Here is a 144,179-nt window from a genome sequence, read left to right on the forward strand (position 1 = left end):
GATGGATTTGTCACTCTCCTGCTCAGGATCAGCATTAGAACGAGGAGCAAAACACATTTGCACCATTTTAGCAGAATTTCTTGGGCACATAGGTTTTGTATGGCCCTCTAATCCACAAAGATAACAAATGAGCTTCTTACCAGAGGCCTTTGGTGGTCTAGTGGTAGACTGAGAGCTCTTACTGGTGCTTGTATTTGCTGAATCCAGATGGTTTTGCTGAGGTATCTTCCGGGTGTCCCTCGATACCTTCCATGCATTATGGCTCCATGCTTGCCCCTTCTTTCTGGCAGCAACAAAAACATCAGCTAACCGAGCCGCTTCCATTGCTGAACCAGGGTTGTGTTCTCTGATCCAAACCTGAAGCTCAGGAGATAACATTGTGAGAAACTGCTCCAAGATTATAGTTTCACCAATGTCATGAATAGTTTTACCCTTTGGCTGGATCCATTTCCCATAAAGCTCCTTCAGTCTCGCATATAGCTCACGAGGGCTTTCATCTGGTTGAACGTCCAGGGATCTGAATCTTTGCCTATATGTTTCAGGGTTAATGTCATATTTTGACAGAATAGCTGATTTCACTTTATCATAGTCTAATGAATCATCAATGTCCATGTGAACATAGGCACCTCTAGCTTTACCAGTAAGCAAGGGTATCAAATGAAAAACCCAATCTGACTTCTGCCATCGATAAGCTGTAGCCATACGTTCAAATGTGATCAGGAAATGTTCAATATCATCAGCTTCAGTTAATCTTTCCAATCTGCCCTCTATTTGTAGGGGAAACTGAAATGCTGGTGAAATGGCTGGATTGGAATTAGTCATAACTGGTTCAGCCTGGGCCTGCTGAACAGAGGAAGAAGGATGAATATCAAACTCTAATGATTCAGAGCGAGCTTCTGCAGAATCTGATGGTGATGTTCTGACTTGGATTTCTGACTGCAAAAGTCTAAACTGATGTTGAAAGGCTTTAAATCGCTGTTCTTGTCGTGCATTTAACTCACTCTGTTTTGCATCCCAGATGTCCTGTTGTTCCATGTGAGCATATTGACTAGATCAGACAAAGTAGGCTCCTTTTCAACTCTCTCCACAACTTCAGTGACTCCTGAGGCTCCATTTTCCTCCTCTTCGCAGGTTTGCTGAGCAGATCCCTTTTTCTTTTCATTCTTGCCACCACGATGCATTCTTCCTCCTCATGGGGAAAAACAGAAGAAAGAAAAAAAGAAAAAGAAAAAAGACCTGTGTCCAATACTGGATGATCCCACTACTGCCACCAATTGTCAGGGACCAAACAGTAAAGCATAAAGGACACCGGTGGTTTTAATTCAAAAAACGGGTTTTATTGACCCAAAAATATGAAAATATATTTAACAAAGCCAAAACTTAAACAGGCAGACCAATAAAAGAGGTCAACTCAACAGACTAAACTCAAGATAATAATTAACAAAACCTCAAACAAACATATGGTAAACTGACCTGCTGAAATGACACACAGGGGGACTTAAATACTGGTTTAGCTAAACCAAATGACACACACGGGGGAAAACAAGATGGCTGCCATATAACCAACTAATACAAAACATTTAAACAAACATGAAACACCCCCCAGGCAATGAAGCATGTGGTGCAATCCAATTAGGCTGTCAGCAGTACTTCAGGTCTCCCAGCCCTTTGCCACACCTTTTGCCAGACAGGAGGAGACACCAACCCCCAGGTAACTCAAACAAAGAAAGATGTATTAATATAACATAAAACAGAACTTTGACCTTGCAAGGTTAATATGTGTGCACGCCATATAAACATTGGAAGGTGTGATGGAAAAATGAATACATTTAATAAAGAAACGATATTGAACAATAAATAGAATATTTTAAAGTAGTGACTGTAAATTAAACTAAAGTGAATCAACGGGTGATGAGGTGTGGAGCTTACCATGTGTGGCATGCCATCACAACCGCTTTATATCTTACCAGGACTGTTTCAGAAACCTGAGATGTAGATGCATTAATAATATTCCATTTTAAGTTTTATTTATTGAGGTCTTAAAAAGGTCTTAAATAGTAGTGATTATTTCTTAAATCATGCAGGAGCCATACTGCACACTTAAAGAGAGCCAGTTTCAGTGAGAAGCTGTGCAGAGATCAAGAAACATCAAGGAATCTGTAAAATTTGAAAAACATGTGAATAAATATTTGGAAAATAACAATTTTCTTTTATTCAACTTTTTGAAAAATATGCACTGTGCAAAGTGCAAAATCAGACTAGGTTGTATTTTCTTTCCAAGTACAATAATGCAGCTGTAATATACTTCAAATGCACATGTGCCTCAAATGCCTTTTAGTTTTCAAATAGAAGAGTCTTTCTTGCTGGGTGGGGTTGAGGGTGGCAGGGACAGAGTGGAGCTTGTGGCCCTCTGTAGTGGTCTTCCTATAATACTTTACTGTAGATATATAAATATGAACGTGCAGTGACTTTGGATAAATTATACACATTTCAAGTCACAAAAAGAGACATATTTATCCCACTTTCCTCAGTTTTTGTTCTTTGTGCAGCACTGGAATAGAAATATCCAACATTACTGTTAGTTTGAAATGGAAGCAACAGCCTCCACAGAGTGAGATAATGCGTCACAGCAAGCATACTTTCATTCATGTTTCATTTTGTGTTATTGTGTCAAATATGGTCGCTTTGACATCAAAATTACATTCTCTACTCTTTCAGTCGTATCACCTCCTCGTGATAAATCAATGGTGATTTTTTTTCCTTCAGTTTCTTCCATTTTAAGAACAATCACTGTAATTATATCAAATCTATTATATGTGATATACATGTTAATATATTGCTAATTTGAGTGGCCTGTACCTGACTGGCAGCAGCGGTCTACTTTAATGTTTGAGTTCACTGCCTGTTTATAATATCACTGTAACTGCTGAGCTTCTCTGCTGTTAGTAATTAATCATATTTGACAGGCCGATCTGATATTTCCTACGTGATCTTTCCAGGACGTCCAATCAGCTGCCAGCATCTGCAGGCAAATGCGACCGTGCCAGATGCTGAGATTACTCTCCCTTCGCTGTCTTGTCTCCCTTCCTCAGTCATTTGCTCTTCTGAAAGTTCACTGGCTATGAAGTGATAAAGATTGCTTAGGAAAATGTGATCACTTGGTCAAATTACACATTTATTGGGTGCATATAAGGTATGTTATAAATCTGCAAAAATGCAACTTTATTCTATTTATTTTCCTATTATGTGCATAATATAGTGTACACTGCATAAACCAGATACTGAACTTTTAATATATATGCAGCCAACACTGTAAGAATTTGAACCATATTTTCTATTTCTTCAGGCTCTACTTCAGCAAAATCAGCCAGAAATGAAGTGTCTCATCTCCAATTTGGTGATTTTACCGCAGTATTGAAAGAACTGAGTGTAAAGTATGTCTGTGGTTCTCAGTCATCAATCGTAGTCTTAACAGAAGAAAAGCGTCTGGACTTCTTCAGGTTTCTTGAAGACGTTTCACCTCTCGTCCGAGAAGCTTCTTTAGTCCAGGTGTGTGAGCAGTACTGAAGTCCGTTACTACTTAGAAAACAACACATTTTGCTTTTTGTAATTTTGCTGCATAGCACCAAAGATTTGTGTTCAACACTCTCGAGGAGTGTGTGTCAACATTCCCTCCGGGGCCGGCTTCCTCCCACCGTCCAAAGACATGCAGCTTGTGGGGATAGGTTAATTGGATAACCCAAATTGTCACTAGGTATGAATGTGAGTGCGAATGGTTGTTTGTCCCTGTGTGTTAGCCTTGCGACAGACTGGCGACCTGTCCAGGGTGTACCCCGCCTCTCGCCCTATGACAGCTGGGATAGGCTCCAGCGCCCCCCGCGACCCTGAAAAGGATAAGCGGAAGCGAATGGATGGACTCTCGAGGAGGAAGCTGTGTCATCGTCAAAGGATACACTCAAGAGATGAAGATACAAAAGCCCGAAACTGAGGTTATTCTGAGTAACTGTAATTTTGTTGGTCCGGTGTGAGAGGGTGGAGCGCTACTGGTGTTTTTTATTCAACTGATGTTTTTTGTACTTGCTTTGTGTCTGAGTGAAGTGTCCACCAGATGGTGCACTCACTTCAGCCTGTTACTCTGGAAGCTTCCACCCTGGGCATATATTTGAGTTCTGGATTGCGCTCTGTTTGTTCAGCTCATTACTGGCCTAAATCCCAGTCCAATTACCTGAGGATAAACAGGAGCAGAGGTGGGGATGTGCTGTAATGCTGTAATTTGACTGATTATCCCTCACACAGCCAATAAATGATGAAGTTCTCCTTTCAGCAGAAATGATGAAGATTTTACAAGCCTTTGCTTGCTTTGCTTTATACATTAATAACATACATTGTAATGAACAAGGAAACAGGTCACAGGCTGAAGGAAGTGAAACACTTTACCTGCAGAGATCTGCTACAGAGATGCATTTTATTGCTGCAAGGCACGCTGTCATAGTCATGGCCCAAAGGGATCAGGGCCACCACACTAAGAGTGTCAGCTCCTTTTGCATGAATTATCTTCTGATTTTAACATTTATTGTACAGCATTTCTTTTAATTTGTTTTCTAACAAACTACCACAGCACAGGGCAGAGTGTAACTGTCACAGCTTGAAGTTCTTCAAACACATTTGTCTGCAGATTCCTTTAAAGGTGTCTTCCAAGCATGGTTGAAAAATAATTTGCGTCTGATACCGAATCCTCCTTCCTCATTAAAAACTATGAACAGACAAATATTGCTCATTTATTCTGCATCACTGGAAGTCTGTTTTAAGTGTCTACAGTGCTCTGGTTGCAGTTACCTTTTGGATCAGGGCTCAAAAATCTATTCAATTCTATTCAGTTTATTTATATAGCTCCAAATCACAACAACAGTCGCCCAAAGACACTTAATAATGTAAGGTAAAGATCCTAAAATAATACAGAGAAAACCCCAACAATCATATGACCCCTGTGAGCAAGCACTTTGGTGACAGTGGGAAGGAAAAACTCCCTTTTAACAGGAAGAACCAGGCTCAACGATGTGCAGCCATTTGCCGTGACCGGCTGGGGCTGAGTGGAGAGACACAAGACAAAAGACACGCTGTGGAAGAGAGCCAGAGAATAATAATAACTCATAATTAAATGCAGAGTGGTGTATAAACACATGGTGAGTGAGAAGGGGCGGGATTCTACGGTGACAATCTGAGCATCGCATCTGCTGAAAGCCACACATGGAGAAAAGGACACGCACTAAAAACATCTGTGGTCTTGAAGAAAATACATCTTGTGTTTGTTGAATAGCTGCAAACAGTGGCAGCGATATAGTCCTGATCCTGCTCGTGGGTACAATATGTACATTTATTTTAATATCAGATCATGCAGACATCGTTTATATCTGTAACCAGTGGATAAATGACTCGGTGCAGCTCTCATTAAGCATTATATGTTGGTTTTCAACATTTGTAACATTTTGATATGACTGTTTTGTGCAGCCCCAAACCATGAAAGAGCCTCCATTGTGTTTTCAAATATCAAATTTGGATTAACACTCTGTGGCAGCTCTGATTTTCAGTCCAGGTCTTGTGTAATTTGGCACACATCAGCCGTGCCGCCGTCTTTCAGTTCCTTCAGAGTAGCTTCTTGATAGCCACCTGAGCGCATTTCTGATGAGGCTGCATCAACCGAAGGCTCAGATGCATCTCTCAGGTCCTCTTTCGGATATGCTGTAGATCGCCTTTTAGGCGTGCATCTTCTTGTTTTACCTTCCACTTGTTCCATTTCCTCAATTGTTTAAGGACTTACTGCATCCCATGTCAAGATATGCATGTTAAGATATGTATGTATCAAAAACTGGAGACAGTGAGCTGGTGGCATTTTTTCCTTTTGTTTCTCTGTTGCCTGGGATCTTTTTATCTGTATTTAATAAGAACAAACTTAATAAGATGATAAATATATCCAGAGAGATTGCAGGTCACCGACGACACGGTACAACGATGCGATGTATCACAGCCTCTCTTTGGTAAATTTGAATGGATGCAGTCTGGACAGAGGTCAGGATCACACCAGGTTAAACTTTCTGATGTTTCTTGTGTTGCTTTCATGCTATTGCAATGGGTTGTTGCTGTTATTATGAAGGACTTTGTTTATGCGTGTTATGTGTAATTGTGATTCCTTCTTTGCTGTAGTTGTATTTATCTGGCAATTGCCACCAAAACAAATAGAACAACAATAAACGGAGCATAAATTCTATCACTGGATTATTAGTATTCATCGATAGAGGTGGAGCTCATTTTTATCACCCAGTTTTTTCATCCAGTAATAATCATTAGTGCCAGTTGTACTCAACTGGCACTAATGATTATTTTCATTTGGTTTGTAAATAATAAGAGAAATAGTGAGAAATGTTTCCACATTAAATTATCTATCAGTTAACATTATGGTCGATTGATCACTTAATTGATATGTCAGCTATGTTTGTATAATCTAATTTTTATGTATAAAAATCCCAGTTTATAAAGTAGCCAGTAACTAAACAGCTTCAGACAGTGAAGTGAAAAGTATCTCCCCTCCTGAAATCTGGAGTAGAAGCAGAATATTGTATGAAATGACCTAAAGGTGCTAAAGTGCAAGTAGCATAAATCTGCGCTTTATTGCAGTACTTTAGTATGTTTACTTACAAACTTCTATAAAGTAGTTCAAACTGTTCAGCTGAAGAAGTAAAGTGTCAGTATGCAAACCACAGCATTTGATAGAAAGTGAAATCCTGCCAACATGTTCAGACTGAGGTTGTGTTGTGGTTTCACACAGTTTTACTGTCGCGCTTGTTTCACAAATGTTGGCTTGTATAATAAACAAGAATCCAAACCCAAAAACTTGACAATTAACTTTGTTCTTTTTGACATTTTTTTTTACAGTTTTGATCCATGATTTCTATTTTCTTAACTGCTTGTTCAAGTTAGGGTCAAATGAGGGTAAAGCCTTCCACAGCGCTCATTGGGTGAGGAGAGGGTTCACCCTAGACGGGCTGCTAATCCATCAACACTGCTTAGACTCGCACAGAACATACAGCCAGGGTTAAAGCTCGCAACCTTCTAGTTGTAAGACAGCAGAGCTAACCACTGCACCTCCAGGTTAATGAGATATGTAAATAGATGAGAAATTAATTTGACAATAACCATTATGACTGGACTATCACGTCTAACGTTTGATAACAAATGAGCCTATCAAGCCAAATTTATTGTTGCTGAATAATTATTAGAAATGTAAACTGACAAAAAATAAATAAACTAACCCGGATTAGAGCTTTATTTTATATTTACTGTAAATGTCACAGAGCTGCAGTCGCTTTCTGAAATTAAAAAGAGCGACTGAATGCTGCTTTCTGATCGTTTTACAGCCGCAGGGAAAATAAGAAAAGAAATGTCCGTTTGCTGTTTCAGCACATGAACCGATTTAGTGAATGAAACAGTCATGTTGAACAGAAACATTCACCGTCAAACGGATGGACACGGGCCGTGTGGTCCCCGTGTAGTCAAGCGGTCATATTATTGTATTATTGTAGGGTCTTTGCTTTACAATATAAAGTGCGTTGAGGAAACTGTTGTTGTGGTTTGGTCCTGTATAAGTAAAACTGCACCGAACTGCTTCCTCGGGTTTTCTGACCGGGAATGAGTCCAGTGGTGCCGCACGCAGCTGCTCTCGGTCCTCCCTCCCTCCCTGCTCTGCTCCTCCTCGTTGTACCGCTCACCGGTGAAACACAGTGGGCCGGACTGAGAGGGCGAGAGAGAGAGGCAGAGAGAGAGAGGCTGTGCCTACGACGCTGTGCCGGTGCACCACGGGGTACGCATTCAAACTGACCAGCGCGTCTCTGTGGCAGCGCAGACACTCCTCTCTCTACACCATCCAACACTGAGCAGCCTCACTGCGACTGAAGCTGGTAGGTAGACTCCTATTTATTTTACAGCTCTGTTTACAATGCATGAGACAGCGGAGCAGAGACTTGCCCCGAACCCGCATACCGCGGCATATTCTCGGGTTAATCTCAGCCCTGATGCCAACATTTCCACTCACCCGGCTTCGGTTGCAGAGAGCTATATATATATATATATATATATATATATATATATATATATATATATACATATATATATATATATACATATATATATATATATATACGTCCCCAGATGTCGCGTTTTCCAGCGGAGCTCACCGGAACGCTCTTATAGTCGTTCATACTTCACCACAGCACCGCATCCAAAGGGCAGTTCAGACTGAAAAGAAGGCTGATAGCGGAGCTTCCAGGCTCCACGTGTGAGAAGCAGACAGCTGGTGCAGCCTGTGGACCAAACGGCTGAAAAGTTTCATTAGAAGTCAGTTACTCGGTGTGAGTGCACGGACACCTCTGCAAAACGCGCACGAGGGCGATAATCACAGACGCACTTTGAACTTTTCACCTGATTTCTAATTAAAGTTTCTGCCTGCAAAACGCTTTGCTGAGACAAAGTGAGCAGGAGCGAATTAAAGGTGAAAAACGCCGCATTAAAAGAGAAGTTAATCGGCACAGAAATCTTTGTGGATGTTATTCTCTTGTATTTTTCAGCCTTGGATAGGAAATTTCTTTCAGCCGTCACCAAATTTCACAGAGCCGTGACTCCAAATCAGACCAACACTATCTCCAGGCTACGCGTAAAACAGATAACTGTAATTCAGCGACACACTCAGATGCACTTTAATTTTCTCTGTGTGTCCATACGTAGCAGGAAACGGGCGAATAAGCAGGGAGGATCGGCACACGGTCTAATGTGACGGTCGCTGTTAAATATGACAATGTCCCCATGAGGAGAGCGCATCAATCAGACGTTTCTGCATTTATCAGCCGCTCCACTTACACTAGTGAACACTGATGGATCCGTGTGAGCGCTGCAGGGCTTCTCTTCTCTTCTCTTCTCTTCTCTTCTCTTCTCTTCTCTTCTCTTCTCTTCTCTTCTCTTCTCTTCTCTTCTCTTCTCTTCTCTTCTCTTCTCTTCTCTTCTCTCCAATTACCAAATAGACTAGGGGCCCATACAGTGGAGATAATAAAAGCATTGTAATTCTGTTATGAATTCAAACAATGACAAACAAATTGAGCCAGAAAAATAGTAAATAGCACTTGTATCTATTTTCACAGTCAACTCATCAATTTTTTGCATCTTAATTATTCCTGTAAACTGTGATCTTCACTGCAGACAGTATTAGTCTTGTCACCAGAAGTCTTGACCCCCATTTTTAATCAGACGACGTTGTCATAACTCAGATGATCTAAAGGCACTTTTGCAGAGAACACAAAAATCACGAGCTAATGAGTTTTGGCTGCAGGAAATGTTTTTTTCTGTTTGGACAGAGTCTGTGAGTGAAAACTTGTGAACGTGTAAAACAGATTGTGTGGGCTCGAGTGTGCACGAGTCCTTCTTCTTTCTTGACCCCCCATCTTACAAAATACAGGAGTTCCTTTGTTAGGCTGTGTGACCGGTTTCTTCTCTGCAGTGTGTGCTGAAAAACAGCATTACACTCACATGAGGTTCAGTACACTTTAAAGCACAGATACATTTTGGGGTAATGCTCCTGAGGTAAAGTACGCATAAGCAAATCAATTTAAACTTAGAATTATTTAAGGAATTCATGAAATTCATTTACAGCTTTTATTTTGGAATGTTTTAAACAAGATTTTGAATTGGACATTACAGAGAGAGGTGGCGGATATGATCTCTGTGAAATTTACAGGAGCTAGTCTGTTAAAATTCAGCACAATGAAGCAAAAGACAACATAAATGTACACAATTAGAAATCGTGAAAAAATGGCACCCATTATTTCTTAAAGTGACAGTAATCCACTGATGGTTTTCTGTACACCCATAAAAACAGGGACACACATTCAGGCTAAAACAGAACAATACTGCAACAGTGGAGTGAAGACTGCTTTTATTGCTTTCCTGCTTTCCTAGATATGCTTGTATGTTGATGTTAGCATGTTTCCATCAGACATCCACCTTTTTCACACATAAGTTAAATGTTGCTGGGAGCTGGTAAAATGCAGCGGAAGAAAAGAGGATTTTCCGGTGGCAGAAACACTCGCTTTAAAATAACAAAGGACGAGACTCTATGAGAAACATTTTCAGAGACAAACAGGCTGTCCACACAGAAGTTGTCTCCAACATGTTGTCAGTGTCGCGGATGTCTGATGGAACAGATGTACATTAATTTTAATCAATACGGCTGTCTCACTGGCATGTAAATGTTTAAGCCTGCGCTCAGATTGAATTTAGTGCTGTGTGAACAAACTCAGCCATTTTATTCATTTAATGAAACCAAAAGTCCCGTTTAAAAGAAACTAAACCAAAAACGTTGAGGTTTTCATGCAGCAGAGCATGTCATACCGAATGCAAATAGGTGCATGTAAGCTCACCTTCCTGGTAAATTACTTTGTAATTGGAAAACTGTCTGAGTAAAAGACAACGTTCTTTCCTTACGATAGCTTTCCAGAGCTGTACAGTCCCGTCTCTGTCATCGCTCAATTACTCGTCACACTGATACCAGCAGGCGCGCACCATTTCAGCGCCTTACACTCTTTTAATTTCAGTGTGAATGCCCTCAACTACTGTGATTGTGCATTCAGCGGAGCACGTACGAACCCACTGTGGGCCAACATTTCCAGTGTAGGTACAGATGCTTCTTCTAACACGCTTTCATATTTAAATGAAAAGCAAAATGAATTTGTTAAGCTATGTGTCAGATATAGTTTTGTTTCAGCGTTCAGAAACCACCCTACATTTCAGAGATTACTGAGCTGCTGATAGCACCAACATCAAATAATAGCAGCTAAGGTTGAGCCATAATATTGAGATAATGGTGGCATTTATTACCATAATATGATTCAGTGACACTGGTAATAATATCTTAAAGTAATGAATGAATTGCTGGTTAAAAGCAGCCAATCCCAACACATCCTTGTGTCTGAACAGTGCAATAGGTCGACTGCAAATTACTTTCAAATAACATATGCAAAAATAGAAAACATGGGGTAAATTAGGTCAGGAGATTGAAGGTGATTTTTTCTGACAGGTAGCACACTACAGACAGGTTTCAGTACTGGAAGTAGTCCCTCGGCTTGGATGAGGTGCAGCCTGTGTAGAAAATGCAGAGAAAACACACATGACACCTGCTTACCTGCAATATTCTTACATGGACTCACTTGGAAGTCATGCACACTTTGTATTAAAGAGCTGTAACCTGTCAATCTGCTCAAGCTGGAGAATTATGTCGCTGTTCAGTTCAGGGCTCAACGCAACATGTGGAATCAATATGCTGTATTTGGCTGCAGACTAGCTGGTGTAGCGCCCCCATCAGGTCGTAAGAGATCTTTAGAGGAGGTGACGTGGTATAAGAGCATCATAGTTGACCTTTGGCAGAGAAATCCAATCTAGGCCTGTATCCTGTGACTTATAACACTCAGCCTCTGTTTGGTTAGATTTCGACACCAAAATTATTTGATTTGGTCACAAATAAATCACAACTTGTGTTAATATTTACTCTCCACCACGTAGTGCTTAGCAGTGAAATAAATCCTGATCCGTCTTTCTGGAAAGATTTAGGAAATGCAGTTATTTTCACAACTGCAACAGTTCACCTAGATCACCACGGGTTGCTTAAATCCCTTAATCGATCGATCATATTATTTATTTATTATTTATTAGCAATGGATTAAACCCTTTTCTTTAGACAGAATCGAAAACGAGTAAAATAAGGGCGGAGGGCGAGCACAGGCTGATGTTAGCTGTATATTCAGTCGTCGACTACGTGATTTCGACAGCTGCTTCTGAGCCCAGTGTGTTACAGTCTCAGCATCTGCTAATACATTCCTGTCTGACACTAGCAGTGTGAGGGATTGTCACTGTCACATTTATAACAACAGAAGCACATTAAAATATGCATGCGCAGGCCTTCATACACATCAACCTGCGAATGCGCACATGTGCTGCACACACTCCTGAAACACATCCACCGACCACCATGCTGGGATTTGCCCGTGACAAACAACCGGGGTGTGAAGTGTGTATCTGTCGCGTCAGCGAATGAGGAATCGAGATGGCACGCCGACATCGTGCGGCAGTCCAGACGGACTCTGCCAAAGCAGCCTGTCCCCAAATTATCACCTCCGTCTTCCAGCGTCTCCGTCATCTCAGCACCTCTCAGCGGCTCTGCGCTCTCTCAGCAGTCGTCAGAGCCTCTGAAAAATGAGCTGCAGAGTTAAATCTGAGCTTTAATGGGCGACACACACAGGGAGGTCTCACACGTCAGGGATGGGCAGTGAAAGGAAATGATCAGTTCACTTCATTGTTGAAAAGAAAAACTCGAATGAAAAGAACAATGTAGCACACGAAAAACCTAAAGAGCATTTTTAATTTAATTTAGAACACACATTTGTGCCCAAACACACGTTTGTCATTTAGCTTCTCACTGAACTGGGTAATTCAGTTCGTTCTTTATAACCTAGGCTAACAGATATACTTAAACCTTTACATGTAGACACTGTTGTGATGTTTGTGCGTGCCTCGTGTCAGAATTGTGCTTTTTATCATCCATGGTTGTAGTGTAACTGTGATTTAGTCTATTTTAAGGTAACTGCAATCTTACTTTAATAGTTATTATTTTGACCCTATTAAAAAATAAAATAAATCATATTCATAAGACACAGTACAGGTCTGTATTTAGTGACAGTGTTATCCCTGCCAGGAGGTGCAGTTGGTATCCAGTATTGTGTATAACACAGCAGTTGCTCTGAGCCATTTAACCTTCCTGCCTTCTTGGGACCTTTTTGTGCCACTGCTATGTGTTAAATGGCTGCCATTTCCACTGTGTTCAGTGGAATATAACCAAACTTGCCACAGGATAGTTTTTACCTGTCAATGTTAATATTCCAGTGTGAATTCCTTAAATCAGCCTAAAATGGCTGAGCAGCAGAAATCCCCACACCCATCACCCTGGGGACCATTTTCTGCCCATTGACTTCCATTATAAACGCTATCTTTCAACCCCAAATTATCATCATATGATTTTATTTTTTCTTCTTTTCTTGGATGTCAATGAAGACTCAGGGCCTTGAAGTTTTGATTTTTAAATTGCAAAAAAAATGCAAAAAAAATAATGGCAGGTCAAAATGTATGTTGGTGCCAATCTTTGGTCCATCTAAAGGCCTACTTATAATGACAATCACATATTACTTCAACTGGTTTTTTGTGGAAATATTTAGTTTCGTTTTTTGGTTTTTGGGGCTTATAACACAGGGCGCTCATGTAATAACACTGGGATTTGAAGGGTTAAAACAACGAAAATATAATTAAAACTTTACATGAATATTTCAGGGAGAAGTAGTTTTACAAGGTTGGCTAATTTAAAGTGGAATAAAATATGGATATATGGTCTTTTTATGGCGTGGCTGAGAATGGTCCCTAGGGTGATGGGTGTGAGTTTTTTAAAGGATGGCAGGAGGGTTAAGTTCAGTGTAGCCGGCCAGCTGAGCTCAGGTACTGTTCACTGTGCCCATTAAACGGTCCGTTGTGATTTAAACCTAGTCTAAATCAGTAGGTCCAACTCCTGTTCCACCACCTGCTTTAGTCATGGAGAGTTTTTTGGGACCCCACAGACACAAAGAGGCAGTGTCACTGCTAACTGTGCCATTATTCCACAGTATCCTTGGATAGCAAACACTTGTTTGCTGCTGTGCTAATGTTCCACGGCACATTTTGTTTAAATATTTGATAACTGCAATGATTCTTTTTTCAGTTATTCAAATAAGGGTTCTCCTGCAAATACGTCATACGCCAAATTGCAGCTCTGCTCTTTTGCATTCTTTGCAGGTGCAGAAGAAGAATGTGATGCTGTCTCCTCAGGTCACTGGGACTGTGTGTGCACCAAGGGTTTGAACTCGTCAGGACATTTCCCAGCAGCCTCTCATAAGGCAGGGACAATCCACCCACTGCCCTAAAGCAAAAACAACCAGCAGCTACAACTTTGCACTCCTCCATTTGCTTTGGTCCCTAGCACCATGGCCTTCACCCTGTCAGAGATCATGGCCGCAAGGCGGCAGCAGTCGCAGGCTCAGTCACATTCACAGCGAGGCAACAGGACTGCTGTGGAGGTGGATGAGTACAGCACCAACCCCACTCAGGCTTTCACCTTCTACAATATCAACCAGGGACGCTTCCAGCCGCCTCACGTTCACATGTGAGTAGATGGAAATGTAGCTGCTGGTAATCATGGAGCATCCTGCTGTCATTGAGAGTTGGAGCTCATAAACATTTGTTGATATCTTTGTTTGGTTATCTTTTAAATTGCACTAACACACTGTATAACAGAAATGTAGAGATAATGATTTATAGTTCTGAGTGTTGCAGCTACTTCTTGATCAGCAGCAGTTGCCACATAAAGTATATGTCTGGACTGAGCTCTGTTTGTTGGGTTTTCAGGAGACTAATAATAGGGTTAATAATAATAATAATGATAATGTATTAACCTTTAATACTTTTGAAATGATTAATGTCAAATAAATACAAACTGTCTGCCGTTGCTCAGATACCTGACACTGATTTTTAATCTACATCTTTAAACTGTTTTGACCGTTTGCATCTCGTGTGCTCCTGGAACGATGCATGTAAATTAATAACATTCCTTTCTTTGCATTTATGAAGCTTCTTCATCTGTTGCCATGGCTACAGCTATTTGTTGTAATGCCAACTTGAGACTTCCACATCAGCAGAGTGATTTATTTTGCTTTTTTCCCTCGAAAAACTGAAAATAAATTGCACAATACATTTTTAAGGAATAAATTGCAAAAAATTACTTTTGAATTTTCTTGCAATTGTTTTATAGTTCAGGCTCTAAAATAACATGCAAGAAATAGTTACTGGAATTTTACATAATGTAATAATTTTATTTATTTAAAATGTAAAATAAAATTCAATATTTAAAGTTTAAATAAATTATTTACATTACGCAATATTTTGCAAAAAATAAAAGCCTTCCAAGTGTTCACTTTATATGTAATGTGAGTCTGTGCAGACGCAGACTGGAAGTCAGTCATTCCTGCCACAAAGGGTCTTTGTAGTTTATGCTAAGCTAGTACTGATCAACCAGCAACCTGCGAGGCTGCAGTGCAGAAATGCCAAAAACAGTGCAGGTGTTGCAGCTCCTCTAATGGCCACTTGTGGCTTGCTCAAAGTTATTATTGTTATTATCTGACACATGATATCACCCACTGTGTCGCTACAGCCCATCCAAGGATATTTAGTTAGTGAAATCTGAGGATTTTATCAGTCTGTAGCTTAGCATTGATCAGCATGCTTTTGTGACTGTGCATAGTGAGTGTAGCTTGATAACCACGCTTGCAAGGCTGAGATGGTTGCACTCAACCACGTAGTCAGTATATTGTCACTTCTGGCTCCAAAAAATCAACATGGCAGCAGCCACGGAGCCAGAAGAGTCATGTCATCTGTGAGACGAAATCCCATTGGCCTGTACTGGGAGGCTTTTATAACATAGTTCCAGATTGTCTCTTTGTAGATTGTAGGCTAGTTTTCTACTTTGAATCCAAAAAGGATGATATGCATTTATAACTTCATGAAAAACAAACCATGCATATGTGAACTTATTCTACAATAAGCTCACTTTTTATCCTTCTCCCTAAAATGTAAAGCAATTTGGAGTCTCTGTCAGTACTGCTGATTATTTATATGAATAACATTAATTATGAACTTCAACTAAAAAAGTTCAAAATATAAACACATAATTCATACTCATATTTTGTCTTCAGACACAGATGATCCAGTAAAGCATAAAGATATGAATGTTTTAATAAGACTGAATTGAATTTCTGCTACACTTCAATATCTGGCCAGCGGTGCCATTTAATTATAGTATTAAATTACATCATTAAAGCTGTTCAATAAATGAGTAGACTCTGTAACATGTTCTACGTTGTGAATCACGGTCAGGTTAGAAGTAATCTCCTAAAGCTAAGAAGCCGTGCACCGAACACTTCTTTCATAACAAGAGCATCAAACCGCAGGATGTTGCAGACAGCTGCGTAACTGCAATTCCAACCAAGTAAATAAGAAGCTTCAGATCGCGCCTTTGTAAGGAATTGTCAGTGATCAGGTTTTGAACATATGTAGGATGTTTCTGTGGGGCTCTTGTGAAATCTGAAGCTCTGAATCCCTTTTTCTCCCCTTGTTTATATTTAATGGTAGTTTTCATTCAGGTGTGATTTCCACTGTTTCAAGATGCAGCAGTAAGTGGCAATAAATGGCACTCTTGAGTATGTAGCTTATAAATGTCAAGATATGGTTTCTTGTTTTTTAACATTGGGGCTTCAAAGACAATAGCAGTTACTTTTTGACCACACAGATCAAGTATTATATAGTAATGTCAAAAGCTGACATTATTAAACGGCAAATCAAGGCTAAAAATGATTTGAAACGCCACATCTAAAACTCTAATATATTACTTATAGAAGCAACTAAAGGGGGTGGGGTGATTCGATCAAACCAAAATCTTCCTCTTTTGCATCAACTCAGCCCACCTTGCTTGGAGGAAGAGACGTGAGCATGACCCAAACACCTTCTCTGCAGTCAAACATGGGGGTAGGCATATGTATTAGGGTACAGGACGACTTCACTGCATTTAGGGGCCGAGAACCTTCCCTCAGCCAGAACACTGAAGGTGGGTCGTGGATGGCTCTTAAGGTCTACTGGTCTAGCCAGTCTCCAGACTTCAGTCCGACAGAAAATCTGTGGAAGGAGCTGCGTCTTTGAGTTGTAAAGCAACATCTAAGAAACCTAAAGGGCTTGGAAAGTTTGGAGTCCCTCCTGAAATGTATGCAAATCTAGTGATTTCTCCATCATGTACCAAATCACATTTTCCTTGGGGATCAAATACTTATTTCAGTGACATGCTCATTCAAGCTTTATGTAATGTGTGTGTTTTGTCTCTCTCTTCCTCCCATAAACCTTTGACAGCCTCTCTTGTAGTTTTAATGACGGGTATTTCAGTATATATCAATAAAGCTGCGGCCTGCCGACCTGGGTGTTTCCGCGTAGCTGCACAGGCAAAAATCCCCCTCACTAACTTCTGATGCATATCCAGACATTGTTCTATAAACAGGGCTACAATACGACAGAAACTGCTCAGTCCAAGGGTTCCTCCTCCCAGCATGTTGTCAAACCAGCACATTAACACTCTAATACCCCCCTTTAGCTACCTTAGATCAGGCTATTTATAGCATGACTATAACTGACCTCAATTCTGCTTGTTCAATTTCTAGCTGTGGCAGCTTGTGCAATTAAGTCACTCAGTCTATTTCTGAGCTTTAGTTCAACTTTAGGCTATTATATAAAATCACAGAGTCTTTCGAACAGTCATGTGAAGAAGAGATCCTGTGGAGCTCAGTCACTTTACATCATCTTACATTTCAGTCCCATCAGTTGTGCTATATTTTCTATGAACCCTCTTTTGTATTTTATTACTTCGTGACTCATTTCTTGCTGGTTGTCTTATGTGCATGTGTATCTGCTTCCCTCGTCGCCTCATCTTTTTCTGTCTCTAGTGGTATGGGTGGAGGAGGAGGAGGAAGTAGGGCTGGGTGTTAAGGTACCTGGAGGAAAGCTCACTTAAGTGGGCCATGGTTATTCACCAGCTCTCCTTCTCCCCCCCAGAGACCCCATGGATCTGCACACTCACTGGAAATCCCACAGGACTCTGCTCTTTTCTATATTTGTGCTTTATTCTTTTTCTATCTCTGCACATTTCTTTTTCTGCTTCTGTGGGTACCGTGCTTTTATTGTGGCCTCTCCCTCCTCCTTTGTGCTGTCTCTTGTTTCCCCATCTGCCTCAGTCTGTGGGGATGATTTTCTGTTGGATACTAATTCTAACTTTTTTCATTGTCAGCCTCTTACCACAGAGACTTTACGTATAGCATTGTTGTCCCTTCTGCTGTATTGTTTCAGTACAGCAAAAGCTGCAGTGGCCCCGTTTCGCATCCTCACTCCCTGCTTTCTTGTCCTCTGTTCCTTTTCTTGTCTCAGGGTTGACCCAATGCCTCACGACACTCCAAAGCCACCGGGCTACACACGCTTTGTGTGCATCTCGGACACACACTCCCGCACTGATGCCATCCAGATGCCGTACGGGGATGTGTTCATCCATGCTGGAGACTTCACCGAACTGGGACTGCCCTCCGAGGTCAAGAAGTTCAACGACTGGCTAGGTTAGCAGTTCTATGTGTTTAGCTGTCTTCCGTGACCCCCTTGTGATCTTGATCCTAATCAAGAAGAACTAAAAAGTTCTCAGAGAGTATTTTAATGCTGATGCATGAAACTCTCTTTTTAAAAACAGCTTCCACTTGTTTTTGGAGCATTAACTCAAAGTCAGAAACTTCCCTAATATTGCTGACCATTTTCCCGCACACATTTTTAAAGCAGTTTGCATCCTTTCTGCATAGATTTGAGTTTCTTTTTGTTGAATTTAAAGATTAGTGATTTGAGTCAGCTTATAAAAAACCTCGAGTTTCTCGGACATGTCACAAGAAAACAGGAAGCCAAAAACAAAAACTTTGGTAAAAGTATAAAGTAAAGTGAGCGTTCAATGCGCTGAACATGAAGTGTCTTTGAGCCAGTTTTAGACTGTACTGAAAACAACCATTAAACTAAAACGTATGCTGTGCTTTGGGAAACTGATCGCTGTAATATACAAGAATCCCACATGTGATTTGTGGCAAACATGCAAAACCCACAATATAGTGCGATGTGGCACAAAGTGAGTCTGGTTTGTGTTACACTCCTCTCGTTTCTTACAGAGGTTGCACAGACAGTTTGAACGTACCCTTCGAACCAGCCTGGTTCTTTCACAGTTTCTCCAACAGCACAGAAAACAGGAACCTGAATCAACCTTTAATATTCCACATTTTACTCAAAATGTTATTACGCAGCAATGACCTGATACAACTTAATAACTGATACTGTTTAACTTAACGAATCTCGATGGGTCACCCCAAACAGTATAACATCCCCTCGTACTGCACACCAGCTTTTCACACATGGGATCCACATAGATCCATTCTTTGCGCTGCCATCCCTTTCCTTTCACTCTTCTTGCTATCCTTCTGTCACAAATCACTCTTGACGCTCATCTCCACCCACTCCACTGCACCCTCTTCTTCACTTGTGCATTGCCTGTTGCTTTGGGCTGTTGACCCCTGGTATTTAAACTCATCTACCTTCACTACCTCTACTCCATGCAGCATCGCCTGTCCTCCTCAGTCTCACTTTCCTTCCTCTTCCAGCTCTCCTCCACTTTCTCCCTACTCTCACAATGTCGACTCAAAACATCCACGGTAACTCCAGCCTGGTCTCATCTGTCAGCAAATAAGAAGGGGCTCAGATTCCTGATGTAATGCCTGCAGAACCTTCCCTGTCACTCCTGACACTCTGTGTCACTCTGTAATCTGTAGATCCACATGGACAAACTCAAACTCCTTTTCTATGCTTCTCAACCAAACGTTGCATCTGTAGTGCTCATACTCAGCCTGAAAGCGTACTGCTGCTCCCTGATTGTCAGCTCTGTCCTTAACCTACATTCTACAACTCTTCACCATAACTTCTATGGCTCATCGGTCTCATCGCTCTATATTTACTACAGTCTGCACTTTTTAAACAAATTGGTACAATACTCTTGTTCACCATTCCTAAGGCTTCCCTACTCTCTTCAAGATCTTTCAAGATTGTTTTATCTCTTCTTTACTGCCTTCTCTCCTAGACGTTACCAGGTGACCTGTCTGGGATGACAGGTCTGCCTATACTGCCTTTTTTCCGCTGATCTGTCTTCTTTTGGATACTTTTCGGTACTTCCTAATTCCACAACCAAATCTCAGTGTTTGTAGCTCAGGAGCAAGTCCTCTATTAATTGGAAGGTTAGTGGCTCAGTCCCTGGAGGCTCCACTTGACTGCATGCTAAAGTATCCTCAGGATATACTGAACTCCAAGCTGCTCTCTGGTGTGTTCAGAGCCTGAATGTTAGAGACAATGCACTTCGGTATAGAACAGAAGAGCTTGTATGAATGGGTGTGAATGAGGCATGTTGCATGAAGTGCTTTGAGTGCTGGGGTAAAGTATAAGAACAAGCCTACGGTTTGTCCTTTGTTGTCTTTCCAGAGGATACACCAAACACCTTCTGGCAGCTTCCCTCACCACTTCAGCTGTTCTTACCACCCGAAGCCTTTCTCGACTCCTCCCTGTACTCTCTGAGACATTCTTCCACAACTCCCAACATGTAATCTTTGCCTCACCCTTTATTTACTTACTCTCCTCGACTTCCAGAGCCAACCCAACGATCTTCCATTTTTCTTGTCGGCACCATACCTACCCAACACTTCCTCGTCTCTTCTGTTGTCCAATGAAGTCTGCTCCACCCACCACTCTCTCTCTCCTGGGGACACTTTAAAGAATTCCTCTTTCTTTTCTAACTAACGTCCAGCCTGTGGGGGATAAACACCAACAACATTCACCTCTTCAGCCTCCAGCTTCAAATTCATGATCCTGTCTGATCCTCTCTTTGCCTTCACAACTTATATGTGCTCATTCTCTCCATCATATCAGCCAGCTCTCTCCCTTCACCAGTCATAGGCCTTTACTTGCACCTCCACACTGCAGCCTTTCCTTCTCTTTATCTGCGTCAGAACACACGTTCCTCTTCCTTTGTCTTTGGCCAACAGCAGCACAGTTTCCACCGGCATCCTGTTGAACGACGGCACCAGAGGCGGTCGTTGTTAACCAACCGATCTGATACGGAAATCTCATTCTTGATAATCTGCATGTTTGATTGGGTAAAGACTTTATGCCACATTCCTGACACAACTCTCCCCATTTCTGCAGGCTTGGTACCAGTGTTAGGAGGACACTGGCTTGTCTGTGTGTGGAGTCCTGTCAGCCTGCCATCTCAAAACAAATACAAATAATGTTGTTTTCTATCAAAAGGTTTTTTTTATTAAACATTACTGAAACATATCCTCACACACAACAAATTTGAGCTGCCTGAAATTTGTTTTCACTCTCTCACTCTTTAGTGCAGCCTGTAACGTACCATTAGGGGTGGGGAAAAAATCGATACTGTGTAGTATCGTGATATTTTGTTTTCTAATAATGTATCGATACAGGGACGGCAGAAATCGATATTTTGTTACAAAAAAGGTTTCTGTGCTCTGACTTCAGAGCATGTTGATCCTTTTTCTGAGCAAGAATCCTGACATTCCTTCACTGTCCAAATGTGTTTAACTTTTTTTTTGGCAGCAATAAACATGACAGTTTACTTATTTTAATTTAAGACATGTTTTATTTTAATTAAGTTTAAAACTTTTTTATTTAATGTAAAATTATTTTGTTTTAATTTACTTTCAAATTCTTCAGTTGCTGCAGGGGCTGCATAGTTTTCATATTGCATAGTTCAGAATAGTTATAATTGTACCAGATGGTTGCATTCAGTTAAGTTGGACTAGACTGTAATACAAACCATTCAAGTTTGTCAACAATAAAACTGAAATGAGAGAAAGACTGAGTGCGAGACTTTGATATTAGATAAAATGAATATTGATAAAGTTTACCTTTATGTACAGAATCTGAATATCGCAAAATATTTAAGAAAATTGCAATAATATCGTATCGTGGGATGTATGGTGATTCCCACCTCTACGTACCATGTTCCCTTAATATTACATAAACAACGTTTATTAATAATTAGTGACTCTTGTTTATATTTCTCTCCTTCCTGTCTGTTAATGGAGTTGTTGGAGTAGGTGTTTTGTTCCTGACGGGTTTTTGACTCTAAACCAACTTTTCAACCTTCTTCTTGTCTGTTGCTGCTGTAGGTGCAGCAGATACAAACTGCAGCAGAACGGACGCTCAGCCACGTAAAGAGCTTCATATTGTTTTGTAGTGGTTTCAAATGACTTAGTGATCATTTACAGATCACGATTAAAGCATCCGTATTATGAAAGTCTATAAAAATTGTTGTGAAAAAACAGGAGGTTTAGTGCCGACGGCAGAGTGAGTGATCTCCTAACTGCAGCTGCTCTTATTCCCCTCCATGGACCCAAGCGTCCGAGCAGTGAGCGAAGTCTCAGGTTGGTGCTGATGTCAGACCAGCTCCTTCAAAGGCAGCGCTGCCATCATTGGTGTTAATCTGTTAAGTTCCCCAAACCTGTTGTTTTTAATGGCTTAGAACTTATTTATCAACAATAATCTGTAAATTATTTATTAATAATAATTAACTTTATTATTTATTAACGTTTTATGCTTTGTCAGCGCCATGTAAATCAAATACTCATGAAAGTTAAGTTTAGTTGGCAAAGAAATTCCTGCCGTGCGTCCTTATATTCTTACACCCTTTGTTAAGAAGAAAGTAAAGGAGCCTTTAGAGAATTCAGACTTGTTTTCTTTGACTTTTGCTCTGCTGGAAGCTTCTTATCTCTGTACTGACTAAGGAGCGCGTGTAAGTCTTATCATCGCCACGTGAAATCTGTTGAAACAGGAAGAAGTAACCTCGCACGAAGCTGAGCAACAGCGGAAAAAAAAAAGTTCAGTGTTCGAATCTACAGAAAAGGCAGAACAGTTCCTGCTATCGCTGCCTTCATCGTCGTCATCCACACCTTTCCCCGGTGAAAATCACGCCAGGAAAAGGTGCGTGCCCGATGGCGGGTGCGTGTAAAGCTGTCTGAAGGAGGGAAGCAGACAGTAGAGGGAGATAAGGGGAGAACTTGTTGTCCTTCGCCTCCTTCCTCGCTCACACACACGGGAGCTGTGGGGAGCGCGAGATGTAAATCCGCTAGCCTGCACTCCAGCGGTGAGAGAGGCGACGTAAGAGACGGGAAAGAAAAGATAAACTGAGCCAAATGCGCCTGCTGCTGCCTCTGAAGTCAGTCTTTCCTCTCTCCATCCCTTCCTGCTCCGCTCTCCCATTATTTCCTTCTCCTCTGCAACCCCACCACCGTCTCTCCACTGCTGATATAAATATTTATAATGTGGCTATTCCTATTCTTTCTGTCCTTTTCATTCCCTCCTGTTCCCTGTCTCTGTCACACGGATGTTCTGTAGATGAATGTAACTCCTGCTGTTTAGTGTGTGCTGAACAGATTTGCTGGGAGATCAGGTTTAGCGTATTGATTTGGAAAGAGCGTCTGTACAAACTTCGGTCAGGTGTTACCATCTGCTCCCAAACTTTCTGCTCTTTCATCTTTTCCTCTCCTATCAATCTTTGCTTTTTTCTCCCCCATTATTTGTCTTGTTCCTTTCCCTCTTCCCCCTTCTCTATCCTCCTTACCTCCCTTTCTGGTTCCACTCCTTTCTCTCCAGCTCTTATTTTTCTCAGCTCTTATTTTTAGCAGGAAGTCAGTTGGCTCTTGGGGCTGCTGGCAGCCATTCAAGGCTTTCTCAGAGATGGCAAATGTTGCAGGAGAGGAGAGGAGAGGAAATTCATGCAGGGAAAGTGGTGGGAAGGTAAGGGGATGACAGGGAAGGAGAACGCGGAGGTTTAAAAATAATAGGGAGCAGAGCAAAGTGCCCATGTGTCTCCCCAGAGGGATACTGCCTTACTTTGGTAAACTCGCAGCTCATGGACCTGATGCCACACTTTTATTGTCGTGGTGATCCATCCTGTCAGTCAGTATATAAAGGATCTAATGCTTCATCTCATTTACCTTTATTTATTTATGTCTTGATTTATTCATTTATATTTCTCAGGGCTTATTAGTGTAGCAGAAGCCACCAAACACTCTTTGGTACTGTGCCCACATCCATCACAGGATGTGCAACGCTTGAGCAAAGTCATTGTTGCTTTTGCAGCAAATATTCTGGCCTGCCTCAGTCAGATCTTCACATTTCTCTGCAAATTCAAATTGTAACCCTTGAACAGAGTAATCTGCTCTCCACAAAAGCCCACAGCTTTACCTCTGACTTCACTAAATAAACACTTTGAGTTCATGTATTGTACAAGCTCTACATTCTGCATCAGTGTTGCTTTTTGTAAGACTCACATCATCTCTTATAAATGTCTGTTTTAACATCATTAGCGCACATGTACGTACATACGTACATTTTAAAAATAAATAAAAGTCTTCAAAAGTCTGCTAAATAAATACAGCGAAGTTGTGATTTCTCCAAAACTGGAACAAACTGTGAGCCAAACTCTGATGCTGCTCACAGACTGGGCTGGATGTGGCCCAGAACCAGAACTCTTTACTGGATCGTAACTATTGCTTTAGTAATGTGTGGATCAGTGTTTCAGCTGATGATGAGTTTAATAATTTATCATTCTATAGCATCTATGTCTATAATATATTGTCTTCATCTATAATATCCAGGAATTTATATTTATAAATAGTACATAAATATAGTAGCATATACAATGTCAAATATTTGCCTAAAGGATGATTAGCGGTTGAGGCACCAACATTAATAAAAAAAAAAGTGGGTCCAAGTCCAACAGACTTACTTTACTTTACATGTACTCGAGTACAGTTCAGTAAAGTTACCCCATGGCCTCGTCTGCTCATGCACCTGGTGCTGAATGACTAATGATGCTGTTCCTAACTGACATAACTACATATACATATACTTTTAATGTTAAATCCTGTGCAAACATCACACTGAGCGCTAAATAAGAGTCAGTCCATTTACCATGAACTAAAATTCTCCTGACAAAATGAATGCACAACTATTGGTCACTCTGTTTTTTATGCAAGCACAATGTGCATGCTGAAGAGCACTGATTAATAAAAAAGGACACGTTTAAGTGGAGCTGAAAAGCCACATTGGGCAGCTTTTCAACTGGACTGCTGTGGGCGGAGATGTTTGCAAGGAACAGGTGAGAGGAGCGAGTGAATAAATTGGGGAAAGTAAAAAAAAGGTTAGAGAGGGTGAGAGGCAGACCTGGAGCTTGTGAGCAGCGCACTTCAGTCCAATTGTCTCCAATAATGGTCTCTTTGATCAGGCTTTCAGCGCTAAGCCGTGCCTGCGAACACGCGCGCTGTAGCAACGATCCACGTGGATTTCGTAAGCTGAGGCAACCCTAAGTGTTTGCGTGTTTGTTTGTGTGCGCTGCCCTCGCTGTAGGCTTGAGTGGCATTTTTATTCATGCCATGTGATAACGGGATCTGGCAGAGCAGAGCGGGAATGTACTGCAGTGAGTGTCGAGTGTTTAAATATGGATCTCCTCTTGCTTTGGTGTCGACTCTGGGTCAAGAGAGGAGCAGCTTTAATTCTTAAAGGCTTTGTTCTCACTCTTTCTTTCCTTCTGTCTGCTTTTTCCTGATTGACATCAGTGACTCTCTTACACTTCCTTCAGATTCACCGTAGCAAAACACCGTCCAGTTGACTCACAGCGCTTTAATAGTTCTACACATATGCAGGTTGCATAAAAAATTATGAAATGTCCTCTTTTTAAAATTCGTCTGAGGTAAAAAAAACAAAACATTAATCAGTTCGTACTCATTCCACCTTTTATGCACACCTCGGGTCTTTTGTAACCTGGGACTACATTACAGCCTGTTAAACTTATTCATTTCATTAAGTTGAGCACATGGCTTCTGGTATTCTTCAAATTACTGTGCTGCTAATGCTCTGATATCATTAATGTTTTTAATGTAATTGTTTTTTTTTTAAATTTTGTTTCACGCCACTATTTAGCCATCAGTGCATTTTTCATCCCGTTATATCGCTGCTTTGTCTGTGTTCATATATATGAATATATCAGCTTGTTTTATTAGCTCGTTGATACCACAGCTGTTCACCACAATAACCCTTGAAATGCACGGGACAGAGGTAGCAGTGCCGCTTCAAAAACAGCAGGAGCATTTCAGAAGTGCTAAATATAAAGTGCGGTAAAGAAGTTTCCTAATCACAGACTCTTGCATCAGGCTGAAGGAGCAGGAACAGGCAGCCAGCAAGCTTTTCTACAGTTCACCTGTTTATGCTTCATGGTGAAGCAGCATAGAGCAGATGAGACAGCCACCTGCTGAGACTAAGGTGAAGCAAACTTTGTTTGTGCTTTATAAATGAGGTCTGACACGCCCTCGTGCAGATACAAGACAGTGAAGCTCAGATGATGATGTGCAAAGAGGAGATGTGATAACCATTTGCTTCAATGTTACCATTCAACATCTCACCGGCCACGTCTTTGCCTCCATCTGTGGTTGGACTGAAAAGGAGGGTCGGTGGGAACAAAAACAAACAAACTGGGATGAAAGTCCTTCATGACTGGAAGGACCTGCAGAGATGGGCAATAACACAGTGAAGGACACACCTCCTCTGTGAGATGTTATCGGCTTTTTTTATTAGATGCATTTTTAGGTAGTGCTTCTTTAAAAATGTATCTTTACTCTTATTAGACTGTACAAAGAGAAATAACCCAAGTCTTCATCCTGCTGCTGCCTCAGGAGTGCTGGATTTGTGCCCCCCCCCCCGACTCCAGATTGCGAGGTCCACAGCCTTTAGCATCTTTGTTACAGCTCTTAATTTAGCGCCTGCTCTATCTGTTCCCCTTTACTGCTGAATAATAGATAAGCGACGACCATGATGCGATTGCCGTGTCGGCACTTTAAATGCAAGTGTGTGTGTTTTATTTGCCTGGCAGAGCGAGAGGGTGTCTGCTGCTCTGCACCTGCCTCTGCTTGCCTGGGTGTGTTTTATTTTTATGCCCCTTCATCTCCAACCTTTGTCAGGTGTTGAACTCCTCAACCCTTTCACCTCCCCGCTGGATCTCTTCTTTACCGCCTCTGCTGCCCTCGTTCGTCTCTTAGCTTTCTCTCTTTAGCTCTCTAACAGCGAGGTTATTAAACTTTCATAGCTGCTGCCTTTTTCTGGTCTGCTCTTCTCTCTTCCTTCACTGTTCATTCAATCCTTATTTTGCCACATTTCTCACCTTTCCTTTGTCTTTTTTTCACCTCTTTTTCTACGTGTGTTTACTCAGCAGTGAGTGCTGCTGGAGGAGATCATAATGAGGAGGTTTGACACTCTTATTGAGAAACTCAACAGAATTTCACGTGACTGTAAATTTAGGCAAACCTTTTCCCATCTGTCCCTCGCTGCTTTTATATCAGGGAGGGAAGAAGATGCAGTAGAATGCGCATCTTTTTCTTTCAAATAAGTTTCTTTTTTCCCTCTTCGAGTTCAGATAGTAAACCCTCGGTGGATATTTCTCATGAAATGATGGAAGTCTTTCTCATCATTTCCTAATTCTCTTTTTCCCTTTCACTGTTTTTTATCAGTGTTTGTAATTCGTCGTATGCAAACTGTTGCTAAATCTGTCATTAGTCCTCTCTGTCAAGCCGACAGCAAACCAACTGTTACAGGGTTAAATCTGTAACATCATCGATCTGGATTTTCACCGACTGTAGATGGTGATGTTTAGCTCGAAGCAAAGCCTTGGCTAGATACAGCCTCTAGACGTGTTTGCATGGCTATGGTCTCATATGCTCTAAATCAGTGTTTTCCAACCTTTTGGGGCCACAGCACATATTTCACATTAGAAAAATCACACGGCACACCACTAAACAAAAATGTCACGAAAAGCACATTGATCATTTTTCCTGCGTACCCTGTATAGCAGAATTGGCTTGGTTTGTCCCCAGTATACCTCTTTTGCGTTCTTGTGACCACTACTCATGCTAGGGCCTTCATCTGGCTCGGAGTTTTCTCCAGGACCAGGTCAGACTGACTGCTTTCAAATATTGATCCATTGCTATTACACACTGCATGCCAATTATGTCATTTCTTTTTCGTCTTCTTCTGTTTTATTGGAAGTTGGCAACCCATTTAATTAGAGCAGTTAGTTGTACTACCCACTAGTGGAAGAGAATGTAATTGATCTGCCCGATACTCATGTCGGTCACTTAGCGTACTAATCAGGTGGAACCAGAGGATCTTCCACGGCACACCTGATCATTTCTCACGGCACATCTATGTGCCGCGGCTCAGTGGTCTTGAAACACTGCTCTAAATGGATGCTGATGGTTCGGGCATGGCACCAGGATGTCTCCTAAATGATGTGTTTTGGGCATGTCCTGTCACACTGCCACACCTGAAGGGCTGGGTGTGTCTGGTTGAACTGCTTTGGGAACTCAGTAAACAGAAAATGTGCACTTTTTTGTGCAGCATTTTATAAAACAGGGAGTTGTGCTTCACAGTTGACAGTGACAGTGGAAAAAACCTCCAGCAGAGCCAGGCTCATGAGTGTCAGCCACCGGTCGCTACCAGTTGGGATTGAGCACGCCATTGTAAGAGTACTCAAATAGGCCTGGTGTTAACAAGCTGTTCATCAGAGAAGGACAGTTCGTGTTCTCATCCAAGGTTTAAATATGACGTTACATAAACCTTGGTACTAAAGCACAATGGCCTGGAACTACCTTCAGAGCATTCCCTGCTAGTCGATGTGGTCTGATGATGTAGCGGCTTTGACGAGAACAATAAAGGTACAACAGCACAGTGTACAAGTGATGTTGTTTAGCATCAGCTAAATTTGGCATCAGTAGAAATAAAACGAAACAGATATGGGACATATGGCGAGTAGCCAGTGGTTTTATTCATCAGCATTCGTCGGAAAAACCCACGTTGCTTATTCTGAAAGTTGCAGCTTAATCTTCAGCCACATTATCCTGGAGGCAATTTTGTAACACTGAACATGGAAGCGGAGCAGACAGGATGAAAGAGACAGAGATGGAGTGTCGGAGAGTGAAAGAGAAGAGACAGACCACCTACGAGGCCGCTTGATGATGCGCTGGATCCGTCTTTGTCGCTGCTTTTATGTGTCTTTGCTCGTGTGTGTGTGTGTGTGTGTAATGCATTATGTTCAGCGAGGACATTGTGAAGTGTTAGGAGGTGCTGCTGTACTCAGATAAAATGTGTGTTTTGGATGCGCGGCGCAGTAGGTGGTGTTTGTGTATGCCGTCTCATAATTGCTGGCTGTCTTTGTTTTGCGTCTGCTTGTACGACTGTGTGTGTACATGTTTGTGAGTGTGTGGGGATATGCAGCAGAGTGTGGGCGGTGATTTAAATGAAATGAGTATTAAGTTTAAGCTGAGGTGGGAAGGCAGAAGTCTTCCTGCCATCATCCAATTCTACCTTGTTGCATGTTCGTCCCTTACTCACCTCTCTTTACCTTCCCTGTTTCTTTCTTTTATGTCACTGACTACTTTGTTTCCTCTGACTCGTATCGCACACACACACACACACACACGCACACGCGTGCGTGCACAGACGCTGTAAAGGAATTACAACTGATCCAGGCTGAGTCTTTAGCTTGTTTGTCTTTGAACATCATTGCTGTTGCCTCTGAAGCTTCCCTTTGAATTATTGGAATTCTGTTTATGCACACACACAGAAAGGCTGGCTGAAACTGCACAGTCTGGCTGTTATCTCTCTATAATTTATACATAAAGAAGACATATATATATATAAACACACAGGCTATTGACAGAGATTGGTATGCAGGTGTAATCCTGGTTGATTACACCTTGGAATTTTAAGAGAATTCCATTGCTACAACCATGGCAGATACGCCAAGAAATAAGAGCAGTAAGACAATCAGAGATGGTGCAAAAAGGCCAATAAAAATCTATACAGGAACCACAAACGCCCAAAATGCTGGTACCAAGCCATAAAAACAGAACAATAAAACTGAGATTTGTAGTATTACGATTACAACTTTAATACATCGTCTATTCACGCTTTTCCACTTTATTTTACTTTCAGAGGGATGTAACTTTTATACAATATACAATACAGTGACAGTATCTGATACCACATACATTAGATATTTTACGTTTATGGTACAAGAGTCCAACACAATCTGCCAATTTGTGCTTATCCGATTACTGCTTTCAATAAAACATTGACAGAAACCTCCCAGCATTATAAAGCCTTTTTTTTACCTCAATTAATTCTGACAGAGAAGTTAATTATATCAAAACCATTATTAAAAGTAGCAATACAAGAAAGATATAAAACTCCATCACACGAGCTATTGTTGTTGGCCTGCTCATGGAGCTGTGGCTGAGTGGGCTAAGGTGCTGGATTTAGGCTCCACGCCTTTTGATGGCGTGGGTTTCAGTCCCCTCTATTTCCAAAAATACTTAACTTTTTACACTTTTTGAGTGGGGGTCGCAAGCTCGATTCCCACCCACTATCCAGTAAGGGTCCTGGCTAGACCCTCCCCATGCTAAAAAAAACCCCAAGCCAGTCTGCAGCCTGTATAAATAAAGGTTGTTTGTTGAGCTCGGGGGGGGGGGGGAATATTATTATGAAAAATGAAAACAGGAATGTTGGTTACATGTTTAGCCCAGCAGTTATCAGATCAGGTTTTTGCAGAACATAGACTGTATATTAATAATGGACACAGTATCCTGATCTAAAAACCTGTATTCATCTTGTTCTAAAAAGATCTCAGGTTGTATAAAATTCATAGGAAAATGGCCTTCAACTGCTTTGTGGTGTGAGCTTTGTTCACTGGGGCTCAGTAAACCACAATGAATATAAAATATTGTGTCTGTTTTATAAATTATGGTTCCCATTAATGTCAGAAATTAGGATAAACTAGGATATGCTTATTAAAACCTTGTCAATCACAAATCAATAACCAGTGAGCTAACCACTTGTGACTGACATACTGTCCTTCTTTCCTTAGTATCTTGTGAGGCATCCACTATATTGGACCACACCCTGATATTTTCAGTCCTGATACTCTATATGCTTTGTGGCGTGATACTGATAAGATGATATTATCTCCACTTATAATTTATAATAGTGTAGTGTTAAACCATCATTACCAGATGCTTTTAGGTGGTCTCCTCTTGGATCACTAGAGTACTTATAAAAGCTTTAGGTAGGCTAATCTCAGCATTAAAGGTGTGAATGTAGCTACTCTGATGTCACCCATTAGTTATGAATTTTACAACGTTCAAATTTTGGCACCCTAACAGTGTAATTTTGTGATATTTGGGTGGTTGGGACACAGATGAATTTGTCAGCTAAGGCTAGAAAGCTTGGTTAGCTAGCAGTAGACAGCTGTACCACAAAAAGATCATATTATAATTCAGCCCAGTAGCTACAGCGTCCTGTTGTTTGTACACCTATCAATCAAAGTACCATATATTTCGTTGTTGCAGTATATTAATGACTAACCTCGTATTGTGGATGGATTATCTCAGTTGTTCTCCTGACTGAAGTTTGGTCCGTTTACAGCATCCTGCCATGCGATTGCATTTGTCTCTAACCATCAGGAACCCTCACGTTAACTTTTATCGAGTGGAAAAAAAAGTTAGCGTTCATCCTGCAGCTTCACTGTGTTTATGTTATGCTAATATACAACAATCGTTTTGCACATCATTATATACCAGCTAGCCCAACTTCAGTAACCCTACAAACGTCACTGCTGTTTAGTTTCCTGTCTTCATTTATGTTGGAAGTGATAGCAGAGCTGTACGTTTGAATTTTTTCAGAAATCTCTCAGTCAGAACATGCAATATCATGTTTAGGTGGAAGCTAGCGAGCTAACTTCCTGCTAACTTCTAACTCCGTTAAATGTAATAAATTCTGTTTTCATGGATGCCTGGATGTTAAACTTAATTGTTACACCTGGTAAAACAGCAGCTGATCATTTTATTAAAGATGAAAGAATTTAGACAGTTTGTAACTCTCAGTGATGCTGCAGTGTTCGTTTGACTTTGGGACCCGAAACGGACGGAGTTTAGGACCCAGATTACTCCGCGAGGCTCCTGTCTAAGGTAGGTAGTGCGGCTTCGTAGCTTACCAAAGTCGTACTAAAACATTTTGGACAGATTTTTGAGCGCCTTGTACCATATAAAATCGGTTCGAGGTCAGTAAGCACAACCAGAATTCCTACATGAGGCGCACCGGATTATAAGGCGCGCTGTTGATTTTTAAGAAAATTAAAGGGTTTTAAGTGCGCCGATACGATACGATAGTCAGACTTGCTCTGGATTCTTTAGTAGTTAATGAACTTAGACGTGTACGAGCTTTGGAAACTGGAGTGGCTGTTTCTTGTTAGCTAACTGTCTTGTTCTGTTACCATGCTTAGTACTTCATTGATGAGCCAAATATTAAAAATACTGACCTGTTTTGGGGCAGATCACGCCATTAGTGTTAACGTTGTGGCAGACAGGCGCATTTTTAGCTCCCAGGAAGAAAGAGATGAGGTGAAATATCCTCCCTTAAAGATGCGTGTTTTAAAGCCTATAAATGCAAAAAGAGGCAATTAAAAAATATGACACAATAACACAGAAAAAACGTTCTCACTATAGTAACCTCACATCCAGTCAATGACATTCAACAAAAAAAATATGAGACTTATATAAGGTGTTTTAGCTACACAAGGCTCATGTGCAAACATAAGAATGAAACTGTAATAATCTGTTGCTTTTCCTTTAATTTAATTTTAGAAAAAAGTTTTGGTTACTGCTTTTCACACACATGCATTCACTCATACTGACACACACACACACTGGTATTGATTTAATCATTTTGGCTTGGCAGGAAACATTTGGCCTCTATTTTCTGCAGTAGCACACACACAGAATTTCTAGACACACATACTTTGGTATTAAGTTATTTGGCTGAACATTTTGGCTACTATTTTTTTTTATATCTGGAGTATACACACACAAACACGCACACATACAGAGATAGGATTTAACTTTGTCTTGGCAGGCAGGAAATGTCTCCTTTTTATTTTGTTTGTGCATCCACACAAGCGCACATATAAGAGTACACACACACACACACACACACACACACATACACCAATGCACACACAATGGGCAGTAATCCCCCTGTACATGCAAGAGCTTTGGGCAGAGCAAGGATTTTCCTCTTCAAAGAGCAGACCACCCATTGCAGCATCAGAACAATGGTGGCCGAACTCCGGAAGATTTCATGTGGTGGCAGTTACACACACACACACACACACACACACACACACACACACACACACACACACACACACACACTAACAATCTATTCACTCACATATCAAGATCCACAGACATTATGCTTATGCACCCAACTCCAGGGATCAAGCACATCTATGCAGGCTGCACATGCAACCTTACATGCATTTACCCTCACACTGACCACCATTTGGAGTTAATGGAAAGATGGAGGTTTTTGTGGTGACACACAGACAGCCAGACATGGAGCAGATCTGGGATGTGCATGACTGGAGGGGCCAGGCACTCAACAAAAGAGTGAAGACAATGAGTGAGAGAGGATTGAAAAAGAACCAGAGAGAAATAAAGGGATGAAGGGACGGAGGGGGAGACTGAAGTCCAGCTGTTTCCACTCCTGAAAGCCGCCTTGTGTTGTGCTGTTGCGTTTTCTCTGGTCTTTTTGTCTTTAACGCTACTCGACTGTCCCCTCTGCACCAGGCAAATTAAAAGTATTCGATGTTTAAAAAGAGTCACTTGAATTCAAAGACAAAGATATTGGGGTGACAAAGAACATTCCCCGTGTTGTGGAGGTCCGTTGCCACATATGTTAGATTTCCCCCTCACATTGACTCGCACATTTCCACCCACACCTTTTCCTCTTTTCTTCGCTTTTGTCAGAGAAGTAACAAATTCATTCTCTGTTTCTGAGCAATTTGTTCCTTGTGGACATTCAGGATAATCGACTGTATTGTTGAAAGTCTTTCTTTTTATTATTTTCCCACTGAAGGCGGTTGGCTGGGATGGAAAACAGATGCAAACACTGGCTGCAGAATCTACTGTGTAACATTAAGCTATTTGGTATTCCCACCTTGTCATTTTGCAGCTTCTTCTGGGGGAAACTTTAAAAAAAATCATCCATGAAATTGAAGTTTAATTCTGGAAAGTAAAAGTGTGTGTGTGAGTGTGCGTGTGTGAGGATGGGGAGGAGGGTATTTGTGTCCAGCTGGTGGAGTTTTATATTTCTGTGCGTGATTTATTCCTCTCAGTTTACAGTTGGCTGTCAAACTTCATGGGTGAAAACTGCTCACATTGCAGAATTTCTGAGGCAACACAGATAATGTTTATTTGTTAGAGAATTTATGAGTGCCCTGTTCCTGTGCTGTTGTTCCATTGTTGTCTTGCCGTCTGTCTTTCTTGGGCTCACATGCATCCACGTGCCACTTTCCTTTATATCTTTTTTTTCTGCATTTAGATGCAGTGATTTAGTCTTGATAGGTGGGTACATATCCTCCCTCGACATCACCTTACCCAGCTATTTTATATAATGCTTATTTACAGCAGAAAAAAATGCTGCCTCCACATTAATTCATCAGTAGTAAAAACTGTTACTCAGTAACAGAATACAGCACTCACACTTCTCTCTATAAATACCTTTTTAAGTGCATTTTGCTGACATGTTCACTGTGCAACTTTTAATTGTAATGGAGAATTTCTTGTGGGCAGCACGGTGGCACGGTGGTTAGCACTGTTGCCGCACAGCAAGAAGGTCCTGAGTTCAATTCCACCATCAGGCCGGGGTCTTTCTGTGTGGAGTTTGCATGTTCTCCCTGTGTTTGCGTGGGTTCCCTCCGGGTACTCTGGCTTCCTCCCACCGTCCAAAGACATGCAGCTTGTGGGGATAGGCTAATTGGATAATCCAAATTGTCACTAGGTGTGAATGTGCGAGTGAATGTGAGTGTGAATGGTTGTCTGTCTCTGTGTGTTGGCCCTGCGACAGACTGGCGACCTGTCCAGGGTGTACCCTGCCTCTCGCCCTATGACAGCTGGGATAGGCTCCAGCGCCCCCCGCGACCCTGAAAAGGATAAGCAGAAGCGAATGGATGGATGGAGAATTTCTTGTATGTTGACAGTGGACATATTTCTCTCACCAATTAGCCATCCCCACACCCCTACTCCATATCTGCTGGAGTACTGTTGTTATGTGTTTTTTGTCCTAAAATCCTGAACTATTTATATCATACCACTGGAACTACATCTTTTTTAGTCAGTTGATGTTTGTAATGTTCTCTTGTTGGTTAGCGCTGGCTCTGTCACTTGCTAGCGTGCTAATTTGTCCTGCTTCTCGATGCTTTACCTTACTTTTAGCTTTTAAGCTAAGGCTAGGTAAGCTACAAAACAAAACTTGGCTTGTGTAGCCAGACTACTGTCACACCACACATATAAGCATTTCTATTTTAGTTAATAGATTTTGAAAGCAACAATCATAGTAGTAGAAAAATGTTTCTCTAACGCTGCGTCCACAAGCGAGTTGCTTGTTGCACATCACTTTGAATCTGACAGCTTGTCACATGCTAACATTTCGAGTCTAATACAGTATATTTACTACAAGGTTGGTCAACAATATCCACCTCATGTTTATTCTGCTTGTATTTGCTCGAAGTCATCAAATTTTCAGTCGCTGCCAGCGTGGGCAACTTAGGAAGCTAAAATTAATTTAATTTAATAATATTAAAGCTTAACTAGCAGGCGAGAGAACTATTAAATAAATTTGAAATATTTTACATTGGTGTTATCTTTTTTTAAAATAGGTATATTAAAGTTAGTATAAACTATTTGTCTGAGTAATATGTTGTAATTGGTGTCTCAGGGTTGTCAAATTAGTTTTTACATTTATTTATTTGCATTTTATTTTGAGGTTAGTTTAGAGTTATTTTACAGAGTTGTTTGTTTTACAAAAGGTTTCTGTTATTTAGTATTTAGTAGCTAATATTAAGTAACTTTTTTCAATTTCTTTTGTTTTGTTATCATAAGGTTTTGGATAAGGTCAAGTTTAAGAAATTCAAAGCCATAGGTAAGTTCAACTCAGTTTTATTTATATAGCACCAAATCACAACAACAGTCACCTCAAGGCGTTTTATATTGTAAGGTAGACCCTACAATAATGCATACTGAGAAAAACCCAACAATCATATGACCCCCTATGAGCAGCACTTTGGCGACAGTGGGAAGGAAAAACTCCCTTTTAACAGGAAGAAACCTCCGGCAGAACCAGGCTCAGGGAGGGGCGGGGCCATCTGCTGTGATTGGTTGGGGTGAGAGAAGGAAGACAGGATAAAAGACAGTGGCGTGTCTTCATTTAACTTAGCAAAGAAGTAATTTTAAATTATTGAAATTTGTCACAAAACATCATTTGTTCCCATTTTTTTGGCAATCTAGAAAAGATTTCACAGCAAAAATAATATTATTGCCAAATACAATGTGAAAGTATACCTGGATGAAAAAATATACAATGGAGCGCTGTTACTCGTGGATTGACCTCCTCAGAGCCTGGACCTCAACATTACTGAAGCTTTGTGGGATCATCTTGACAAAGAATGGAACAAAAGGCAACCAACATCCAGATATCTTTGGAATGTCCTTCAAGAAGCTCTGAGAACTATTCAAAGCACTTCCCTCAACTTCTACAACTGAGTAGAATTACAAACAAAAGAAAGTAAAAGCACCCCTGTGGTGTATGCCTTAAGCATGTGCACCAACAGTAAACAGACAAACTCGATAGATGGGGACTGAGTGACTCGGGCTCTCCCCAGCCATTGCTTATATTGAGAGACAAGCCTCTAGCTCCTTCTCCTATTGTTGTATAATCATTTTATTCTTCATATTTTTATTGTACACGACTTCAAATTTTGCATCAAATTTGTTTCCAAGTCCACCCATCCCTCTATCCCTTCATCCCTCCATCCAAAATATATAAAAATTATTAAATAAAGTTACATATGTAAATGTGCATATACAGCTTTACATGGACAGTTATTGGGGCATATAAAATGGTCATATATCATTAATCAATAACCACTGAGCAAATATGTTTATGTGGCAAACGTGATGCATGCATGCAGAGTTTATTCCAGCTGAATTCATGATATAGATTTCTTTATATTTCTAAATATTTTCCTAGAAAGAAGATGGGGCAAAGCTGTTGCACACCTTTTAAAAAGTTATAAAATGACATTAATATTTTGCCTAAATTATACTGCTCACCTGGGTGATCATTCTTGCAGTCGCATCTAATTTATGGTATAACTGGCTGCCTTGAAGGGAGCTCCAGCAACATCATTGGATTTTACTTTGATTTATTCAGTCTAGCACAGATTAGCTGCATAAACATGATGAGGATTTCTGCTGTTTCAGGAGGAATCACTGCCATGACGTCTAAAGTCTGGGACCAAGGGTCTGTGTGCACAGTAAAAAGGTTAATTAAATACTGTACTGTAACTGACTACAGCGTGACTTTGTAAGATTGGCACTGACACATATCAGTGGCGGTTTTAGGTCGCAGCAAATCCTGCTCCACAGAGGGAGGGATAGGTTGCATTATCCACATCACTAAACCTTTGTTAGGTGATGGACTCATCAAGGGTGTCTATGCTGCTCGCGTTCTGCGTTTGCGTGGTGTTTTGGATGTGAAATAGACAAGTTGTATAAGTCCTACAGTGTTATCCAGTTCAAACAACAAATCATATTTCATCATACTTTTTGCTCAGCTCATCTGGTCAGTTCAGTTTTTTTTCTTTTCTTTATACTGTACTATGAAAAATGTTTGGTCCTCAGCAGGTCTTAAAATTAGGTAAATAAAACCATAAATGATCTACAAAATATGACATGCCTGACTGTGTGATTATTTTGTTTAACAAAAAGTTAAAATGCAGAAACAGTGCATGAAAAACCGTAAGTATTAGAATGGAACGTAAAAGCCGAGTACTGCTAATCAAATATACAGAATTCCTCCATCCATCCATTCGCTTCCGCTTATCCTTACTTAATCAATTGATTATCAATATAAAAGCATTAGCTTTGGCAGTCTGGAGCATTCAGGTGTTTGTTGTAATGCCACAGAGGAAAGACATCAGCAGTGAAGCAGCTGCTGCTGACATCAGTCTGGGAGGGGTTATAAGGCCATTATTAAACAATTTGAAATCATTATCTTACAGCGGGGAAAATTATTCACAGGTCTGGGATTCACTGGGAGTGGAAATCCCATCACTGTGCACTGCTCAGAGAAAAAACAAGAGCTCCTGTACAACTGGGGTCTACAGGCCTCACCTAACATGTCAAAGCTCAGGAAACTACATTTAAAAAAAGATGGCATGTTTGGAGAAAGTCTCTTCTCAGCAAACAAACATGGCAGCATGGCGCAGGTTTGCAACATTGCATCCAAACAGACCGCATGACCTCTCGAACGATGTCCTTTAGACAGATTAGACCAAAGTAGTAATGTTTGGCTAAAATGCACCGTACCATGTTTGTTTAAAACCAAATACAGCAGAAATATCAGCAGAAATAACTCTAACTGTCAAACACGGTGATGGGATATTTGGGCTGGTTGCCACAGTACTTGCAGTCAATCAGTTGACTATGAACCCTTCATTAATATACCAACGAATCTAAGTTTGGCATAGTCAAAGTCCAGATCTGAGTGGACCATAAGAGAGCTGTGTATAATCGAGGGCTGACAAATCTCTGGCATGTAATCGATGGCATGTAAACAGAAAACTATTACTTTACATTATTGCTGTTAAATGTGGTTCTTCCAGCTTTTCAAACACGACTTCTGCATTTTAACTCAGTTCTAGCTGAATAAACTATAACAAATCGTGTGTTTATCTGAGCTTACCTGATCTTTAAACATTATAAGGACTAGATCATTTTTATGTTTCCTGATATGTTAAAAACTAAAATTGTTCTAAAACTGAAACATTGTTGCTCGTTTTTTAAATTGATTATATGTAAGAAAGCTGCTGAGCATCATTCAGTTTTACTTTTGTTTTCTTGGGCCACAGTTTTCTGCTGGTTTTCTGCCTAATTTCCAGTATTAGAAGGAAATAATTTTGTAGCCTTAGAAAGCCACTGTTAGCTAACTGCCCAGCAGTCGGACAGTTTATTACAGCCACAGGGCCAAGAGAAAAGAGAATGCTGAGTTCTGTTCCCCAGGTGGACACAAATACAACAGAATAGTTCGGTTTCTCTGCGTCTTCACAAGCATCAAATATTCTTTCATTATGTGTTTATTCTTCTGTATTCTGTCTTTGTTTCTTCTCTCTTACAGCAGTGATCATTAGTATGACCATCAGCTTATCTTCTTGCAGCCGTATTGTAGTTGTTGTTAGATTTATTAAATTCCCAGCCCCTTGGTGTATTTTTTAAAGAGGCTCGCAAAAACTCACAGAAGTCTTTCTATTAACATAACGAAATCCACACATTTGTGTTTCTTGACTCAGGGTGATATGTGTCCTCTTGAAGACTATTCTTGCCGGCCAGAAGATGCACCTTCCATCCAATATTCATTCTGGTTATTGATAAACAGCAACTATGCTCTTGTAGTCTGGGGCTTTCCTTCTAGACCACTCTCCATCAGAGAAGTGCCTTATCATGGGGAGTCTGTGCAAGTTAATGGTGTCCACTGAATGGCTGATAACAAACATGAGCTGTAACCTGAGTGTTACTATGGCCATAATCTGTGTGTAATGAATGAATTCACTATGACTTTTTTTTCTTGTACCCCCATTAACTTACTTGAAATTTGTGAGAGGCATAGAGAGGTAAATGTTAGACTTCAGTAGCTGCGGTGCAGGCTTTGGCATCGCACTTTAGAACACAGGCCAGTTGGCACGCGAAACACATGCCAATTATTGCATCAGTCATGTGCAGGGATTTTATGCATTTTGGAGCACAAATGGAAATTCTGAAAGTAAAGCACAGAATTCCCAGCGGTCCCGAGAGCTTTAATCGGTATATGATTGGTATATGATGATATTTTAGAACGTATTGTTCCTCCAACATTGATTTATTTGGGGATGACTAAGCCTCAGATGCCAAACCCTGAGGAAAAGGAACAAAAAGGAACATCTTTTGATTATCTGTGTCCGTGTGCCTTTGTTGAGGTGCAGCCCCTCATTTATGGGCCTTTTTTGGTGTCTGCTTGACAACTAAACACAAGCCCTTCTGCCAAACAAATTGGAGCTGTGTTAGGGAGAGGGGGCGGCCCAGACCCAAACTGCAGAGATGGGCACTCTTTGACAGCTGCTTTCATCTTGTTATTATTCCTCCTTCACACTCAAGGATTTTTGGGCTTCCTAAAGTATTTCTGTCGCTCTCTCCTTCCTCTTCCACTCGTTTTCTTTTTCTGTCACTGGGCTGTGATTGGCTGTTATGACAGAGCCGTCACTGGGCTGTCAGCCTCTTCTAAAGCTCGGTTTAATTACTCCTTTTCACTAACATGACACGTTCATGCACAGATGCGTGCAAACTCGCACACGCATGGGAAAGTCGCTCACAAGCGCACACATGCTGACACACAAACCGGCGTGCTCAGCTGCGTGCCGCGTCGTCCTGCCAGCAACAAAAAAAGAAAAAAGCTGCGGTGATTGAACCCTCCGTCAGCCGTTTTACCTGACAAAGCAGACCCCCAGATGTTTGTCAGTGTTAGCTCTCTGTTTCCCGAGCCGAGCTTTGAAAACATTGTGTAGAAGTGTGAAGGCCCGGCTACTGCTGGGTTTGATGAGCTAAGATCGATCACGCGTCCTGCTGTGCCAAGCTTTGAATAGCCAATTATCGCTGCTGAAATAGAGCAGAGAATGCACGTTGACTTGAAGGAGGGAGACTTTGATTAGAAGGGGATGATGGAAACGAAGGGGCTAAAGATGCAGCAGTTATTGCCGTAGTCTATAAATGTTTAATATTCTGCTTTGTAAAGCCAACAATGATCCTCCTCATCCATCCTTCAGATAAAGATTCCCTGACGGATGCATTCAGCTATGCTTCCATTAACAGAAGACAGCAGTGCACTGGGTTGAGACCTTGACTGATGGAGGGAATCTAAGACAGATGTACAGATTTACTCGAAATATAGAGGAAAACAACTAGAAAGCCTTGTTGCATGTGAATGCCAAGCCATCTGAGCTGGGTTTAAAGTTGTCGCTCTCTTCTCCTTCCCGGGTATCTGCCGTGCTTCCCCTCTTTGTGCTGATATCTTCTTCCCATTTCTGTTTCCCTTCTCTCTCTTTCCTACTCTCTCATCTTTTTCCTCATCATCTCCTCTCCCTCCGCTCTTGTCATTTCTTTCTCTTTCTTTCTTCACCCTTGAAAATGATCCTCCACCACCCCATCTATTTTTCCTTATGGAATTGGGCCTCCTGATCACACTCCCCATTCATTCTTTTCTCCTTTCTTTCATTTTCCATCCTTCTTACCACTTTTGCATTCAAATTTCATTTCTTTTCTCTTTTCCCCTCTTCCCTGTCCATAACTTTCACTACTCCACTTACCCTCTCAGGTACCCTCCCCTACGACATCAAGATAGTAATTGCTGGAAATCATGAGCTGACCTTTGACCAGGAGTTTATGGCAGACCTCATCAAGCAGGACTTCTACTACTTCCCTTCAGCCTCCAAGCTCAAGCCAGAGAATTACGAGAACGTCCAGTCACTGCTGACCAACTGCATCTACCTGCAGGACTCTGAGGTCACCGTGCGGGGCTTCAGAATCTATGGCTCCCCCTGGTGAGTGACTCTTTCTTCATATTAGAACTAGGGCTGCGCGTACAGTATGTGGAGTATTTTCTTAACAAAGGATTGACTCTTTGGTTTTCTTATAGAAACATATAAATCTGCTGACACGAGTCATGCAGTGGTAACTTCAAACGTAGTCAAATATAACAGATTGTTGAAGATTTATAATGTGATGCAATCTGACATGTGGAGGTTGACTCCATGGTGTAGCGGTTTCCACATGCACATTGCACTGGCTATGCTCAATAACACATCCAATTTTCATCACAGCATCCACTTGAATTATGAGTCTACTTTCTTCAAGGTAGGAAAGTTCTTAATATCCCTTTTCATTCTCTACTAGCATATTCTTCTAGCAAGTGGAGAGTCAAAAAACCCAGTCAGTACTGGAAATATCCTTTAATTTACTGTGAATAAAAAATGAATCCCATGTATATTGTAAGGGTCTGACTGGGTCAACACTCAGTCTTGAGTTTGGCTGTTTCTACTTTTCTTCACGTATAATCTTGGCGCAAACCTCAGGCCAGGTAGCATTCAAATAAATAAATGCACTGTACATGTTACACAATGAATGAGAGAAATGGGACTGTTAGTGGTTCAGCAGTTCCTTTCTTGCCCTTTGTCTTGAAGCAAATGCATCTGTCCATGAGTTGGGCTCAAACCTGAAACCGAATTTTGTTTTTATTTTCCTTGAAAAAAATCACAAAAACACATAATTCTGGGCAGCTTTCTGATAAAGCTTTAAAGAGTGTTTTTGCACCAGTTGGATTGCTGAGGCGACATATTACACGAGAAAGTTTATATCTTCATTCTTTTAATTGCTTAACCAATTCACTGTTGCAGAGGGCAGAGCTTATCCCAGCTGCCATCACTAACACAGAGACAACCAATTTAGAATCACTAAGAAGCCTAGCATGTGTGTTTTAGACTGTGTGGCAGGACCCAGAGCAACCCATGCAGGCCAAATGAGAAACCATCGCTAACACCGCTACCCACTGCACCCCTGTGCTGACGAGCATCATAACAAGTTTAAATTCCTCTGTTGCAAACAAGCTCAGCAATTCATTGTCAGTCACTCGTCTTGTTTTGATCCATTGTCAGGGCTGATGGGCATTTACATGGCTAATATTTTACCAGTCTGTACAGCGAGTATTTTGACACGGTGATCAACAATGTTTGTCCTTTTTCGACCTATGCTAAAGTATGAGCTAATCCCCCCCCCCCCCCCCCCAACATTTAAAAGAGAGTTTTATGAACTGCAGTTCTCGTCCTCCAGTGTGATTCTTTACAAGATTTTATACTTATGAAGAAGAAAGTTCCTGAGGTCTGAGGGGACCTTTGGAATCACTAAAACTGATCAGTTATCTGCTTCTTTATTTATCTTTTGCTGGATTTGCTTTCAGTTTTCCAGGATGTGATAACATGCATGTGTGTGTGTAAGTGGTTTGATGATGGGCTGACATACTTGATGATGATGATGATGATGATCAGGTGTTTTACTGACAGGTTCCCAGGGACACTGTTTTAGTGTGTGTGTGTGTGTGTGTGTGTGTGTGTGTGTGTGTGTGTGTGTGTGTGTGTGCTGGGTAATTGGTTTGCTGTGATAGCAGGTTCCCCTGACTTTATTGCTCGGGCCACTGCAGAGAGCTGCCTGAGGTGAGCAGAGATAGATGGAAAAGTCAAGAAAGAAAAAGGCAATAGGGAACGGAGAAGTGAAAGCGCCTACGGAGGGCAGGAATCTGGGGAGAGATGTAGACAGAAACGGCGGGACAAAGGAAGAGCGGTGTGCAGATTTAGGAAGAGATTTATTCGGATTCATCAGCTGGCCCTCGCTGGTTTAATGGCCACATGATGTGATGAGTGTCTGTGCGAATGTGTGAATGTCTGGTCATGGGTTTATGCACCCTCATGTCCTCTCGCTTGTCTTGGACTACATACTTGTGTGTGTGTGTGTGTGTGTGTGTGTGTGTGTGTGTGTGTGTGTGTGTGTGTGTGTGTGTGTGTGTGTGTGTGTAAGCCCCAGGGTGTGTTCCTGCAGCACAGAGGGGCTCCAGCTGGAGGCTCTGCATGTTCTCCCCTTCTTCTGTTTGCTCCCCTCTCACCACCTTCCTTCTTAATGTCTACCCTGATTACCTTTGAGCATCCTTTCATTATTCTTTCTCTTTAATCCTCCGCTCTTTTTTTTCTGTTTAACACCAATTCTCTCTTCCCTCTTCTCCTCCCTTTCTTCACCTTCTGCACGCCTGTTTCCACCCTTACCTCTTGATTTGGGAAAATTAAAGAACCACTCGTCCTTGTATTTCTTTCTCACCTTTCTAATCTCTCAATCTCCTCTTTGAAAGGAATTCGTAGATGTGGCTCTTGGCACTTTTGAATGCTGCGGCACATTATTTCACTGCTCCTCACATTTTGTCCAGATACAGTGGCAGTAACTACTTTGTATAAAGAGCTGATTGTGTTTTCTTAGTTGATTGCAATATGCATTCTTAAACTGTAACGTTTTCTAAAACACCAGCGTAACCTACTCAACTTAAAAAAATCATTATTGTTAACTTTTTAGGATTTTACAGTGTAGCAGGATGGTGCTATCACTATGACCTGTGTTACCATAGTGATACCAGTGCCACGCTGTATGGCCTGTTGATCCCCCCACCCCCACCACCTCACACCCTCCACCACAAGCACTGACGTTACTACCTCCAAACTAAATGTACATGGAGCTCACAAAAGGACAGGCTCACACAAAGAACAGAAACAAGTCAAAATTTCACTAACAAGCTTCACATATTAGTTATAAAATGTCCAGTGATGGTGTGGTCAGACCTGTCACTTCAAAGCAACAAGCTTCTGGGTTCCTATGTCCGACCCGGCCTGGGCTTTTTCTGTGGGGCGTGTTCTCCCCGTGCCTGACAAGTTTGCTCTGGGTACTCCCAGAGACTTCCTCCCAGAGTCTAAAGACAAACTTCTAAGGAATTGGCTGTAGATGTGTTAGCCATGTGGTGGACTGGTGACCTGCCCAGGGTATACCTTGCCTCTTGCCTTGTGTCAGTTGGAAAAGGCTCCAGATAGTGGTGGAGAGCTCTTTCAGTCCAAAATGTTTTTAGCCTGGTTGAGATCAAGTGAATCTGATGGCCATGACTTTTGTTTCATTTGATTTTCTTCACATGAACATGTTCAGTGAGCCTTCATACTTTATGGATTGCAGAATTATGATCCTAGACGAGACCTCTGCCATTAGGAAACAAATCATTTATCATACGACACCTTAGAGCAGCTTTATATTCATTTGCAGTAACCAGTAACGCTCTTCTTTAAGCGAAACCATGCTAGTGTAACTTGTTTTGGTTTTTTTATTTGTTTTTATTTTAATGTAATTGAATTTTAATTGGGACCGTCTTTATCTCAGACCAAAAAGAGAAGAGGGGAAAATGAAAGAGCAGAAACAGTGACTCTGTTCTTTCCTTCATCATTTCCTGAGCAGTGACTGGCTTGACTTCTTCATTTCTTTCTGTCACCTATAACGTTCGTTATGCCTCCCATTTTCATCACTTGGTGTGTCTTCTTCCTCCTCCATTCCTCCATCCATCTGGCTTCACGGGCCGTTAACTCCTTCCTTCCTGCGGTCCCTCACTCCTACTTCATCCTCTCCTACTAAGAGGTATTGTGAAGCTGTGTGCTTCCTAGCAGGCCCCTACGGCTCCTCGCACACTCTGTCGTATACACAAACAGATGCACATGCAACCTTTTACTATCCCAGCTGATATTAAATCCTTCTTACTTCCAAAAGCTTCTTAATTTATCTCTTCATGTATTGAAAAATCAGACAGATGCAGGGGCATTGCTCCGTTTCCCCACTTCTGATGCTAATGTGACTTTACAAGCCATTTGTCACAAACATATTGCAGAAAGATGCTCTGTCTGAGAGCTGATGGGACAGAGCAGGAGTACTCATGTGCATGTCTCAGTCTTAGAGTAGAATGTTGAATATTATGGTGGAAGAACTGAACCGCCTCTGTCCCCTTTTTCACAGGCTGACAAGCACCAAAACAAGTTTTTTTAAAAAAAAAAAGTGAATAAAGATCGATCTACAGTATCTACGTTTGTGTGCATGAAGGGTATGGCTGCTGTCAGAGTAAATGTGACTCGCTGATGTTAGTGGAAGTTGATTTTCTGCGTCTCTTCCTCATCACCACTCAGCCTGATTTCGTCCTCACAGATTTCCTGTGCCAATCTGAATGTGAAGTAGCTCTCTGCTCTGAGTCTCTTTACCTGTTTCACATTCTGAGGGGTTAATATGAGCGCTGGTGCAGACACCAGCTGTTCATAGCACCACTACAATACTAAAGGATTATATTGTACACGATGCAGCCTAATCACACATTAATATTATTTCTTATGAAAAGATGAATAGTGGGAAAGTTTGGGTGATGAGGTACAGAGATTGTGATTAGGATGAGAGAAGGAAGACAGGATAAAGACATGTTGTGGAAGAGAGACAGAGGTTAACATAGCCACATACATGACCTAATTATGAGTTCAAACCTTAGTCTGAACTCTGTGTCTTTACTGCTTTACTGCTACGTGCTTATAAATTCATGTCTGAAAGCATTTTTTATTAAACCCAGTCTGCTGTCACCGGCTAGGTTTTCTGTCACCTTTAAACAGAGCTGAGGTCAGATACTTCAGTATTACCCTGTTAGACCACTTGGAGAACAATAGGCTGAAATATTATTATTATTTTTGGTATTGTAATATCAAGCTGATTATCCCAACTTTGACTCTTACAGGCTTTAAGTATGCATGTGGCTCATATCAGCCTAACTTTTGAGTGTACTGTTCATGAACACGCAGTGGATTTAAAAATTGCTCACAGCTATTCAGAAAAGAAAAAAAAGTAACACATGTTTAAAAATCAAGTATTGATTTATTTGTTGTGACTGTTTTGGTTTCCTGTATATATAGATTGTTTATTCACTGCATTCATTTATTTTCTATGTATTCGATAATAAGTAGGAAATAAATGTGCATAGATTTGTCTAAGTCCAATTATGGTAACAATTGCTCAAATGCAGACAGAACCAGGTCATAATTCATGCTAAGCTATAATTATAAGTGGGCTCATACTAATGTTAAAAGCTGTAATTTTCTCTACCTAGTATATTATTATTTAAGCAGGAAACCCATTACTCTACTGCCAGAGTGGCTAATTGGGACTTTCAAAGGTATTCGTCGTTAGCCCCTTAATTGTTGAGAAACTTCAATCAGATTCGGCCATCATTAGTCAATCTGATCAATGAGATAGCAATAGATTTATACAGTCCTCCAAAAAACCAAGTACACACTTGCTGCTTCTACAGGAATGAAAAGCGTTCTGAGGGTTAGTATCAGACAGATGCTGCTAATCATGCGCTTCCAAAGAGGAAGGAAAGGCACAGATTCCCAAAGTGTTTCCACTGGAAAGATGGTTAGGAAATCATGGGATAGTGCCAGAAAATGAACAATTGCAAAAGTGTTCTACTTTAAATTGTCATTATTATTATTATGTTAATGATCATCATCATCTGGACCATGATGATACTCATTGGTTTTTGTAGTATAGTACCGAGGTGTGAATTAGGTTGTTATCTCAGGTGGATAAAAAGCAGGAACAAAACAAATCCTTTGTAATTAATTTGCTAATCAGTCGTCATTTAAACGTGGGAGGCCATGCCCGAGTAAAAACCCGTCATTGTTAAGGAAATTCTATTTCACAGCTTGTACATGCTTGGACCCCAATCAGGAGCTTTCACCCTGTTTGCCCTTTAAGCCACACAGACACATATTTGGCTAAGTGTCAGGTGTTCATTTTCATGTCCATGTTGTGTTGATACAAATGATGTTGTCATGTGTGTTATACTTCTATTGTCATCATAGTCCTCCACGTTTTCCTTTTACTCGCGATGTTTGTCGAAGAAATGCTACTTTATTGAAAAAGGATTGCGTTTTTGCAACATTTGTGTTACTGTGAGTAAATGGAAGATGCTGCCCCTTTAGCTACACTGTATATAATTAATTGAATACTAAAATTACATTATTTCATACTTGCGATGGTGCGCAGCTGTGATTTATTGGCTAAAATGTTAGATTCTAGCTTTTCTAAAAAATGGGAAAGAAGACATAACGATGCTGCGGTGAGACTTCTTTAGTTGTTCCAGTATGTTATTGTTTCAGTAGTTTTTCTTCTGTTGCCGAATTGTGTGTTTCATCAGTATGAGCTTCCCTTAGAGATAATCGTAAAAGCCAGTATTTGAGATAAAGGTGTTCTTTCATATACAAAATCCTAGATGAGTGCATTTTGTATTTAGGAATAATTTTCCGAGCAAAGAATTCTGAGGACTTTTTATTAATTGAACTGAATCCTGCTTTTAAAAACACCAAAAATCCGATATTCACACGAAAAGTACATAATAGTTTCACCAGCTGGTATCACAGATCTTGGATGCTTGGTATCTCAGAACTACTCTCTACTCATAATTTAGCAACTAAGATTCTAGGCAGCAGAAACCAATCTGGCAACCTCGGCAGATGACATCTGAGTCATTATTAATAATGAGCTGCATGGCCGGGACACGCAGCTTTGCACATTTATGGAGCCGCTCCCCCACCAGCACAAATGCAGCCACGAGTATGCGCTTCTCGCTCTGCACAACTTTTTTATATCGGTAGCCAATAGAGTAGAAAGTCACGTCTGATAGAAGCAGGAATGAAAACATCTCCAACAAAAGCATCTATCACAATAATTCACTCCTTTCTCTGTGTTACATTTTCCTAAACAGTGGCCAATCATGTGTGTAATGTTTTTCCAGCTGAAGTAATCTGCACACGTGACACATTTGTTCAGTGTAAGTTTGTCACAGGTTATGTTTTATTCAGATTGATCTGCTCGTGACTGCAGCTTTACTCATGACACCAGGAAGTATCAACAGTTGATACAGCTGGATGTACTTATATCAGTGCTTAAAGAAATCAGTGATTAATCTGACTATGTAAGAGTTTATGATTAACTGTGGAAGTCATTGTAAACAATAATGTTTGTTTTTATTCATTTGTTTGTTTTTTTAAATGAACTCAAAGAAAAACAAAGTTAGTGTGTTTCCAGCTGCTGTTCAGGATAAACAGCATTTGGATGAAACCATGTCAGTGTGGGATTTGCTGTTTATGATGGAGATTTCACTGTTTCCTGACTTTTCTAAACTCAAATTCAGTCAGTTTATAATCATAAAATAAGTCACGTTTAAATAACAATAATCGTAGTCCTGCAAAAAATCACGTTTTTCTGTGTGCTGCTTACCTTTGACAAAACAGAAAAACCTTTCAACAAGAGATAATAAAAGCAGCAAAATTTGAATTTGAAACAAATTCCATCAACCACCAACCCCCTGAAGATTGGCTGTTCAGATGGACGCACACACGCACACACACAGACACACACGTGTGTTTAGCCAGGTGCGACATGAAGTAGGTAAAAGCCAAAGTGTCCTTAGTTTTGAGGTTTGTCATTAACGTGTAGAAGTACAGGCTCCCACCAGGGTTAGGGTCAAGATTATCTCCTGATGTCATCTTTTCAGGCAACCCCTTGTATACATAACATGTATTTGTCCTCTTGTGGTCAAACATATGAAGGCAAATTTGAAATTCCGCATTTTACCTCAAACCACATTTTCCCTAACCTACCACAGTGGTTCACTGCCTAAACGTAATAAAACAAACACAGATACGTGTAAAACCAAAGTCTCAATATAACATTGCCAGACTGTCTCCTCTCCTGAGCATTTGAGTGATTTCAGTCTGATAAATAAAGGCTGTGATTTTTTATTACACGAGACTCAGAAGAAACACTTCTAACTGCTAAAAATCACCGTTTCCTTTTACCTGAGCGTGGCTCTCGAGACTTATGTGTTCCTACTAAAGTCCCTCCTATTTCAACATGCTCATCATTATGAATGCAACACTGTAGCTCAGTGACGTGCTTTTTATTGGTTTTGGACAACAATGCAGTAGAAAAGAATATACTGTAAGGCTGTGATACATCATCCCTGTTAGCTGGATACAGTCATTGTTGGGTTGAGTCTTTTCATGAGAACCAAAATCTAATATCCTATTTTCCAATTTTCTATGCGAGAGAAGAACGTAAAACCTTGACGGGTGTCTGTTTAGCTTCAGGCTGTTTGACAGATGCTTAGAATAATTGAATTTTAGAGGGCAGCAATTATAACTTGGGAGCTAATGGGGTTAGAGACTTGATTTCAGATTCTAAGGAACGTTTTATAGAGTTAAGATATACAGTAGCTACCTTAAATGTCTTTGTCCGTCTGTCCTTACGTCTTTGAGTTTTTTCTAAAATATTGGGGCAATGAAAGCAGTACGTGAGCAGGAGGCCGGGGAGGTTCCTATAGTGTTGATCCAAAAAAGTTCAATTTCTTTAAACGTATATAATGACGGTCTCTGAGGAGCGGATAACAGGCGGAGGAGACGGCTCATTCACAGACACACAGAAATCACAAAGGCATGAGAGGGACAAAGTAGTGTGTTTGTTGATGGGGGATTTGCACGGAGTGACAGGGGAGAGAAAGCGAGAGACCCTGTTTTCTTCTTTAAATGAAAACGGCAGAAATTTATCGCTCCCCACTGCTCCGTGTGGAATAATTAAGGACGGAGATGCAAAAGACTCCTTAATTAGATTTTTTAATTATTGAGGATTCACTTCTCCTTCTATAGTGGCCCAATTAAGAAAGCTCATCAAAAACTAAAGAGATGAAGAGAGGCCGTTTTCCTCTTTCTTCATCTCCTCCTCCTCCCTGTCCCCCTCCATCTCATCTTCCTCCTCCCTCTCCTCCTCCATCTTCCCTTTCTAAGCTCCCTCATTTGACAGAAATGGACTACCTGCGTTGTGTTTGATGGCTTGTCCTCACTGATGAGCGGCAAACAGAAGGGACTCTCACTGACTTTAATTAACTTGCTTGTTTTCACGGCCCTGGTGAAAGTAAGAGAGAAGGGGGGAGGGGTGGAAAACGAAGAGGTAAAATACAGTAATAGTGTGCAGAGCTTCTCCTTTAGTGATAATGAGTCTAATGATGGTGGAGATGGCATCAAGGTACCGTGACCTTGTTTCTCTTCTTTAAGCTTTTAGAGTTTGCTTTGTTCTTGTTCTGATGAGGAGAGACTTCAGAGAAAGTTTTGACAGATGGAGGGAAACGGGAAATAACAGACAACTTTTGAAAACACACCATCAGTGGAGATGTGCGTTTTAGCCCATTGAGTACAAATTGTGTAGATGACCATTTTGCAGATCAGTCAGTTTTAAACGGATTCCCTGCCTCCCGGCCAGCCATTGGTTTCACTTCATTTCAGGATGCTTTGAAAACAACGTGCAGGCCCTGATTACAGGTCGGCAGCTAATCCATAACTAAATCCGTTTTACAGTGTTGTGTTGTAGCATGGCTCCACTTAGTGAGCACTTCACACATGTTTTTGTGCACTCTGGCTTCAGAGGCGTAAACACCGCTGCTGAATTCAGAGAGTACGTACTGACACGAAGGCGCTGAGGTTTAGAGCTCACTCTCAGTTCTGGAGTGTTGGAGATATTTTCACCTCTGAAACACACAAGCCCCTTTCACACATGCGAGCCTACCTGTTAATCTGGCACTATTTCAGTGCGTCAGCTTCCTGTGTGAACCGTCACCGTCAGGTTTCCATAAAAAGGTCCTGACCTGACCAGATCAGACTTTGTACGATTGACACACTTTTTTCTGCTTCCAGCAGTGATCATTAGTATAACCTGAATACAGTCTGGGTTTGACAACAAACTAACAACAGGAGCTGTTGTTAGTTTGTTGCTTACAGCCATCAGTACGAGACTTTCTTTGAGTTTACTGAGGTTACCGATTTTACGCCACCAGGATCCATCCATGAGCATTTTCCAAAGAAAGAGAGTTGCAAAGAGAAAGGTTTAAATACATCTAATCCTTTATTCCAGACATTGATCAATCGAGTCCTCAGTTTATTCTAACAGCAAATGACACTGTGCACTTTACTTCCAAAAGATGGGCCATTACACAGCCGCAGGAAATAAAGTGTTCAAGCTACAACTATTTGAGCTTCTAGGGCAGCAGAGTGGTTAGCACCATCACCGCACGGTAAGAAGGCTGTAGGTTTGAATCCTTTCTGTGTTGAATGTTCGCCCTGTTTCTGTTTTTCTCCCAGTCAGTTATTTTTGGTTATACGTGTGAATATGAGCATCAGTGGTTGAGTGGCTGTGTCAGTCCTGTGACAGACTGGCAACCTGTCCCGGGTGGAGCCTTCTTATTTTCCTGCGACAGCTGGGATAGGTCCCAGGCAATCCTGGATTACATACAGAAAGTGGAAGAAGATGGATGGGTTTGGGATTCCAGACAAGTTATCTGATTAGTATCAGAATATAGCACCCACGAATCCTAATGAATCTCTGAATGAAGACATAAACTACATTAATGTGATGAAGTCTAACTCCTGTATGAACAAACTTATATAAAAAAACATATTTGCTTTCTTAGCAAGTGACCTCTTGTGATTTGCTTCAATAATGACACCCACTTCAGTAAAGCTGACCTACCGGCTACGTTTTAGTTAAAAAAGGGGAAATCTAACTCAAGGTTCTCAGCTTGGGATTCTGCAAAAAGCAAAAAGCAGATCTTCTCTGGAAAATTAAGAATGAATGAAGCCTCGAAATTTAATATGAACACAGGCTTTATTCCAAAATGTGTTGTTTTCGTTGGTTTCAGGGTTTTTTCTTAAATGTCAACTCATGTGTAAATGTCTACACATCTGGATAGCGCTTGATTGGCTGAAGGCTTTCAGCAGGTAACAATTGGTTACTGGTTCAATCCTGTGTGAATCTTAATTCCCTCTTTCACTGAGCAAACCAGGACACCAGTAGCTTTGTGTGTTTGTGTGCAGTTTTTGCTAAAAAGGTTGAAGAAATTTGGAAAACAAAGTTAGTTTCAGAGAAAGACATTTCTTTACCTGTGTGCCGGTCACAAATATTGAAAATGTTCTTTATTTTCAGCCCGTTCTCACTCCCGAGGCGTAACATCCTGACGATTTGTCACTTCTCACGGCGTTCCTGAAGAGCGCGAAAGGTGACCTTCTGCATTCTTATGGTACGAGCCGGGTTATGGATGAAATCCAGTAGGATGACGGTCCCGCATTAATACGCGTTCAAGGAATGTATTCCAGCCCTAACCAGCACTTTAATGACGTTAGATAGTGTTTTCCAAAGCAATTTAAGTCAAATGAACAAACATGTGTAGATTGATTCCAAACGGTTCTCATGTTTCCTCATTTTTCCGATCTCGTGGTGGCCCAAAGCGTAACATGTTGACGATTTGTCACCTAGCCTAAAATATTACGGTTTGGGAGTGTTGTTACTTTTTAAAACTCTGGATGTAAAATGTTCACATTATTGTATTATTATATATCTTTATGGTAAACAATAATTGAACTCAGAGGAACAAACATCAGCGGCTGGGAGGAAAGCAATCCATTAAAAACCCAAATGTTACGTATGCACTGGAATACTATGTAATGCATGCACAGTCTGTAGTCAACGCGCTGTATCATGCAGCAGCGTGCTCCTGTAAAGATAAAAAGATGGCGAGACATACAGTTGGGAGTTCATGCTTTTCTAGGCCTCCTCACCAGAGCCCCAACTAAATTAACATCGGAGTCACTCTGAGATTCTTGAGCTCCCCCGAGACTTGTTCTCTCCTCCATCCGTCTCCCCTCCTCCATCCCTTCTCCCACACCACCATCCCCATAGCACTTACGTTCCCAAAGGACCCAAATAAAGTAGCCTAAGAACACTGAACATTAATAAACAGATACTTAAGGGGGTTGGTAATGGATAGAAGGGGAAAAATGGCCTACTTTAACACTCGTCACTCCCCACCACCACCTTCTCCACCCATTCCCTTTTCTGTCTTCCTGTTCCTCTTCAATTTCATCTTTATCTCCTTCCTAAGTGCTGTGTGCTGCCCCGTAGCAGAATAAACAGTTATGGAGGGAAGAAGAGCAGAAGGGAGGACATTTACTGTGTCGTTTCCCTCAAGGGATTTCTCTTTAAATTACCTGTTAAATGGCCTCCAGGGGTAGGACTTATGTGCACGGGTGTGTGTCAGCATTATTATGTGTATTTGTGTTATGGCATGCTCTGGGGCATTTCCCTCCATTTCACACATGCCTTCCCTGCTCAAGGCACGCACAATTGTTGAGAAAAAAATAAATTAAAGTGATTCTGTCCTTATGTTCCTCCTCGCCTCGCCACACACACACACACACACACACACACACACACACACACACACACGCACACACACACACACACACACACACACACACACACACACACGCACACACACACACACACAGCACTCCCTGCCTCTCTGTCTCGGCAGTTCATCTGTGAGCGGCGATGTTCAGGGTTTGATCACAGAGACACGGGCGACGGGACGCAGTGGACGCTGAAAGAAATGTCCACGCCGCGAAGTCTCATTTCCCCGTCTTCTAAATGCCGTTTCATTTGTTGCAGCAGTTTTGCAAAAACAAACGTCTTCACTGTGAAAAAAGGCAGATTAACTCAGAGTGAACCACTTGCATTAAAATGAGGGTTGCAAGCAAGACAAACATGTTGATGCGCTGAAATTGAGGCACGTTTTCTCACCAATTTTCTTTTTAGGGAATGCTGAGATTCCCGTCTTTGCATACTCTCACGCTGCTAGGACTATTTAATTGTAATTTGCATTGTTATTTTCTTGTCAAAGGTTGCAGTTTATTATCTTGTAGTGTTTGTATCACAATTTTCTGTAACTATAGATTTTAAAACTGTGTTTACTAGAATTTAAAACAGCATAAACTAACTGCTTTGAACTGTTGTTTTTTCATGTAAGTAGGGGGTTCATGGTAACCCCGTTGTCATGTTTAGGTAGGAACCAGGAATAATATCCACAGGCTATCAAGATATCAGGCTGTCAAACGAGCAGGCTGATGAGCACTGGCACAACATGGAATTTGGCAACCCCCCCGGAAGACGATAATTATGACACAGAACACTGAGAGAGATAAAAAAATTCTGGATTAGATGTGCTGGAAGAGTCATGTAGACTGAAAAGGCTAACCACCATTATTAAGGCAGCAGAGGCAAGAGGACAAGCTGGACATGTACTGAAAATCACATTTTGTAAAACGTTTTCTTGCTACCTACTAGTTTTACTGCCTAGATGAATTCTGTCCTGTCACACTAAAACATATCATAAGTCAAGCTAATAAAGCTGCACAAAGGAAAACCTCAACTTTGGTAAGAAAATGAAGCATTAATGATATTATAGTCATTTTTCTTCCGTTTCCTTTAATGATCGTTGATTTGTCTGGTTCCTGGAATGAAACTTTTTAATTGTTACTAAATTAGCACTTTGTTTTATTTCACTGCTACAGCACAGAACACTGTGGGATCGCGTTTAAAGACAGAATGTTACAGTTCTACCTAAAAATGCAATTTAGCAACCAACACAGGAACTGTGCTTTGCCTTGAGGCATCTCTCAGGTGCGAGTTTACATACTGAGACTGCTGTCTGTGGTGTGGATGGTCTTGCTGTTCGGCGACAAATTTCTGCCTGTTCAGTTGTGGCACGGCAGCGCAAAATAGCGGTTCCAGTATCTCCCTCAGAGCTGGGCTGGAAATTTCTCAGGACGACGTGATGTTCTTTGCATTTTGCCAGTTAATCGCTAGTCCCAGCCAGTTTCTTTTTATTGAAGTGATTAAAGTGTTTTGGGTGAATTTCTTTCTTTAAATCTAATCAAATGCTCAGTTGAAATGGGTATTCTTCCAAGAACTAATTTGCATCTGAAACAAGAGCAATTAATTCACCCAAATGGCAGGAATTTGCAAAATTATTATTGATTCTTGAAATCTGACTTAAATAACTTGTTAAGGTGCATGTTTATTAGCAACAAAACCAAGGAACACATATTGGTAGGATTTGAAGGCTCAGCATGCCAACTTAAATGAGGTTTCCTGAGAACAGGATATTTTTTGCAGTGTGCAGGGACTTCCTCCAGGGCAGCTCGGTGAGCCGCGCTGCAGCGTGTCCCTTCTGCCGCGCTGGCAGGTCTTACCGTTTGCCCAAACCCCATCCTGGATGAAGGAGAGGAAGGCACCCTACCACCCCTCTTTCCAGGCCGCTGCCCATCCACCTCCCCTGAACAAGCCACTAGCTCTGGATGAGCTGGCTAATCTCCACGATTCATGTGCTGAAGCGCGGGAGTCCGCAGGAGAGAAGATGAGCTACGAGAAGGGGAGGGGGGGGGAGGTGTCTGGTAGTGGTGGGGTACTCTGGTCCTTTTTTTCCTCGTTTCTTTCTGTTCCTTTCTTCTCCTCTCCCCCGCCCCTCGTTTCCTTCTCTTCACCGGAGAACTTTGAAATAATTTGCGTCTCATGGGTTTTTTACATATTCTAATTTCCAACTAAATGGGACATCTGTTTGAGAAAAGGAAGATTTGCCACGGTTGCCAAGGCAACTATCACTCTGAAAGAAGGGGAGGGGGGTAGGTTGCGGGAGGAAAGGGAAAAAAAAAAGTCCGACAGCTTTTATGGACAGAATTAGACTTTGGTGGAATATTATCCCTGCAAGACAAACAGCAGTGAGGCCTGTTGTCTTCTTCTCCCCCTCTTAGTGTTTCCATCATCTGTTATCCCAGTTCCCCCTCTCCCCTTCTGTCTGCTTGTCTCTCTTTATCAGTGCTTTTCATTTTCACACCCTCGTGTTCACCTCCTTTTTCTCCATTTCCCTTCCTAGCCCCTCTTTTTCTGTCTTTCTGTGTCCCTCATGCTGCAGCATCATCAGAAATATCAGCGTGAAATCTGCCTCCAATTAGAGGCATAAAGCCCCCACCCCCACCTGCGTCCAGCCCCCAGCCTCCCACCCATGACAGCTTTTCCGCTGTCTGAGGCGTCTCATCCACGGAGCCGAAGCCCACCTCACACTCTCTGGTAATTGGTTATTGTTTGGAACAGGAAGGGACAAATGTGCTTCCCCCAGCGCTTCTAAATGCAAGTTAAACTGCCCTTCATTATGAATGCACAGTAAAGAATGGCTTTGTTAATGGGGGAGGAGGGGCGGGGGTGTAAAATGTCACACGCAACAATTGAGGCACGACGAGGAGCTGGAAACGAATTCTTTCTCCTTCCTTCCCCTGACATTTCATGGAGCTTTCTTTGAAGGCGAAGCTGGAAAACAGGTGAAGTGGTGCCGGGTACGTGCGTATTCCCGTTAAATCCCAGCCTGCAGAGAAGGGATTAATTAGACTTGGAGAAAAATGAAACGGCCTGTTAACAGTGGTCGAGAACAAATCGCCTTTATCGCTGTCGATATTGTTAAAAGTATCGATCGGTGGCTGCAGTGGTGCTTGGGATAACTGTCTACTGGCATCTCACAAACACATTGTAACAGGTTTTCGCAGTGAAATGGAGCCTCGCTCCCGGCTCCTACGCAAACCTCCAACCAGTGCTTGATTGGAAGGTGCCAGAACGTAAGACTAGCAGCCTACATAGCAGCACTAATATTAAAACAAAGCCTTTTCATCTTGTTTAGAACACACACTGTGCCTTAATGTGAGCCATCAGGCACTTGTTGATAGAAATAAATAGAAAAGAGCAGTAACGTCATACTGATATTTAGAGCACAGGTCACTGAAAATCAGTTCTCATTTTTGATTACAGCTAAACATTTTAACATCAGCTGAATCTCTCCTCCGGGTGGGTGAATCCCAGTTTCTCACCTAAGCTGTCCGGTTTGCCTCATTATTTCTGTCTGGTTCGGTTAGTCCACTGTGAAAGCTGTCAGCCACAGAGACTTAACATGGCTGAGTAGAGGCCCACTCACTCCACTCCCAGTCCCCAAAATCAGACTTGAATGTGATGTCCCTCATCTCCTCGAGCTGCACAGGTGGGCGAGCGACACAGCAACTCACCCACCTGCTCTCGAAGACAAACGCACACAGAGACACACACACCGCAGCGTTCACCAGGGAGGCTTACGCAGCACTCAAACCATGTGCTCTGATCCAGCTCGTCCTCATCCGCTGCACATCCAGAACACTCTCCCAGCCTCCGCAGAGACTCCCGTGCTCATCCCCTCATCCTGGTTATGTTTGTCCGCCCATCTGTGTGTCTTCAAACCACTCATCTCCTCCTCCCTTCATCCTCCCATTCTTACATTTTCACATCCTTCTCGCTAAGGAGAGAACTTTTTTGTGTTCCTTTTTTAAAAATCCTTTACGTACTCCGCTTCGGCCGATTAGCGCATCGTTAAAGTTTTTCCACATCTTAGTTCCCTCCCTGCGAGAGCCGTCTCCGGCGGGAGCTCATTATCGCCGGGCATGAAGTTGACTGTCAGGGTCTCCGCTGATTTGTCACATCCCAGTTCCCACCCGCTGCCGAGCCCAGCAGATTGAGGGTGTTGCTGAGTAGTGCATGTGTATCTGTGGGTGGGTAGTGGGGTAGAGTCTGGGATGGAGGGATTGTCTAGAACTGCCGGCTCTGGGGAGCGTCCCGGAGCATTTTTCTGTGGCCCGTACTTGTTATTGTTGTGTTTCTTGACACTAACTGGCGTCGGCGGCGGAGTCGTGTGGCACATGTTGAGAGCCACATTTATCACGTCCCTGAGATTGTTTACTGTGATTCACGCGGTTTTGTTTATGGCTTTGTATTGTACTGTGAAAATGGAAATGGCATCATGGCGGTGCTTCATCAACTTATAAGATGTATGTAATGGGCTGGTGACTGTGGAAGGCGGAAATCGGCAATGAAGGGAAAGATTTATCACTGAAACAGACATTTTTCAGCACGTTGAGTACGGCACCGAGATCAATTCACCCAGAAGCAAGCTGATAAAAGTTTCACTCAAATATTCTGTCAGCTGTGTAAGCGTTATAATTCAAGCTTTCCCTTTGTTGTACACCATACATGTGTTGATCATACTCCTGAATATAACCACATGTCATATATATAGTTTACAGTGTGTTATGCATCGCACAGCATCTTAAAAGCTTAAAATCCTTGAAAGTTTCTGGATTAGACAACATAAATGAAGGCGAATGAGTGGATGAATGAAGGGCAACCTTCGGTGTGCTCGATTAAAAGGCATTCGGGGTAATTCATCTTTGCACCTCACGTCCCAAACATCAAGGCCTCGCTTTTTTCCACACCCTCAGGTGACAATTTGCTGTAATCCAGCTGGAGTTTTAAAATGAACAAATCGCCAGGTGACCCATCACGGGTGATTTATGGAACCTCGAAGGTGTTTTCGTTTGAGTGATGTGATGTCCAGTTTGAGTCCTTATGTTTCCACACTGAGAAGCCCGAGTGGTTTTTGTTGTCAAGTGTCAGGATGACAAAACCTATTCAGTAAATTGTGGCCCTTAACAACCCTGGACCCGAGGATCCAGCCAAATATGGCCTAAATTCATTTCACTTATTTTAAGTTTGCCCCAGCTGACACAGCGACCTGTGAACAACCAGCAGTCCCAGTTCAGTCCAAAAGGGAGTAATAAAGTATAAAGCGGTGCTGGATGCAATCACACTTGAACTGGAGACAGATTAAAGTCTGCTGCTTTGAGTCAGCTCTGACTGTAATAGCAGCAAAACAAATTTAAAATGTCCAAAATGAGCAAATATTTACAAATGTCAGCACAGACTACACAACAAACAGATGAGGGCTAAGTGATAGAAGCTCCATTCCCAAAGTTCCTGAATGAACCGATCAACCCCCTGAAGCAGGAATGGTTTCAAATAATTAAAACAGCGAGTTTGACCCCAGACCAGCTCTTTAGGAAAGTTCCTTCAGTGGAGATGTGGCTTTAACTCTCTTACCCTAATAAAAGAAATCATCATTTACAAAACTGCATTTTGTCTTTGCCCAGCTTATCTAAAATTAAAATTTATATGATGATCTGAAATATTGAAGTTTAAATAAAAACACAGGAAGCGGCACTCTATGTGCCATGGGTAGCTTTACACAGTGATATGAGTCACTAAGCAGTTTGTTCTGTCACACAGTTCAAACTAACCATAACATATACTGACAGACTGTAATGGGCTCGCTGGCATGCTAAACCAACCTTTTGTTAAATGTGAGCTTGGGTTGGGCAGCGAAGCTTTCATCAAACCTGCAGATCCTAAAGTTAAATTCTAGTCTAGAACAAAAGCTTCCTAATAAAAAGACCATATATAAAAAAACCAAAACGTCAGATTGAATATGGGAGAAATGTGTTTAAAATGGTGCATGAAGCTGCTGGATCTTATCCTGCAGTCATAAAAACATGCAGCTCTGGAATATTTTGCTGAGGTTAAGTGTGACGTGCCTTTAGTGAAAGATGGCTTTACCCTCTGACTGTATCAGAGCCCAGTACTAAAAGGATCTGACTCCCTGTTAGTCTCAGGATGTATGACATGAATCTGTCTTTCTGAGGTGAGACGGAATCAGTTCTGGCGCTCCGCGGTGATTGGACAATAAGGGCTGGCGTGTCAGAAAAGCAAAGCAGAGTAGAAACAGGGGACTTGAACGTCATCTGTCACTAATCCTGTGTTTGATGCCTTCCCTCTGCCTGTCCACTGATGTCCTCCCCCAGTGCCTGTCTTGGCTCCTCACGTATCTGGCAGCATCCTTTCCCTTTTTCCTCCATCACTACTTTCACTGCTTGCTCTGCGTCTTTCTGTTTGTCTGACTATCCATCGTTCCTCATCCCAAAAGCCTTCCTCTGCTGCAAAGTCTGCACACTTAAAGACACACACACACACACACACACACACACACACACACACACACACACACACACGCGTGCGTCTTCTATCTCTCCCTGTGATGGCAGACGCTTTTATTAAAAACGGTAAAACATCAGGGAGACGGAGACCTGCCAGGTGTGTGTGTGTGTGTGTGTGTGTGTGTGTGGGTGTGTGTGTGTGTGTGTGTTTTGTGTGTGTGTGTGTGTGTGTGTTTTGTGTGTGTGTAATTGATGCAGGCCTTGAGGTGTGAATTTTCGGCATCTCAGCAAACAAGCAGATTTTACTGCCTTGGGGATAAATGGATGGATAGACGTACAGTTTAGATGCATGGACAAACGTTGTTTGTGAGAGAAAGTTGGTATGATGGCCATGCACATTTTGGAGGAAGGCAGTAATCGCGCTCACTTGGGGAATGGATAACGGAGTGAAACCTGTGCAGTTGTTTTATGTGACCCTCCCTTCTCTGGTTGGACAACTTTCCTGCTGCTGTTTTTTTTGTCTGGTTGTTTGAGGCTCCTCCAGAGTGTTCACGTATGATTCAAAGTTACATCCAATCTATGATTACATTCCCTTTTTTGTCAGAGTGATGCTCTGCTGCACTAAATAAATTGTTTCAAAGCATCAGAATAACAGTTTGAATCTTCTTTAATCCATCCACACTCATTTTATTGAGTTATTGATAACCCAGGTATATATAACTTTACTTATATCAATTCAGATGGAGAAATGTGTGCAATAAAACCTGCCTTCCATCTGTCCCACTGTGGAGACAGACAGATATCTGTGGGACTTCCTGCTAAGCGTGATGCACAACGATATCACAGCGATAACGAGTTATACACGTCGTTGGTGAGTTTATATTATTCAGAATCAGACTTTGTTTTGAAAAATCTTCTGTCAATATATAAAAACAGTAAAAATGAAACATACTGTGCAACGAATGCCAACGGGCCAGTTTCCACAGTCCAGATGTGATAAACTATCTAAAAATAAGTGTTAATAGGGGCTGCTCGGCAGATTCATCTTTACCAGGTTAATATCATGTTGTTGGCTTTCTTGTTGAGTATTTGCTAAGTTTTGGCTCCTGTTTAACTAATATCCTTTCTTGCAGGACTGAACAATTAAACAAATGTTAATCTCCAACATCATTATCCACAATTAAATGATCGTGCAATATTAGAGCAAATAAAGCACTCCCTAAATCAGTGTCTGAGCACATGTGCCAGTCACAGCTGTCCTTGCACCCTGCAGCTTTAAACTTTCTGGATTTGTCTTTGTACGAAGTAATAAACTGAACCAGGAAATTGACACTAGTTTAAAAGACAGATATACAATCAAATTCAAATGTCTGGCACAAGAGAAGGTGAAGAGCTTCATCATCTATTGTTTGGAAATATGTTTAAGCGTTAGAAAGACAGCTATCCAACACCGGTGCTGGTTTCTGATGTCTGACACAGAGAGTGTCTTTGAAAAAATGTATTTAGAAACACTTGAATGAAAGTGATGTTAAAACAATACAGCCCCAAAACAGCCCAAATAGCTGTATAGCACTTCTCAAACCAGCATTACAAAGTGCTTCCCAAACACACAATAAACAAACAATAGACCTTAAAAAAAGTGCAGGAATATATTATAAAAACAATTTGCATATCAATTAAAATAGATGGAAAAAATCAACAGCTTGCACTCTGCAGAACTCCAATTTTACCTGTTTGTTGCATATTGGTGGTGTGGAGCTTTTCAAGCATAGCTGCTCTTCATCATGCTGTCATCACACAGAATTGTTGGTTTTTTCATGTGTTGATATGGTTTTTGGCACAGCTCCTGCCCCACTTTTGCTGTAGATGTGCATGCATTTCCACATCATATCAATTTAAAAATAGGCCGTACAAGATTGAAGTGCAACCTCAAAAATGAAAAGTAAAAATAAGACACTGTTCTGTGGCTCTGTAGTGAAGAATACATTGAAATTACCATAAAAATAAAACTTTAAAGAATAAAATTAGCAATAAGACATAAAGGCCATGAACAAATGTATAAGATAAAAACTTCCAGGAAAGATCGAACATTTAAATGAGGACAACAGTTCCAGTGTGTATTCTGGAGAACAGGCAAAGGTCCATTAGGACTGGTCTGTATATGTTCACTTTTCTTGTTTTTTGCACAAAGGTTTGATGCTATATTTTGAACGTTTTAAAGACTATGTATTGATTTTAGGTCTGTCAAAATGAATCTGTTAACGCAGATCTAATTAAAATTTTTGACACAATTAATCCATCTGCAGCGCAGAATGATTCAAAATCCCTGAAATGTCCCTGTAAAAGCATTTCAGGCAGTTTGTCCAAGAAGAGTTACCTTCACACATGAAAAAATTTTGTGCACAACTCACAAAATTTGGAGATTATGTACGGGAATTTCAGGAGCAGCACCACGCCTCCAAACACGCTCCTTCTGGCTGTCATCTATAAAGGTGTTCATTCTCGTTTACGTGCCCCACCCTCAGTCACCCTTTTCAAATCCTAAAATGAGGACGTGGGCCCAGCTAGTGAAATGAAGCATACATTATTTGGGGATGCTGCTAGCACCTTGGCTAATGCTTCGCCCAACTTGCGACAAACCACTCACGAAGCGTCGGTGACTCAGTAAGTCTACCTCGGACAAATCGATTGACACAATTGCCAAGTGGATTGCAACAAACTGCAGACCTGTTAATATCGTCGTTGAACGCTTTACGTAGCTTTGGTTCTTCATTTCAAGGACTTGAAGTGCCTCCCCAAGAGTGACCGAGAGAGGGTGTAGACCACACTTGGAAGAACGCTGCTTGATCAGTCCCCACCTCAACAGATTTGTGAAGATGGGTCACCCAAGAAAATGAGTCTTTTACAGATGGGCTCAGGATTCGATGTTGAGTTTCTGCCTGACAGAATCATGCACTTGTACAGAGCAGAGCCGATCATTAGTGTGCAGGACTGTCCCTTGGAGTGGTGCTCAGCTCATTCAGGAGGTCATGATAAGCTGACACTGCTCGCTTGCAAATATCTGGACACTCCTGTAACCCCCGTTCTGTGCGAGAGACTGTTCTCAGTTGCAGGCAACATAAGAAGCGGCCAGCTCTCCTCTCGGACAATGACAGCAAGTTAGTCTTAGTAACAGGGCCACATCAATGTGGATAAATGTTTACAGTTTTTTGTTAACATGAATGTTCAATATGTTCAATAAAAGTGCGTATATATTCCCTTTTTTCTTGAGTCTGTTTGCTCATGCACAATGAAATGCAATTAACATAGAATAAAAATGAATTTAATCGTGATTAATAAAAATTAATCACAGTAACTCTGATTAATCGTTTGACAGCACTAATTGATTTCTTACTGATACTTGATAAGACACCATTACAATAATCGAACTGACCAGAAATACAAGCATCAAACATAGTCCGAGTATCACTAAAACTCAGTGTTGGTCATATCTTTGCAATAATCCTCAGATATTAGCAGCAGGACTGGGTGACTACTAAAATCAAATATCACACGCAGGTTTGCCACAACTGATTTATCGTGGGATGGATTAAGGACTAAGGGAGGACTTGAGCTTTGCTGCATCCTAGACCAGTGATTTCTCTTGATATTGGTTTTAACATTGGAGAGGTTTGTTGAGTCGTTACTGTGAGATGCAGATGTGTCTCATCAGCAGTGTTGGGGAGTAATGGAATACATGTACCGTTACGTATTTAAAATACAAAATATGAGTAACTGTATTCCGTTACAGTTACAGTTTAAAAAGGTGGTATTCAGCATACAGTTACTTTGTTGAAATAAATGGATTACACGGCGGTCTTTTCCTGTTTCATATGTTAGGCTGTGCCCTCTCTATGTTTGGTAATTCCACGCCGGTGGAAACCCAAACAAAAACGCATTAAGAGGCTGAAATGCCCGTGTCTCAATCTCACGTCTCATAATGACGTGAAGAAATACATTTTTAAATGATTAAATATGAAGGCAATAGCAGGGTGTTACAGGCATCGCCCTAAACCAGGGGTGTCAAACACATATACACAGTGGGCCAAAATTCAAAACTGGAACAAAGTCGCGGGCTAACTTTAATATTTATTGAAATATATTTAATCCTCCAGATATAAGAATGAATCTTTTCTTATGGACTCAAACACCTTTTGCTGAAAAACTGAATATGGAACAAGCAAAGCTTAATACTAAACAATATATATATTAGCTGTATAATACCAGTAGGCCAGCTCTGATAGAAATTTGGAGTGGCTTTGCGGGCCAAATGTAATTAGGCCAGAGTTTGACACCTACGCCCTAAACAATGCAGCCTGATGGGCAGTGTAGTCCGTGCTGCAGGGAGAATGAACTGCCGTACCCGTGATGTGTCTGTGAGCGAGGGAGGGAGAAAAAGGAAAAGTACGAGCTGTCACGGAGCAGAAACAGGAGCTGGAAGCATGTAAATATAATAATAACCACTGCAGCCAAACAGAGAGCCTGACGAGCCCAGCTGTAAGTAAGCTATTAAGACTCGACTGCACTCTGTGTTCGTGTTTTCCTCCGAACGAATAAGTCCCGTTGCAGCAGCCTTTCAACGCCTCTCTCTGTCTCTCGCTAGCAAAGTTGACCCAGACAACAAAGTAAAGCTAGTTTTCAGCTACGTACCCGACGTATCAGTCAGAGGTCCCTTTACTACGATTCGGAGCCGCGGACCTGTTTTATATACGGGCCGAATAGTTTTCTGTACGAGATCACTGCAAAAAGTGCAGCCTTACCTAATGTCCACCTACTGTTACTCATTTATATTAAGATTTAAACATCTAGCTGGTGTTGGTGTGGAGAGTAACCTTCAGTAATGAATCACACAGCAATAGTACATTAATGTAGTTGTAAAAAGCATGATAATATATTAAGTAATCCAAAGTATTCAGAAAACGTTACTCTCATTGAGTAACGTAACGGAATACGCTACAAAATACATGTTGGGGCATGTAATCTGTAATCTGTAGTGGAGTACATTTTAAAAGTTACCTTCCCAACACTGATAAACAGCATAGCTGAAAGAAATGCCACTTCTCTGTGGCCCAGATGTAAGTCCTAGTGTAGACAGCTGATGGAGTCCACAAGTTAGAGTAAGGAAGGCTGTGCTCATGAATAGAAACCAAAACTTTCTGACTGGTCAAAAATGACATAAACCATTACACAGCTGTCCCCGATATATTTCAACCCAGTGCTATAGACTCAGAGTCGTATGGTCTCCTGTATCAAACACTGCACTTCAGCCAAGCAGTACAAGAAGGATAGACTGTCCTGCCCCCCTCCCTGGACCCCTTCCAGTTTGCGTATCGGCCCAACCGCTCAACCGATGATGCCATCTCCACTGCACTCCACTCAGCACTCACACACCTGGACAAAAAAGATTCATATGTTCGAATGCTGTTCATAGACTTCAGTTCAGCATTCAACACTATAATCCCCCAACAGCTCACTCAAAAACTGGTCCAGCTGGGGCTCAACACCTCACTGTGCAACTGGCTGTTGGATTTCCTCACCGGAAGACCTCAAGCAGTACGGGTCGGCAGTAATACATCCAGCACCATCATTTTAAACACGGGGGCCCCGCAGGGATGTGTGCTGAGCCCCCTCCTCTTCACTCTGCTGACCCATGACTGCACTCCATCACACAGCTCCAACCTCTTCATCAAGTTTGCGGACGACACAACGGTGGTGGGTCTCATTAGCAACAGGGATAAGACCGACTACAGAAGTGAGGTGAGACGCCTGGCCACGTGGTGTGCTGACAACAATCTCTCTCTGAATGTGGAGAAGACGAAGGAGATTGTTGTGGACTTCAGGAGAATGCACACCCAACATGCTCCTCTGACCATTGACGGAGCGTCTGTGGAGAGAGTGAGCAGCACCAAGTTCTTGGGTGTGCACATCAAAGAGGACCTCTCCTGGACGTACAACACCACAGCACTGGCCAAGAAATCACAGCAGCGTCTCTTCTTTCTCCGCAAACTAAGAAGAGCAGGAGCTCCAGCCCCCATCATGTACACTTTCTACAGAGGCACCATCGAGAGCATCCTGTCGAGCTGCATCACTGTGTGGTTTGGAGCCTGCAATGCGTCCTGCCATAGAACCCTCCAACGCATAGTGAGAGCTGCAGAGAGGATCATTGGTGTCTCTCTCCCCTCCCTCCAGGACATTTACAGCACCCGTCTCACTAAAAAAGCCCTTTGCATAGCGGCTGGTCCCACGCACCCAATGCAAAGCTTCTTCAAGCTGCTGCCGTCAGGGAGGAGACTGCGGAGTCTCCAGGCCAGGACCAGCAGACTGAAGGACAGCTTCATCCATCAGGCTGTCAGGAAGCTAAACTCCCTCCCGACTCTGCCCCCTCTCCCCTCTTCTCCACCACGGTCTCACTGAACTCTGTCACACACACACACACACTCACTCTCTGACGCACTCACTGGCCTGCTCCAGTCACTTTGTGGAGCATTGGACTGCCATTACCTCATAAGACTTTGTTGTTACACTATCTCTTACCGTACACTACTAAATCTCCATTTGCACTATTTGCCTATTTTGCACCACTATGCCTTCTTACTTGTATATTGTATATTGCATAGCTTTTTTTTTTTTTGTTATACGTAAAATTGTATTGTATTTATTTAAATTTTTACTTTTTAATTATTTTATTTGCATTTTTCTAATCACTAGGGTTTGAGAGTAACGCAATTTCTATTCTGTGTATGTCCTGTACATGTGGCAGAATTGACAAATAAAGTTGACTTGACTTGACTTGATCTGTCAGCTGTCCTTACAACATCAATAAGCACAGTCACTATACTGGGATCCTGTCTGAAAGGTATTTCACAGCTGTTGTTCTGAAATGATTTAGTTTTACAGGGTAACTTTGAAATCTAAAGTCAGTTTTCCTCTTACCTGTTCTTGCTTCTTATAGCCTGCTTTTTGGATTCCGGCTTTGTTTGAACCATCCTTCCTGATGTTGTTTTTTCTTTTTTTTTGTTACTTACCTTTTCTGAACATGTTACTTCACTGTAAAATAAAGTAGACCAGGGGTCGGCAACCCTGGGCACGCGTGCCACAGCTGGCGTGCAAAGGGTTAACTGATGGCACGACCATGGCTGGAGTGACCATTGGCCGTGATTTTTCGGGGGGGGTTTTGTAACGGTATAAACAATGAGAGGTGGTGGATTGGCCAGATGCTGGCCGATGTGAAAAATAACTCAGTTGTTTGGTGGTGGCTATGGCGGAGCTCCCACAGAGGCCAGCAGGTGGATGAGAGAAAGGGGAGGCAGGAGGAGGAGAGCCTCGAGGTGGCTGCAGGTCCGAGTGTCAGGTGAACTGAACTTCAGGTAAGAAGTTATGACCTGCAGTCTATCTGGGTCAGATATAAAACAAGTTTAGGTTTAGTTTATTTTCGTTGTGCTGACTTTTTACAGTCAGTTACAATAACTCGTACTGCATGCTAGCTAGCATGACGGAGTTTCTATACAGCTGGGTGGTGCCAGGGCTGGACTGGCACAAAAAATCGGCCCGGGCATTTTGACTAGAGACCGGCCCACCAAAAATGTGACGTCATTCAGGGGTAAAGCCGCAACGGATTCTGGGAACTTGTGGCAAGAGGTACTAGCGCATGCAGGCTTTCAATTCAACTCAGTTACACAGCGATAAAAAGAAACACAAAAAATGGAAAGAAGCTGTTGTATTATTAACTGCAATAGCCGGTATTTGCCAAAAACTGATTGCTCGTATTTAAATTGCTATAAGTAACTTGTTGGGCTATAATATGTGAAACACATGTCAAATGCATCCCTCACGGATGACATAAAGTCATCTCTCCATCTCCATCTCTCTCTCTGCTGCTCTTCTGTCTCCTCTGTCACAGACTTCTCCACTTTTGATGATAAATCAGCCTGGTGCAACATGTAAGGATTGGCACAATTTGTTAAGATTTTGAGGAGTTTGAGAAACTAACCTTAAGCATAAAATAAAATGTACTATCAGTAACTTCATAGCACCCGCCCAGCAGTATTTAAACTCCGTCATGCTAGCTAGTACGCAGTACCAGTTATTCTAAGCGACTGTAAAAAGTCAGCACAACGAAAACAAACTACAACTAAACTTGGTTTATATCTGACACAGACAGCAGGTCATAACTTCTTACCTGAAGTTCAGTTCCTCTGCCACTATGACCGGCGGCCGCCTCGGGTCTCTCCTCCTCTTGCCTCCCCTTTCCCTTATCCACCTGCTGGCCTCCACCACTTGCTGATGTTGCTAAATCTGTGGAAGCTATGCCATAGCTACCGCCAAACAATTCAGTTATTTTTACACATTTGGCAGCATCTGCCTGAAGGGCTTGTTTCTTTTTGGCCCTAATTTTTTCTGCACCTCCTTTCCATTTTGTTCTCCATTTTCTTTAGTTCGTCTATAAGATTGCTAAACAAGGGGGAGGGTGCAGCCGACCTCCTCGGCTGTAATTGGTCCAGCCCAGAGTCGATCATGACCAATTGGCCAATCCAACACCTTTCATTATTTATACCCTTCCCCCCCCCAAAAAAATCGATCGGCCCATAAAAACAAAAAATCGCCAGCGGCCCACCGGGCAAATGCCCAATGGCCAGTCCAGCTATGGGTGGTGCTATGATGTTACAGATAGTGAACTTTATTTATAAGGTTAGTTAGTAGAGTTTCCAACGGCTCCTTAAAAATGGAATGGTCCCTCATTCAGAGAAAATATTACACGTTTCGTATTGAGCTGAGAAGAGACGCAGTTTGTCCCGGACTTCAGCTACAATGAAAAAGGCACAAAGCTGGATTTATTCTGTCGTTATGCTGCACAGCTGCCTCTTCTTCTCTCATTCTCTCCCCCTCTCTCTCCTGTTGCTACTTCAATCATGAAACTGATCAATGATCAGCTGATTGGCTTTTCTCTCTCGTTTGTTTATCTCCCAGTTTGCGCCAGAAAGAGGAAACCAGCGGATGTCGCGCTAAACAACAGCAGCACGTTTAAGCTTGATCAGCTGTTGTTAGAATGTATTTAATATTAATTTCTAGTATCAGCTGATGTTTGCTGGAGCCACAGCTGTAAAGCTGCTGGTCATGATGTCGGTTTGGATATGTGGTGAGAGGGAAACATGAAGATGAAACCAGGAGATGTCCTTACTGAATCATCAGAGCTGAACAGGTGATCGAGAAACAGGTTTACCTTTTAGGTGACAGGAATGAGTTGAAGTTATGAACTGTTTCTGAGAGACAAATAACACCAGGATCCTTTTCTAAGTAGCTGACAGCTGGTAACTGTGCAGGGGCGGGTCTAGCAAAGTGTTGCCAGGGGGGCAGGTAGGGCATTAACAGGGAGAGGGGGGCACAGAGAGCATACATCACTGTCACAACAGCGTTTGCTTTCATTCAAAGGCTTTATGGCTTTAATACCTGGTGGGCCGGTCTCTAATTAAAACGATTTTGTGTCCCAGTCCAGCCCTGGGCACGACACGCAGTGAATTAATCTGAGAAGGTGCATCAAAAAATAAATGGCTGGGCCAGCGGTGCACATCGCAAATTAGCTCACATAGACACATTAGCTGTGTCGCTTCTTAATGACGGTATCTTAGCTAACAACCCCAACTACCAGATTCAACTTGTAATTGGCTAAAAATAACTTAGCCTACTGGTGAGAGGGACGTTGTTAGCTTTCCACATTCCGACACTTCAAATGCTTCAGGAGCTTTCTGCTCAGCACAGCATCAGCACCACGGAGATACACGGATACATCCGTAGACTCGAGACAGAATTCACTATGCGTTTTTGGGACTTTCAGGTGTTTGGACCAATGTTTTCTTTTCTGATCAAACCAGAAAGCTTTAATGAGCAGCTGGATTTGTCTCGCATTAACTGGCTCAGTTATTGCCAGTTAATGCGACATCGAAATGCAGCTGATTGAACTGAAAAGCTCGACTCTGTGGGGTCAAAGTTTGCAGAACTACAGATGCAGCTGGAATCCACAGCTGTGCGTGTTCATGGAGCTGCATGTTCACCTGCTGGTCTTCAGAACATTGCAGAGGCCTTATTGACAGTACTTGGCTCTACATGTCTGTGTGAGCAGATTTTCTCTCACATGAGTCCTCAGTGTCCTGAATGCTGGACACTCGGAGACCTGTGTGTCTGAGTGGAGACCAGAGATCACATTAACATGTGTGTCTCTGTATCAACAAACATGCTATATTGGCTCAGTTTATTTTTCTTATCATTGTTGTGAGGAGACCATAAATAGCATTTGTATTTTCTGTTGTACAGTTCATTTGCTGTTATGGATTAAAAAGTGTCTTTTTTTGTTTCCAAATAGCTGATAACTATTCGCTGATAGCCGCCGACATCTGCGAACAAATATAATTCTATGAAGTTGTTCTACATAGTGTGTAACTGTCAATATAGAGCGTTATTAAATTTATTGCTAATGCAATCATGTTGGCTTCTGAGGAAATTTTAAATGGCACTCATCATCAGAGAGGTTGCCGACCCCTGACGTAGACTATATCAATTATATTGACTGTTTAAAAATTTTAACCCTACTTTCCACTTTCATCCTTTTCTTCCATTACTGATTTCCATCTGGATCATTATCATAATAATTGTTGGTTGAGCCCTCAATATATGTGTGTGCATGTTTGTGTTAATTGAAAAATACTTTCTATGCACTACAGATAACAACTGTATTCCACTCACACATACATATGTGCAGTTGCAGTTCATCCCATAAACCGTGAGATAGTAGTTGGCATGTAACACTCACTGGGAATGTGTGCAATATCATAGTATTTCTGTGTAATGGTGCTGATGGGTGTGAAAGCTGTGAGTGAACACAGCTGTGAGCATCACACAAGTGCACACACACACACACACACACCATTTGTGTGTGTCAAATGGACAGATGTCCCCACTCTCTGTCCCACAGATGGGCTCTGTGATGCCACAGTGTCCTTGTCCAGGATTCACAGGATGCTTGGACACACACAAGGAAACCAAACCCAACTGGGCCCACTGCTGACAGTGTGTGTGTTGCTAGTGTATCACTGGAAAGATGACTGTGTCTAGTATAACACTGTGTGCAGATCAGCACGCTGGCAGTCTTCTTATCCTTCTGCTGCTTTCTGCAGAGACCCCTGCTGCACTCACTGCTCACCTGCAATTACACCATCACACAGATCTGTCTTAAACACCGAGATAGGTGATAATAAAATTATCCCCCCTCCCTTCCCCACACACAAAGAGCTAAGAGTGATAATATATGTGTGTGTGTGTGTGTGTGTGTGTGTGTGTGTGTGTGTGTGTGTGTGCGTGTGTGTGTGTGTGTGTGTGTGTGTGTGTGTGTGTTCTGTGACCTGCTGTGAGTTACATAAGTCATGCTGAGGGCCAACATGTCTCCAATCTGCCTCTCTGCAGAGAGGTTTACAGCGAGGACACACTCACCGCCACACAGGTGAAACTGAGGCCACAAAAAGGGCAGATTAAAGGAGCAGTGCAGCTAAAAAATCCAATATTCTTTAAACCAACTGTACATGAACCTCCAGAGTAATCAAACTCATTTTAAAAGACAAAATCAAAGTGAATGAGAGCCAACGTCTCAAGATTATTGATCAAATATCAAAATATGAGGCTTTGACAGGTTTGTACCTAGATTTTTTCCCATCCACATCAGATAACTTGGAAAAAAAGTTGAATCTGAAAAGTCGCTACAAATAATTTGAGATCTCCCACAAATTTTAACTGCAGTCAGAATAAAATCCATTAGTTTACAATCATAAAGCTTGTTTATGGTCATCGCATTTGGTTTTTGTATATACCAATTGTGAATCACCCCACCCCCATAACCATTTATACCAGCCCCCATCATGTTTTATAGATGTACTACCTGTCTGGTGACCCCTGATTACACACTGACAACGTTTGACCTGAAATGTTCAGATTTGGATAAATCACTCCATAAGTCATTAATGTTCGCTCCAATTCTCACATCTCAGCCTTTTCTTTGTGTTTCTTTTCTTTTAAAGCGGCTTATTGAGAGCCACTGTTGCATTCAGAATATTTGTGACCGATCTTCAGCAAACAGAAGATGGGTCAGCTGAGGGGATTTGTTTCTCAGGTCGATATTTGGCCTGAGCTGGATTATTTCCTGCTTCTTAGGGACTTTTATATACGGTTCAGTTTTTTAGGCCTGCCACTTCTTTTTTGGTTCTCTACTCGACTCAAACTTTTAAAGAACAAACTGTGCACCAAGATGTCAAGATGTGCCACGTTTTCATCTAATAGCACTTTCAGAATCACCTTGTTGGTGCAAAAATACAGTTTTGTGCCTGGCACACTGTGTCTTTGGCATTTTTCAGAGATTCAGCTGAAGAAATGGGAACAAATGAAGTACTTTTGGAACAGGCTGGTGGTAAAGACACGAGATAACATGGGTTCTATTCTAAGTTTTCTGCTATGTGTAGACACAACACTGAGTCGAGTTTCAAGTGTCTCAGCTAACAAACCGAAACAAAAGTATTCCTTGGAATAAAACACTGGAGTAGACATGAATGGAAAAGCAGCCAATGCCCAAAGAAAAACTTATAAAAAGTATAATGGGACATGTAATATCATATCATTCATGTTGGTAACAACCTATCCAGCCCTTGGCCGTGTGTTTAGGATGATTGTTTTACTGAAACGTCCACCCTGGTTTCATCTTAACCCTCATGCATAGTGGTCACTACAGTGGACAGCTATTTTCTTGTATTGGTGTTGATGGGATACTTGCACATAAACCACAGCAGTGGACACTGATGTGTCTTTATGTCTCTTAAGAAAAAAAATCCTGATTGAGGTTGTCATAATTCATGTATGAAAGGGTTAATCATCCTGGTAGATAGCAGCAGATTTTTATTAAGAATGTCTCTGTCCATTTTTCTGTTCAGTGTTCCTTCGATTATATGAAGCGTGCGAGTGCTGTCTGCTGAAAAACAGAGCCACACCATGATGATTACGGCCCCAACAGAGCTCACTGGAACCTCCAGTATTTATTCAATTCTTTTGTAACCAATGGCATCAGTATGTTTTGTAACAATGAGGTTGTGGGAGCGCTCGCTGGTTGTACCCATCGTGACATGTGGTAATGACACACCATTTATAGGCCATCAGTTGAACCAGCTGATATTAATGTGCACTAAGTAGCAGGAGTGCTTTCTAATTACTGATAGATTTCAGCTGGTGTCACGACTTTCTTTTCTTCACGTGTTACGTGCTTATGAGCATCTCTGGTTTGACTTCTTTGTATGTCTGGATCTGATGGGTTGTTACCAACATCTGATGATGATTTCGTGTCAGTAGTTCATTTAGAAACATATTTACTTGGAAAACTGGTGTTTAATACTTATTTTACCTGCTGCATGTCACTGTCTTTTGTCTTGTATTTATTGAGTTTGATTTTTGTCCTTTCTATTGTTTGTGGCATCTCTATTTTTTCCTTCTTCTGTCTCCTCGTTCCCATTACAGCACAACCAGGTGCAGCACATGCCCCCCTCCCCCCGAGTGTGAGGCTTCTTACTGTTTAAAGGGAATTCTTCCACTTTCCCAATGCTGCTCCTGATGGTTCTCACTGTTGTCTCTCTAACAGTGCAGGCTCTTTGCATAACAATGTAAAGCTCCTTGACGTGACTGTCTGGCACTTTATAATAATTTAATCAACAACTGAATTAAATGGAATTAAATCTTATTCTGTTGAACTTTAAGGATTTTTTTTTCATTAAAGGCCATTTCCAGGATAAAATATATTGATATGAAAATTATAAGTTATTAGTCATATTACATGACGTTTGCCAACAGGCTGCTCAGGCTTAGGCAGCAAGAGTCGTTTGGCTGAGGTAATGACAGAGGAGAGATAAATAAAATGATTTTCTTTATGACAAAGTTGTACATGTGCAGATAATTTAAATAATTTCGTTGAACATCTTGCTGACAATAAGAGGCTGTTTTGTTCTATTCTAAGTTAACATTCTCCATAAGGAACTAATAATGTAAAAAATGCTTTTCTATCAGTTTAAGAACATTGAGCACACCTGTGTGTGTGTGCGTGTGTGTGTGTGTGTGTGCGTGTGTGTGTGTGTGTGTGTGTGTGTGTGTGTGCGTGTGTGTGTGCGTGTGTGTGTGTGTGTGTGTGCGTGTGTGTGTGTGTGTGTGCGTGTGTGTGTGTGTGTGTGTTGGATGGAGTAAGGTGGTGTTAGTACACCACAACACACACTCTGACAGTGAGAAAGATGCTGCAGGCGAGTCTCTGTCACATCTCTAATCCTGCTTCTAGCGCTGTGTTCCTCCCTCACTGCTTCTCTTCCTCTCTTCCTTCCCTGCTCTCTCTATCTCTTTCATCATGCCCTCATCTATTAACTAATGATTCCCGTTTCTTTCTCTTCATTTGTGTATTTTACCGTCCTCTTTTTTGTCTGTCCCCCCATCCTCTCATTCAGTGGCTCTTGTTCTCCTGCCCTGTTTCTGCCTCTCTGTGTTCTTGCTGTGAGGATCAAGCCACTATGGTGGTTGGACTTGCGTGTGTGCTGCTCGTGATTAAACATCAAAGTCTGTCCACGACTGGGGGAATCGAATAGCGTGCGTCCACAGTGGTTTTGAGTCACGATAAATAATTAACGTGAAGAACTGTCTCTTTGCGCCATATAAAACAACTTGTTCCCCCTCTGTGTCGCTCGGCGTCCCGCTGGGCTGAGTGGGCCGAGCAAGTCAAACTCTTGCATGCTTGGCGTGTACCACCACAGGCTATGTGAACACTGAAGCACATGTGCAGATTTTGCCTCTGCGCACATGCCTGCTTATGTCCACGAGTGTCGCCATGTCTGTTGAGTTAAAACTGACTGAGTCAAATTAGCTTAAATAAGCACTGCTAATCCCATTGTGTGGGAGGAGAGAGGGGATGGTGAGTGAAAGCAGGCCTGGTGGAGCCTCTGCTTTTCGAAACACACAATACTGAATCTGTACTCAAGAAAATTAGATTCTTTTTCTAAATATTCGATTGTGTTTTGCTGCCTTCTTTGATTTCTTGACTTTGCTTTGTATTATCTTGTCTCTATCACTATTGTTGTCATTCTAGTCGTTTAAGACTTACGTTTTAATATTACGTTTCAGTCTAATACAGTGTAAAGACAGACGTATCATTATTTTCCTGGTCCAGTGAGAAGAAAGCTTGCTTCAGCTTCATAAAGGCGTTGTTTGATGGTTGGAACGGAAATACTTAACTGGCCTGCGCAAAGTCCTGACTGATGTCTCATCAAACACCAAGATCAGTATCTAACCCAACAATTGCTCTCTGGGATGAGTGGGAAAAATTTTATAGGTGTGGAAAACTTTCCCAGAAGAGTGGATGCTGTTACAGCTGCAAAGGGAAAATCAATTTAGAACGGGATGTCATAAAGGTTCCTGTGAATGTGTCCTTTTGTCTATGTCGTTAAAAGCTTCGGTTACAAATGTGTGCAGGAATTCCTGGATTGCTCTGCAAAGCGTTTCCAGACATGTTGGAATGGCCTGTAATTCCTTATGCTAGCGGTCACACGTTATAATAATTTTGCGTGTTGATCAATACCGCAGCCTTGTAGATGTAATAACTCACTCGGAGCTTTTGAGTTGGCTGTTCGATGTGGCAGGCTCGTCAAAAAATAATGAAATCCATAACAGACGTTTCTAATAGGTTTAACTTTTTCATGGCAGTGTTCGCTCTGGCACGCAGCCGTCTCTCTCCTACAAATTGCATTCCCACACAGCTTAACTGAAGCACCGATTTTGAAGGGAACATTAAAGCCACCGGATTATGTTTTCTATCAACCTAATAAATACAGTTAGTTAATATATTTGGCACACTGCAGTTTTGCATATTATTGACCATATTAAGGAGTGCGCCCTTAATTACTGCCACTGGAGGGGATAAACATATTTAGGCAAATGTATGGCACGATCTGGTTCTGGTTCCTTTGTAAGCTTCTGGCCCTTTTACATAGTGTGTCTTTGTCGTGGCAGATGGCTGCCACTACCTGAACCGGGAAGTTTCTCCTTCCCACTGTTGCCAAATGTTTGCTCGTAGGGGGTCATCTAATCGTTGGGCCTTCCCTGTATTATTGTAGGGTCTTTGCCTTACGATGTAAAGTGACTCGAAGTCACTGGTGTTGTGATCTGGAGCTGTAAAGATAAAATTCAACTGAACTTAATTGACCTTTGTGCTAAACATTCTTTAAAATCACCATTATGGTTTTGTTCTTATGATGCAGTTGTATTTGTCATTAAATCCCGGTGGGTTTGTGCCTTCTCAAAATTAAATCTTTCAGGGACCCTCGTCATTAAGGTACTGAACTTTTAACACACTAATATTTCTGCAGTTAGCCTTACTGCGCACTGAGGGACTGTCAGTAAGAGAAGGGATTCATTCTTGAACACAGAAGCAGGGTCATTACTGTTTCTTCATTATCTAATAAGCTGATAGGTAAATAAAGCACATGTAGCCTCACCATGTCCATGGCAGAGCCAAATGGAGTGTTCACAATAAGTTGCCCAACAGGTTTGGGGTGGCTGTAGTTCAGGAGGTAGAGCAGGTCACCTACTGATCAGTAGGTTGGTGGTTCAAACACTGGCTCCTCCAGTCTGCACGTGAAGTCTGCATGTCACGTATCCTTGGGCAAGATACTAATCCCAAGTTGCTCTGCGATGCATCCATTGGAGTGTGAATGTAGTTAGAAAGCACTACGTGTAAAGAAAGTGCTTGTGAGAATGGGTGAATGTGGCATGTTGCATACAGTGCTTTGGAGAGTAGAGAAGCGCTATATAAGAATCAGTGCATTTAGTTTGTGGATTTAAATATGACATGTCAGAAGACCACATGGTCTGCAAACATGACCTAAACTGGAGTGTTTAATTTTTGGGGCAAATATATATGTCTCATTTGATTGATTGATTGATTGATTGATTGATTGAATGCTTTATTGGCCATATGCAGGTTGCCCCGCAGAGGAATAGGACCCCCCGACTTACACACACAACAAAGACATCACATGGGAATACAGTCGGAGATCGGCAGCGTTGCAGAGAAAACACAGAAAAATTACACAACAATGGGAAAAAGTACAAGAGGAAAAAAAGAGACCTCTTCTCAGGCTGGGCACCTATGGGAGAACAGCATGAGAACAGGAAACAAAAAAAAAAAACTCCTCACAAAAAAAAAAAAAACTCCTCACAAAAAAAAAAACTCCTCACAAAAAAAAAAAAAAAAAACTGTCAGAGAAAAAAAAATTGAAAGTATTACTAACCGCATCTTGTTCTCTGTCCATATTTACAATAATAACGATCAGCTTTTTCATGACAGTCTTACTTTTATCCAACCTTAGTTTTTAGAACTACTCTAGGTATTATTAGCTAAGCTAACATTAGCTACTAACCTACTGTTAGCTACTCTCTTAGTGGTGTAAGGTGACAGTATGTGACAGTTAATAACTACAAAAGACATGGTCCTAAATATAACTAAAGGAATAAAAAAAGGTTTTACTTACCTTGCAGTTCTACAGCAGTAGCTATAATATGGGTTTGATTTTAAATGTATTGGTATAATCCACTGATTTATGCAAGCATGGATCTAGGAGGCAAACAAAAAGGAGGCAAACAGTGGCTAAAGTTAGCAGTTGGCACCCAACTCCTTCTTTGTCTTTATCCAGGGACAAAATGGAAAGTAGGAATCCGGCTGTTTGTTATTATTATTATTATTATTTATGCTTATTACACAGAACCTACCACAGGTAACTGAGTGGTAATATCTTGGAAATTACCACATTATTACATTCTTGTTTTTTCCTTGTTACCCTACTATTACCACTTTATTACCAAGCTCTATTTCCACATTGTTACCCCCAGTTTTGGGGCCCTTATTATGCAATTACATAAATTTCAGCATAATATTACTCAATTGTAACCACTGTTGCTTCCATGATATTAGTTGGCAATTGCATAAATTGCATAAATGGTAACTTAGAGATTACCACCTTATTACCCTCTTGTTTCCCCCTTGTTACCTTACTATTACCACTTTATTACCGAGCTGTAGCAGAAAGTGCTACCGGAAGTTGAAGTTAGGATTCACACAGGGCCACCAAACTTGGACAACAGGGCATTGGAAAAATATTGCTTGTTCTTCTGAGCCTTGATTTCTGCTGCAACATTTAGATGATAAGGTCAGAACCACCCTGGATTGTCTCAGCAGTCCAGGCTGCTGCTGGTGGTGTAATGCTGTGGGGGATATTATCTTGGCACACTCTGAGCCCCTCAGTACCAGCTGAGCATTTAAATGCCACAGTCTATCTAGTCAAAAGTAAGAGATGTTGTAGTCAACAAAGATTTGACAGTGTCTTCTAACTAATCAAACTGTATATTGCATTTTAAAAATTTTGTATTAATACATTTTTGTTGCATCCAGCAGTCATTAGGAGTAAAAACTGAGTTACATCAATGCCATATGCAAGAAGTACTTTGTGTGGTGCAGCTAGTGTTAATTTACCTGCAGGTGGTCTCACCTGCCAGATGATTTAGTAGAGACTTTGCAATCAACCTCTGCGAGAGCTGTTAAGTCTCATGGGATCATGTGCGCCCCTCTGCTCACTTCTTCCCCAGCAAGGTTTGCAAGCACAGGCAAACAGATAGATGTCAGGCAGAGGTGGTTTGAAATAAAATCACAATTTTACAGGCATGAATGCATTTACAAGTATGGAGAAACCTGTGTGTGTGTGTGTGTGTGCGTGTGTGTGTGTGCGTATGTGTGTGTGTGTGTGTGTGTGTGTGCGTGTGTGTGTGTGTGTGTGTGTGTGTGTGTGTGTGTGTGTGTGCGCGCACCGCTGTGGCCCAACCCAACCTGCCTGCAAGGCTGTTATTAGGGTTGTTAAGTCGTGAGTAGTTAATTAAATCTAGCAGAGGTGATCACAGTTGGGTGTTTTCACTGTGTCGGTGCATGTAATGATTAGCACAGGGCCTGTGTTAAACATTAGGATGGACCTCGTTATATTAATCTTCTGTAGTTCTTACTTCCTCTTTGTATACTTTAAAAACACAGCGCTTACTTCAACATCCCTTTTTTCATCTTTTGCTTTTCAACACTTCCATTGTGACTAGTGTTCATGTGTTTTTAGCACTTTTTTCTACCATCACACCTGGATTTGTTTTTTCACCTGAGTGTTACTACGTAGTAGCATTTTGATACACTAAGTGAGAAATATTAATTTGATATTTATAGAGGGTTATGACACGGCTGTGCAGTTCCATTCAGCCGATGTTATAACATTTGCTCCTTTCCATATTCCACAGTCATAGTGTCAGAGGTTTAGCTCTGTTACTAACTGCTTGGCTAACATTGGTGTACGACAGTTGAAAGGAACAAGCACAATGAGGGCTTTAATGAAGCAAGTGAGCTTTCCGATCATTACATCTGTAAAGATATTTGCATCAGAGCTGCCCCAGCACTTAAGAAAATGTACAATGAATGACAAATGTAAGGATGTATAGGAGTATCAGGGGGCAGTTGTAGACCAGCAAGCCTCCAGGCGTGTGATACACCGGCAGTTACTGTTGCTCTGTAACTGTTAAAAATCTAAATATGCAAATGTCTTTGGCCAGATCACAATAATCATAACCAACCTGGCAAGGGCCAGCTTTTGATACTTAAAAATGCGCTGACCTTTGGCCAGATTTCTGTCTTAAATTAAAGTTGGATGTACAGTCCTACTTCCTCCTGACCTGTCTCCAAACCCTGTTTCTCTCTCTTCCCTGCTGGACCTCAGAATAACTCCGCTGCTGATGTGCTTTTCAAAAATTCCCTCTCAACGTGGCCTCACAGAGAGCAGACTGCTCTCCTGGCAGCAGGTCGTTTCCCTCGCTAACGAGGTGAGTGAGGAGGAGAAATGAGGAGAGAGAGACACACATTCACAGAGAGATGGAGTAATATGTCAAGAGGAGAAAGAGGAGAGGAGGAGAAACGGGCACAGATACGTGATGAGATGAAGAAGAGAGAGAATGAGGTAGAAGAGGCATTCAATGATTCGTGGACTCGCTCGGGTGATATCTGAGGCCCCTCTGTTATACAGACATGCACAAATATATACACTGACAGTGTTAAACACATGCATGAAAACCCAAGTGAAAATAGGTCTGCAAAAATGCATTCAAGTTTGACTTTTCCTCTTGTCCTTAGGAGAGGTGAAGCCAGTAGCTCTGAACGTTTGTGTGAGTGTGAGAAATGAAAGTAACGGTTTCATGGCTGTTGTGTTTTTCCCCCCGCGCAGCCCAAAGATGCGCCTGGGGACTGAGTTCTGTAGCACAAACATCTGTTTTCTCCTCTTTTTTCTCTTGTAAAAGCCATAACAAACAGCAGCCCAGCACGTCAACAGAATCTTTAATACGCTCCCCCTACGCCCGCACGCCTGATTCTACTCCTGTAACTTAACACAAATCACCTGTATCATTGTAATCTCTTACCTGATAAAAAACATCACTTTGGAGCAGGGATATGATCAGTGGAATTACATTTAGTTATTCCCGGGTTTGCTCAGCAAACACAGGAGTGGTTCTCTCCTAGAAAGAAGATACGGTCAGTTCCTCGCGGGAGATAATCTCTTTTTAGTAACTGTGACGCCTACAATCGGCACGGACACGTTTTCCTGGCACCGTGGACACTATGAGGAGGTTTGCTGGTAAAATGAGATATAACTGTTTGAAAGAGAGTGACACCTTCCCATACAGAATGATTGATGGTACCAAATTAAAACAAGCTCCAGTGCTTTAGCAAAGGTACTATAATCCTTCGTTGACAAAATGATAGACTAGACCATCAGTGTTTTAGGGACTTTATGACGAATTTGAGATAATGATTTTTTCTTCCTTTGGAAATTTTGCAGCCTTTTGAAAATCTTGTTATAAGTTTTTATTCCACCAAACTATGTTTCAAAAAGTTCTGACAGGTGCTCAGTGATCAATCATCAGTTCCTTCTGCTTTCTTTAAAACGTCATACGAGCCCGAAGATGCAGAAAACTAGAAATGATATATTCTTCTAACCATATTGCAAAGCATAGTGTCAGTTTCAGCATTAATTCTTTTCCTTACAGTTAAAAAAAATAAGTAGAAAACTGACTAAATTCCACACCAAGTTACAACAGTTGATGGCATAATCACATGGCTTTCATCCAGAGGAGACTTTGCCTTCATCTTCATCAGGGCAGTCACGGAAGTCTAAAGACCTGCTGGGTTTCAGGCGGAAAGATCAATTGCTAAAATGCTAACGACACCATTTAACCCCCATGCATTTCACTGTTGCTTAGTGCACTATACTGTGCTGCAACAAAAGTCTCCATGCTAACAGAATTCTAGAGTTGCCCTTATTTATTTGGATGAAGCATTTTTTCTGCAAACACTGACCAACTACCCACTTAGCACCAGTGAAAATTTGACGAGTGTCCTGCAAATCAGAAATGGAGAATGTAGACTTTTAAAGTAAAAATGTGCACCTTTTGGAAGATGCTGCATTCAGCAGTGAGGCACAGCGTTGGTGCCCTAGTGCAACAACACTAGTAGGGCACACTTGGCTATGGTCTCACATGATACCCTGCACTAAAATCTGTGCACAGTGCATTGAAATGTGATGCTCAAACAGTGTTTCTCCTTAACTATGGTGGCAAAATGGAAGAAAAACTAATGATGCATCTAAACTTAAGCTTTCACTCCATCACAGAGACAGAAACAACAGATCCAGGTGTAACAATGAAATAAAACACAACCTTCTGAGCAATGACGCCGTCTCATTCTTTGCCTTTGAATCAAGGGAGCAGGTGGTTGGTTGACACGGGTCCTGAAACTCGTTCCATCTGTTTGCTTCTCATCCACACACATTTACTCTGTCTGGCTTCCACTGACACTCCAGTGCATACCTCCACCTCTCGTGGCTCTCATCAGCTTCCTACTCTCACTACAGCCTCTCTACAGTCTGCAAACACCATAAAATGTACTTTATTTTAATAAAACAAGCAAAATGGTTGGTTTGAGCGTTTATGTGTCAATCCAAGCATCTCACCACTTGTTATCAGTGTCTTCATGAATTTTTCTCTTTGCTTATCTATCGCTGTTAAGCTGAATCAGCACGTGCTGGTCATTAACACAAGGGTTTCTTTCGTCTTCTCCTTTACTCGCTCTTTATCCCTCACAGAGAGAATCCGCAGCATCAATCGTATAGCTGAGCTCATCTGTTTTCATTGAGACATCTATGTTAAGATCAACATGAATATTAAATTCCACAGGCTCCATTAATATGCTAAGGCCAGTCCAAGTGTTTTAATATTCACCATGTAAATTATTGAGCTTGTGTTCATGGGCAGTGTTGGATCATTCGTCAGAAATGTTTAGTCTCTGATCTTGAAGAAGTAATGGAATTTTAATCGCACGCACTCAAGCTGAAACAGGAGGTGATTTTCCATGATGCACTGTCGCATCTGCTTGACCAGCCGTCCCCGCATTGTTGACCTCCAAGCTGCCATTTTTAGCTTTATTAATTAGAGGGAAAGGTGGAAAACATTCATTGTGACAGATATTTCTTCCTATCTTCAGTCCTGTCTTTCTGTCTTTGAAGTTCCTAACCATGTAAGACACCCGCCCACACACATCGGCACACACCGGAAATTATTCCGAAAAATCCTCATCTGATGTTTCACTGAGCACAGACGTGTCGGCAGTGGCCGCAGCGATAAAGTTGGTGTTTTGAGTGACTGCACTCAGCAATTTATAAAAAGTTGGTTGCATGGCAGCAGCCGAGGACGTTGTCGCCTGCGGTTGCACACATGTACACAAGCGTGCAGCGTGTTGTCGAGGAAGATGGATCGGAGTACAGATTGTAAGTGACATGTTAATTTCTTCTGCATCACTCACGGCCAAGGCGTCCGCTATCAAAGTAAAGGGACACGAGCCCCAGCCATCAAGGCTTTCCTCTTCTTTTTTCCCTTGTCTTCTCATCCTGGTGCATTCCAGGCTTGATTGTGCGCAAGGAGATGTTTAATATATCTTTCTACTCACCCATCTCCCTCAAAACCATTTGATTTATCCCTTTGCTCTACATCCTATTACTGCTTTCATGTCCCGAAGGTCAAACTGCATGTTTAGCGACTGAAAGCAAGCATGGTCGGGCATCGCAATTACAAGGTTACACGTATCAGAGCATCATTAAACATTGTTAAGGAATAATGGGTCAGCATCGCGTGTCAACTTTGATGATCTCCATACATTTTCGTGAGATATTCTTAAAGTTGCAGACAGCTTCCAGAGGTCGGGCCACAAATGTGCTACCAGTGCCAAAAGTTACATAGATCAGAAAAACTCCACGTAGACCGTCATCACGAAGAAGCTTCAACACAACAGATTTCACAAGTTTACTGTATATGTTGTTTTGCAATATAACTCCCTCTCATTTTGTAGCACTTAGTTGTTCAACATGCTCTTTATCCACGATGCAGAAACAGTTTGGTCATGTTACTAAAAATGTGTTTTCTTTTGCAGTTTTTAAAATCTTGCTTTGATGTGTTTTCCTCTTTATTAGTGTTCATCTCTGACTATAAAGCAGATATTAAATGATAGAAATGAGCTCTGCTCAAATAACGCAGGGTGTTTCACCATGATTAGTTCTTCATGTGTGATTTGCATGCACTGAGGAGTGGCAGATACAAAATACACATAAATAAAATACAGCGGTCATACAGACAGGTGAAACAAAGGAAATGCAGTGCTGTGAGGTGCTTATGTACTGGACAGCAGCTCCGCTTTATTTTCTGGGTCCTTTAAATTAAACTGTGAGAATGAATTCTACAACAAACGATCAGCCAGCAGATTATTGAGGTCAGGGTAATGGTAAATGGACTTGTTCTTAGCGCTTTTCTAGTCCTTTTGAGCAATCAAAGCACTTCACACAACCTCAGTCAAGCATGCACTTTTTGCTATGCTACCATTCACACACACTCATACTCCGATGGATATCTTCCCCAAGGATATTTGGCATGTAGACTGGAGCAGCCAGGGATCGAACTCATCGATTTTATCATGTAGAATTTAGACTGACCGAGTTCTGATTTACACCCGGTAATAAAAAGAAAGGTCCTGTGTTTAGTGCAATGCTCAACTCCAGTGTTCAGTGTTGTTAATGTAAAACTGGAGAACTAGAAGGTTTGCGACACCTGTTGGATGCTGTAAGACAAAGCATGATGTCTCTGTTTTCTCTTGTGTGTGTATGCAGGCAACCCTGGTACTACGGCTGGGGCTTCAACCTGCCGCGAGGTCAAGCTCTGCTGGATAAGTGGAACCAGATCCCAGACAACACAGACATTCTGGTCACACACTGCCCTCCACTGGGTGAGACACATATTACAACTGACACACACACACACACATGTGCATAGATATTCAATTTGAAACACTGTTACTGACATACATTTTTAGTTGCAATTATTTGGTAGTGGAATCATTTTTTTTTGTCAAATTTACATGTTTCAGATCATCAAATACATTTTTACATCTTATAGATATTTTACATCTATAAGGATAACACAGGTACAATATGAAGTTATTAAATGATGACTGTGAAAAGCTGCTGCATAGCCCAAGTGCCCTTGAGCATCAGTTTAAGGACTGATGGCCTGGCGTTCTCCGTCTGAATTTCCCTGGTAGAAGTTATGCAAGCACAATTCAGAGTTCCACCAATTACAGCAAGTCGTCGATGCAGCCCCAGACCACCATCATCACCACCTTGTTTTGGGTTTGTTGTACTTTTTGTCTCGTCAGTCAACCTGTTAGGATACTTGTTCATGTTGCAGCAGTGCAGCACGGGCAGCAAGAGTGAGCTACGTGAATGTCTATAGGAAGTTTATATTCAAGACATAAAGACAAGGTGTGAGTGTTTATGTCTGTTTTGTGTCTGCCGTACAGATCAAATTCATCTTCAGTGACTACAAGTCAAAGGTTCAAATCCACACTTGTTTACATTCAGTTATCTTGTAGCTTAACTGTTACTTTTTTCTTTTGTTGCTTGTGTAAATTAAAGGTTCAGTTTAATACAGTACATGTTTAAATCCTCATTGCAGTCGATCTGGCTTGTGTAAATAGACATGGACACTAGTGTAAATCCAGCAGAAAACATATTTTAATTAGCCGAAGTTAACCTGTCTACTTCATTTGAGCAGCCCTCCCTTAAATACATATGCAACGAGGAGAGAGGTGCACTCAGAACACTGAGACAAAGCACACACAGATGGTTCGATAAATACACCACATGTGTTTGGAACAGAATGCGTCACATCTGTGCGTGGAGAGACTCGCAAAAACTCACCTAATCTTTTATTTATTTTTCCATTTATTGTTAACTTTCAGTTCAAAAGAGAGGAGGAACCAAACACGGCATAATCTCGGCTTGTTGGAAGGAGAAAAACTGAGCTTTGCTGTGTGAAATTTCATAAATTAGGGAGGCCAAGAAAACATGAGGAGGAGGCTGAGAGAGATAGCATGGAACCAGAAAAACATACAAAAATTTGAAATTTAGGTGGAAAACACAACTGATGACTGAAATCGTGGAGAACAAGACTAGACTATGTCATCATGTCAGTTCAGAGGCCACGCCCTTTGTAAGCCAGCCCATATGGAAAAGAAATAGAAAAAACTTGCATCAGATTTGGCTTGCTTCATATAGTGAATCATAGAAGGCTTCTATGATTCACTCATGAAAGTGGCCACTTTCTCATTACTTTCATATATTGTTTTTAGGAAGTGTCCAAAACATACAAGTTTCATTATATAATTTTTCAAGGGATCTTATATCTGTTTTCACTCTTGTATGCTTTTCATACAAGTTTCACACAAGACAGATACAAACTTTATAAGATTTATATATATCTTTTCCGTATGGGAGGGGCCGTTTCATGGAGCAACATGTTTTGTTTACAGGGGCGGAGCCATAAGCATCTATCTATCTGTGCTTTTTACTTGATGTTGATACGATCGTCTCAGACTGAAAGAAGGCTAGGTAAACTGACTGACTAAGCTACATACTTTCAGCCTCCACAGATCTATTTTGCGCATGTGTTTGTGCTGCATTGGTTATAGATTTGTAGATGTGGAGCGGCAGGTTTCTGCCCGCTTTCTCCGATTATTCTGGTCAGCTCAGATCACTCACACTTACAAACCTTCTATTATTATTGATTAAAAAGTATTTACTATATTAGCTATTACTCAGTAATTTCAAAAGATATTAGAGGTCACAATAAATCTATACACAGAATATTGGCACGGTAACTAAAATTTAAATTTAAATTTAAAAAAAAGAAGAAAAATAAACCAATAATAGAAAATAATAAACAAAGTTCGGGGCTTCTGAACTACACTACAAGTATGAGTTACTGTCCAAGCCCAACTCTGTGTCCTGAAGCTGATATTTCTGAAAAAAAAGTTGGCGACACACACGTGGATGCTATGAAGCTGTATGTATCAAAAAGCAGCAAACAAAACTTCAGCTTCTGGTGACATTTTGACAAATCAGGCTGCATTTACTGACGAGTCTATTCATGAGCCTCTCGTTCAGCTCCATCAGAATAAAAACACAGCAGTGCCCTTTGTTGTTTGGGGGTTTTTGCATTGAGAAACTGAAATGGACTCAGTCTCAGTGCTCTTGTGTCAGACCTCAGCTGCCTGTAAGTGTTCACAGAGCAGTTGAAGCAGACATCATTGCACACAGTCACAGTTATTTTGGGCGTGCTGCAGTCTGCAGCCACTGTTTTCCATAATGTGACTATGACATTACAGGAAGGCCTGTGTGCCTCTGACAAATCAAACTCATACAGTGTATTTGAAGCTGAAATGTGGAACAAGTCGGGTATTAAGATTAAGAAAGCTAACTGTGCTTTTTTCTTTTTTTCATAAACGAGCAGCTTTGAGCTTTTCTGTGAGCAGCGAGAAAGCGTGTCACATGCTCGACGCATGAAATTTGACCGCGGTAGTCCTTGTAGAGACACTACAGAAAACCATACAGTCTGTATATGCAGACATTTATCCACAGCTTTTGTAGACGTGCACACACGCACAGCTTGAGCATGCTCTGTCAATGGTTCATTTACCTTTCAAATGAAAGAGTGGTGGAAAGGGCCCCGATGAATCATTGTTGGATTGAGTGGATGCATAAAAGGTGAAAGTAATCACAGCGATGACTCACACAGATCAGTCAGCTCATCTTGCGCTGCCTGAGAGCACACTTTACCTGTACAGGAGATCATTAGCCTTCTTAGTAATCACTTTTCAGCTCATACACACTTGTTTTCATCCTCTTACACACCAGTGTTGCAGCAGTCTGAATAAACACAGATGCTAGCTCACAAGCTGACTGACATCCTGTGCAAGCATCACAAATATGGCTAAACACACACTCCTTTCTCTCCTGCACACACACTTTCACACCTCATCTCCTGCTGCAGCTGTGGTGTTCAGATGAGTGTGTGTGATTGATTTCCTTGTCTGCGTCTCGGCTGCGAACACGGCCATTTATTTTCCATTCAGCTTAGCCAAGTGTCTCCAGCTATCTGCTCATAAGCCACAGGCATATGGAGCAGCTACAGCAGGCTACTAATGCATGACACACACACACACACACACACACACACACACACACACACACATACTCGGAGCAAGACTTGGAGGGAATGACATGAAAAAAAAAGTAGTATGGAAAAAGGGAAAGGAACACAAACGCGGACACTACAGTATTTTCTAATTGTTTTTAATAAGACGAAGTAAAACACAACAGATGAGAAGGTGAAGCAAAAAGGAGCAGGAGCAAGACATAATTTCGCACTGCGGCAAAAGCAAACGTCTTTTATGAGGCGCGATAAAGCTGCAGATCGGCGGCTAGAGAGGAAAAATATGGCCCCTTCATCTGGCTGTGAGGAAGAAGTTAACAGCAGAGAGAACAAGGGAGAAAGTGAGACAAAAAGAGGAAAACAGGCTCAATGCCCAAAGCAGCAGCTGCTTCGAAACAAGGAGCACATTAGAGTGAAATACCCCGAGACACAAAAAGCCCTCGTAACTTCTCACTTTACTTCCACCATCTCCCAAGGCTTGTAAAAATATACTTACACTTTTAAGGCATTTTATGCCTAAACCCATCCTAAACATGTGTGTGTGTGTGTGTGTGTGTGTGTGTGTGTGTGTGTTTTACAGGTGGAGAGATTTAGAGGGTAAAGAAGTTGGTCTGTATCACTTTACAACCATGACTGATTCACTGCCAGCTTAGTACACAGATGTCGTTATTCCTCTGCTGAGCACAAGCGGGTCCATTAATTCTGCTGTGAGCAGGTTGCTGGGGAATATAAAAATGTATAAAGGCTGTCTTTCTTTCTCTTTGTTTTAAAAGCAAACAGATCAGCAGCACCTCTGATGTAGTATCGGGGCTTTCATTGTGGGAAAAGTCCTCCCATTATACAATTAAACTTATAGCATTGAGTGGCCTGAAGCCCCAAAACATCATTTCCAGCTGGAGCTTAATCAATAAGAAAAACCAGGACATTTAAATTTGTTTGCCTGAAGCTTGAAGTGTTACCCGCAACGACTTCAGACCCTTAGATTCTTAAAAATATCAATTCAATTTTATTTATTCAGCACCAAATCACAGCAACAGTCGCCTCAAGGTGCTTTATATTGTAAGGTCGACCCCACAATAACACATACTTAAAGATTACTGTCGTATGTTTGGAACATATGCACTGATTCTTTTATAGCTCTTTTCTGCTCTCCCAGAGCACTCAAAGCTCTTTATACAACATGCCACATTCACACACATTCACACTCCGATGGATGCATCAGAGAGCAGCTCAGGGTTAATATCCTCCCCAAGGACACTGCTAACCTTCCCATCAGTAGATGACCCGGTCTACGTCCTGAGCTAGCACCCCGACTACACCCTGAAAGCTGTGTGTGCTGTTTCAACTTGATAATTCAAGTCTCACTGCAGGCACGGATAAAATCCCCCAAAAAGTTGTGTCTGTGGAAATTTTGTTTTTTGTCTGTTTGTTTCGTTTTTGTTTTTTGCTGTTTTTTTCCATGAAAATAGTCCCTGTGTGGCTTTAAGTGGCTTCGTTAAAACTGTGTACCTTTGTTTCATTTAATATATTACTATACAAATGTCTCCCTGATTCATCCTCAGCCTCGCCGCTCTCTCTGCTGCACGCAGGGAGACGCACAGCAACAGTGAGTGTGTTGGTAAGCAGGAGAGAAACATGTTCGTATGTAAAATCAAGAAGTCCTGAACAGAGAGAGACTGCAGTCTCTGCAGATACGGGGAACTGCTGGGTACAACCTGTTCAAGCTAGTCTATTTGAACTGCTTTCTGTTTCCTCCTACACTTGTTGGGAAACTTAATTTATACTTTATACTATTTATACAGATTTCTATGACGTTGTTGTCACTGCACGATTGCTCCATGTGTGTCTATAGATTTCTGCTACACACAGTGGGAAGTGACGGAGCTGTGAACACACACACACACACACACACACACACACACACACACACACACACAGCAGAACAACTGTACTATATATCTGCTATACTGCATGAGCCTTTAGCTTGAAGATGTTTTCAAAGAACCAATGAGAAGTTGCTCACGTTGAACCTTGTTCCCTGATGAGTTAGTAGACTCTTTCATGTCATACTGAATAAAACATATTTACATTAAGGCAGATAAAAAAATTAATTTGGTAGCATTTTATATGATTTTACACTTAAAATCTGAATTCACTGATCACAATAACCATTAGTTATATTTAATAGAACTTTTATTTTCCTGCACTGAGGATGCTGTAGCCTTTAGCCTTCATCGTTGTTGCCTTTTTTGTTTTGTTCGTCCTCTTGTCTGAGCAGAGCGACAGACAGCAGGGAAGATGGAGGCGCGCAGTCCTCAGTCATTTTATTCCTCTGACGTGATGCTTTTATTGACTCAGCATCAGCAGCATCCGTCGTCGCGGAGGAGACACTAAATCATATACACTCCGTGCTTTATCCTTGTCACACATACTGTGAAGTATGCATCTGTGTGCGGCTTTGATTGATCTTTATTTTCTGTGGCTGCTTTTTAAGAGTCTTTTTTCAGTGCTGTGTAATGTTGTTTGCCATTAGACAAGCAGCTTGAAAAGAAGAGCTTCTTTCTCAAGTGTGTATGCATCAAATTTCATACTATGGCATTCATAACATTTATGTCTTGAAATAAAGATAACTGTTTTATATTTTCAAAAAATGCAACTCAGCATCACCAAGCTCACATTAAATGAATTAGTGAAATGATCCAGCAAGGATCATTGCTGTGGGAGGGTGAGGATACAAGTACTGAATGAGTTTCCGATGTTAGGGAGTATTGAACTACATAATTAAACCAGAAAATACAATTTCCAGTATCTTTCTGGTAGTTTGACTGCACACATATGCACTCAAAAAAATAACTCTTTAAATGAACATAAAAAAATCATGGAAAGAATTTCCACGTGATTAAATTGCTTTATTTTAGCATTATGCAATTCTGTTACTCCAACTTAATGCACTCAAGTTGGACCAACTTAATTAAAGATTGATGAATCAACGTATTTACTGCATTTTGATCCAATATATTTTAATAGTGTTGATCCAACTTAAAGAGTTTTGTTCCAACTCAATTCAGTAGGTTTTCTCCAACTAATTTACTAAATTTGGTCCCAGCTTAAGTTAATTGAGTTGAACCAACTCATACAAATTAAGTTATTCCAACACAAGTCTTTAATGCTAATAGAAAGCAATTTAATCACGTGGAAATTCTTTCCATGATTATTTTAAGTTAATTTAAAGAGTAATTTTTTGGAGCATTTAACAAAGTCTAGAGTCTGGTTAACATCACTATTTCACTATTACATCTAAAAGGTAAATAAAAATTTGTCATACACATCTTTTTGTTTTCTCCAATTTATTGAATTTATAGCAAATTTCACATAATGTATAAAGAATACATGAAATGCAAGTACAAGTTAAGTAGTGGACAAAGTGGAAAGTTAACCTGTTAAAACAATTTTTTAACAACAATGAATGGCTGAATCAGGTGATTTTCCGATGACTAATACAACTACTTTGAAGGTCAACAGATGCACTTTCAAAAAAGAAAATATCTGCAATTATTTTAGGTTCATGGTCCAGATACATGGTGTAGCTGTTGTAATGGAAACATTTCTCAACGAGAAAATAGTGTTTTGAGAACCTGTACTTTGTGTGCTGTTGGATAGTTCGTGTGCATCTAATTCCATAAGAATCTTCTGCAGGACCTCAAAGGTGTACCTGAGTTCCAGAGGGTAGCTCAGGTTCAGTGAATAGACCAGACCAAGCAACATTGTCACTGCAAAAACTACATTGCCCAACTCACCCATCACTTCCACCCCCTCTAGAACAATCACAACATCCTGAGGGTCATCGCCAGGCTCCGCACCCTCTGACCGAATGACACAGATTCCAAAGACTGTCTCTGCTATGGCAGTGGCGATGCTTGTTATCAACTTCCTGTGACAATAAAACAAACAAAAAAAAGATAATGATTTCTCACTAATGTCCATTGCAAACAGTTTTAAAAGTAAATATCTGTTTTACATTAATGTAAAATACCTAAAAGCTTTATTCATTCAAGCCTTATAATAATGTAAATGTAATCAAAAATGACTGCCCGATATTTTTCCTGACTCAAGAGAAGTTCATTCAATACCTCAACAATGTCTTTCAAAATCTTGTGATAGGGGTGACTGTGGCACAGGAGGTAGAGCAAGTTGTCTACTGGTTTAATCCCTGGCTTCTCTAATCTGATACTAAAACTATCAATGGGTAACATACTGAACCCCAAGTTGCTCCTGATACATCCATTGAAGTGTAAATGTTACATAAAAATCTTGTATGAATGAGGTTATTATAATGATATTATAATAATGATAGTATAAAACACTCAAGAATGGTGTGTGTAGTATCCAGTGAGAAACTTAAAGCTCTTACTTTTCCTATTTTAAAAGGTATTTTTTACAGCCACCGGTAATTTATAGGAAAACCCCATCCCCTGAAACTCTTTTATGTAGTTCAAGCTTATCTTTGATCATCTCCTTAGTTAAGGATACAGGCAAGTTAACATACCAGGTAATTCTTCACCAGCTTCTCAGGATCTTCATTCAGGTACACGCAAAGACCTTTGGCGATGTATTCTCTTCTGATTTCAACAGCATCAGTCTTTATACACAGAGGGGGAAAAAAACAAATACATACGGAAATCCATCTCAACGACCTAGCAGTGGGATTAAAGAACTTTTAGTTGAATTACCAGGAATTTGTGAGAAATACAGAGGCTATTGTTTTACAGTCTTAATCTTTTCAAATAGTATTTATGCATTTTAGACAAGTCTGTCATTTTAATATTGTTTTGTAAATTGTGTATTAATTTAATCATGCCATACCCCCAATTCAAGAAAGTTTAGATGATGTGTACATAAAATCAGAATGCAATGTTTTCTTGGTCTCAAAACTATGTCTCTTACAAATGAATATATTACATTTTTAACATGGGAATGTGATAATTTTTAAGAAAAATATTAGCTCACCATGAATTTGATGAACTGGCCTGCCAGCTCTCCAGACCTTTCACCACCTGATAAGATTAAACATTTATTATCTTTACAGGAGGGAACTGCAAGTCTCCAAGTTTATTAAGTAGAAAAATATTTAATTTCAAAAAAATTAAAAAACAGGAAAACATATCTGTTCATGTTTTGTCTTTCCTCCTCAGTGTACTAAAAACACATAAATTGTTAAATAAACCACTGTCCATCAGTTGCAACTTACAAACTTACAAATTTCAACAACCCACACGTAAAATGTAAATTTATCACAACAGTCTCTGTGGTAGAGCCAAACTAGCTTATGTGCAGAGGTTAAGTTATAAACAATATCTATATTTGGAGTAGCTAAGTCTTTCATATTAGGCTATCATGCTAGCATGACATTGTGCTATATTCTTGCACTAACGTGTTAGCTAGCTAGAATGGCATAAACAAACAGATATTTTAAAAACAAAAAACAAATGTGAATAAATAGAACTGAAAAGAATCGACAAACTAATGATACCTTTGTGCAAAAAGTATTTTCATCAAGATGGATGAAGATAGATTCACTCTTACCTTTCCAAGATGACCGTGAAGCAAACCATGTGCTTTCCTGCCTCTTGTTGTTTAGAATCTCACGTGATCTTGTGATATCGCGAGTCTTTAAGGCAGCTAACCACTCTTGTTAGATTTTATCATGTCATATCAACAAGAATAAATTTAAGAGGCGCTAAGTTGGTAAATTTCTTGTAGATCTTATATGATTTTATTACGTTCACTTTAGAAACATAAATTCATTGTGTTCAAATTACATGTTAGTCTTGTAAATGCAATAACCACCAAATTTCACTTTTTTGAGTGTGTGTATAGTGATTTCCTTCCATTTTTTTTCTTTTTGATTGCAATTAGTTATTTACACAAATAAAAAACTGCAATAAAACAAAGATTTTTATTGCATGTCTACAACTGCACTGAATGAAAAAAGCTGTCAGAATCAGCCCCGCTGTGAAGGCATTCCCATGTTGTTCAGTGCTCACACAGTACCGTCATCATGTTGGATTAACCTCCAGAACAAAAACCAATTGGTGTGATTTTTAAATGTTCAGAGATGTTGTTGGTAGAAAAGTAAAAGTTACGTGACTCCTGGCTCAGCTGGTTAACCAGAAAGATTAATCTTTCTCATTTTTCAACTTCTATCACCTCAGTGTCTCCTCTTCTGTTGGAGGGGTTTAAATACACCCCACTGTAGAACAGCTGACACCCCAGCTCTTGCATAAAGGTAGTGGATGGAAATGGGCATCATTTTCTTATAAGATAAGATAAGATAAGATAACCTTTATTAGTCCCACACGTGGGAAATTTGTTTTGTCACAGCAGGAAGTGGACAGTGCAAAAGTTATGAGGCAAAAATTAGAATACAATAAGAATAAATACAGTACACAGCTGTACAGAATAGAATAAAATAATATATACAGTAGAATAAAATAAAATAAATATACAATAAGATAAAAATAGAATACAATAAGAATAAATACAGTACACAGCTGTACAGAATAGAATAAAATAAAATACTATATACAGTAGAATAAAATAAATATACAATAAGATAAAAATAGAATACAAATACAAATACTATATACAACTGAGTAAAAATACAACGATGACAGAAAGGATTATTGCACTTAGTATTATTGCATATGTATGGATGTGTGTGCTTGATCAGTTAAAGTCTTTATTATGGAGTCTGACAGCAGTGGGGAGGAAAGACCTGCGAAATCTCTCCATCCCACACCGTGGGTGCCGCAGTCTCCCACTGAAGGAGCTGCTCAGTGCTGTCACAGTCTGCTGCATGGGGTGGGAGACGTTGTCCATCAGGGATGACAGCTTAGCCGCCGTCCTCCTGTCACTCACCACCTCCACTGGGTCCAGAGGGCATCCTAGAACAGAGCTGGCCCTTCGGATCACCCTGTTCAGTCTCTTCCTGTCCCCAGCAGAGATGCTGCCGCCCCAGCAGACCACGCCATAAAAGATAGCAGAAGCCACAACAGAGTCATAGAAGGTCTTCAGGAGTGGGCCCTCCACTCCAAACGACCTGAGTCTCCGCAGCAGGTACAGCCTGCTCTGCCCTTTCCTGTAGAGGGCGTCTGAGTTATGAGTCCAGTCCAGTCTATTGTTCAGATGAACACCAAGGTACCTGTAGCTGTCCACAGCCTCAATGTCCATACCTTGGATGTTCAGTGGTTGCAGTGGAGAATGCTTGTGCCTGCGGAAGTCTACCACCAGTTCCTTGGTTTTACTGGCGTTGATCTGGAGGTAGTTCAGCTGGCACCAGTCCACAAAGTCTTGAGTCAGTCCTCTGTACTCCTTGTCGTCCCCATCAGTGATGAGGCCGACTATTGCAGAGTCATCAGAGAACTTCTGCAGGAAGCACTGGGTGGAATTGTGGGAGAAGTCTGCAGTGTAGATGGTGAAGAGGAACGGAGTCAGAACCGTTCCCTGTGGGGCCCCCGTACTGCAGACGACCCTGTCCGACACACAGCCCTGAGTCCTCACATACTGTGGTCGGTCGGTGAGGTAGTCCAGAATCCAGGTAGTGAGGTGATGGTCCACTCCAGAGTTCACCAGCTTGTCCTTTAGAACCGAGGGAAGAATGGTGTTGAAGGCACTGGAGAAATCAAAGAACATGATTCTCACAGTGCTTCCAGCGGTCTCCAGGTGAGCGAGGGAACGATGTAGGAGGTGAATGACGGCATCATCCGCTCCAATGCCAGGCTGGTAGGCAAACTGAAGTGGGTCCAGTGATGAGCTTATTAGGCGCCGAAGCTGAGCCAGGACCAACCGCTCCAGGGTCTTCATCAGGTGGGATGTCAGAGCCACCGGCCTGTAGCTGTTGAGGTCCTTGGGGCGTGAAACTAACTGACCAAATAAAATAAAAAAACTGCATTACTTTGCAGATTTTTTTCCACAAACCTTCATAAGCTTTGTGAGCATGGCAGCGTATCTGATTCACGTCTCTGTGTGCAGGTTTCCTGGACTGGGTTCCCAAGAAGATGCAGCGTGTTGGGTGCATGGAGCTGCTCAACACAGTCCAGAGGAGAGTTCAGCCCAAATTACATGTTTTCGGCCACATTCATGAAGGTACGACTAATTACACTGCTGTCGAATACTTTATGTTTAATGCAGTAATGAACGCTACAATTAAATGGACGTTGATATTTAAATTATGTGTATTCAATAATTTAAAGGTAATATAAAATATAAAATGAATCACCCACAAGTTTGTGGGGATAGGTTAATTGATTAATCTAAATTGCCCATAGGTGTGAATCTGTGAGTGAATGTGAGTGTGAATGGTTGCCCGTCTCTGTGTTGGCCCTGCGACAGACTGGCGACCTGTCCAGGGTGGACCCCGCCTCTCGCCCTGTGACAGCTGGGATAGGCTCCAGCGCCCCCCACGACCCTGAAAAGGATAAGCGGAAGCGAATGGATGGAAAATGAATCACTTTGAATGAAAAATCAGATCTGAGAGGACTCTGAATGTTATATTCTTTAGACCAGCGCAGGCTGTTCACAAATTACAGACCAAACAGCTTACAAGCACTTAGTTCTGCCCCTCAGTAGGCTTCTGGTAGCTAACTAATAATAATAATAGTAAGCAGCCTTTAAGGAACAGCTTAAACAAGTTTTTTTGTTGCATCACGTAACCTGTGTGGCTGCAACATTACTCTGCTATCATTGTAGAATAGAGAGAAAACCAAACATCAACAATTTAGAATTTAATTTTATGCACAAATATGTTTAAATATATTTCCACTGATAATTTTACTTTGAATTATTAGACTTGAAAACAGAATTTTAAAGGTAAATTTATGAATTACATTTACAAGTTGGACAAAGGTTGATTCAGCCTGAACCACAGCAGACAGAAAACTGCTGTTTAGGTCTGTAGCTGCGATATAAAGTGCTTCGAGGTGCCTGTTGATGTGATTTGGTGCTAAATCGAGAAAACTGAAATGAGGTGACTCAAATCAGAATTCTGACACATGCAAACTCACATATAATGTGAGGAATTTCTGTTTAGGGAAAAAGAAGTACGCTAATTAGTACAAGGCTTTTTTTACTAAGCATCTAATGATGCCGTGCAACTGTTGTATCAGTGGTTCCATAGGGTTTTATTTTAACTAATCACATGTTAACATATAAAGGTAGTGCAAATCTGTGAAAATCCATCAACCTTAAAATGCTAATTAAATGATTAAACTAACACAAAACACTTTTGTTTTAAAAAACATAGAATGGCTGAGCGGCCACATCCCTATCAGCATTTCATACAGGCCAGCAGGGCCAAAGAGGCCCACTCCCAGCGTTGAGGGTGGCTTTTTATTTAGGGTTATCAGGTCAGCACTGAACCCCTGGAGCACGAGTCCCACATCAGAGAGAACCAGATTAGAAACTAGATCAGATTTTATAAGAGGAGAAATGGGTTGAAAGCAGTGCTCTTCATTAATGTGAGGCCCCACAGAGAGGCAGAAATGATCCTCAGCGTGTTTTGTATTCATGTATTCCAAATGTGAAAGGAGCAGCACAGAAATGCAAAGCAATGTTCCAAGAGATGGTGAAAATGACACGTTCACGGCACAACGTTAAAATGTAGTGCTTTTTAAGAGATGGCAGTTAACTTGTGCTTGAAAAACTGTAACACTTTAATGTCTGCCATTTGGAAGGCATGCACTTTTGAAGCAGACGTGTAGTGGAGTTAGTGTCACACTCTGCATATATTTTCACAAACTAGAATCTCAGGATTTCAGAACACATGAGCCTTTCTAGCTTCCAGTTTTGCAGCTGTTTCTTCAGTTCAGATCTGCAGTATCTCTTATTTGTCCCTTGAACCGCCGCAGTTACGATTCTTCCTGTGGTGCACTCTCAGACTTTTGTTTCCCTGGAGTATATTTACAACGCTTCCAAGTCTCTTCCATTTGGGGAGTCAAACTGCTCCACCCCAAATGTCTGCATCGTTGTTTTTTTTTATAAAATAGTTAGTATCGTCCCTTTTTTCTGTTTTACAAAAAGTGAAAGGAGCATATATTTATACCAGTAACTGTTGAGTCCCTGATTTAAATTCTTCTTTTTGTCCTTTTTCCCCACGGTTGAATGAAAAATGTAGACAAGTTTAATCAGTGTCATAAAGCCTAAACGTGGAGGTCTGATTAATAACCAAATGAATAACTAAAACCAAAGTTACATATGAATAATCAGGACAGCTGAAGGATTTGAAGGTTCTGAGTTGTGTGGTGCACACAGAGGTCCATTTGGGTCCCCTTTGGGGTCCATTTTGATCCCTGTTAATATAATATTCACTGTTATGCTGATGACATCCAAACTTACATCCGTATGAAACTGTCTCTGTCCCCCTGCTCCCTTGGTTTAACTGTCTACATGAAAGACTGGTTAACACAATTGTCTAACCCTAAATGAAAGCAAGACAGAAACTATTGGATTTGGAAGCTGTAACTACTCTTTGGACAAGTTAACTGACACCCTTGGTGGAACCCTTGGTCCCCTTGCTTATCATTACTCCCATACTGTTAGAAATTTTAGTTTTTAGTGTCTACAGTTGTAAACATCTGCCAACTTTTTCATTAGTAGTTTGGACTATTGCTGTTCTCTCTAGCTTAGTCTTTAACACTCTCCATTGCTTGCTTGGCAACAGGTATTAGAAGATATAACCACATCACTCCAGTTTTAGCAAATTTAAACCAGCTGAAGCCTAATCTTGAAAGTAGAGATAGTGTCTGTCTCCTGAATCCAAACTGGAAGCTGGTTCCACAGAAGAGGGGCCTGAAAACTGAAGGCTCTGCCTCCCATTCTACTTTTAAATACTCTAGGAACAACAAGTAGGCCTGCAGAGCGAGAGCGAAGTGCTCTGATAGGGTGATATGGTACTACAAGGTCATTAAGATAAGATGGGGCCTGATTATTTAAGACCTTGTATGTGAGGAGCAGGATTTTGAATTCTGGATTTAACAGGAAGCCAAAACAGGAGAAATCTGCTCTCTCTTTCTAGTCCCTGTCAGGACTCTTGCTGCAGCATTTTGGATCAGCTGAAGGCTTTTCAGGGAGTTATATAACCCAAAAATAGTACTGAGATCATATAGGCAGATCCTCTTACTACAGCTTCCAGAGTCTAAGGGCCCGATCCAAAGAGGGGATCAGGGTCTTAGACTCTGGAATAAACTGTAACCTCTATTTGTTTTGAATGTCTTATTTTATTTATATTTATTTTCTTTTTGGCCAACCTTTCCAATGCCCTATAGAAATCAAATTGACACTGACATTTTTAAAACTCCTCAGGTTATGGCATGATGACAGATGGCACAACGACTTTCATCAATGCCTCAGCCTGCACCGTGAACTTCCTTCCCATGAACGCGCCCATTGTCTTTGACCTGCCCAATCCCAGGACTACGTGACTACAGGAATCTCATCTGCAAACCCCTACCATCAGTAAGGAGAAAGAAATGAAGAGAGGTAGGTGAGGCAGCAGGCAGAAAGGACCAAATCCTGTAAATATTGCACAGATGTGTGTTTATCATGTGCAGCACACGTCCGGAGAATCTGATCGTGAAGCTGACCGAGTGAGGGAAGGAGGACGCTCCCTCACACTGTTGTGTTCTGTCATATGCCATCATTTCTTCATCTCAGCATGGACTTTAAAAGAGAAGAGACAAGGGTTAATGGAAGGACAGTAAAATGCAAACGAACTGACGATTCTTCAAATCCTCTTTTACTGCACTGACAATCTGATGCTGCTCTCAGAAATGCAAAAGACCAATGCCTCGTCTAAGGGACGGTTTTAGCTGAACCACGGCTACACAGCACTAACGGGACATTTGTTTGGGGGATTTTCACCAAGCTTTTCATACTTTTGAACATCAGTTTCCATCTTTTTACAAATTTCCTCCCACTAAGAACTTTTACTACTGCCCTTATCTTCCTTGTTTGATCCCATCCTCAGGCCTGGAGCATGCTGGAGTGTTCTTTTTTTCTTTCTTTTCATCAGCATGTCTGTGCTTGAGAAATCAAAGTGAGTGTATGGGGGCACAAGAGGTCTAGATGTCTGACGTGATTCCCTTTTGCCTCATTTGAAACTCTCAGTAAGCCTCTTAACCACTAAAGGCAGAGTCCCATTCCTGCTTCCACGTAGTTCCCATGTTGCTCCTCCACCTCCTTTTCCCTCCTCTCCATGCTTCATGCTATGAATGACTCGGTTGCTTTTTAGCCCTTGGCTGGAACGTCTGGCTCACGGACTTGCAAAGGAGACCAGGTAACATGCAACGTAAAGGTGCTATAAGCTAATCTGAACAGTCATGTCACCAGACCTGGGAGGAGTAGGATGCTTCCTCATGTTATGTTAATTATGGAAGATATGGATCTTCAACTTTTCAAGAGAAGCAAAGCTGTAACTAACTGATCGATGTAAATGTTCTTTGTCAATGTAAAGAAAAAAACTTGAATTTTTCTTCTTGAAGATTACCAAGTGTTGCTATGCTTTTCAAAAAAAATGTGTCAAGAAATTTGTGGTTGTTACATTTTATTTGGTTTGTTTAGTAATGTAATGTAACGCTTATTATAGTATTTTCTTCTTTGTGAAGCTGCTCAGCCCCATTCGGTGAGTATTAACTCTTTTATGTCTCTAAGCAGTTTGTGTTACAAAAAACAGTAATTTTCTTTCGCTGCTTTATTTCTGAATGTGGCTGATCCCAGTAAGAGTCTGAATGTGCTTAGCATAACAAGAACACGTCACACTTTGATCTCCGACATTATGTATGAATGTTCCCCGGGGCTGCAGTTTACTCACGCTGTACTCTCGCTTCTTTCGACACATCAGCGTTCGTTGCAGCAGCTGACGTCTTAATGCTTCCAAATTGGCAAGACAGGAAAAGGGGTCAGAACCGCTCACCAAGGGACGCAAAAATGCGGAAAACAGTAGGAGGGCCGTTTACATGTTAGAACACAAACATGGCACAGTTTTAGCACCTTCTCTAAAATCCACGTTTTAATTGTAATTTTTTATTTTTCATTTCCATTCATCTCAGCAGGGCAATAAGGAACTTTAAATAATTGATAAACCTACGTCCTTTTGCCATTTGATGCTGTCTATCACACTGATTATACCACTTTCATAGATTCTTAATCTTTAGTTAGTACTGCTCTTCCATCATCATTTGCTCTTGCATATTGACTAAATATGTCATATATTGGTTGACATATTTTTTGACATTGTAAAAACTTGTTTTATCTGGACCTAGCTGGACCTGTTGTCATTTAACCAGGGCCCAGCTTTTTGGTTCGGAACATGGGTACTTTTTAATAAGAAAGTTCATTTAAAACCAGAAGAACCAGTAAAATCCAGTGTAGTTGATGATAAATTGCTTTTTTTTGGTTTGTTTTCCTTGTAAAAAATAATTTACCCAAGGCAGATGCCAACTTGGATTTACATTTCATTTAATAGAGAAGTGGCAGTCCATCATCCCAGTATAGAGAAAATGTTTAAACAGCTGGTTTTTGTGGCCAACATAAATAATGTCTTTTTTCCACTAAATGCTAGAAAATTTCATAGTGTGCTGCTTTGAGCTCGCCCTCTGAACAAAACCTGTACTTACACTGCTTTGAATCACCTTAACCTATACAGCTGAACAAGAAGGAATATTTGAGTCTCTCTCTACCTGTCGCTAAATAATTAACTACTCCTACTTCACTAATTGGCTGTGTTGGCTAAGAAGAACATGAGACTGTTGTTTGTCAAAATGTTCAGACAGTACAGGACTGTGAACATCTCAAGAGGAGGATTTTCAGCCTGAAACGAGGGATACTGTAAATCGCAGCACATAATTACAGTTTGAATGTAGACAGAGGAAGTTCTGTACAAATGCAGTTTAGGTCATTTTGCCTGTGTGAAAGTCGTCAAGACTTTATAAGAAGCAGCCTCATCATTTAAAACGCAAACTTAATTAGCATCTATGAAAAGAAACGTTCCGAGAAAGGAACAAAGACAAACTATTAAAAACTAAGAGATGGGAGGAACTTTCATCTGGAAGCTTCATGCAAAGCTGTCTGTTTGGTCTGACTCTCCAGCTCCAGTCCTCATTTAGATGTCTCTCACTTTGATGCTCTTCTGCTTCAGTAGCTGTGTTATGTTTCCTGTTTTATCCAAGAATGGAAAAAAGTGCTGTACTATTTCTTGATTTATTTTCTGAGGCATGCTTAAACAAGTTAATGACTTCTGCTACTCAGACAATCTGCATATGAAGAGTTTTGTTCCAAAATGAGATATTTACCTTTTGAAACAAGGAAAGCCAGCATGGGCAGAATGACTGACAGCTGAGACTTGAAAGCAGGATAACTTGTTGACATTTCTACTTGCTGGATTTTTCTTATTCAAACAGTACTGGATGCTTAGGTGTTTGGATGAATGGATGTATAGCATTTTGGAATTAAAGTGTTCATATAGTGTTGTATTTTTGCCATTATTGCTGGGGACTTTTTTTAAACTGTACAATAAGAGAAAAAGAACCAACACCTTCTGGAGACATGTAAAGTACCTTTCTTTCTAAGCATTCTGGTTTCTTCACAGATTGAATAAAGTCTTATCTGTGACCAGTGGATCACGTTTCCTCATTTCCATCCTGTACTCTTCCCTTTTGTCTTTGCTGTACGTTTCTTGTTGTAGACAAAGAAAAAAAAATAGAAAAGAGCAGCGAGGAAACTTTTCTTGTCCCGGTTCTTTCCTTTGGTTCCAATCAAAGGTATCTTTGTCTCCTATCAATTATGGAGCTCTGAGCAGCGAGTTAATTTCCAGTCGCTAAACCCTTGCTGCTCCATCTCTGTCTTCTGTTTTGTTCCGCAGGTCTTCCACACCTCTGCACACTCTAACGAGAACCCTCTTTCAAATAATTACATTAGTAATCCCGAGGGAGAGCGGGTAATTTATTCTCGGACTGCTTTTTACTTTGCCATTAATACAACAAGCTTTCATATGCTCTATTCTTCCTCAGGCTCTCTCACCCTCCCTCTCTTTTCTCACTCTGCCTCTCCAGCCACAATGCTGAGCTCTTTTTCTCAGTTCTGATCATCCCTTTCCTATTTCCATCTGCTCATTCTCTCCTAGCTTCCTCAGATAATGATTCTCAGCACTCTATATTTCTCTGTCCTCTGTGAGTGCCCCTGCGCGCTGCTGCACTGAGATTTCCTTTGAATGAATGACAGACGTCCTCCCCATCTCCTTGTCATCCATCTCACCTCACACTTCCCATCTGATGAAAAGGCGCACCCGCTACCTCCCGTCATCTCCGCAGTTAAAAAGGTACTTTATTTGATTGGCTTTGGAACACAAATCAGTGTCAAACAGACAGTCGATGCAAGGAACACCTCTCAAATAATCAGTCCACTATAATTAATCTTTAGAGATTTTTTTATGTTTCTCAGTTCAACTCCCTCAATGGGTCTATTTGTCGTGTCAGAGGCAGATCAAATTTGGAAGTGTAAATCTGTGCTGTCTGGGCTAGATTAACTCATGCCAGGATACAGGGGCAAAAAAAGCTCGTGTTTTGATGTCATTTTCTCAATTAGCTGCACAGCATGACAATAATAGGAAATGATGCATTCAGTACAGTTTTATTTATATGCAGTTAGCGTAACACAACAGTTGATGAAAGCACTTTATATTGAAATATAAAGACCCTACAATATTAGCCTTTACATTGGAGAGAATATTGTATATATTATTGTATATATACCTTATATTGTAAGGTAGAGTCTACAATACTACATACAGAAAACCACCTATGAGCAAGCTGCAAGGGGAAGGAAAAACTCCCTTTTAACAGGAAGAAACCTCCGACAGAACCAGGCTCAGGGAGGGGCGGGGCCATCTGCTGCGACCGGTTGGTGTGAGAGAAGGAAGACAGGATAAAGACATGCTGTGAATGAAATGAACAAATCCTTGGTGACTGTGGTAAGAAAGAACTACCGTTTAACAAGGAGAGGCAGCCATCTGCCACAGTTGGGGGAGGGGCAGGAAAACTGGGAGATAAAGAAGACATAATTTAATAATATGCAGTTCAGTAAGGATAGATCCTCTGAAAGAACTAAACAGTTTTTTGAAGTACACAGTAGATATAACAGAGTGGAATCCAGCAATGGCAGAGATTATGTTCAACTGACCAGGATAAGTTGGAGCTGAGGAGGTGTCACATCACATGAAAGGTAGAATGATTGTAGCCGATATAGCCGATACCAGCAAAACTAATGGATGGCTCCCTAACCCTAACCAAAAGCTTTACCAAAAAGAAACAAAACAGAAGTTTTTAGACTGATCTAAAAGTAGAGAGGGTGTCTGTCTCCTGAATCCAAACTCAGAGCTGTTTCCACAGGAGATGAGCCTGGTGGCGTAAGGCTTGTACTTTTCTGCAGCCTGTAGTGAGAGAGTGTTGCACCTTACCTGCAAGATAATATGATATTGCATGCTCCTTAAGATGCAATCGGACCTGCCTATTTAATGCATATGAGGACAAGGATTTAAAATTTGATTCTGGATTTTACCAGAAGCCATTGAAGAGCTAGTATGGAGAATAATGGTCTGTCTTTCCGGTCCCTGCTAGTACTGCCACTGCAGCATTCTGGATCAACTGACTTTAAGATATGATACGGCCTGATTTTTCAAGATTTTGTATGTTGCTGGATTAACAAGGTTTTAGTGAACACAAGGTCTTATGGAAGATTTTACACGATAAATATTATTCAGTCAAAACAGTGAGGGTAAAATGAATGAAAAAAATGAGCACATTTGGAATTTTGGTCAACACTTTTTAAAAATAATGTTATAATTGGCAGAGGTGTGGACTCGAGTCACATGACTTGGACTCGAGTCAGACTCGAGTCATTAATTTTATGACTTTAGACTTGACTTGAAAAAATGTTGTAAGACTTGTGACTTGACTTGGACTTTTACACCAATGACTTGGGACTTGAATTGGACTTGAACCGGTTTACTTGAAAAGACTTGATATTTTACCCCAAATATAAAATTTAACATGCATATTATATAGAGATTGAAAATGTGACGTCATTCACGGGTAGAACCGCAAAGGATTCTGGGAACTCGTGGCAAGCGGTACTAGCGCACGCAGGCTTTCAATTAAAATCAGTCACACAGCGATAAAAAGAAACACAAAAATGTCAAGAAGCTGTTGTATTATTAACTGCAATAGCCGGTCGCATGACAGCCACGGGAAGCCGACGGGTAAAGAGATCGGTTGTTATCGGATTACGTCGTTGAAGAGAAATTGTTCGAGCCATGTTTCCGAAGTGACAAAGACGCGATGGGTGGCCTGGATTGCAGCCATTCAAAGATCAAATATAACGTCCCAGAACTCTCCAGCTCATAGGTTAGTCTGCTCCAAGCATTTACACAAAGGTCAGTCTGCTGCTGTAGTTAATACGTCATTTTCATAACATAATTGGTGATATAGGTTACAAGCAAGTCTGGCGCTGAACAGAAATTGTCGCGCTATGCTCCTTTGTTTATTGTGCATAAATAGTGAATTGTCCTGACACAATATTGTGTTTCGCTTCTGTTATTATGGTACACTGACAAAAACATATACTTTTATTCACAGGATAAAACAGGTTTTTTGTATCACTAATTGTCCAGTACGATTACAGCATACAGTATTATTGTCACTGCTACATTTCTGTGATGCTACCAGAAATTATTTCCACTACTAATTAATTACCGTTGAGCTCAAAGGTCCTATTAATAAACGGTTAAGGAATGTGTATTTATGACGACAATTTGTGAGACTGGTAAACTGATGATACGTACGATGGTCTTTCGTTCTACACGGTGCATTTCAAGGTCCTGCACCCATCCGTCGGTAAACTGTACCTGGGCTTGTTGCAGTGACCGGAAGTTACTAAACTTCATGAGTGTGTGCACTCACTCCAAGAACCGTATGATTATAAATATGCATATAAATATGCTACGATGAGATAGCTGACTTCATCTAACTAGCAAATGTTTTCCAGGCTACGTTGGTGATGCAGTTTTTTTTTAAATGATATTTTAAAAAAAAAAAATCATTTATTTATGTATGATATTTTTGTCATGCGATTTCAAAGCCGGTCCTACAACCGCATCCAAGAATAACATGCAGCTTATCTCAGAACTGTCGGTGAAAATTATTCTTGGAGCTAAGTTTAATTGAGCTGCATTTTAAAGAGGTGCAATTTCACAATTTGTGTATATTTTCTAAGTTCACTATTTTGTCATGTGTTGAGAAAAACACAGATTAAAAAATTACATGGTCTAATATTTACATTTAGCATAACTGCAACATGCTTTTTTTCGGGTTTTTTTAAAAGACTCGAAAGGACTTGAAATTCAAAGTTTCAGACTTGTGACTTTACTCGGACTTTTACACCAGTGACTTGAGACTCGACTCTGACTTGCCTGACATTACTTGAGACTTGACTTGAGACTTGAGGATAAAGACTTGAGACTTACTTGAGACTTGCAAAACAATGACTTGGTCCCACCTCTGATAATTGGTATAATGTATACAATAATGGTATACAGAGGAGTTCATGGCAACTCAACAACTGCAACTAAAACCAATAAATTGGATTTTCAGTTTTATTTATATTGCGACAAATCACGACAACAGTTGCCTGAAGGCACTTGATATTGTAAGACAAAGACCCTACAGTAATACAGAGGAAGCCCCATCAATCAGACAATGAGCAAGCACTTGGCAACAGTGGGAAGGAAAAACTCCCTTTTCACCAGAAGAAACCCTCACAAGAACCAGGCTCAGGGAGAGGCGGGGCCATTTGTTGTGGGTGAAAGGGAGGAAGACAGGACAAAAGGCACACTGTAAAACAACCAGCGATTAATAATAATTAAATGCAGAGTGGTGTAAAAACACAAGGTGAGAGGAGCAGAAATGCTCAGTGCATTATGTGAAGCCTCCAGCAGCCCAAGCCTATTGCAACCTAACTAAGGGAGGATTCCGAGTCAACTGATCCAGCCCCAATGATAACCTTTAGCAAAGGAACAACTTAAAAGAATCCAGTGTGGGTGAAATGTATACAAACTTAAGCCATGCTACCATGTTCTTTAACTGAGAAGTGGCTTTCTCCTGGCAACCCTTCCAAAAAAAGCCATTCTCTTTTTGTAATTGTACTGTAGCTTTAACATTTACAGTAACATGGTAACCGAGGATTGTGGACTTTTGCTCTTTTCGCTGTTTCTCTGAGTCTTGCTGACCTCCCACATAGCAAAACTGGCATGGCTCGGATCTGGCCCACACAATGTGCTTACACATGGCCCACATACCACAAAGAATGACGGCCCTTTGGTGGCCCTTTGGTGGCCCACACATGGGCCAGCACAAGGCCAGTTGCAAACACACTGCTGCCCCTGTGCTGGCCCAGAACAGTTTCAGCTCTGGCCCCAAATGTCAGCCTAATGTGTGCCTTAATAAAGCCATGTAAGAACAACATGTGTTGGAACATAACAGTGCAAAAGCAACATGACGAAACTCTGTTCAGACAGTGAATGGACTGATTCTTATATAGCGCTTTTCTACTGTCCCGGATTACTGAAAGTGCTCTATACAACATGCCACATTCACCCAATCACACACTTTCTCTAAACTGAGTGCTTCCTAACTACATTCATCCACAGTTACACTCTTGACACTAGATCTGGGCCAGACCTGTCTGCTATGTGGGCTTGAGATGAATTTCCAGAACATCAGCTCCTGGGAAGATGAGCAACTGTTTTGAAAGTTTTCCACTTGTGAAACATTTTCTTACTGTAGAATGGACTTCAAAATGGCCGCACAGCCTTTCCCAGATTGGAAAGGGTTATAGGGTTGGTGCCTATCAATCTCAGACTGATGACACCAACAACTGCTTCCTTAATATACTTGCTAATATCTTTCCTCCTTGCTCATTAAGATTAACACACACACCTAAATGCCCCAGACGAGCAAACTGCCAAAATGTGTGCTTTTATTAGAGGTGGCCAGACTTGATTGATGTTCAGTTTATCTAATGCATTTTATTATGAGCACCTGGCTGTTACTTTCCCTCGTAATTCCCATAGAAGTAGTATGGGGATATTTAGATTTTGCAGTTTCTGCATTAATATTTGTTCAGTAATTAATAGCACAGTGTAATATTTCATGATTTTAGTTAATCTGTACTTCAAGGGGCTAAGGAACAGGTGATTTTTATGCTGTACTGATATGTAAACCCTTAGACTTGAAAGAGGGTGTACCTTTTGACATGAATTTAGACTTTACTTTTTTCTTAAACTTTATTGACTTGAATATTTATCCTGAATATAGACTTAAAATAAAAGGCAAAATCTGTGTGGATGAGAACACAAATTAGTTAACAGAACCAACTGTTAACCAACCAACTTGATCTCCACATGGACATACTGAGAGAAAAAGAATACAAAACTATTATTATAATATTTTCAGGCCCATATAAGAGATCAGCTTGACAGAACTTAATTGAAGGACCAACTGAAAGAGCTGAGCAATCTAGATGTAGAGTAAAAGTATGTCGAGGTTGATTAGGCATTTAAGACACACAAGGGGGATAAATTTGCTCAAGAGGTCGAAACAGTGACCTGACCTTTGTCTCTCTATGCTACCCCACCAGGACACAGAGCCAACCGGAGGCAAGTAGCAGCTCCTGGACACCTGTGACTGAAGGTCAGGACAATCAGTTCCAAAGAAAGCAGCTGATCCTGGTGGTGATGGAATCAAAATAAGAGGTAGAAGAACTCCCCCGCACTGAAATGACACAGCATCTGAATGGGACAAGCTTCAAAAGCTGGAGCTGGAGACGTTTGTATTCTCTGGAGAATTTTACAGACACAGCTTTCACTATGGTGTAATTGTTCATATGATTGTTGGGTTCTTCTCTGTATGTATTATTGTAGGATCTAAAGCACCTTTGGGCAACTGTTGTGCTTTGGCACTGTGTAAATAAAATTGAATTGAACTGAAAATTTCTATTATCTAGTTAATAATTTTACCTCCTCACTACGTACGACTCTGGATACTGTAGCTCCTGTGAAAACTAAGGTCTCTAATCAGAAGTACCTGACTCCGTGGTATAATTCTCAAACACGTAGCCTAAAGCAGATGACTCGTAAGCTGGAGAGGAAATGGCGTGTCACAAATTTAGAGGATCATCATTTAGCCTGGAGAAATAGTTTGCTGATTTATAAGAAAGCCCTCCACAAAGCCAGAACATCTTACTATGCATCACTGATTGAAGAAAATAAGAACAACCCCAGGTTTCTCTTCAGCACTGTAGCCAGGCTGACAAACAGTCAGAGCTCTTTTGAGCCAACCATCCCTTTAACGTTAACTAGTAATGACTTCATGAACTTCTTCACAAATAAAATTCTTATCATTAGAGAAAAAATTACCAATAATCATCCCACAGATGTAATATTATCTACAGCTACTCTTAGTACCATTGATGTTAAGTTAGACTCTTTTTCTCCAATTGATCTTTCTGAGTTAACTTCAATAATTACTTCCTCCAAACCATCAACGTGTCTTTTAGACCCCATTCCTACAAAACTGCTCAAAGAAGTCCTGCCATTAATTAATGCTTCGATCTTAAATATGATCAACCTATCTCTAATGATCGGCTATGTACCACAGGCCTTCAAGCTGGCTGTAGTTAAACCTTTACTCAAAAAGCATCTCTAGACCCAGCAGTCTTAGCTAATTATAGGCCAATCTCCAACCTTCCTTTCATATCAAACATCCTTGAAAGAGTAGTTGTCAAACAGCTAACAGATCATCTGCAGAGGAATGGTTTATTTGAAGAGTTTCAGTCAGGTTTCAGAGCTCATCACAGCACAGAAACAGCTTTAGTGAAGGTTATAAATGATCTTCTTATGGCCTCTGACAGTGGACTCATCTCTGTGCTTGTCCTGCTAGACCTCAGTGCAGCGTTCGATACTGTCGACCATAATATCCTATTAGAGCGATTAGAACATGCTGTAGGTATTACAGGTACTGTGCTGCAGTGGTTTGTATCATATCTATCTAATAGACTCCAGTTTGTACATGTAAATGGAGAGTCCTCTTCACACACTGAGGTTAATTATGGAGTTCCACAGGGTTCAGTGCTAGGACCGATTCTGTTTACATTATACATGCTTCCCTTAGGCAGCATCATTAGAAGACATAGCATACATTTACACTGCTATGCAGATGACACCCAGCTCTATCTGTCCATGAAGCCAGATAACACACACCAATGAGTTAAACTGCAGGAATGTCTTAAAGACATAAAGACCTGGATGGCCGCTAACTTTCTGCTTCTTAATTCAGATAAAACTGAGGTTATTGTACTCGGCTTAGAAATATGGTATCTAACCAGATTATTACTCTGGATGGCATTACCTTGGCCTCCAGTGACGCTGTGAGGGAACCTTGGAGTCATTTTTGACCATTTTTTTTTCTTATCTTATTTTAATTCAATTCAATTCAATTTTATTTATATAGCGCCAAATCACAACAAAAGTCACCTCAAGGCGCTTCATAGATACAGAGAAAAACCCAACAATCATATGACCCCCTATGAGCAAGCACTTTGGCGACAGTGGGAAGGAAAAACTCCCTTTTAACAGGAAGAAACCTCCGGCAGAACCAGGCTCAGGGAGGGGCGGGGCCATCTGCTGCGACCGGTTGGGGTGAGAGAAGGAAGACAGGATAAAGACATGCTGTGGAAGAGAGACAGAGATTAATAACAGATATGATTCAATGCAGAGAGGTCTATTAATACATAGTGACCTTAATGACCTTGTAGTACCATATCACCCTATTAGAGCACTTCGCTCTCGCTCTGCAGGCCTACTTGTTGTTCCTAGAGTATTTAAAAGTAGAATGGGAGGCAGAGCCTTCAGTTTTCAGGCCCCTCTTCTGTGGAACCAGCTTCCAGTTTGGATTCAGGAGACAGACACTATCTCTACTTTCAAGATTAGGCTTCAAACTTTCCTTTTTGCTAAAGCATATAGTTAGGGCTGGACCAGGTGACCCTGAATCCTCCCTTAGTTATGCTGCAATAGACGTAGGCTGCCGGGGGATTCCCATGATGCACTGAGTTTTTCCTTTCCAGTCACCTTTCTCACTCACTATGTGTTAACAGACCTCTCTGCATTGAATCATATCTGTTATTAACCTCTGTCTCTCTTCCACAGCATGTCTTTATCCTGTCTTCCTTCTCTCACCACAACTGGTCGCAGCAGATGGCCCCGCCCCTCCCTGAGCCTGGTTCTGCTGAAGGTTTCTTCCTGTTAAAAGGGAGTTTTTCCTTCCCACTGTCGCCAAAGTGCTTGATCATAGGGGGTCATATGATTGTTGGGTTTTTCTCTGTATCTATGAAGCGCCTTGAGGCGACTTTTTTGTGATTTGGTGCTATATAAATAAAATTGAATTGAATTGAATTGAATTATCTATTGATTTAAGGAACATTGTCGTCAGTAAACTGTACAACAGGTAAAAGGGAAGGACAATAAGTGTTAGCTGCTGTTCTCCTGGGCCAAAAATTCAGTCTGGTCTTGTTTCAACCTTCAGCTTAATTGAACAATTAAAATTACTAATAGGCTGTCAAGTTAAACAGGGTGTGTGTGTGTGTGTGTGTGTGTGTGCGTGCGTGCGTGCGTGCGTGCGTGTGTAATCTTTCACATTTGAGTTTCACTTGCATACAAATAGTTTGATAGAACAGACCAGAAAGGAATTCAAACAGATGCATCAGTAATTCACAGAATGGCTGTGCCAAAGCAGCAGAGACAGCCACGCTCTGTCGTGTAGTGTCAGGAAGCAATGTCTCACGGAGGTCGAGTACAAGCAAACAGATCCACTTCATTACCTCAACTCTGATTAGACAGAGAAGCCAGTGTTTATCTGAACCACCCTACAACCTCTGAAGCTACAAAATGAAGCCAAAGTGCCAAAAACTGCAGGTCGTCTGATGACCACTGGAGTCTGGCTCCAAAAGCAACTTATGGACTCTTATGTCATGTGGTCCCCAAAAATCACAGATTGTTGAGGGTTTACAAATAATTTTCATTTAACGTAAACACAGATTAATACCAACACACTGTAATCAGTCTCAGTCAATCTGCTCATTCCAGTGTGTGTCTTTGCAGTCAGAGTCACAACAGTCAGCTCCCACCAACTGGTTGTATTTTGGTTATATTTGTATATAACAGCAAGGCTCATAATGCATATGTCATTTTGCAATTAAATTGTTGTCTTGCAGCAATTTTGGAGGAAGTTGAGAATTTTTCTTTCAGATCAATGAAGTTCTGGCTGGACTCTGAATGTAAGGATTTAAGGAGAATTTCTGTTTAATGCGAATATCTATGTATGTAGACAGATTGAGAAAATGTATTAACTTATCACAGTTAATTGCCATATCGCATTTGAGCTTGAGCTTATCCATTACCATTTTTATCAAAGTCTTGATATCTTTGAATATGGACTGTGATTTGACTGTGAGTGATCACAGGCCTGGCACCCATCTTCAGTGTTGGGGAGTAATGGAATACATGTACCGTTACATATTTAAAATACAAAATATGAGTAACTGTATTCCGTTACAGTTACAGTTTAAAAAGGTGGTATTCAGCATACAGTTACTTTGTTGAAATAAATGGATTACACGGCGGCCTTTTCCTGTTTCATATGTTAGGCTGTGCCCTCTCTATGTTTGGTAATTCCACGCCGGTGGAAACCCAAACAAAAACGCATTAAGAGGCTGAAATGCCCGTGCCTCAATCTCACGTCTCATAATGACGTGAAGAAATACATTTTGAAATGATTAAATGTGAAGGCAATAGCAGAGTGTTACAGGCATCGCCCTAAACAATGCAGCCTGATGGGCAGTGTAGTCCGTGCTGCAGGGAGAATGGACTGCCGTACCCGTGATGTGTCTGTGAGCGAGGGAGGGAGGAAAAGGAAAAGTACGAGCTGTCACGGAGCAGAAACGGGAGCTGGAAGCATGTAAATATAATAATAACCACTGCAGCCAAAAAGAGAGCCTGACGAGCCCAGCTGTAAGTATGCTATTAAGACTCGACTGTACGCTGTGTTCGTGTTTTCCTCCGAACGAAAAAGTTCGGTTGCAGCAGCCTTTCAACGCCTCTCTCTGTCTCCCGCTAGCAAAGTTGACCCAGACAACAAAGTAAAGCTAGTTTTCAGCTACGAGCCCGACACGAACCCGACGTATTAGCCAGAGGTCCCTTTACTACGGTTTACATTTATATTAAGATTTAAACATGTAGTTGGTGTTGGTATGGAGAGTAACCTTCAGTAATAAATCACACAGCAATAGGACATTCATGTAGTTGTAAAAAGCATCATAATATATTAAGTAATCCAATGTATTCAGAATACGTTACTCTCATTGAGTAACGTAACAGAATACGCTACAAAATACATTTTGGGGCATGTAATCTGTAATCTGTAGTGGAATACATTTTAAAAGTAACCTTCCCAACAGTGCCCATCTTTCAGACAACAAAACCGCAAATTCATTGCACATGGTTGAAATAATTTCTGCAATGCCTACATCTCCAGGACTCTGTGGGGCTGGGAGGCGCTGCTGCACTGGGCCCCGGTCTGGATGGGCCTGGGCCCCCTTTCCCTGGCGGGTCGCGGAGTATGGGGGTGCCTACTGGGGTCAGCGGGGGAGCTGGCCCCAGGGAGGGGTCACTTGCCCCTCCCTTCCTTCCCTCCCCATCTCCAGCTGCCTCCCTCTTCCCGCTCCACCACAACCACCCACACATGCAGGGCCTTGGAGTGGGGGTATGTCACCAGGGTGCAGAGGAGGCTACCCCCCCCCCCCCCCCCTCTGTCCCCTTCTGGCTGCCTCTGCCTCAATTTTATCCCACAACTTAGACATTCACATTACTCACACTCTCATTACACATACATATAGGATCTTGGGGGTGGGCACGATACACGGAATCCAAATTACCATCAGGGTATACACCCCACCCCTGGCGTCGTTGCCCACCTCTCAAGGTTAAATACATGTAGACATTGAGGGCTAGCAGGAGGGGCTATGCGCTTACCTGCTGCTCTCTGGCAGGTAGCTCCATGCCCTCCTGGGTTTTAAATGCACCTTAGAACACACATGCATCAACACTACAATGAGCGGGTGGAGGGAGGTTTGGAGTCTTCTCTCACCCCCATTCTCTGCGACCTGCTGGAGCGGGGGGGCTAGGAGGAGGAGTTGGCCGTCCGACTGCGGTCTGGAGTGTGGGGCCTCCCTGCTGCTGCGGAGTCGGGGCGGTCTGCCTCCCCCCACCGCAGGGAAAAGGGTAACACCACCTGGGTCTGGGTGCAGTTCCCCCCTCCAGGGGCAAGGGTACCTAGACCCGGTTTGTAGAGTACGCTTGGGGAGTGTGATCGTGTGTACAGCGTCTCTTTATGTCTGTCTCCACGTTGGTTGAGTGTGGAGTAAGTGCATATGAGAGCATGAGGGTGGGAATGGATGTTTGTATATGTGTGTGCCTGTATGTCTGTGTCTATATGTCAGGTTGGGTGTCAGGCGCCACCTCTCTGGGGACATCTCAGGCCCTCCAAGGTTTGGAGGCCTATCTCCACCCACCACCACTTCCCCTGCCAGTGGCGGACTCCCTCTGACATCGGTGCGTTGGTGGTTCTTTGTGTCCGGGGGTGGGCGTCCGGGTACACACCGGCTCACTCCTTGGCGGCCGCTTATCGGGGCCTGGAGCCTGGGGCTCGCTCGGGCCACTTCGGAGGTGGGGTGCCCCCGGCCTCTCGGCCTGGGGCTCGGTCACTCAGGCACGGCTGGCTGCCGCGGAGCTCACGGGCGCGTCACTGCAACTCCCCCTGGCTTCTGCTCCGCGGCTGCTGAGTGAGCCCTCATCTGGGACTCTCCTCAGCTCTTTCTGGGACAGTGGCGCGGCTGCCCCTCTGTTGGTCTTCCTTGGTCTCTTGTATTCTGGGGGCCTCTGGATGTCTGGAGTTTTGATCTCCTCCATACCTGCTTCATGCCCTGGAGGACGGGGCTGTGGCCCCCCCACACCCTCTAGCAGATCATTACATGAAGGAACCTTTTAAAAACAAGCGCGTCCATGCTCACAGGTGTAAACACGGGTGATCACACCCACAAACTACACCCTTTTTGGCTCCTACCTCAAAGCACACTGTGTTCTGTTGATCTTATGTGCTGCACAATAATGTTTAATATTTAGTATTTACTGTCATATTCCCATATATCATTGTGATGTTGTTTATTCTATTACTCTTGTTCTCTTCTGCTTGTTTTCTTTTTTCTTTCTCAGCAGGTGATCCAGGTGATCGATATATGCATTTTTTATTTCTTTTTTTTTTCTGCTCATTCTGTTAGTTTTTGTTTTTTGCCCTTCTCCCCCGTCCCTCTTCTCAGCTGTTTCTCTTTCCCTCTTTCTTTCTCCCCTTCTTTCCCCCAGGTGTTGCAGCAGTCTTGCTCTGGGACATGTCCTGCACTGATTTATCATAGAAATCATAGAGAGAAAAATCAGGAGGAGCATGACAAGCTGACACCAGAGCTACTCGGCAGGAGGCGTGACGTCATTATGGTGCATGCAAGGAAAACAACAACTGATTATGTAGTTTTTAACTGTATGTAACTCACCCTCTCTTCTAATATGGCTATTTTTGATTTCCACAGCAGCAGCCAAAACACCAATTGAGTCCAAACCAATGAATGACATCATAAATCCATCACCATAATCTACGGTGTGGACTTGGTCCTCCACGCCATAAACTGTTCCAGGTCCAGAGTACCAGGTCCACAGATAAACCCATAGACAATGACAAAGATAAACAACAACTCGAGGTGAGAGCCCCCATTATCAGCAACATGTAATTACTCCACAAACACACTCTGAACAAAGTGTTTCTTGTTCTGCGATCAGATAAAGAGGTTTTGTCTGTAAACTCGTGTACTGACACCATTAAATCAGATACCATGCAGGGGGTCTCTGCAATTTTTCACAGATGGTAGGTTCGGTTGAGACAATGCAGGTCTTTGTGATTCCAACATTGGTTTGGAAGGTTGCAGCTCGTAGGTTGCCAGATTAAGCCCTCACCCACACGCTCTGTTGAAGCTTGGGGCTTGGCTTAGTTGCTCAGCAGGGATTCTTTTAGAACATGCCCACCCGTGTGTCATTGTTCAAAGCTTCATATACACCTCCCCATGCCAAAAGAAGGGGAAAAAAAAACTGCAACGCACCAAACTTGTTCAATTTGCCCATCATGGGAGGTGATAGTCGAGAGGATTGGAGGTCCCCATTGAGTTTATACATTCTGGCAATCCACCATTGCCCATCACCTCCTCCTCATTTCACTGTAACCCACTTTAAACTTGCAGCCAATAAAACTACAACATATCAAACCTTAAACAGAGGATAGAAAGAAGAAGAGGATGACTTGAGATTAATTTGAAATGAGCTTAAGTACTGCTCAGCATGAGTATGTGTAGCTCGAAAGTAGACATATCCTGTGCCCCAATTTCACACTGAATGCAAGTGGTGAGAAAACTGTGACAGCTCCAAACTTAGCTGATTCAACGGCACGTTTTTAATGACACACATTTTATATAAAAACTTAAATATCTTTAGTGATTTGATGGCAGAGGAGGGTGTATGTTTTTTTCTATGAAAACAAAATGACTGGTAAAAACACTGATCAACACAGGAAAGTTGCCGACCAACTGTCAGTGTCAACTATCAGTGTTTTTTCTTGTAACCTACAGAAATCCTTCAACTGTTTTACATGTTTGATTAGCTGAGTACTTTTCACAGACTCTCTTTTGCAACAATTTTTGTTCTCTTCAAACATTTTTCTCAGACTACATAAACTGTAACTAACTTTGCATCCGACACCATATTAGAGCGACAGATAAACCCGCTTAGCCTCTAATAATATCATTCACACACTTTATACACCTTAACAACAATTACCACAACACTTTGTTTAACATCTCACTGCAGTATAACAGGGCACAAAGCACTCAAAAATGAACAAACACTGAAAGCTAACTCAGCAGAGGACTTCATGTAATGGTGAATGTTTGTTAGACTTGGCTTGGCTTCAAAAGTAGATATTCCTATATGACTTCTTACTCTACCAGCACATTGAACTTTAAGGTGCTGACAGTTGCTTTCTGAGGTTATTTAACAGAAAAAAAAGAATATTGTACTCATAATTCTTAATTCAGATCAAACTGAGGTTATTGTACTCGGCCTGAAAATCTTAGAAATATGGTATCTAAGCAGATTCTTACTCTGGATGGCATTACCTTGGCCTCCAGTAACGCTGTGAGGAACCTTGGAGTCATTTTTGACCAGGACATGTCCTTCAACGCACATATTAAACAAATATGAAAGACTGCGTTCTTCCATTTGTCTGCCACCCTGCAGCGGCGCTGCAGACCACGCCCTGCCACACACATTAACCAGGTAAAATACATATTTAGGCAGAATTTTGTAAATATCTATTTTTCATTTTTTCAGCAGCATAGTGCTTTTTTTCAGTTATTTTTTTAAAAGTCAGGTCAAGGCTCCAAAAGCCCAAAGGCGATATAAGGGGGGCGGCTCACAGCAGTTTTTCTTTGCTACATGGATCATTTTAGTTCAGCTGGGCATCTTTCCTTTTGTTATATTTCTTTAAGAGTTCAAAATGTGTTAATTACATAAATAAAATGTAATTTTCTCTGTAGCACTTCATGGATTTCATAAGCAACACACCTTAGTTGTTCACACAAAGTAAAAAACAATATATACAGTGTTATCTTCATTTTAGATGTCAAAAAGTATTTGCGGCTTCCAGTGTTTTCTTTTGCGTGGAAACCGGGTCCAAATGGCTCTTTGGGTGTTAAAGGTTGCTGACCCCTGGCCTAAGGGAAGCATGTATAGTGTAAACAGAATTGGTCCTAGCACTGAACCCTGTGGAACTCCATAATTAACCTCAGTGTGTGAAGAGGACTCTCAATTTACAAGTACAAACTGGAGTCTATTAGATAGATATGATACAAACCACTGCAGTGCAGTACCTGTAATACCTACAGCATGTTCTAATCGCTCTAATAGGATATTATGGTCGACAGTATCAAACGCTGAGGTCTAGCAGGACAAGCACAGAGATGAGTCCACTTCACAGATTGAAGCATTAATTAATGGCAGGACTTCTTTGAGCAGTTTTGTAGGAATGGGGTCTAAAAGACACGTTGATGGTTTGGAGGAAGTAATTATTGAAGTTAACTCAGAAAGATCAATTGGAGAAAAAGAGTCTAACTTAAGATCAATGGTACTAAGAGTAGCTGTAGATAATATTACATCTGTGGGATGATTATTGGTAATTTTTTCTCTAATGATAAAAATTTTATTTGTGAAGAAGTTCATGAAGTCATTACTAGTTAACGTTAAAGGGATGGTTGGCTCAACAGAGCTCTGACTGTTTGTCAGCCTGGCTACAGAGCTGAAGAGAAACCTGGGGTTGTTCTTATTTTCTTCAATCAGTGATGAATAGTAAGATGTTCTGGCTTTACAGAGAGCTTTCTTATAAAGCAACAAACTAGTTCTCCTGTAGCAACAGGCCAGACACCCCATACTCCCAAAGCACCCCAGAGGGACACTGTCAAATGTCTTCTCCAAGTCCACAAAAGACTGATTGGGCAAACTCCCACGCACCCTCTTAGTATCCTCAAGAGGGTAAAGAGCTCCTCCAGTGTTCTGCAACTGGGACTAAAATGGCATCTTTCTTCCTGTATCCGAGGTTTGACTAAAAGATGGACTCTCCTTTCCAACACCCTGGCATAGACTTTCCCTGGTCGTCCGAGGAGTGTGATCGCCCTGTAGTTGGAGGAGTGGGAGTTGAAGATTTCTTGAACTGGGGCCTTTACCATGCTCCGCCCTGGCCGCCATTCAGTACACATTGCACCTGACCTTCACGGTATATCCTGTGAAGGGTGGGCTTACAGGGGTGTGTGTCCATGTCCCTTTTTTGAGCTGTGCCCAGCCAGGCCCAATGGACTAAGGCCCGGCCACTAGGCGCTCGCCATTGGGCATCCCCCCCAGGCCTAGCTCCAGGGCGGGGCTCCAGTAATCCTATTGCAGGCAGGGTGAACTCTTCCTTAGGTCTTTCAGTCATAGTTGTTGTTTTGTTTTGTTTTTATTTTTCAAATGTATTTATCAGAGGTGGGACCAAGTCATTGTTTTGCAAGTCTCAAGTAAGTCTCAAGTCTTTATCCTCAAGTCTCAAGTCAAGTCTCAAGTAATGTCAGGCAAGTCAGAGTCGAGTCTCAAGTCACTGGTGTAAAAGTCCGAGTCAAGTCACAAGTCTGAAACTTTGAATTTCAAGTCCTTTCGAGTCTTTAAAAAAAAAAAACGAAAAAATAATGTTGCAGTTATGCTAAATGTAAATATTAGACCATGTAATTTTTTAATCTGTGTTTTTCTCAACACATGACAAAATAGTGAACTTAGAAAATATACACAAATTGTGAAATTGCACCTCTTTAAAATGCAGCTCAATTAAACCTAGCTCCAAGAATAATTTTCACCGACAGTTCTGAGATAAGCTGCATGTTATTCTTGGATGCGGTTGTAGGACCGGCTTTAAAACCGCATGACAAAAATATCATACACATTAAAAAAAACTGAATCACCAACGTAGCCTGGAAAACATTTGCTAGTTAGATGAAGTCAGCTATCTCATCTTAGCATATTTATATGCATATTTATAATCATACGGTTCTTGGAGTGAGTGCACACACTCATGAAGTTTAGTAACTTCCGGTCACTGCAACAAGCCCAGGTACAGTTTACCGACGGATGGGTGCAGGACCTTGAAATGCACCGTGTAGAACGAAAGACCATCGTACGTATCATAAGTTTACCAGTCTCACAAATCGTCGTCATAAATACACATTCCTTAACCGTTTATTAATAGGACCTTTAAGCTCAACGGTAATTAATTAGTAGTGGAAATAATTTCTGGTACCCATCACAGAAATGTAGCAGTGACAATAATACTGTATGCTGTAATCGTACTGGGCAATTAGTGATACAAAAAACCTGTTTTATCCTGTGAATAAAAGTATATGTTTTTGTCAATGTACCATAATAACAGAAGCGAAACGCAATATTGTGTCAGGACAATTCACTATTTATGCACAATAAATAAAGGAGCATAGCGCGACAATTTCTGTTCAGCGCCAGACTTGCTTGTAACCTATATCACCAATTATGTTATGAAAATGACGTATTAAGTACTAAAAGACACTGACCTTCGTGTAAATGCTTGGAGCAGACTAACCTGTGAGCTGGAGTGTTCTGGGACATTATATTTGGTCTTTGAATGGCTGCAATCCAGGCCATCCGTCGCGTCTTTGTTACTTTGGAAACATGGCTCGAACAATTTCTCTTCAACGACGTAATCCGATAACAACCGATCTCTTTACCCGTCGGCTTCCCGTGGCTGTCATGCGACCGGCTATTGCAGTTAATAATACAACAGCTTCTTGACATTTTTGTGTTTCTTTTTATCGCTGTGTGACTGATTTCAATTGAAAGCCTGCGTGCGCTAGTACCGCTTGCCACGAGTTCCCAGAATCCTTTGCGGTTCTACCCGTGAATGACGTCACATTTTCAATCTCTATATAATATGCATGTTAAATTTTATATTTGGGGTAAAATATCAAGTCTTTTCAAGTAAACCGGTTCAAGTCCAATTCAAGTCCCAAGTCATTGGTGTAAAAGTCCAAGTCAAGTCACAAGTCTTAGAACATTTTTTCAAGTCAAGTCTAAAGTCATAAAATTAATGACTCGAGTCTGACTCGAGTCCAAGTCATGTGACTCGAGTCCACACCTCTGGTATTTATAGTTTTAAACGTTCTTCTAAGCTAGCAGATTTAGATTATTCAGTAAGTGTAGAAATTTTTGTCTTCAGAGGTCTTAAATTCCCAAGATTAACCTAGAATTTAAAAATTATAATAAAGTGGCAACAAAGTTATTTGTTTTCATAAACATAATTACATTTATTTGTATATAATTTGAACCTAAATTAGTAGAATTAAAATATTTTCCAAATTCTGAAAGCCACAATTCAATATGATTTGTGTTTTGGCCTATTTTAGAGAATTTAGGACATACACATTTTTAGTTCAATTCAATTTGTATTTATATAGCTCCACATCACAACAGCAGTCACCTCAAGTCGTTTTATATTTTAAGGTAAAGACCCTACAATAATACAGAGAAAACCCCAACAATCAAACGACCCTCTTTTAGCAAGCACTTGGTGACAGTTCCTCCTATAATTGTAGGAGGAAGTTGTTTTGGGGTTTTGTTACTTAATCTTGTAGCTATGCTTGTTTTTCATTCAAGCAGAAGTTGCAAATGAAGTTGTAATATGAAACTGTTGACAGTGCCAAACCTCCCAGGTATTTAAACTGCTCATGAGTGATGCCAGTATTGAGAGACAGGAGGATCATGACATTACAGTCAGTGTCAGTACCGCGTACCGTAGCACACAACATTTAAAAGGAATACCTCAGTGTGTCATAGGGTATGACCCACTACCAAGGATGTACCACTGCATACTTCCTCTTCATCTCCTTCCAGATCTGCTACGTGCAGTCTCCTCTCAATGCCCTGCAGGCCTTTTGTTCCCAGCCATCCCACTGAGGCAGGACACCTGGAGCAGTACAGGAAGGCAGACTGGGAAACAAATGAAAGGAGGTTAGCAGAGAGGCTATGAAACCAAAGTGAAGAAGTGTCATTAAAGGGTTAATCTAATTCATGTACTATTTCAATAACAATTCCAATTGATACAGCTGATGACAAAATAAAGCACCTTAAATTAAATCTGCTTAATAATGAAATTAAATCAGTGAAAATGGACATTGCAAATTCAGATTCAGGTTGTCAGTTTATTTATTCTTATACAGAGCTTTTCAGCAAATGCCTTTTCCACAACACAAACCCTGTGAAACTCTAAGTATATAAAATCATTCAAGAGCATATTTGAAATGAATTATGAAATTTCCTGCAAAAACAAAAACTGCTTTTAGGGTTTAAATTAAAGTCCTTTTCCCAGACATGAACTAAGTGCTTAATCCATGTCTGGAAAACTAACTTTCAAATGAGTTCTTGTAGTCTGGAAAAGCTTCTGTGTAGAGATGTGGTACAAATGAATGTAAAAACCTAAACTCTTTATTCCTGCAATGAGGCTGTCTAGCGACTCACATTTGGCTTACAAGCCCTTAGCGGGAAGCGTCACACCAAGCGTCATCTCAGCACAAAGTTGTTCTGCGTGATCACCGTTACACTTGTGAAATATTTCTGGCCTGATGGATGTTGTTCTTTGCACAAAGGTGGTCCAACCCTCCAGCAAAGATTTAGAGTGCTGTCACAAAGCACTACTACCAAACCAAGCACATGTTCGGGAAATCTGAAATCTCTCATTTCAAACACAAATATCTAAGAAATTTGAATTGAGACCACAAGAATTAAATCATCTTAGTTTTGTGAGTACATAACAAATTTTCTCAGTCTACTATATTTATCCCCATCTATAGATGACTGTAGAGGCATTAGGCATGGCTGGGTTTTCAAGTACAACTGACTCATTGTGCAACTTAGCAGAAACTCTCATTCTTTCTGAGCTTATCATTATGGCTTTTGTGTTTTTCCTTTAAGCTGCAGCTTCAGGATTTGGAGTGTTCTGAATAAAGCCTTGGGGTTGGTGTGGTATCTTGTTTTAGGCTGAAAATTAAAACTCTCACAGATGTATCTTTGCCTGTGGGAAATTTCCACCCACTCAAGAGTTTATATTAACTTTACAGAGCCATACTGTGCATAAAAAAAAAAATGTAATCCATGACTGACCCACACATAGACACTGGAGGACTTCACACTGTACAAGGCTAGTAGTGTGCTCAGTGGGACTGTGGAACACAACACTGGAGGCCGACTCCAAAATAACTGTATGTCACAACTGTGAAATAAACAAAAGTGATGCACTGTCCCTCACTGTTGTTTTACATAGCCCTCGAACCCCTATGCCTGCTTATCCCACAGAGTAGATATATATAGAGATTGAGGAGTGGAGGGACGATCAGCCACCCCTTTATACATGGATGACGTCACATTGTATGTTGTATTTAGCTAAACTGCAGGAATGTCTTAAAGACATAAAGACCTGGATGATCTCCAATTTTCTGCTTGTAAATTCAGATTAAACTGACGTGACTGTACTCTACCCTAAAAATCTAACCAGATTCTTACTCTGGATGGCACTCTCTTGGCTTGGCCTCCAGTAACACTGTGAAGAATATCAGAGTCATTTTTGACCAGGATATATCCTTCAGTGTGAATATTAAACACGTATTTGCAACATGGCATTTGGGTCTTCTAACTAAAATAGGAAAGTAGGAACATAAATAGTGCATCATTGCCAGACCTGGCCCACATCTGGGTGACATACATCCTGCCATGACACCAGTCAGTCAGAAGTGCCAGCTTGATGCCGGATCTGTGCCACACCTGTCTGTTATGTGGGAGGAATAAGACCTTAGTCATCAATACAAATGCCCTATTACAGGGGTCTTGAACTCCAGTCCTCGAGGGCCGGTGTCCTGCAGGTTTTAGATGTGTCCTTGATCCAACACAGCTGATTTAAATGGCTAAATTACGTCCTCAACATGTCTTGAAGTTTTCCAGAGGCCTGGTAACGAACTAATCATTTGAATAGGGTGTGTTGACCCAGGGTGAGATCTAAAATCTGCAGGACACCGGCCCTCGAGGCCTGGAGTTCGAGACCCCTGCCCTATTAGATAGGCAGGTGGAATAATAAGCTGGGCATAGGAGGACATAGATGCCACTGATATCAAGAAGAAAAACACCCCAAAACTCCATACAGTGCACAAAGGCCTCCACCTAGAGACCACCACCCTTGCTTTACAAGCAATAGGAAGACGTAGGGTGAGGATTAATGAGTGTGAGAGCCACAATTTAGGATCAAGAGCAGAGATCCCGGAAATATATCAGGAAGATGGCCCCCGCGATGATTTTCTCCAAGAGTGTCTCATGCAGCTGAAAGCAGGCAGTGATGAGGAACAGGAGAGAGAACATGACCATCCCCAAACTGCAGCCCCTGTCATGGTTTTTGGCTGCATTCCAGCCAGTACTGTTGGTGATCTGATCAAAGTTGAATGCGGGAAAGTACAGTCAGATCCATCATGCATCACCATCTTGAGAACATCTCAGCTTCACACACACAGACGCACACATACAATGGAACATTATCAGTCATGAACTGGCCTCCCCAGAGCCTGGACTCCAGCATTACTGTAGTGTGGAACTACCTGCTCAGTGATCCTGACCTGATTCTTTACTTTTATCTGCTCATTCTCAGCCATTTGAGTCCACACATACTCAAACACACACGCAAATATAATCATGCACATTGTGGGGACTAATCCCCCAAGAGTTACACACAGCATGTAAATTGGCTTTATGGATGACTAACTTTCTCGTGCAGTCTATAATTATCAGCAAAGATAAATTAGAATGTGATTAGAATAATTAAAGAAAACATCGTTTAAAAAGAACAGAACTGGCAAATGTACCAAAACTGAGATTTAGCCTCACATTTGGAAGCTCATTTGATGGCAGGCTGTGATGTTTCAGCTTGAAAGTGCAGGAAGAGTTGTTGGAAAGCTTCTCTTCTTTGAATTTGCTGAATTATAATGTACTGGATAATATAAGCTTTAACAGTTTTTTATCTTTTATCTCTGAAACGACATCTCTCACATATCTTTGAATATCTCTACGTCTTCAGTGATTTTAAACAAGTGACCAGAGGTGGCCTCCTGGATCTGCTGTAGAAGCTCTGTGACCACAGAGGGCTGTAGAAGCTCTGTGACCACAGAGGGCTCAGTCTAGACAGAAACTGCTTTCTTTAGTCCCTTTCTTATTGTGTCCACTAGTGGTGTGCGGATCAATATTGAAATATCGATTCTTCCGATACCAGTAATTTATGTTCTAGAATCAGTTCTCATATTAAAATATCGATATTTTAGTACTTTGGGGTAAATTTGTAGTTTGTCATTAACAGGAACACAGTGGAAAGAAACTATATCATTCGGATCGTCTAAACTGGAAGAAACTACTTCGTCTTACGCCTTTCATAGTCATATGCGAAATACAACTGTATAAATGTGTCGCAGCCCCTGGCCAGTGTTGCCAACTCCTCAGTAAGGAAAATCGCTCTTGGTTATCCTAAAAGTCTCTACAAGTCTCTAAATGATGTCATCGCCTAATTTGCATAATTGGTCATGCTAATGTAATTGTAACCCACGTTGTAGGACAGAAAAAAAGAAGAGACATAAAGTGAGTAAAAAAACGTCCTAAATGCATTTAGAATTTATTTAGAATTACAAATTAAATTTCTTTTAGTGATTTTTAGGGGTTTTTTATGTCACAATTCTCCTTTATTCTGCTCCTTTATCTGGGCTTGGACCGGCAAAAGTGACCCGAAATAGGCGCTCTGGGGGAGTTAGTTTGTCTGTGTGTGTGTTTAAGTAGTTTTAAACCTTGTGATCCACAAAACAGCATAACAGTAAAAGAAGAACTGACTGCGTTACAGTCAGTGCGGGAGCAGAGGCGTCGCTCATGCGCGATTCATTTGCAGTTTGGACGCATAGGTGGGAACATCTTCTTCCCTGACAGCAGCTGGGGGAAGACTATCCTCCGCCCGTGAGCACTTTGGCATGGACGAGGTGCCCACGGCAGCACCCGCTGCTTGTTGAGAAGAGCAATACGTGCTTTCACGTCAAAAAGTTAATAAGTCTCCAATAACACCAGACAAAGTCACCAGATTTGTCGATAGTTGCTTGTTAGAAAAAAAAGTCGCTAAGGGGCTCTGAAACCTCGCTAAATATAGCAACAAAGTCGCTAACTTGGCAACACTGCCCCTGGCGTGCGCACTCACAACAATGGCTGAGCCTAAACGGAGTCATGTGTGGACGTATTTTACCTCCGTAAGCAGCCAAGATGCGCCAACACCACTAACCTCGTCAAACACTTCAGAGTAAATCATATCACGGAAAATGACGAGCTTATGTTGAGGCAAACTGAAGAGGAGGAGAGGGACAGGTGCTGCTAGGGTGAGAGTCTCTCACGGAGTCCTTTAGTACTGCAGGCAGGCAAGGTGTTCAAATAGCACACAACTTCAGGTTTTTTATTTCTATATGATTATTCTGCATTATTAAGCAATAAGAACAAGTAGTCTGATGTCCTGTAATCATTATGAAGCTATATTATTATATTATTATTACAATTACATAGTGCAATTATATATTGTATTATGAAATACAATGAAACATAAAGCTTTTGTACAAAGTATCGGTATCGGATCAGTATCGTCAATACTAGGGCTGCACAATTAATCGTGTGCTATTAATGTGCTATTAACTGTGCGCTATTTGAACACGTTGCCTGCCTGCAGCTCTAAAGGACTCCATGAGAGACGTCTGTCTCGCCCTAGCAGGACCTGTCCCTCTCCTCCTCTTCAGTTCGCCTCAACATACGCTCGTCATATTCTGTGATATGATTTACTCTGAGGTGTTTGACAAGGTTAGTGATGTTGCCACAACCATACATGCCAACCCTCCCGATTTTTCAGGGAGAATACAGAATTTCAGTGCCCCTCCAGAAAATCCCGAATTTCTCCCGATTTTCCAACCGGACAACAAAATTGAAAAACCATGTTGCAGAATTCATAGCGCGGCCCAGCCAATTCCAGTTTCCAATGACTTTTCCAGCGACTTAGTTTTAATATCACTCTTATTTCTCTTTCTGGGTCGCAAAAAAACTTTTGACATATTTTCTGGTGAGAATGTGTAAACTTCAAACATCTGAGCCGACACATCGTCTTCAAACCCCCGCGGTCTTTCGCTACTCGGGTTAAACATGATATATAACTCACTTTGATAACTTAAAAATGTTATTGTTTGGCTTTTTCAGTGTTTTATTTGTTCGTGAGTAAATTGGCTTAGCTGTTAAATTATTAGATTAGATTAGAGTAAATTAAATTAAATTAAATTAAACTTTATTAATCCCTCGGGAGGGTTCCTTCAGGGTTTTCACACAGCTGAATGAACGTCAAACAGAAAATGATTAAACAGAAGAGTTTACGTCAGCGCCCGGTTATATTTTAGATAGCAAGGAGCAGACGGCAGAGTTTCACTCCACCGAGGGAGCTCGTGACGTACTACCCAGCTTTCTTTAGACCGCGAAGGCCGCGTCCTCAGGTGGAAGCAGCCTCTGAATTTGGACACCCCCGCTGTTTCCGGGCCGGCCAATAATAACGGTGACATTTAACGTATTTTATCCGATAAATAAACACTGCAAAATGTATTTAACACCCCCCCCCCAAAAGCCCTTTTGAATGTCTCCCTAGTATGGCCACAACACCTCACTCTTGGAGCACTTTTTTGCCACACGTATCACAAACCACGTCTCAGCTGTTTCTGGAGGTAAAATAAGTCTGCACATGACTCCAATTACGCTCAGCCATTGTTGTGAGTGCGCATGCCAAGGGGCTGCGACACATTTATACAGCTGTATTTCGCACATGACTATGAAAGGCGGAAGAGGAAGTAGTTCCTTTGAATGTTGACAATCCGATTGTTATAGTTTCTTTCCACTGTGTTCCTGTTAATGATAAACTACAAATTTACCCTAAATTACTAAAATATCGATATTTTAATGTGAGAATCGATTCTAGAACATAAATGATTGTTATCGGAGGAATCGATATTTCAGGATCGATCCGCACATCACTAGCTGGCAGGGAAAAAACAACAGAGAGCACGTGAGACATGGCGAAGCTGTAAAGGCCAAGAAAGTGACAGGAGAAAATCCGTCCCCGTCAACCACCGGGAACCTTATACAGCGCTTCCCCATACCCGTCGAACTCCCACAGGCACAAAGCAATTACGGAGGCTATCACTTATCACCTGACCAAAGATATGGCTCCCATCAACACTGTTCAAAATGAGGGATTTAGGAAAATGATCAACACCCTAGACAAACGCTGCACAGTGCCGTCCCGCAACTATTTAAAAAATGCTGCACTACCTGCTTTATACACGCAGTGTTGAGCAACGGAATTACAAGCAGTACAACATTTTGCAGCAACGACAACATGTGAGACATGTATTGTTTTTATATTTATTTATTGTTTTTATGTTCAGTCTCAACTGTTACGAAGTTGATGTGCAGTTAATAAGTGCAAGAAATATTTATATTGGAAAAGAAAATCGTGAGAGAATCGTGATCTCAATTCTAAGCAAAAAAATCGTGATTCTCATTTTATGCAAAATCGTGCAGCCCTAGTCGATACCACCCTGAATTTTACTTGGTATCGGATCGGAAAGGAAATCAGTGGTATCGCACATCACTAGTGTCCACTCAGAGCCCTCTCTAATATTTGTAGCATTAAAAAAAGAAGAGGAAGAAAAGACAAAAATATACAGAGCCTAGGTGGAAAGCATTCGGCATTCTCACTTCTTTGATTAAAGAAGTGAGGTGGTGCTGAAGACTAATATCACCTAATGTTCTCTCTTCAGCACAAATCTAAAGCTAGGACATGGTTACTTGAAGCATAACAACAAGAAAAGAAACTACAGCGGTATTCACAGAGCTGTCACATTACAATCTTATTCCAAAATGGATTAAATTCATTTTCACCTCAAAATATATAGAGTTGTCCTGAAGCCCCTTCTTCATTATTTTGCCTGTGTGGCTAGGTTTGCTGTCCTGTTAGAAGATGAACCTTCGCCCCAGTTTGAGCTCCAGATTGCTCTGGAACAGGTTATCATCAAAGATGTCTCTGTACATTGCAGCATTTTATCTTTCCCTCAACTCTAAATATTCTCCCAGTACCTTCTGCGAAAAACAGCCCCACAGCAAGACCACTAACGTTACCATGCTTCAGTGTAGGGATGATGAACAATGCAAGGTTCCCTTCAGACATGATGCTTGGCATTCAGGCCAAAGATTTCAATTCTTGTTTCATCAGACCGGACAATTTTGTTTTCTCAGGGTCTGAGAGTCCTTCAGGTGTCTTTTGGAAAACCCCAGAGCTGAGCCTTCATACAAACCTTATATAGACCGGTGTGTGGCTTTCCAAATCACGTCCAATCAACTGAATTTACCACAAGTGGTCTCCAGTAAAGTTGTTGAAACATCTGAGAGATGATCAGCAGAAACTGGATATAACTGACTTCAGTTTTGAGTGTCAAAGGCTGAATATTTGGTAAATTATTTTTTTTTATAATTTTACAAGAATTTAAAACAAATCTTTTCACTTTGGCACTATGGAGTGATGTGTGCAAAACTCTGAGATTGAAGATTAATTTAATTTTGATACATTTTGGAATAAAGCTGAAACACGTAGTCAGACTCAGGGAGCATCTCGCCACCTGTCTAAGCGACACACACAGCGTACACCCCTAGTTATACACAGTCATCGATGGGCGCACTAAGGTTTGTTACATGGAATATAAATGGAGCTGGCTCCAGAGAAAAGATGTTAAAATATTTAACCAACTCAAAAAACTACAGGCAGATGTTGTCCTTTTACAAGAGACCCACAGACCTCTTAGAGGTTCGAATGAACTTAAAACACCTGAGTTTCCTAATGTGTTCTCAGCTTGTTATAATTCTAGACAAAGGGGAGCAGCAATTTTAATACATAAAAATATTAATTTCACAGAACTCGATACAGTTATAGATCCAGAGGGTAGATTCTTAATCATTAAACTATCTGTACTTGATAAAAAACTATGTATTGTAAGTGTATATGGTCCAAATGTTGATGATCCCTCATTCTTTCACGGTTTTTTCAGTGCACTCTCTGAACACTTAGATGGCACACTTGTTATTGGAGGCGACCTCAACCTTGAGGGACTTTGGCCTATGCGATGCATGGCGCTCCCTTCACCCCAACAGTAAGGAATATACTTTTTTCTCACATGTTCATCACTCCTACTCTCGTCTGGATTATTTTTTGGTCAGCAGCTCACTGCTGAACGACATTTCAGACACTGAGATTCACCCGATCTGGCTAGATGGAAATGTCTACCCATATCACTCATGGGAAGGGTTGCCACTATAAAAATGATGGTCTTACCAAAAATAAATTATTTATTCTCAATGATCCCAACTAAACCGTCACAAGATTGGTTCAGATCTCTAGATTCATATATGTCCAAATTCCTTTGGAAAAATAAACCCCCACGTATAAGCTTAAAAACACTACAAATGACCATGCACTGAAAAAAATATGTTGTTGGATTTACTTAATTCAATGGTGGACATTTGTTGCACACAGATGTTTTGCTTTGGCAGCAACTTAAACAATTGAGTTAAATTAACACAATTTATTCATGTTCAATAAACCTGTGCAATTTGTGTTGATAAAATGTGACTTAAACATGTTTTGATGAAGTAATTTGAGCTCTTGAAATATTTTAATCCTTCACAATTTTCTCACTTTATCCCAACACCATTCAATAACTTTTACCCAATACTACTTGGTCACTTAAATACTACATGTTATCTTCAAATTACATTTTGCTATTATATTCTAGTATCAAATACACAATTTTCAAATGGAGGCCTTATAACAGATTATATTGTTCTCTTCCAAGATGGTTGCTGGCATCCACCAGTAACCTTTCAAAACAAAATGTCTAATTTCACTGCATTGACAGTAGGTAAAGAATTAAACTGACATTACTCCACTACTGAATCTATATAAACCAACAGTTAAATAATGTCAGTTCTTCCGTGTTCTCTGGAATCAATCACAGCAAAGAAATTAGACTCTTTCTTTTGAAAAATGTTGGGAAAGAACAATACAAAACATTCTATTTAAGGCCTCTGACGTCAAGATTCAGTTAAACAACAATTATAACTAAACAATTTGAGGTAATGTTAGTTTCCATTAACATTAAATTAGGTTACTGAATTGGCAAACACCTTCCTATTAACATTACCCATTTTACCCCAATAACTAAAGAAATTAGCACTTGCAGGTCAAAACCTTTATTCAAGAGATGCAAAAATAACATTGATACAGTGACTGTCAAAAATTACGGCACTGATCATACTGTGACATCTTGGTTCAAAACAGCAAGCTTAGAAATATTCAACGTTCCTTACTTCAACTGAATGAAACTGAAAATACCATTTCACACGGCCCATATGGGATATTTAGACTGCATAACTGTTCATGCTACATCTCTTCACTAGTAAAAGAAAGAAAAAATACAAAGAGAAATTTAAAAATGCTGCCAAACAGACAGAGAACTTGTACAGAGCAAAAGGAAAAACAAACAACAACAAAAAAACGGCTCGTCCTCATGGCAGTTGCAGTGTATATAAAAATGAACCCTGCGATCTGTTCCTGGAATTGAGCTTCAAAAATGCAGCAGAACAAGTGTGAGATTTAAATGTCTTCTCACCTAGAGCTGGTCACCTCACATGCATAACAGTGAGCTTCGTTGCAGGAGCAGTTTTGTCTTAGTTGTGAGCTTTTCTTGAGAGCTGAGTTGCTTCCAACTCCATTACCACCCTTTGAATCACCTCAAAAGTGTAGCAGAGTTGTGATGGGTAACTCATATTGAAGGAATAAAAAAGGTCCAAACAGCATGGCTACTGCAAAGGTCACGTTATCCAGATCTTGAAGAACTACTATACCCTCGATGATGATGCCAACGTCAGAAAAGTCATTGCCTGGTGCATCCTCTGGAGACAGATGTTCATTGTGGTTTTCTCAATCTGTGCAGTGGCCTCAGTCAAGTCCTGGTTAAAAACAAAACATTTCTTTAAGATTCCTTTTTAAACTCATCTCTTTTGAATCTACCAGTTCTAATGTTAGAGTAATTTAAACCAATGCAAGCAACATAGTAAATAGCTATAGCCAAAGAGTTGCCTGCCATGCTGCCATTCATGGTCTAACAGAGTTTCTAAGAGAGGGTGAAAAACATAATTTCAAATGCTTTACATTAGGTTTTTCTTAGAAAGACACCGGCCCATCAGAAATCCAGGTTTTGTCACTCAGAAGATGTTAGAATTTAGACTTTCAGCCCCACAATTTGGTTAGCTGTTGGTCTTTTTTTTTTTTTTTCAAACAAAAGCTAATGTAAATATTGGTGGGATTTTCCTTTGTTCACTAGAATGACAAATTTAAAGTTTTTTCACACTGATGTGACCCCTAATACAGGGGTGGGGCCTGTTATGGTTCAAAAATATTGGAGATGGACACCAGAGGAAAAACCCACAATAACAACACTGGTCCGGTCGGGTTGAGTCAAACGATGATTTAATGATCACACACGTGGGAGATGGACACTGTATGCAGACAGTCTCAGATCTCATCTCAAAAAACACATCTCCATAGTTTTATGAAATCAGGGTATTAGAACGCCCCCTCATGCGTAGTGACAGGTGTAATACAATCAATGTTGACAATTTTATTTAACACAAAGAATAACATTGTCTCCTTCCCGAGGGCAGACGCTAACTGCCCCCCTTCTCCTGGAGCCGTCTGTACCCTGCTGAGACACAACATGGCAACTACAAGGACTCTTTCATTTATTAAGACCATCAGTGTGTATTGCTCTAAATCAAGTATATAATATTAAATGAATATTGCTGGATCAGCTACTTCTACTTAAAACATATTAAAACATGACTAAGCACAAAATCACCAAGAATGACATCTTATAAGTGCTGTGTAAGCGCGTGCGGCCTTCCAAGCTCAAAGCCTTTGCCCTCCATAGATCAGCCAGACTCGCGCTGGCTGTAGCTTTTAACCTTTAATTACCTTGAGCACAACTCTAGAATGAGCAACAAACTGCAATGTGTATGGAATGATCATGGTTACATCTGCAATGGAAAATCATGTTATTATTCTGGTACCTGTAAGAAAGATCAAATTAAAGTTATCACCATCACTGTAATGCAAAGAATAATGTAAGATCAAAAACTTCAATTCATGCTTAATGCAAAGCTGGTTATATACTTCTAAGGAACTAATAATGGCATATTAAAATATTAAATGATAATGAGAAAAACATCCCCTCCTTATTCTACAGGCCTCAAGGGCCGGCGGCTGAGTTCACTACCAGGCCTCATGTGAACTTCAAATTATTAAAGAGGACTACTGGTCCTAACTGGTCCAATGAGGATCAAGTGGATAACTAAATGCATTTTTAAATGTTGCAAAGCCACAATCTACTCATAAAACACTCACCATGAACTCCTGCACCAAGATGTTGCAATTGTCTTTCACACAGATGTGGAGCACTTTGATGAGACTCCCTTTGAGCATTAATGTCATCCTAAAGTATTATAACAAAGAAAACAGAGATTTGTGAACTTTTCAGTAGCACAGAAGAAAATGATCCCAGACCAAAACTTAAACCAGTCAACATGCAACACCAGCATCTACAAAGCAATATCAAAAGTTCCTGTTTGACATCCACTTTATGGATATATAGTTTCCAGAACATTTATTTTTTTAAAAAGATCAATTTTTCTCAGTGGGCCAGTAAATGCATGACGAAAATTATGGCATCCTTTCGGTGGAATCAGTACTCACAGGTAATAGTTGACTGTTTCAATGGATGCAGCATAAAAATCTTTTACTGACCTAATGCAATACATATACACTTTGTAGTTAAAGAATTTTAAAGTTCTTACTGTCATCATGGCAGCTACATCCTTTAGCTTTGTGCCCTGTTCCCCCGATCACTTTGCAAACACTTTCAGCAGACTGTCAGAGAGAAACTCAGCTCCGTCAGAAACCTGTAAAGGCATGGTTGGGATGCACTGGAATGCTGCATTTCATCTGAAATGACATAAAATTATTTTGAAATAACAGCAGGCACTGTGCTTGGTTAATAATCAGTAATGTTTTGTTGAATAAAAACTGTGTTTCCAGATCTTATGGGATTAAAAAAATGTTTATTTCTGATTTGCAACCCAAGAACCCACAAGTTACAACCTCATTTTAGTTCAAGTGTGCATTAATGTGAGTCCAGTAATCACCTTTCTGGCAATACATACAGGTATAAGTTAAACCTATGGCAGATTTTGGATTTCTCAGTTGTATTAATAGGGTGGTCTATTTGAGTATGCATGCACCTAATAATTATAAAAAACCTATTATAATTAAGTTACAGAAACCTTAAGCGAAAATAGAATATACTTTCTTACCATAACACCTTGAACCCACAATCCATCAGCTGACTCCTGGTGAAATGCAGAATAGATGTGGTCTCTCAATGTGCATCAACAAAAACAAAAACAAAAACAAAAGGACAGCAGGTGAGGGCAGGAGGGGTAGGGATGTAAGCTAGCATAATGCCGCTGATGATATTAGCTAAAGCTGTTCAATGTCCAAAATCTCACTAACACCACGGTGCAGTAAATACACAATGTAACTGAAGAGTCAGTTGACAAATCTATTCACACAGAAAACCAAATTATGTTATGAGTGCCTTGTAATTAGGTTTAATGTGATATTACGGCTCTTGTGCCAAAGATAAATTCAAATGAAAAAGCGCCAATTCTTTGACAACAGATAAAACAGCAAATAAGCTAACGGCTCTTTTTTAGCATGTTACATGGCGGCACTTTAGACGTTTAACTACATTTGGCTGAAATATGGTAAATATTAATTCAAAAAATCAAGACATACCAAAAAACGTAGAGTTGGCTGCTCGACTTGACTGAGATGGATGCATTTTTTAAACCACGATCCAAAGCCCGCGAGATGAAATCACGCGTGGTTTCACGAGATTTAACGTTGCTATCTTATTGACTTACTTCACCTGAACATGATATAAACAATTTAATACACCCTTTCTGCATATCATGTAGTTTTTACACTATATAGTTACATTTATCTTTAAAACATGAGGCAATTGTGTTAAATACATGCAAGATGCTTACATAAATCCAAGAGATGGCCAGTCCCTTTTTTTCAGTGTGTCATGGTCGCTGTGTGGCAGGCAGGATGAGGACCCAAAATGCAAACTCACTGCCTCAGGGGATAAACTCAAAATCACAGCTTTATTGCTGGAAGGCAGATTACAAGAAATACAAAACTTAAACCGGGAACAATAACTAACACTCGCAGAGAGACACAGGGAAATCCACGCAGCATGAGGGAGAACGCGACCCAGAACTGAGGGAGACGCAGACATAAATACACAGAGGGTTAACGAGGGAAGTGGGAGCACACGGGGAACACAGGTGACACTGATAATCATAACAAGACACGGCAGGAGTGAACACAACACTAACGGGAGACGGGCAAAGTAAAACAGGAAGTACAGAGGTTCAGACAGGAGGAGAGAGAGCACGGGGAGAACACAGACATAACGGGCTGGGGAAAACATAGAATAAAACACAAAGAGAGACGAGGGCTCATAAATACACAGAGGGGCACACAGGGGGTAAGAGTCACGAAGGGAAAACACTTAAAGAACAACACAACAGGGCAACTCAGGAAACATGGCCTAAATAAGGAACGAAATACAAAAATACAAGGAACTAAGAATACTGGGCCCACATGGCCCAGGACCATGACAGACCAGGAATAAAGGAGGATTAGAACTGCCTAACTTTCAGCACTACTTCTTAGCCAACAAGCTTCAGTTTATCTCAGGATGGCTAAAACATACCTTCTTAGATGAACCTTGGCTAGATGTAGAACAAGCACTTTGCAATAATCTAGAGATCTCAGACCTACCATTTATCAGCTCAAACATCCAACGACATGAATGCTTCAAAAGCATCAACATCAGCTCTTCTCTGACAGCATGGTGGGAGTTTCTAAAATTGACGGCGTCTTCATTAATCCCATGCAAACGTACACCTATCTGTGACAACCCTGACATATTACAAAACAATAATATGATAAACTTTCCAGATTGGAGTGATAAAGGAATCAAATATTTAGAACATATACTAGAAGGAACAGAATTTATTTCATTTGACAGACTAGTTACACAATATGGGATCAACAAGAAAAGATTTTTAGAATATCAACAAATTAAATCCATAGTAAAAAAGAAATTTAAACCGGGTCAAGTTGAACTACAAACACCACCAAGTGTGGTTCAATTTCTTACTCTTAAACCCCCCAAATTACTATCCAAAATATACAGAATGCTTTCTAAAACAGATGAATCAATATCACTTCCTATTGCAAAATGGGAAGCGGATTTATCAGTCAGCTTAGACCAAAACTTCTGGTCTCAGATTTGCTTAAAAACCTTTCATCTAATTAGAAATCCCAGTCTTCAATTAATTCAATACAAAATATTACATAGAGTACACTATACAGGTCATCGGATGTTCAAGAGCTTTACGTCTACCAACAACTGCTCACACTGCCAAACCAATTCACCAGACAATTATATCCACGCTCTTTGGTTCTGTCCACCAGTTCAGAAGTTTTGGCGCGAGATATGTGAAGACTTATCGAAGTGTCTGAAATGTAACATTCCAACTTCCCCCTTAGTGTGTTTGTTGGGCAGCTTAGATAATGTCACTTCAGAAAAGAATATCGCCCATATGGTTTTCACTGCCCTGCCAAGAAAACAGTCCTCATGAACTGGAAAAATAAAAATAATCTTAATTCTAACCAATATAGAAATTATCTATTAGATTACATTAGTCTTGATACAGCCTCTGCCACCACATCAGATCAATTGCTCTGGGCTCCTTTGATCAGCTCCATCACCTAGTGGGGGTGGGGGGGGGGGGGGGGTCATAGTTTGGTCCCGCCTTCACTGTTGTGATTGGTGTGGGGGTAGGGACAGGCTTGGGGTGTCGGGGGGTTCCCCAGGAGCATCTTCCTTGGAGGGCTCAACCCGGGGTTGAGGTCATGTCCTATTAAGGGCTCTGTTGGCTCTTAGGTGATGGTTTCCTCGCGGCTGCGTGCAGCGGGGCTAGGGGAGGGTCTGTGCTGACGGACGTGGGTTACTGACCTGGTAGCCTGGCTGCCCCTGGGTGGGTCCGGGATGGCGTGAGGTTCTGGGGGTGCTCCGTCTCTGGGCTGGGGCCCTGACTGGTACTTGGGGGCTTGGGTCCCAGTTGGTGTGTTGCCGGGGTTGTGGGTGGGTGGGTGTATGGGGGCCTGGCCCTGGCGCAGGGTGCCGCCGGTGCATCGAGCCACCTGGGGGGCTCTTCAACTGGTGGGGGAGGCTGTTACATCTTTGCAGGAGGTCTCCTCTCTCCAGGAACTCACTCTGCAGGTGGGGGAGATATAAGAGAGGTGGAGGAAGATCTCAGCCTGGGCGTCTATTGTCTTGTGTAGTCTGGAAGATGAGTGGATGACGGGGTGCATGCAGTTTTCTCTGTGGTGGGGTTGGGTGGGCTGTCCCGGGCTCTGTGGGTCCGGGCGGCACTGCTGCACTAGGCCACGGTCCAGATGGGCCTGGGCCCCCCTTTGCAGAGCGGTTGCAGAGTATGGGGTTGCCTACTGGGGTCAGCGGGGGAGCTGGCCCCAGGGAGGGGTCACTTGCCCCTCCCTTCCTTCCCTCCCCATCTCCAGCTGCCTCCCTCTTCCCGCTCCACCACAATCACCCACACATGCAGGGCCTTGGAGTAGGGATATGTCACCAGGGTGCAGAGGAGGCTATCCCCCCGTCCCCTTCTGGCTGCCTCTGCCTCAATTTTATCCCACAACTTAGACATTCACATTACTCACACTCTCATTACACATACATATAGGATCTTGGGGGTGGGAACGCTACACGGTTTCCAAAAGACCATCAGGGTGTACACCTCACCCCTGGCATCGTTGCCCACCTCCCAATTTTAAATACACGTAGACATTGAGGGCTAGCAGGAGGGGCTATGCGCTTACCTGCTGCTCTCTGGCAGGTAGCTCCAAGCCCTCCTGGGTTTTAAATGCACCTTAGAACACACATGTATCAACACTACATATGAGCGGGCGAGGGAGGTTTGGAGTCTTCTCTCACCCCCATTCTCTGCGGCCTGCTGGAGCGGGGAATCTGGGAGGAGAAGTTGGCCGTCCGATTGGGGTCTGGAATGTGGGGCCTCCCTGCTGCTGCCGAGCCGGGGCGGTCTGCTTCTCCCCACCGCAGGGAAAAGGGTAACACTACCTGGGTCTTAGTGCAGTTTCCCCCTCCGGGGGCAAGGGTACCTAGACCCGGTTTGTAGAGTACGCTTGGGGAGTGTGATCGTGTGTACAGCGTCTCTTTATGTCTGTCTCCACGTTGGGTGAGTGCTGAGTAATTGCATATGAGAGCATGAGGGTGGGAATGGATGTTTGTGTCTGTGTGTGCCTGTATGTCTGTGTCTATATGTCAGGTTGGGTATCAGACGTCACCTCTCTGGGGACATCTCAGGCCCTCCAAGGTTTGGAGGCCTATCTCCACCTACCACCACTTCCCCTGCCAGTGGCAGACGCCCTCAGACATCGGTGCGTTGGTGGTTCTTTGTGTCCGGGGATGGGCGTCCAGGTACACACCGGCTCACTCCTTGGTGGCTGCTTGTCGGGGCCTTTAGCCTGGGGCTTGCTTGAGCCACTTCGGCCTGTGGGCCGGGGGCACCCCACCCTGGCACAGCTGGCTGCCGGAGGAGCTCACGGGCGCGTCACTGCAACCCCCCCTGGCTTCTGCTCCTCGGCTGCTGAGTGACCCCTCATCTGGGACTCTCCTCAGCTCTTTCCGGGACAGTGGCGCGGCTGCCCCTCTGTTGGTCTTCCTTGGTCTCTTGTGTTCTGAGGGCCTCTGGATGTCTGGAGTCTTGATCTCCTCCATACCTGCTTCATGCCCTGGAGGACGGGGCTGTGCCCCCCCCACACCCTCTAGCAGATCATTACAGGAAGGAACCTTTTAAATACAAGCGCGTCCATGCTCACAGGTGTACACACGGGTGCTCACACACACAAACTACACCCTTTTTGGCTCCTACCTCAAAGCACACTTGTGCACTGTCGATCTTATGTGCTGCAGAATAATGTTTAATATTTAGTATTTACTGTTACATTCACATAGATCATCGTGATGTTGTTTATTATGTTGCTCTTTTTTTTTCTTTCTTCTGCTTGTTTTTCTCTTTTTTCTTTCTCAACAGGTGATCCAGGTGATTGATATTTGTATTTTTTGTCTGTTTGTTTTGTTGGTTTAAATTTTTTGCGCTTTATCCCCGTCCCTCTTCCCCGTTGTTTTTCTTTCCCTCTTTCTTTCTCCCCTTTCTTTTCCCCAGTCAAGTCTGTCCCGTATTTAGCAAGTGAAAATAAAATAAAATAAACATTAAAAGGTGAATCAAATGTGATAGGTTTGTAGCTTGAACCCATCCGCTGGAACGTTGAAGACAATATAATTACACTGCAAAGCAAGACACAAGTAGGCAAAGTTCTTCATGTTACTCGTGCACGGGAGAGACCGGACAGAGTGCCGTTCCTTCACTTGACCCCAGTTGCTCTCGTCCGTTCTCCCGTACCACTGCCCTTTTATTGAGGTTACATGAATATGCATAGGTTCATTAACATATGACGTCTACATACACACAAAGAGTACCTTGCCTGTGTATGTGTGTGTGTGTGTGTGTGTGTGTGTGTGTGTGTGTGTGGGTGTGTGTTACTGCTGATCAAAGGGTCCTATACGCACAAAGGCACACAACAAACATCCTTGGTCAGGAAGAGGGTAGACCCCCCCTCATCCTAGATAACACCGTGAGGAAGTCCAGCAGTTCATTTATAAACAAAAGCACTTAGACTAGAACAGACGCAACTACGTTAATCCTACCGTAAAACAATGAAACAAGGTACGACCTCTTCCCATGCTCCCAGGATGTAGGTGTGCATTCTAGTGTGGAATACACACCAAGCCTTTGCAGCCTGTTAAAGATCACACAACCTATCACTACACAATTGATTATACACCTCTAAGAATATATGGTTAAATATTTCTAAGCATAAATGACAATCAACAATACAAACTCTAACAAAATGGACCATTACAGCAAGGCTGGGATGGTCAATTTGGTAAAGTAAATCCGTTGGGCATCTTTCTTCGCCTTTAGACAATAATTCTGATGGCAAAAGAGCCAAACGGGACAGGCAAACAAAAAAAAAAGAAACTGGATATAACTGACTTCAGTTTTGAGTGTCAAAGGCTGAATATTTTGTCAATTATTTTTTTTATAATTTTACAAGAATTTAAAACAAATCTTTTCACTTTGTCACTATGGAGTGCTGCGTGCAAAACTCTGAAGATTAATTAAATTTTGATACATTTTGGAATAAAGCTGAAACACAAAATGTGGAACAAGTGACCTGCAGTGAATACTTTCCAAAGATCACCTGCTTTACTCTCTCTATAATCAACAGTGATTGAAACTCCATCTTCCAACTTGAGCATAAAGCGTTGATACAGGAAAGGAAACTTTTCATCTTAGGGCTATTTTGAAAAAAATTGTGAGTACTTCATGAATATTTTGAGTTAAATAATTTGAAATTAATGTGAGAACTTTGTACTGAACACAGTATAAAATGTGTCAGTGAGACAACACCTCCACCTGTGTTGGTCTATCACAGAATGCTTACTATACTTTATAAAATAAAAAATACGAACATCACAACAACTTCCCAAACGTGAAGTCATAATGCCTTATCGCATCTCAAGTTGGTGCTCCTGTGCCATACCAGTGACATTACTTTAAAGCCTGAACATTACTGACCAAGTGGGGAAGCTATGGCATTATTGTTCTGCTACCTGTCACCGGTGGGTAAACGTTTGTTAAAATTCATATCACCAGTCTAATATTTCTGGGTTCATTTTAGTACAGTAGGAGGAAGTCTATTGTACACACTCTATAGCTGGTATAAAGAAAAGTAGTTGAAGTTCTACTCCTGTACTTGTGTCATAAAAGACTAGTCAAAAAAATTTGACCAGTCTTGTACCACGCTCAGTTCACAGTAAGGTCTTTTACTAGTGCTAGTGAGGTCTAGTTGGGTACAGGGGAAGTCTAGAGAGAGCTGTGTGATATTTTGTTCTTCTGAATGTGTTAATATAGTTGCATAGAGACATTTTGTGTTATCAAGACAACAAAAATGTTGTAGTAGACAACATTCGTCTTATAAAACGTAATTGTCGTAAAGCCGAGCGGTTATGGAGGAAAACTCACTTAAATGTTCATCTCCTCTATTTAAAGGATCTTTTAGCCTCCTTTAACAATGCTATTAGAGTTGCGAGGGCTGCTTACTTTTCTCAGTTGGTTGCAAGGAGCAGAGGTAATCCTAAAGTTTTATTTGATACTATTACTAATATTATTACTCCTGCTCCACCTGCTGCTATTATTTCTTCTGTTGAAGATTGTGAAACTTTTCTTGCTTTCTTTTTAGAAAAAATTAGCAACATAAGGAAAAACCTGTCTTTTTCAGCGTCTGCGCTGTCTGTTCCCACGCCAGCTCGGCCTGTTGTTTTAGAAGGTTTTTCACCTGTTTCACTACCAGAGCTGGGAAAAATAGTTAGTGCAACAAAATTATCCTCTTGCTCTCTTGATTTTTTACCTGCATCATTATTTAAAAATGTCTTTTACTCTACTGGTCCCTGTATTCTTACTATAATTAATACCTCCTTGGCCTCGGGCATAGTCCCTGCCTATTTTAAAACTGCTGTTATACATCCCTTGTTAAAAAAGCCTATGCTGGACCCATCTCTCACTAGCAATTATAGACCGATCTCAAAAATTCCGTTAATTGCTAAGATTCTAGAGAAGATCGTGGCTAAGCAGCTTACAGCAGTTTTAGATAAATATAGTATTTTCGACAAATTTCAATCTGGCTTTCGTAAAGTTCATTCCACTGAAACAGCCCTTCTTAGAGTTTCTAATGACATTTTGTTACAAAGCGATGCAGGTAAATGTTCTGTTCTCTTAATGTTGGATCTTACGTCGGCCTTTGATACTGTTGACCACTATATTTTACTTAACAGGCTGAAACACTGGGTTGGTGTCTCTGGGACTGCATTGAAATGGTTCTCCTCGTATCTCTCTGAACGATATTCTTCTGTGGCAGTTTCTAAGTATAGATCATCTTCTGCGTCCCTGTCTTTTGGTGTGCCACAAGGCTCTGTGCTAGGGCCATTACTGTTTTTAGTTTATTTACTCCCTCTTCAGCACATTTTGAGCCCTTTTGAGGATATTTGTTACCATTGTTATGCGGATGATATCCAACTCTATATATCTTTTAAACCGGAAGAGGCTTCTAAGCTGCGGCTTTTAAATGTGTGCTTGGAAACCATTAAAGGCTGGATGGCTGAAAACTTCCTCCAACTAAATGAAAGTAAAACCGAAGTCCTCTTATGTGCCCCAGATAGACATATACCCAGTATAATAAATGCTCTTGGTCCTCTTTCAACGTTTGTAAAACCATCTGTCAGGAACTTAGGGATTATCCTTGATCCTGCTCTTACGTTAGATAGTCATGTTAAATCTCTTGTTCGGTCTTGCTTTTATCATTTAAGAAATATTTCTAAATTGAGCTCTATTATATCCTATACCGAACTGGAGATTGTTATTCATGCTTTTATCTCTTCACGACTGGACTATTGCAATTCCCTGTTTACTTGTTTAAATAAAGGTTCTTTGGAGCGTCTGCAGATCGTTCAGAATGCTGCAGCAAGACTTTTGACGAAAGCTTCTAAATTTTCACATATAACACCGTTGCTCATGCAGTTACATTGGCTTCCTGTTGAATTTAGAGTCCAGTTTAAGATTTTGGTTTTAACTTTCAAGGCTCTTCAACAACAAGCACCACCATATATCATTGAACTTTTACAGCCCTATGCCCCTAGTAGGTCTCTGAGGTCGAGTAGTCAGGGCCTACTTGTCATTCAGTATACGAGACTGAAAACTAGGGGTGATAGAGCTTTTGCTACTGTGGCCGCCAGACTGTGGAATTCCCTTCCTCAGGACTTACGATCCGCTGATTCACTGATTACTTTTAAAAAACAGCTAAAAACACATCTTTTTAAAACTGCCTTTTGCTAACTTTGTTTGTATTTTGTCTTTTTAATCTGTTATATCTTGTAAAGCACTTTGTGATCTCTATCTAGAAATGTGCTATATAAATAAAATTTTACTTACTTACTTACTTAGTGCTAAGTTAAATCAATAGCACAAGTCCAATAGTAGCGTTTAGATTTAGCTACATACATTTTCAATAACTTGGGGTGTGAAAATATTCCCAGCACTGTATCTGACCAAATTGGGGAGGATGACATTTCAGCCCATAAACTTTATGACACTGAGATGCAAAAGTTTAAAAGTAATTACCTTTACAAGGACAAACTGTTAAGGATAGCGTTACAGCAGAGTTGCTGATCGTGTATTTGTTGAAAGGGCACGGTTGGGGTAGTTTTGGTATCTGACTAAGGATGCCTTCTGGACATCTCCATGTGGTGGCATTAAAGGAGTGTGAAAGTGTGGGGAGAGACAGAGGGGCAGGCCCAGAGCATGCTGGAAGGATAACATAGCCCATCTGGTGCTGTTGGATGTGGCTAAGAAGAAGGACATCTCAGCTACTTGAAGCCTCAAGAAATTAAAATCACGCTAGTACCACTCTTCACTTCTATTATCCAGCGAGGCAGCATCACAGGACATTTCTCTGTAAGTGCCCTGTTGGCCAAAAGTTTGGCCCAACTTTTGATTCCAAGACTTCAACATGATATGAACTCAGTCCAGGAAGCAACAAATCACTTGACAACTGTCAAAATGAACTTCAAGAGTGTCACT

General features: G+C 41.3%; 1 protein-coding gene and 1 long non-coding RNA gene across 3 annotated transcripts; one reads left to right on the plus strand and one right to left on the minus strand.

Moving 5' to 3' along the window:
- Positions 1-7,848: 7,848 nt before the first annotated feature.
- mpped1 (metallophosphoesterase domain containing 1) lies at positions 7,849-102,856 on the plus strand. Its single transcript, XM_085250784.1, has 7 exons — positions 7,849-7,952; positions 13,912-14,278; positions 18,133-18,314; positions 41,365-41,590; positions 84,811-84,926; positions 96,224-96,337; positions 99,551-102,856. The coding sequence occupies exons 2-7, from the start codon at positions 14,100-14,102 to the stop codon at positions 99,667-99,669; spliced, it is 936 nt and encodes a 311-aa protein (XP_085106910.1). The 5' UTR covers positions 7,849-7,952; positions 13,912-14,099; the 3' UTR covers positions 99,670-102,856.
- A 27,829-nt stretch (positions 102,857-130,685) lies between these two features.
- On the minus strand, positions 130,686-135,389 carry LOC146554862 (uncharacterized). Of its 2 annotated transcripts, XR_014889097.1 has the most exons (5): positions 135,354-135,389; positions 134,616-135,232; positions 134,100-134,247; positions 133,651-133,738; positions 130,686-132,197 (listed from the first exon to the last, which is right to left on the minus strand). It is a non-coding gene; the product is annotated as an uncharacterized LOC146554862 (long non-coding RNA). The 2 variants fall into 2 exon arrangements; XR_014889096.1 differs by having other exon boundaries at positions 134,616-135,383.
- Positions 135,390-144,179: the final 8,790 nt, after the last annotated feature.

Source organism: Mchenga conophoros, linkage group LG17, assembly GCF_057382185.1.
Source record: "Mchenga conophoros isolate Kocher_MC1m ecotype Shallow Benthic linkage group LG17, M_conophoros_male_GT1.1, whole genome shotgun sequence".
Lineage (NCBI taxonomy): Eukaryota > Metazoa > Chordata > Actinopteri > Cichliformes > Cichlidae > Mchenga > Mchenga conophoros.

Coding starts and splice junctions, on each gene's coding strand:
- mpped1 (XM_085250784.1), top strand. CDS start 14,100: ATGGCCTTCACCCTGTCAGAGATCATGGCCGCAAGGCGGCAGCAGTCG. Junction 14,279..18,132: donor CAGCCGCCTCACGTTCACAT/GTGAGTAGATGG, acceptor TTCTTGTCTCAG/GGTTGACCCAATGCCTCACG. Junction 84,927..96,223: donor CACACACTGCCCTCCACTGG/GTGAGACACATA, acceptor CTCTGTGTGCAG/GTTTCCTGGACTGGGTTCCC.